The sequence below is a fragment of the Eschrichtius robustus genome, chromosome 3, assembly GCF_028021215.1.
Source record: "Eschrichtius robustus isolate mEscRob2 chromosome 3, mEscRob2.pri, whole genome shotgun sequence".
In the NCBI taxonomy this organism is placed as follows: domain Eukaryota; kingdom Metazoa; phylum Chordata; class Mammalia; order Artiodactyla; family Eschrichtiidae; genus Eschrichtius; species Eschrichtius robustus.
The window spans coordinates 28151467-28295645 of NC_090826.1; the positions used below are offsets into that span (position 1 = coordinate 28151467).

Here is a 144179-nt window from a genome sequence, read left to right on the forward strand (position 1 = left end):
CTTTCCCCAGCACCTGCTCAACCAGTCAGCAGCCCCGGGGATAGAAACTCGGGAGGCGGGAGAGCAGAGTATTTGAGAGCTAGGACCCTAGAATCAGACAGATTGATTCTTTTTTTTTTTTTTTTTTTTTGTCATTTTTTTTTATTGTCATTTTTTTTTTTTTTTTGACAGATTGATTCTTAACCTCTCTAAGCTGCAGCGCCATTTCATCAACAAGATGACAAGAGTAATAATACCCATCTCAAAGGTTCTTACAGGGATTAAATAGGGAGCTAAATTATCAGATGTGTAGTGAGCCCTCAATTGCATTTACCAGTATTATTACCAAGTTAATAATACATTATTAATACCAAGTTAAGAGGCTTTTATTATAATCCAGAAGAGAAATTCCAACCCACTCAGACTCCCCCCCGACTTACAGGGATCCCTAAGGAAAATGTTCAAAACCTAGGTTTGCAGAGAACTCAGAGCGAAAAACACTGTTTAACCACCACTCATTTTGCGTTGCATGAATGACGCTAATTCTTCCCCTCCCGGACCCACAGCCTTCATCATGTGGCTTTGCAGATGTTCTCATTGAAGAGATGGCGTCTCCGTCCCCACTCCTTGAATCTGGGCTGGCCTTGTGGCCTGCTTTGGCCACCAGGTGCAACAGAGTGACCGTGCGCAGGTTCTGGGTGAGAGCCCCCAGAGGCCTGGCACGTGTGCATCTGCACGGCTGCATCTCCGCCACAGCCAAGAGAACATGCATGGGTGAGGCTGTGGGCAGATGAGGGACACATGGAGCGGAGCCCAGCCCACAGGTCACCCCAGCCCAGGCGACGTACGCTGGCCAACAGACAAGCCACCCCCACATCTGCGAGTGAGCCCACTGGAGGCCAGCAGAGCTGCCTCGCAAACCCCCAGTTTCCAGCAGACCCGGGAGCCCTCAGTCCTCACTGTTGTGTCCCACTGAGGTTTTATGGTTATTTCGCAGGAAGACGGGACTGATGTACCACCCAAGTGGGTACTGGACCAGTGTGCTCCAGCTTTCCTATCGATGGCCGACCAGCTTCTGCTCACACGACTCCAACAGGAATCTGATGACCTTCAAAGGCAGCCCGTTCCCAAAATCTTTCCAAATTTTGAGCTAAAATCTCTATGTCCTTCACCCCTTGGGACAAACCCCTATATTCTCACACTAGTACCCCAGTCTCTGTCCCAGGCCCATCTGCATGTTCACATGGATGTCCTCCAACCACGCCAAGGTCAGCACATCCAAGATAAAAAGCTGCTTTTCTCCCCCTCTATTTGCACGGGGCAAGAACCTCTCAGCTCTCAAGTCTCGCCCTTCCTCACTCCCAACACGGAAAGAGTTGCCAAGCTGTGAAGATTCTATTTCCTCAGTCACAGGTCACTCTCCAGTGCTGGCCTTGCATCTCTGGCCTGGATCCATCTGACGGTCTCCATTCCTTCCTGCACACCGGCAACATACACCATCCATCCATCTTTCATTCAAAGAGTGTCACCTCACAGCTACCCTGTCTCAGGAACTGTGCTAAGGATGACGAGATAAAAGGCACAATAATCCCTATTCCCAAGGAGCTCACCTAGTGAAGGGGCTCATCTTTCTAGCACAGGGATCTGATGATGATATTATCCTTTATTGGGTGCCTATTATATACCAACTACTCTATATCATACAATATCTCAAATCCTTTCAACAGTTCTAGTGGGTCTTACCGTATCCATTTTTACAGATGAGGAAACTGCAGCTCAGAAAGTTCAAGCCATAGAGCAGTGGTCCCCAACCTTTTTGGCACCAGGGACCAGTTTTGTGGAAGGCAATTTTTCCACGGACCAGGGGTGGGGGGTGGGGTCAGGTGGTAATGCGAGCAACGGGGAGCGGCAGATGAAGCTTCGCTCGCTCGCCCGCTGCTCAGCTCCTCCTGTCCTCGGCCCGGGGGCTGGGGACCCCTTCCATAGAGCATAAGTGGTAACATCTGTTTGTTGGTCCCAAAACCCAGGCTCTTCCCACGGCACCAAACTGCCTTTCAGGCTGCCCTCACGTCTCTTTCCTACTCAAAACGCCATGGCTCCCTTGGCAACCAGAATCAAAGGCAATGTCTTTAGGGTGGACTTTGGGGCCTCGCCTGTTGCGCTACAAACACCAGGCCTGCATGCTCCAGGCTCACCCACCTCCCTTGGCTGCTGCTGCTTCCTTACCCGGGGACATCCTCCCTCACATCCTGCCCTACATCCTCAAGACCGAGCTCGAGGGCACCTTCTCCGGGAAGTCTTTTCGGCCAGCAGGACTCTCCCATGTTCCCTCAGCACTGTGGCAGGCCCATTGTGCCGGCACTGGCCAGTCTCCCACAGTAGACAAAGGGCTGCTCGTAGACAAAGACTGAGTCTAGCCCATCTCTGGATTCCTGCTGCATCCCACAAAGGGTCTGCACTCATGGCTGTGGGACAAGACAGAATTAATTGGACTGGATTACTGAAAATAGGAAAGTGGGCTCAACCACAGGACAGAAACTGGTTATGTAAATTCAGCCAACCAATATTCATTGAGCAGCTACTATGTGCTCAGTCAGGATTCTTGGTTGTAAGTAATATTAACAACTCTGGCAAACGAACATGGAAAAATTATTGGAGGGATGTAGAGCAGCAATAGGAAGACTAAAAAATGAGGCTCAATTATTTACAATAGCCAAGACATGGAAACAACCTAAATGTCCATTGACAGATGAATGGATAAAGAAGGTTATATATATATACGAATATTACTCAGCCATAAAAAAGAATGAAATAATGCCATTTGCAGCAACAATGGATGGACCTAGAGATTATCACACTAAGCAAAGTAAGTCAGAAAGAGAAAGACAAATGCCATATGGTATCACTTATATGTGGAATCTAAAATACAACACAAGTGAACTTATCTACGAAATAGAAACAGACTCACAGACATAGAGAACAGGCTTGTGGTTGCTAAGGGGGAGGAGGGAGGGGGGAGAAATAGATTGGGAGTTTGGGACCAGTAGATGCAAATTATCATATATAGGATGGATAAACAACAAGGTCCTACTGCATAGCACAGGAAACTATATTCAATATCCTATGATAAACCAAAATGGAAGATAATATGAAAAAGAATGTACATATATATATGTCTATATATACATATATTCATATATATATAACTGAATCACTTCGCTATACAGTAGAAATTAACACAATATCGTAAATCAACTATACTTTAATAAATTTTTTTTAAAAATGAGGCTCAGAGATCCCCCAGGAATCCAAGGAGGCAAGGGCTCCAGCTGAGGTGACACCGTGGGCAGAAGATCCGTGCAGAATGCTGCTGCAGGTGTCTGTCCCTGCTGGCGGCAGGCTCGGCCTGTCTGAACAAACCCGCGGCTGCCCCTGATCTCTGGGTCGTTCTCTCTGGACTCAAAGTCCTGAGCCTAGATCATACACCCCCACCCAAGCTGCCAGAAACGGGGAGGGAGGACTGTCTCACAAAGGGAAACCTCTGTAGTGAGAGATGGGGCTCAGCTTCCTTCTAAGACACATGTTGAGATTCCCTCAAAACAAAGAGCGGAGTTTGGGTGCTGGGCAGCCAAAACTATACGACAAATGTCAACCACAGACCTTTGCCTCAAGGAGCTTACATTTTGGAAGGAGAGGTGAGGCGGGACCTTGGAGATCATCTACTCCAACATCTTCCACATGTTGTCAGTGGAACACCATGAGGACAGGAGTATGAGGAAGGCTAAGTGAGAGACGCTGGCTAAACCAGTTCCCTCATTTCAGGCCTCTCAGAGCCTTTGATGCACCAGCATACGCTGTGAACGTCCAAGAGGGGAAGACATCATCAGCTTTTCCCTTATTTGACCATGCAGCCCTTTTCTTGCAAAGTATTTCATAGAAGTATTCTGTTCAGCAGACCACACTTCTGGAACTCTAACTCAACCCTCATTTTCAGACAGGGAAACTGAGGGACTTCCCTGGCCTCCTGACCGTCCACCCAGGACTTAGGGAAAGGACCTGTTCCCAGGAAAAGGAGGCAAAGATGGAGGCAGAGACCTGGGCCAAGGCAACTGCTCAGGCCCTCCCCCTGACTGGAGCCGCTGACATGAGCTCACTCTCCAGGTGCAGATGAACAATGCACACCCTCTAGGCCTTCGGAGCCCACTTCCACCCTCAGGAAGCCCCTTCCGGGGAAGAGGCGGGGGACGGTCATGGGCAGCACAAGGCCAACCAGAACCAGGTCCCAGCTGCCTCAGCACCAGAGGGAAGGATGCAGGACACCCAGCAATTAGCAGGTACTCAGGACATGGCTGACACACACACACACACACACACACACACACCCCTCATGGTGGCTCACATCTTTTATCTCCATGTCCTTGCCCTAACAGTCCAGGCTGCCTAGAATATGCTTTCCCCTCTTCACCTGGTGAATTTCTATTTATCCTTCCAACCTCAGATGAAGGGTCACCTCCCCAAGGAAATCCTCCTAGCCTCTCCTCTCTCCAACCTAAGTTGATGTCTCCTCTGTACTCTCTCTGCGCAGACCCTCATCACTGATCTTCCTACCCTAGAGTGACATTACCTGTCTGTACACCGGTCTCCCCAAATAGACTATGAATGACTTGAGGGCTATGAGCCTAGCCCGGCACATACAGGTTGAGTGAATGAATGTATAACCCAACCTTCAGCTCTTTCTGTTGTGGGAAGCCTGGGGTTTTTCCTCATGTCAACCCTTGAAGCAAGAGTCCATATGTCTTCCCATCTACCCCAAAGAAAATACATGCCACATAGCATCTGACTGCTGGAGATTTTGTAAAGAAGACAGAGGACACGCACACCCCACAGCAAGATCCTCCAAAACCCATCAGACATGTTTATTTCCAATCTCCTTCCTACAACACCAGTAGTCCTTGATGGTAGCCAGTATGATGCCCCCTCCCAAGATGTCCAGGTCCTAATAATCCCCAAACCTGTGATTATGTCAGGTTACATGGCAAAGGGAAATTAAAGTTGCAGATGGAATTAAGGTTACTAGTCAGTTGACATTCAAATGGGGTATTATCCTGGGATTATCAAGGGTGTCGTAAAAAGTGGGAGAGGATGGCAGAGGTGAGAGTCAGAGTGATATAATGTGAGAAGAACTTGAGCCAGCTTTGAAGATGGGAAAAGGAGAAAGGGGGTCATGTGCCAAGGAATGGAGGTGGCCTCTGGAAGCTGGAAAAGGCAAGGAAACGGATTTCCCCCTGGAGCCTCCAGAGGAGAATGCAGCCTGACAACACCTTGATTTTGGCCCAGTGAGACCCATTTTAGACTTCTGATCCCCAGGACCAAAAGAGTACACTTGTGGGGCTTCCCTGGTGGCACAGTGGTTAAGAATCCGCCTGCAAATGCAGGGGACACAGATTCGAGCCCTGGTCTGGGAAGATCCCACATGCCGCAGAGCAACTAAGCCCATGCACCACAACTACGGAGCCTGCACTCTAGAGCCTGCGAGCCACAGCTACTGAAGCCTGCATGCCTAGAGCCCGTGCTCTGCAACAAGAGACGCCACCACAAGGAGAAGCCCACGCACCACAATGAAGAGTAGCCCCCGCTCGCCACAACTAGAGAAAGCCTGCATGCAGCAACGAAGACCCAAAGCAGCCAAAAATAAATTATTTTTTTTAAAAAAGAATACACGTGTGTTGTTTTAGGCCACTAAGTTTGTGGTCATTTGTTTCAGCAGCAATAGGACACTAATGCATCCTCTTGCCCTTGCCCCTTACCATGCCCAGACTCTCCTGTCTCCAGCAATTCCACTCTGGCCCCAAACTTGCACAGCTCACCCAGCTGAACAAAAGCCCTGCAGTTTGCCCAAACCCACCCTCCTTAAAAGGCAGTTTAGCAACCATCTGTTGTTATACAAAGTATATCCCTCGACAAGCAGGCTCACACCCTGGCAACTAATCAAAATACTGCTTCCAAATAGATATGATATTCTCCCTGAGATACTCTCCCTGAGGGAAGTGCTGACGAATTGATTTTCTCCATCTTACCACAAGTGTAAATAATAATATAGCTAACATTTGGGAGCGCTTGCTATAAGCCAGGCACTATTCTTAGTGCTACATGTGTTAACTCATTTCATTCTCCCAACAACTCACTGAAGCAGGTGCTGGTCTCAGCCCCATCTTACAGTCCAGGGAATTGAGACACAAAGAGTTTAAGTAACTTGCCCAAGGTCACAAAGCTGAGATTTTAATTCAGGCGGTCTGACTCCAGTCTGGGCTCTTAATCACTGCACATCCTGTCCCCCTGTACGTGAGCAAATGAATAAATGAGGCATGTGTGCAAAGTGTACGTGGATGTGCATGTGGATGTCTCTGCGTGCAGATGCTGAGAAACCAGGTCATGAAGACAGAGGTCCTGTGCTCACGTTTCTCATGGTCCAGCGGGAGACGGAGGCCAATTCATCAGTCCAGTGCTCTGAGAGCATCTGTGCAGAGCTCTGGGAGCAAAGGGGAGAGTCCAGATAGGAGTCAGGGAAAGCTTTCTGGAAGAGGTGGCATTGAGCTGAATTTTGATGGGTGTGTAGGCAATAGTCAAGTGAAAGGTGTCAAAGGGCATTGGGTCAAAAAGACCCTGAGGCCTGAAAGAGAAATACAGAGACAGGACAGAGTCATTGAGAGACAGAGAAACACTGACTGCAGACTGTAGAGGCAGAAAAAAAGAGGCAGAAAACAGCTGACTGTGTCGCATCTGGCTGTTCCCGGCCCAACCTCCCTCCAGTTCTGGGACAGAAAATAGCCTGGCTGACCCGTAGTGTGCAAAGCATTTCCTGTGCAGCCCTGGGGACCCCCGAGCTGTACTTTCTCAGGGGTGGGGCTGGCGGGGGTGGGGTGGGGGTGGGGCAGTGAGGGCAGTGGGGGAGGGGATGAAGTCTCCAGGACAAGAGTGGCTGAAGATGGGAAGGACGCATGTGCCTATGTCAGGGTCCATGTATGCGCACGGGGGTGCATGTGCGGGAGGTGCCCCGGGTATGCGTGATGCACCTCCGTGTGTGCACATGGCTGACCCTGGGGTTCATGTGTCTCTTCACGGAAAATGAAGGCTGGGTGGACACACAGCACGTCATGGCGGCCACCTCCCTGTCTTAGGTCCCGGGGCAAAGGGCAGCTCTAGAAGCCTTCTTGAGCACACAAGCCATCTCCTCTGGGAAGCCACCAGCATCAATGCTCCTGAAGCAGCTTCCAGTGGACTCTTTATCCTGCCTGGTCCCCAAGGACGCCACCTCTGCATGCTCCCTTCTCGGGTCACTGACTTAGTTCCAACTTTTGCTGGGGACTGAGTGATCCAGCCAGAACCTTCTCCGAGGACCTTTCCCAGAGAACAGGGGGAGGATTTGGGGACAGTCAGGCCTGGCCTCCAGAGCCCAGAACATCTAATCAGGGAAGATATCCTCCTCTCAGGGAGATCCCAAACATCCCCAAGTGACTTCTCCGTGCCTCCAGCCTAGCCCCTTCCCTCATCTACCTCACTGAGTCCCTGTCACCACATTCCCCAAGGTTGTTTTTGAGACTATCTTTAAACAAGCTCTCCCCACCCTATCTTTATGCAGTTTATTATTTTACCCTCTACCCCTGTTAGGTTTTTTTCATTCCAACACACGTGATGTCTTTGAATCTAGAGCACGCATTTTTCCTATTTGATGGACCTGCAGAGACTGAATGGCCAGCCAGGATCTTTGATTTCACCACACTGGGGCCCATGGAGCTCACCCCGAAAGACCACAGAAGAACTTCAAGGCTGCAGGTACACTGGCTTCACCTGGCCGGGCCAGCCAGGCCTTCCTGGCCCTCCAAAGGCCTACAGCCCTGGATCCCAAGCAGCTGCAAAAACAAGAGGTGCTATCATCCTCAGCCTCCCAAAAGGAGACCAATAACTCCTGGACTAAGGAACAGGAAGTAACATTGTGGAGCACCTATCACGTATCTCCTTTAACTGACACCAACCCTTCTAAAAGGGAATTGTTATTCTGGTGAAGAAGGGGTTTCCAGAGGAGGCTAAATCAGGATTACGAGTCAGGTTGTGTCTGATACATTGAAAGGACAGCACCCCCTCCCCGCAGCAACCCTTCACAAGGGGAGGGCTCGACATCGGGGTATATACAGGAAGCAGGCTCCCGGAGAAAGAGGCCAGAGCAGATGACCTTTCCCCGGCCCAGCTCCTGGGACTGGGACAGAACATCAGGGAGAGAGGCAAGTTGCTGGCAAGGGGAATTTCTCTCCTGGAGGATCACATGAGAGAAGGCTCACAAGCACACAGCTTTAGGGCCCAGAGACAAAGTATGATCTGGATTTGGTGAGAGGAATCTTCTCCCCACTTTGTGGAACCCCCAAGTGGCTCCAGTTCACGGAGGACTGAAAGAAACAGGATGCCACCTGGCACCCAGTCTGCTCGCGGGTTTCAGGGCACGGGGACAGCACTGAGCAGGGAATAAGGGCTTTTTCAGGGGTCCCATAGCCCTTCTGTGGCTTGCAGGCCAGGACCAGTCATGAAGTAACAGACTATGAACACATGTGAGATGTCCTGGGAACCCTCTGAGTAGGTAGAAGTCTGGGTCCTATAGATGGGGAGCTACGAGGCAGAAAAAGTGGGGCGTTAAGGCCAATGTGATTTCATTTGCAGGCACAGGTTGGTGAGGCCAGGGAAAGCCACATCTCACACACTTTAGAGACGGGGGTCAGGCTCAAAGAGGCCAAGTCACAGGCTCCACAGTCGCACTCCTTCCAGGACAGCAGCTGACCTGGGTCACCTCTAATGTCCACCTCAATGCCAAGGCCCCATTTCTCAGGCCAGTGCATTTCTACTAAGAAATCTCCAGAGCAGAGAGGGCTGAGCCTACGTGGCAAAGCCCTGCCCTGCCCTCGAGGCATCATCGTACCCGTTTCCCCTGTAACGTCTGCCTTCTCTGAGAACTGGGTCCCCACCCACCAGCCTCTGCAGAAGGTGCCGTGTCTCACCTAACACTCACCTTTCCCCCAGGCACTACCTGCTAGTCAAGGGCCAGAGTGTCTCTTCTCTGGGATTCTTTTGGATTCAGAAACCAAGGATCAAAGTTGTTCCTGTAATATATCAGACTTGGGAGCTCCTAGCAGCCCCGTTTTCCTCCACGTGGAAGAAAAAGGTGTGCAGTGAGAGGCTGGAGCCACCACAGAGCGAGACACAGAGGTGAGAGGCTGAGAGAGCACGGGTGACCCCCGCGTCTGCCACTGAAGCAACTCTGAGGACCTTGAAGGTCTTCTTTGCCTGAAAAGTACACGTTGGATCTTGGTCGCTTGCCTAAGGCCCTGCCCAGCCCCCACATGCCCTTTCCCCTCCATCCCAGGATGGGCCCGACAACAACGAGCAGCAGCGCCAGGGAAAAGAAAAGCTGGGGGGGGGTGGGGGGGGGCACCAGTCAGGCTGTCCCTTGGGGCTCCTCCCAACAATGGCATGGGCAGCACATTGTTTGCTCTGGGTCAAGACACCTCCCCGGATACCCCCACCCCTCAGCTTGGCAGTGAGTGAGGCAGAGGCAGAAACAGACGGTAGAGGCAGTTGCCAGTATCTCTGGAAACCTTCTGATGCCTGGGGACCACCTCCCTGACCCCAGCTTTGCGTGAGCAGGGAGGGAAAGAGAAGAGGTCAGATGGGGGATGAGAGAATAACTTGCTCAGTGCTGGGGAGGAAGGGGATGACCCTGGGCTTAGGTGGAGAAGGGGCTGGGAGACCTCTGACCAACAGAAGCAAGATGGCCCTACTGAGACCTGCAACGCGGCTGGAGCCAGCCATTTCTCTTTTCTTTCCTTCAGGGTCCCCAACTGTGAAACATGCCATGGGAGCAGAATATACTCTGAGCTAGAGAACCATGATCTCTCCCAAGTTTGGGGATAACTTGGCGTCACGTGTGATCCCAGACCCACTGCTAACCTTAGCAGCTGCCAAGCTCCTCTGAACTCTGACTACTATGACTGTCTGTGTACCTGCCCAAGGTGGGCAAGCATAGGGGGCCAACACCAGTGGCCTCAGGTGCCAGGCATGCTGGACTTCACTGCCGGTGCAAGCTGATGGGAAAGGACAGGAAGCTGGGACTTGGGCAGGGAGAGTGAGTTCCTCCAAAGGCAAGATTCAGCCCAACATCGATGTCTTTAGGCCAGTTTGGTATTCAGAGCAGACAGCTTTTAGAACTGGAGCTTCAGGAGATGAGTATATTCAGAGCAGGACCCGAGTCCTGCAGCTTGGGAGCACAGAAACCCAGCCCAGCCGCTCTGGGGATAGAGGGGGAGAGGAGAGGGACACCAACAAGACTAGTCAGGGTATCCGGAAGCAAAGCAGGGCTTATCAATGATATCAGCTGGGAAGGTGCAGCTGGGGTTAGATGGCTAAGATCCACGGGTGCCCAAAGCTAATTCCAGAGCCCAGAGCAGCCACGTGAATGGCTCTGGTATCTACACCAAGGACAGGAGACAAAGGGGGAAGAGAGTCCAGAGCAGCAGGCTTTGGGGTAAAGAGTCTCCTGGCAGTTGTGGCTCCCCCAGGCCTAAGCAGTCAAGATTCGTGCATGCACGGGGGCCGTGGAACACTGTCAGGCCTGGAGGTGACCCAAGCCTGGAGTGCAGGGCTGACTCCGGGCAGCTTTCTCAGCCCCGTCTCAGAGGTCCCTGGCATTTGAGTGTTGGCCCAAATGTGCTGTGGATTAACTCCACTGATGGCAGAAGAGTGCCACACAGAGCGTCCAAGACCACAGACACTCCAAGTAGCAGAGGGCCACTACTCAGTTCTCGGTTACCCACACTCCCACTCCCCATTCATTTATTTCCCTCCTTACCTGCTTATCAGATTCCAGGGTAGAGCACATCCCCCAGCGCAGCGCTGTCCGGTGGAACACTGCGATGGCGGATATGTTCTGCCTCCTCTGCCCAGTACAGTAGCTACCAGTCACCTGTGGCTATTGGACATTTGAGATGTGGCTGGTGGGGAACCGAATTTTTTTATTTCAGTTCATTTCACTTTTTTTTTTTTTTTTTTTTTGGCTGCACTGAGCGGCTTATGGGATCTTAGTTCCCCGACCAGGGACTGAACTCGGACCCTCGCAGTGAAAACGCTGAATGCTAACCACTGGACCACCGGGGAATTCCCCATTTTACTTTTAATAGTTATATGTGGCTGGCACCTACCATACTGGACAGAGCACTCTCGGCTCTTCCATACGGTGGGGCAGTCAACCCTTCTGAGGTCCAAACACTTAACCATGTCCGTGTGCCAGGAACGATCAAAAGGGGTCTCTGTTAAGGTAGAGCTGGAGTGACAGAGATAAGAGGAGAAAGAGAAGAAAGGAAGACATATCTACCTTATCTCATCCTCATGGAAACCCTGCAAAGGCAGTACGATTATCTCCACCTTACAAATGAAGAGACTGAGACTCGAACAGGTCTAATAACTTGCCTAGGGTCACACAGTTAGTTAGGGCCAGAGTCAGGGTTTGAACCCAAGTGTCTGACTCCTATGTCCACGGTTTTCCACTTCATCACGTGTCTGACGAAGAAAGTGTCCCTTCCTGGCACTGACGGGTCAGGGTTGGGAGGGCAAAGCCGTGGGCTGCTGGACGGCGCTCTAACGCGCCTCTTCCTGAGCTAGGTCTGCCCTGTTACAACTTCATTATTTGGCTTGAAGTGCATTTCAAGAACCCGGACACACCCAGATCCACACATAAGGCCAAAGGCACATGGCCAAAGAAAAATTATCTGTTCTGTGCTTCCATTAGTGCAGATAATTAACAGCTGACTTGATATTCTTGGCATAAAGGAAGACAGAGCTCTGTTTTGTTTGGGCTGATATTAAAATACCTATTTATCCCCTCTGCACGCTGATTTGCTCACTCACTGGAGAACCAGACAGCAGGGTCAGAAGTGAGCTGGAAGGGAAGGAGATGAGGGTGGAGAGGGAACTAACATTTCTTAGACATCTAAGACTTGCCAGGTACCAAGCTAAGAACTTCAACAAATTACTCAACTAATAATCATCCGATGAGGTAGCTATGACTATTCGTGTTTTACAGGAGCAGGACTGAAGCTCAGAGCGGTGAAGCAACTTGCCCAAAGTCACACAGTTGATGGTGGCAGAGTATGACTTCAAAATCCAGGTCTGCCTGATTCCAAGGCCACTTTATATCACACTGGCTCCTGGTAGAGATCTAGAAAACTCACCACTGCTAACAAAGTGCCTAAACTCCTTTCCAGCTCTATCTGGCACCACACCTAAAGCCAGGTTCCTGCTACAACCATCCCTTCTCCCAGAAGTGCAGGCTCCCAGGAGCAGGAGCGGACCCCAGCCCCCAATCCCATTGTGCGGTCGATGACAATGAGAGGCAGGCGTCCCCTTCTCACCGACCACTTTCCTCCCCACCCCATGAGGAGCTGCCAGTTCAGCACAATAGTGCATTCTGTGTCCAAGAGCCTCTGCTGGCGGTCCCCACGCTTTTGCAGCCCCTCCAGACAATGGCAGGGCCCAAAAGGCCTGATAACCAGTGACAAATGTATGTGAATGACCAGCTCACAGGAAGTGGCCTTCAATAGTCCGATAGCTTCCTGTATCCTGACATTGTGAAGGCCCACTTCCTGTGCTGTCTCCGAAAATACAGCAAGACAGAGCTGGGGGCAGGGGCAGAGGCAGGGCTTCCCTGTCCACCCCCAGGCCAGGTGCTATTCAACCCTCTCCCCCAACGATGCCAACAGTCTCACCTGGCTCCTGGCCAAACCCCACCCCAGCCCAGGCACAACAGAGGACCTATTTTTAAAGGGTCTGCAGCCTTTCTCAGTCCCCCACCGCCCACCCCTGCCCAGGTGCAGGATCCCAAGCCTTCTGCTGGGAAAGGCTCTCCCATGGCTACTTGCATACCTCGGGTGTACACTATAAACACATTTCCCCGTGTCCACAGGTCACTCGACTCTGAATGATAACCTTCAAGAAGCTTACAAATGCTTATTAAGTCATCGTTTCAACCTTATCTTCCCAGAGTGGACAATCACAATTCCTTCAGCTTCCTCCTTGTCAAAAAAGGCAAAGCACAGCAAGAGCCAGGGAGGCCTCTGCCCTCACTGGGCTCCAGATGGACTCAGGAAAAGGCTTTCCCAGGTTTCGCCTTCCCAAGCACCTTTCCTCCCAGAAGGAGCTGGTCAAAGAGATCAAGACCGCCTCCCAACTAGCAGGAAGGTGGGGTAAGAGCAGGGCTAATGTCCTGAGTGTCTTCTGTGGAGTCAAGCACTATGCTTAGAGCTTTCCCCTCGATTACCTGGTGACGGAGGTAGTAAATCCTCATATTAAAGATAAGCACTGAAATAAGCCAGACAAAGACAAATACTACATGTTATCACTTATATATGGAATCTAAAAAATAAAACTAATGAATATAACAAAACAGACTCACAGATATAGAGACTCACAAACTAGTGGTTACCAGTGGGGAGAGGGAAGCGGGGAGGGGTGAGATAGAGGTAGGGGATTAAGAGGTACAAACTACTATGTATAAAATAAATAAGCTACAAAGATACGTTGTACAACACAGGGAAGATAGCCAATATTTTATAATAACTATAAATGGAATGTAATCTTTAAAAAGTGTGAATCACTCTGTTGTACACCTGAAACATATAATATTGTACATCAACTATACCTCAGTAAAAAAAATTTTTTTTAAATAAAGACAAGCACACAGAGAAGTTAAGTCACTGGCCCAGGGTCACCCAGCTAGTGAGAGGCGGAGCCATGCTACCCCCAGCCTTGCTTGGCACTCGGAGACAGGTTTAGGTAGAGGGGAAAGGGGAGGATACCATTCACCCCCTCCTCTCATACCCTCTCTAGGACACCCACCCACATTCCAGACACGGAAAGTCCTCCCCTGCCTTCCCAGCAGGCAACCCTGGAGAAGGGCAGGGGGCTGCACCCACCCCATCAGTGGCCTGCTGCTGTGAGTATTGTTCTCCACTTTCAATGCCAGGGCACTGAATCAGCCTCAGGCCATTGTGGTCGCTGGGTGGGAGGGGGGCTGGTGTGGGAGGCAGGGAGAGGTCAAGAAGTGACAACCTATTCATTGCCCTTAGCCATTGGAGACCTGAGAGCTGCAGCTCAGCCAGCAGGAGCCCCCAGGTTCCGTGTGTCCAGGAATCCGAGAGAACAAAGAGGTCTCTGGAGATGGAAGGAAGGAGGGCAGGAAGCCCTCACCAACTTTCCCACCCTCCACCCTCCACCCTCCACCGTCACAGGGGAAGAAAGTAAAAGGGAGGGGCAGCCAGTTTCCCTGGGGGTAGAAAAGAACCCAAAGCCAGTAGCCCAGGGCTTAATTCCACAGCTTTCTCCACCAGTGATTTAGAGGGTGACTTAGCCTCTGAGTCTGTGTGCTCACCTGTAACTAGGCTTTGCAGGGATTAAATGAGGTATCATGAAACACTCAGCCCCACGCTCACTGGAGCTCAGTGAGCAAGCGGGTTTTCCTTCTCAAGTTTTCTGGGCTTTCTCTGCCTCGGGTTCCCGCGACTAACAAGGTCCACAGCAGAAAGAGCGTGGCTGCCCTCTTCCAGCCCTTTTCCAGGAAGCAGGAAACCTCCGCAATCGTGGGACTCGTGGAGCGGTCTGGGCAGGAGGCGGCTGGCAGCCTGGCCTAAAGCACCATCATCCCTGCCTCCAGTGTTGGCTCCTGGACCCTGGGGGACCCGCGGCCACGTGAGACCCCGGGCTGCTGACCCCAGAGGGAGACACCGAGGGCTGGGGAGGGGCAAGGCACCATCAGAGGCCCCTGAAGTGATCTCTAGCCCACCTAGTGGGGCTGCATAAAAGTGACAGGGCGGTGGGCTCCTGGAGTTGTTATCTGTGGCCAATTCTGAATCCCAGCAAACTTCTGAGCCACTTCCCCACCCTGCTCAGCTTTTATCAAAAAACACATAGCTCAAGGGAAAAAGTCTTTACCAGAATATCAGCCTGAACCAAACCAATGAGACAGGTAAATCTTCTAGAAAAAAGATAACAGAAGTGGTGCTTGGATTCTCAGTGCTGTTTCTACTCCTCCCTACGCAGAAGGGTCCAGAGTTGCAGAGCTCAGCTAAAACCCAGGCAGCTGGATTTGTCCCCTTCAAAGTCAGTGTGGCCCCACTGGGAGAGCCTGGGGCCACGGCCGGACTCTAACGGTTGCCTAGAGAAGGAAGGGCGTCCAGTCTCTGATAAGAAGGGGAAGACAGGACCAGTGCCTGCGCCACGCCACTGGCTGTTCCTTCACCCCAGAGACCACAGGGATAATCAGCTCAGAGAACCTTCCGGCCGAGGGTTCCCACCCCGAAGGTTCTGGGGAGAGGCGCCGGCACCAGCCTCACTCCAGGACCAGGCCAGCAACCAGGGACCGGTGAGCTCCTGCCTCAGGAGGCTGGGCACCCGTATCCAAGGCTCTGGCCACTGCCGCCCTCTCCTTGGAGACTCCCCCAGAGGCAGCCCCTTCCATGATGCCACCCTATTCTCCTGTTATGGGCTGAATTGTGTCCCCCCCAAAATTTATATCTTGAAGACCTGACCCCTCGCCCCAGCACCTCAGAATGTGACTGTATCCAGAGATCAGGCCTTAAACAAAGTGATTAAGCGAAAATGAGGCCATTAGTGTGCCCTAATCCGATCTGATCAGTGTCTTTATAAAAGGATATTTGGACACAGACACCAGGGGCTCAGGTGCCCAGAGGGACAAGCTTGTGAAGGGGAAGCAAGAGCATGGTCTCTGCAAGTCAAGGAGAGAGGCCTCAGAGGAAACCAACCCTGCTGGCACCTTGATCTTGGACTTCTGGCCTCCACAACTGTGGGAGAACAACAGAACAAATTTCTGTTGTTTACGCCGCCTGGTCTGTGGTATTTCGTTGCAGCAGCCCTAGCAAACTAAGACACCCCCCCCCCCCGCCTCGTCGGGGGATCATGAGGAGGGGGTCTGGGGGGACTCCCCCCATTTACTTCCAGCTGAGCCTCACAATGGGTTGGCGCTCCAAGAGCCACAACCACCCAGGCAGGGCCCCTCCCACTCAGCCCCACCCCTCCGCTGCCCAGCTTCTACATCCTCTTCCAGAAACCCCCATCTGCCTGCAGGCCATTCAGTGAGCCAACCAAGGCAGGGCTATGAGGGCATCAGGGACCCCCCTGGAACTGGGGATGCTGTAAAATACCAAGGGGGTACAGAGCGACTGGGAGTGGGGGAGGCAAATGGGAGGAGAGCAGCATCAAATGGCAGAGCCAAGGGGCCTCAGAGTTGAGGACCAGGACCCCTCACCATCCCCCAGCCCTCTGCCACGGCATTGCCCTAGGCCTCGGTTCTCCTCTACAGTCAGGCACCCCTTCTTAGAGACCACAGACCTGAGTCTTGAAGTGTGGGTAAATGCATGGGATGGAAAAATACCACTAATCAAAATAACCAACTTTTCCTAAGTGCTAACTATATGTGAGTCTCTGTGCCAAATGCCTTGTGTTTTCTTTCCATCTTCACAATAACCCTGAGGGAAGCAATATATTAGTTCCACCTGACACGTGAGATTAAACTCTGAGAAGTTAAGTAGCTTGGCAAAGGCCACAGAGCTGTAAGTGGCAGTGCTGGGCTTTGAACCCAAGCAGTCTAACTCCAGAGCCGAGTTTGTTGGAGGCAGAAGGGGAAGGCTGGGATCTGAGCCCATCGAGGCCCCAGCATAGGACAGTGACGCAAGGGCCAGCCAAGGACAGGGCTTTAGGGACAACAGCAGACGGGGCAATCCACCTTGTCATCAATTGACCAAATTATAAACACAAAGGCCTCCATCTGTGGGAAAGACTGTGACCTCCTACCCTCCCGCACGTGGGGAAAACAGCTTGGAGAGCATCAAAGGGGCACAGCTGCCCCAAAGGTTTATCTTTGGTCTGTGTGCTGGGAAAATGAAACTGGGAAGGGGCAGGAGAAGCAGGCTGCAGCCTCGGGCAGAGATAAGTCACGCCAGCCACCAGCAGAGGGGCTGTGGCAGTGCCAGCTCTGTGCCCACTAGCCCTCACACACTCAAGGGTGTTTCCCTTGGTAGAGTCAACTGGTTGGCAGGCCAGCTGACCTCAGTTTGGTGTGATGACAAGCAGCAGACTGGGAAGGGGAGGGGCCGTGGGATGGCCGCAAGCCCAGCTCTGCCAAGAATTCCCTGTGTTATCTTGGGTGAGCCATTTCCCACCCTGGGCCTCGATCCCGTTAGCATAAGGGGAACCAGGACTCCTCTCCTTTCTGTTTGAGCTCCTTGGGGAGGAAGGACAAACGAAGAGGGCTTCATATAAACACAAGACGTTCTAGGCCAGCTTCTTGATGAAATGAGGATACCTAGGGAATTCCCGGCTGGTCCAGTGGTTAGGACTCAGCACTTTCACCCGGGGGCCCAGGTTCAATCCGTGGTCGGGGAACTAAGATCCCGCATGCTGTGCAGCATGGCCAAAAAATAAATAAAATAAAATGGTTAATTAGAAGGAAAAAAAATGAGGACACCAAAGCCTGGCCCATCTCTGTTTTCAAGGCTCCGCCTCACCTTCCAGCCCACCCCCTCCCAGGCCACAGCCAGAGGGAAGGCACGAAGGGGAAAAGGAGACGGAGAAGACACTCCAGAAGCAGCGGTTCCCTCGGGCTCCCAGGCATTCCCATGCCTACCCAGGATTTCCGTGTTCCGCAGGGTCAACCCAGAGGTCTGCTGAGGCTGAGGGAGAGCCCTACTTGGTAAAGGCATTAAGTGGTTCCTTGGGCTCTGACCCAGAGCCCTGCCGGGCTCCTTGGAGGGTTCCCATCCACCCTGCCGAGCTGCTACACCGCTTTGATCACTACTACACGAAGGGTTTCCTGAATGCTTTCCTGAGGACATTGTTCCCCACCACAGAGTCATCAGGGTCAAATTCATCATGGGCGATGCTGGTCCAGGTCCTACCCAGTGGGGAAAGCCCGCCCTCTGTCCAAGCCCCACTTCCCCTGGGAAAATTAAGCCAGTGGTTTCTCTTGGTTTAGCTCATTACCAGCTTTGGGGAAGGCAAAGCTGTAGCAAAACACGGCTGCCACTAGCTCAAGGCTGCCAGGCAGCTCAAAGCACACACCTGGGAGCCCTGCTCCGTCTTCCGAAGAGGCTTGTCTCCATACCCAGCCCCAGTTTCTGTCCCAGAATCACACTCAGGGGCCTCTTAATTCATTCAACATTTATTGGAAATGACTCTGTGCAAGGCTTGGTCCCTGCCCTCAAGGAACTCACAGTCTAGGGAAACAGACACACGACCGTCACAGTGCCTTGGGTAAATGCTGCAGTAGGAGAGCGGACACAGGGTTAGAGAGGCAGAGGGAATGGCAGTCTCTGCTTAGCTACCTAGGCTGTCTTGTGGTGTAATGGAGTTCACCAGGCAGCCAAGGAGGCCCAATGCATAGTGCACCCGGAGGCATAAGGACCTGAACGAGCATAACATGTTCAGGAAATGGTATCAATACAAAGCATGTTCTGTCCTGGGGATGACGGGAGGGAGGCTAGGGCAAGATGATGAAAGAATCTGCATGGCACACAAGGGGCTTTGGTGAGAGAAGCCATGGAGGTCTTTAAGGAGCGACCTCATTAAAAATGTGTTTTAGAGAGAAAATGCTGCCAGAAACGGGAAGAATTTTCAGGAAGAGACCAAAAGTTTAGGCAAGAGATTATAAGGGCAGGTAAGTGAGATGGAGAACAGAGGATGAATTCCAGATTAAGAAGTGGGTCACCACAGGTTGGGGGAAGGGGGAGTCAGAACCAAGTTGAGCAACAGGAGAGAGGAGATGGAATCCATGCCAAACACCAGGCCAGGTGTTTTACAAACACTCTCCATCTTCACAAGAATCGTCCCCATTGTACAGATGACGCTTACAGAAGTTAAGTGACTTTTCTGGTCACGCAACTAGATTACAGAGTTAAGCTTCAAACCCAGGTCAACACCTTTAACTGTCATACAAATCTAGACAGAGATGTATAGTGAGCTGTTTCAGAGAATGATCTAGAGCTTGGGGGGAAATTCACGACTACAGATAAGACATCTGGGAGTCCTCAAGGTAGATCAGCAGGTGGCTGAAGCCACAGGTGAGGCTAAAACGTGCAGCAAGAAAAAAGCCAAGGATGAAACTGGAAGAACACTCACAGTTAGGAGAACAGGAGGAGCCAGTGGCAGAGGAGACAGCTGGAAAAGGAAACAGAGGTGGTGGTGAAGTCAAGACAGAATTCACTGAAGAGTGCCGGACACTGCAAAGCATTAGTATGACTGGGAATGGATACCACATGTGCAATCACAAAGGCTTTTAGCCGAACTGGTTTCACCACTTTAGTGGTGGAAGTGGAGAGCAAGCAGCAAGGGCTAAGAGGAGTGCAGGGATGGGGCTGAGGGCTTGACAAGCTTGGTTTGAAAAAGAAATCAGGGACTTCCCTGGTGGTCCAGTGGTTAAGACTCCACGCTCCCAATGCAGGAGGCATGGGTTCGATCCCTGGTCAGGGAACTAGATCCCACATGCCGCACAGCGCAGCCAAAGAAGACAAATAAATAAGAAATCACCTTGAAGGCTACATCTGAACCCATACATGCAGAGTGTCAGGCCACACGGTTATGAAAAATTCTCTAGCTGCACTGGGCAGTTCAGGCCCAGAAGCAAACAGAAATGGACCGTGGAGCTGGGTTGGAAGTGAAGGAACAGGGGCAGTGGAGAGGGGCATAAGGGTACAAGGGACTTTGGACTCTTTTAGAGAGAAGAGCTGCCCTTTCTGGGACACCAGTAACGATGTTTAAAAATCTCAAAAATATTTGGAGGAGGCATTTGGAATTTTTAAACAAAAAAACAAAGCCAAGGTTCATCTCTGCATTGTGTAAAAGGGATCTGATAAACAGATAACTAATGTTAACAAATTTAATTAAAAAAGAATAAACTGTTTTTAAGTACATCAAGGCACCACTGGAACAGGATGCAAAATGATACACACTAATTACTAATTATTCCTCTTTACTCTTCAAGCTGATTCCCCAAAGACTTCTACTTAGCAAATACCTTGAAGAGACTGTTCAGGAAAAGAATAAAGGAGCATTTATGTCTCTTCCATTATTCAGACTGGCTGCCATCCTGATTCGATAAAAGGGAGATTTTACTGGGATAGAACAGCACTTGCACGTTTTTGAAGCTCTAAGCTGGCTTCTCACTCTTTTTACACTACAGCAGGAAGGACATCAGCACCCCTATTCTTCCAAGGCCAGAAGAGGTGAAGGGGCGTGTCCCACGCCACCCCAGTCTCTTGCCTCCAAGTCCAAGGCTCTCACCTCCACCCATCCTGACGCATGCTACTCTCAGGCGTTCCCCCACACCTCGCTCCGCCCGTCTTGACTCTGACCTTGAGACGGCACGGATGCGGCTACTACTTAGCAACACAGGTTGAAGCCTGCACCCCCGTGGCCAGCCTGGTTCTTGGACAAGGCAGTCTTTCCTGTAAGATACTCCTAAGAAGCCCTCAACCACCAGGCCTGAGAGGGTCCCTGTGAGGGTGGCTCCCTGTGATCACCTTCCCAACCAAGGCTGCTCTCCCCTCCGGATCCCTAGCTCACTAGGATCACAGGCTACATGGAACTGTTTTTCCTGCAATAAAACTACAGCAGCCAACATTTATTGAGCACCTACTTGTTGCCATGGACTCTGCTGAGAACTTTACATATGTTACCTTAACTTTGCAACAACCCAGCAAAAATTGGTACTCTTATCCCTGTCTTACAGATGAGGATAACCGATACCTGAGGCTCAGAAAGGCTACGTGACTTGCCCAAGGTCATTCAGCTAGTGGTTGAGGCAGTACTCATAAGTCTGTCAGACTCGAGAATCCACTTTATTTTCACTGTACCACACCGCCCTGGCTCACCACTCTACAAGTGCCTAGATACCCACACCAGAGTGGAAAAGGAAAAGTGAGGCAAGGCACGAGCCTTTTCATTTTCACTGCCTGGCTCCCAAGTGACTCTGGGGAGGCTAATCCCCTGGTGTTTCACTCAGCCGACGGCCTCACCAGCCCGGGGCCCTGGGAAGCTGACAGAAGTCAAAGGGCCCCCTGGCAGGCTTGTCCTGGCAGCTGCCCAGCTGACTTGAGCTAACACAGCAACAGGCACAGGAAAGGCTCGAGAGAGAGTGGAAAAGCACCAGACCCTGGGCCGCTGAGGGCAGCAAAGTGATCCCTGCCATGCTCAGACGGGATAACGCAGCTCTAAAGCCACCACTATCACCAGGCTGGGAAGAGACCCGGGGAGGGGGCCGGGAGGGGTGGGTAAAAGCCCCAAGCACATCTACTTACTACTGTGTTTCAGTGAATCCGTGACTGCTGGTCCAACCCAAAAGAGGGTCACGTGCCTCCAAGGTGAATCAGCAAGAGTGGAAGAAAACCAGTGCATGCCCTGGTTGGTCCCAGCAAGCCTGGCCCACCTTTGCCCCATCCACAGAAACCCCGCTGCCTGATGACACCTGAGCAGAGGCAAGAAAGCACGCACGATCTCATAGCCCCGCGGTAGCAGCGGAGCTCAGCCAGCCCGTGGGAAAGAGCGAGCCAGCTGAGAATACTAACAGACTTGCTGGAGGCAAAAATTCAGCGAGGGCAAGCCCGAGGAAATAAAATTATTTAAAAGGAGCACAAAGTGAGACTAGAAAAAGGGAGCAACTTGGATTTCCAAAGATAGTGCTTCTTCCATCAGGCACTGGGAGGACGTACATCAGTGGTGGCAGGGTTATTCTAAAATACCTGAATATCCAAAAATGTCTTAGTCTGTGGGAAAGTTTTTTTTGTGTTATTTCTGTAGGTTTTCTGTCCTGTAATGTTTTGCTTAGGCCAATATTAAACTACATATGTGCAGGATGCCCAAAAGTGTTTCGAGGGAACCAATCCTGGGATCTAATGTTTGCCACAGTTGTTAGACTGCTTAAAAACAACGCACATCTCTAAGATTTCATTAGAAGGCAAGGGGCAGCTTGACAGGTGGCAATATTGGCAGCCACTGGGTCAAATTAACCGTATGGGTATGTTAACATGCTTAGAATTTTTTTAAAAATAAACTGTCAACATTTAAAAATCAGAAGTTTCCATACCACACCTCCCCCCCACCCCCCAAAAAAATCCACAAAAATCTGAAATTCTGGCATCTTTTAGAGAGGGGGGAAAAAAACACAACAATCTGGTATCTCTGGGCAAGCAGCACAAATTGGAAGAAGCTGCACAGCCACTGCCCCCTTTAGGCAGGCCTGTGCTTTTCTAGCACCTGGCCTGGCCGCTCATTTAAGCCACCTGACTGACCCCTGTAGGCGAGAGAGTTTGCTATTGGTGGTTTAGCCCAGTGAAGGGATCCCAGGCTTGGTCGTCCTCAGAACTGCCGCAGGGGGGCAGCACTGGTCTGCCCATGAGGCCTGCGTCAGCCTGAGCCTGTAACCAAGCTGAGCTTATTAGCACATCCTTTCAGAACCAGAAACGTCATCCTCACTTCAGCAGCAGACCCTGCTTCCCCACGTCCCCCATCGGATTTATGCCCTGAGAAGCAACAGCAACTCATCTCAACATTCCCACCAGGCCTCGGCGACTGAGGGGGAGCCACGACTCGACCTGCCCCCTCCTTCCCTGCCTACCACGTTCCACATCCCCCCGCTCCTCCCACTCCACAGCCGGCATCTCTATCTGTTCAGGAATTCTACCTTCACCGCCTGTTAACACCACTGGGCCTCAGATCCTGAGGTAAGAGGCAGGCAAACACCCTCCCCCTTTTAAGGCAGGTTCATTCTTCATCAAATGCTCATTACTTGCCTTTGCTCACTCAGGTTAAAGGTCACTTGACTTCGTGAGGCAACAGGTCTGCTCTCTGCTCTCACCCCTTCCAACCTCACCGACAACATCTTTAGTGGTAGCATTTGGTATAAGTTCCTACTGCCCTTCAGGAAAGACATTTAGTATTATGCATTGAGGCCCTTAAAACCGTTCTTCCCATTTCATCCAAAATGCCATTTACTCTTAGAGGAAAACACAGGCAGAACACTCTATGACATAAATCACAGCAAGATCCTTTTTGACCCACCTCCTAGAGAAATGGAAATTAAAAACAAAAATAAACAAATGGGACCTAATGAAACTTAAAAGCTTTTGCACAGCAAAGGAAACCATAAATAAGACGAAAAGACAACCCTCAGAATTGGAGAAAATATTTGCAAATGAAGCAACTGACAAAGGATTAATCTCCAAAATGCCATTTACTGTTCCTACCATTTAGTCCAAAAATGCAGGAAAATCCTTATATAAGATACTCTTCGCAGTATTTCTCCTAGTGAACGACCAGAAACAACCCAAATGTCCAGCAATAGGGAAACTGTTAAAAACAAACTATGCTATATTCCCACTTGATGGGCAATTATACAGCTAATGAAAACAATCAGGATTATGAAGACCACGTGATAAGATAGGAAAGTGATGACGATATGAAACACTCTGTAAAAAAAGAATATAAAATTAAATGTACAGTAATAAGTATCTAAAAAAACTAGTCCAAGAATGTGAAAGATACCAAAATGTTAACATTTTATCTGTACTAGAGCCCTCAGAGTGTGGGTAACCTTTTTTAAACCCCTACCAAATTTAATGTACACATACTACTTTTATAGGGAAAAGTATGTGTGCATGTGTGTGTGAAGTTGGAAAATTTGATAGCAATTGTTAAGCTCCCTGGTCTACTCTTAATGTAGACTTTGAAAGTATATAAGCCTCGTGTCATCATGATAAAAAGGCCCTTGGGAACCTGCGCCTCCAGGACTCACCGCCTCCAGGATCCAATGCAGCCACGCTAGTAAAACAAAGCTTCCGGGGCCCCAAAGTCCTTAGTTAAAGGCCAATTTTATCCTACCCGGAGATGCCTGCTTTGCATAGCTCCCAGGAGACCCCAGCACCACCTGGAAGACAGGATTAGATCAAAATGGTTCTCAGACGCCACTTTAATCAAGTTTTGCACTACACAGTGACGGGGTGGGGGGTGAAAGACGGTGACTGTTTTCAAGCAAATTCACCTGCCCCAAGGTGAACAGCCGGGGCTCCCAAGAACAGAAAACTGCTTTCCTTCCCAGGGGAATCCCCTTCCTGAGCGGACAGGATTTCAGGGAGAATGAGCACAAAGGACAGAGCAAGCTAGTGAAGGGAGCCAGGGAGATTTCTGAACTCTTCCCAGTGCAAACTAGAACCAGGCATGTAGTTATCCCTCCTAAAGGCATCAACCCAATCCCAGCCACTCCCACCTGAGGCCAAACTGCCTCCCCACAGGGACTGACAGCCAATGTTCATTTCATCACTCTCCTCCCAGGGGTGCACCTAGCAGCGCAGAAGCCTGAGCAGCTGTGGCCACCATCCAGCAGAGGCAGCCTTCAGGCCAGAACCCTCACGGGCCTTCCTCTTCACTGGGCCCTCAGCTACTAGTGTGTCTGCCTGGCCATAGCAGAGCAGCCAGTATGTGTGTGGCTGTGTGGGGCGGGAGGGGCCAGAAGAAGCAATAAAGCAATTCAGATGTGGGTTCTGGTTGCTGGGTCGACATGGTGGCGGGACCAGTCCTGGCCCCCAGAAGGACCCATAGGGCCCTGTGTCCTCCATTAATTCTTCTCCGGGCGGTTTCTGTTCAGGACAGCTTTAGGGGCAAATTCCAGCTTGTCCTTAAGGCTCACGACCTGGGTGTGGTCCTTGCCTAGCAGCTCATCCAGCTTGCGGTCCTCCCGGCGCTCCGAGATGCTCTTCTCCTCCTCCGCAGGCTGGGGATCCTTCCCCCGGATGAACCATTCCAGGTGGTAGCCCACAGCCCCAACCACGAAGGCCACGGGAAAGGTGACATAGGGAGCATAGGTACGCACCACGGTCCAAAGCACAGGCCACATGACATCTGCAGAAGAGCACAAGGCCACATTAGGGAGAAGCAGCACCCCTTCCCACCAAGCACGGACCACCCACCAGGGCTCTCCACTCACCAGGCAGCCTGGCACAATTTACTGAGCATCCACCCCATGCAGAGCAATGCAAGAGGGCACCTTGCTTTATGCAACAGTTGGGTCTCTGAAACAATCTAGGAAATTTCAGAAGAGTCAATTGTTAGGGAAGGGGGAAAGAATCTCTTTTACGTACTACACTCTTTGACAATTATGCAACCACGTATGGCAGCGTTCCCCACGAGAGGACCTCTGAGCCTTACCTAATAAAGCTTCAATCCTACTGTTGACCCCAGGCCCTCCCTGCACAACTTGCCAACATTCTAAGAGTGGGTAAGAGCCTTTCTCTGCTCTACGCAATTCCCCCATCAGCAGAGCCAGCCATCCTTTCCCCACCACGCTCACCCCTGGGAGTCTCCTGTCTCCAGGTTAATGAGAAGCAGTTCCTCTGCCCCACATAAAGAATAAGCAACGTATTTAGGCAGCCAAAACCCCAAACCATTACCCAACCACTCTGGATTTTAGATAAAGATAATGGTTTTTTCCTATTCTGAACTTGACTTTTCTAACAAGACAAACCTCTTCTTTACAAATCTGCTTGCCAAACCCCTTTCAAAATACACTCTCTTCAACCAAAGCCATATCTTCGTATTTGCACAATAAGCTCCTAAAAATATCACCAGCCCATTATACATACTCTGGACACACTAAAACTTGAAAATTCTATGTTAAAAAACTACTGTACAAGCCATGGCAGAAAAACAAAGAAGTGGAATGACCCCAGGGCTTCCAGAAATGAAGTAAGGCAACACCAGGATAATGTAAAAACACACAAATTGGGTCACTCTCATAGCCATTTAGTCTCAAATGATTATTATCATTATTAACAATTATCAATACTATTCACAATTATCATAATAGTGATAGCTCCATTTATTGAGCACTTATTACATGCCAGACCTTGGGCTAAGCTCTTTACATATACTGTCTCCTTTAATCCGCATGTCCGCTCTCTTGATGTAGCTGGCATGACCAGAGGGTTAAGTAACATGCCCAGAAGTCTCAAGTGAAAGATCATTCCTTTTGTGCCCCTGCAGGTATTTCTCCAATCTAGCTATCTCTGGTCTGAACCTCACCAAAGATAAGATGACTCTCTCCCTCTCCCTTTGGTTCCAATTCTCTCTGGAGGAACCCCAGCATTTTGTGGACCCAAGACTATAATGGACCATCACCAAGGAAAAAACTGCAGCAGCTCCAAGATTGCCCTCTGAGTCCCCGTCTTAGCACCAGGCACTATGCTGGACAATTAACATATTAGTCATCATCTGATCTTCACAACACCTCTATGAGGCAGGAATTATTAGCCCAGATTTTTGTTGAAGGCCACAAAGGCTCAGGGACATAAGCTTAACTTGCCCAAGATCACCAGAAGTGACAGAGACATTGACTTGAACCCAGGCCTCTCCAACTTCAACACCTATGCTCCTTCTACTGGAAAGAACACACTGCAAATAGGTGTACGGTTTCTGTCCAAATCCTGGACTTGAGGAGAACTTACTGCAATTTTTTCCCATCAGCTTGGCATTTCACTACCTAGAAGAGCTTCCCTTTTTGCAAACTCTAAGATTACACTCAGAGATTTGTGAAATTACAAGATTTAGGAGTTGTTAAAAGAGGCACCCTTGAAGAATCTCAAACCTAATACTTCATTTTCTTTCCTACCTGTAAGCAAGTTCTCTATAAGTAAACACTTTTCCTAAACAGCCAACTCTCCACTCAGATTTCCAATCTGTCTTCAAATATATGAAGCATGAGTCCACAACTAATATTATCTCTCACATGCAGCCCGAGGTCTCCCTCTGTGGTGGGGTTCACATTCTAATCATTCCCAAATAACTTAATCCTTTCATTTATTCAACATTTATAACCACTTTCTCTGTGTCACACATTGGGCTGGCCTACCCCATTTGTCTGCATTTCTCAAAGCACTTTACCCTCCAAGAGGGCAAGGCCCATGTTTGTGCGTCCCCACTGTGCCCTATTCATCCCCCACCCCTCCCACCATGCCCGGCATTAAGTGCTCAAAAAGTCTGGTGAATGAATGAGAGCTCAAGCAACTCACTTGTGTAAAACCACCGCAGTCATCTAACCACCCGCCCTCGAAAGGCGGCAGGAACACAGCAGGTGCCTTTGCTGATGACAAGAAGCTGGATACTCTAACAAGTCATCTCCAGGGTGTCAAAACGAAAAGAGGCAAAAGTGGCAAATATTTCTAGCCCTGCACTGAAGGAGCCTGAGCGTCCGGTGAAGGTCAAACGGTAAAGGTTGCCGGGAAACCTGCCCTTGTGCCGGGGGGCCTCGGAGGCCCAAGGAGACACGAAGCCGCAGTCCGAGATTTGAGAACTGCTAACAAGGGCAGAGGAGACCTGACTGGATGGAAGAATTAATTCTGACCGTTACTGAGTCCGGTCCGGGGATGAGAGCGCAAAGAGGTCAGGGTCCAAGGGTCTGTCCTTCTCCCTCCTCTGGGTTCCCGGTCCCCTGCCCCTATCCCACCACGCTCACGGCCTCGTCTGGTCTGTCCTCACCCATGTGCCTAAGGCCGAGAAGCCCGAGCTGCAGAATGTCTGCAGGGTGCTCAGACTTCCACGCCGAGCCCGGGGAAGAGAGGGAGCAGTCCAGCCTGGCCAGGGCCGCAGCGGACGCTCGCCATCTCCCTTCCCCTAACTCAGAGGTCAAGGCCACCAGCCGTAGCCACAGCTACGGGGGGCCCAGCAGCCGCTCGGGGGTAGAAACTGCCTGCCGGGACGAGTGCTCACCTGCGCCGCAGCTCACACTCCGCCGTCCGGCCCCAGCCCTCCGCCCGCGATCCGCCGGCGCTCGGGTAGCACCGAAGCCGCCACTCCCAGCGGCCCGCGGGACCTCGCCCCGGACCCCGCCCACCGGCGCCGGCTCCCTCGGAGCGCAGGGATTGGCTGAGCTCCAGAGCCAAAGGCCTGAGGAAGCTAGGGCTCCGCAACGGGCCGCGCTGCGCTGAGAGGGATACAGCGCTCTCTCCCGGACAGGAGGTTTCCCAGTGACATCACCACGGGCTTCCGCATGGAGAAAGTGGACGGTCACGCATTCATGTATTCAACTGATGTTTATTAGGCTTATTCTAAGACCTTGGTCTGGGCACAGAAAAATAAAAAACATGATCCTTGACCTCAAGAAGGTCTCAGCAGAGTAAAATCTAGAACTCTTAAGAACTCTTCCGGTCTGGGCTAGCTTTCTAGCCACGTGACCTTGGGAACATTGTCAATCAGCCTGAGCCTCCTTTCCTTCTTATGCATAGAGGTAATAACACCTATTTCACAGGATGTTGTGAGAGTTGATGAGACAATGTATGCAAAGTGCTGTGCTGGCACATAACAAGCAGGGAAATAAATGGTACTATTGTTATTATACAAATAATTGAAATATAGTAAAACCTGTCTTACTTGACCCCTTAGGTGCAAGTATTCACTGCCTCCTCTGTGTCCCCACTGCGCCCTGTACAGATGTCTATTTTATCACATATAGAAAAAAAAAAACACCAAAGCTTAAGCTCCATAACACCCCCACCTAGCCCTGTCTTTCCACCTTAATTCCACTAGTCTCAGGCAGGCGTATTTATTTACCTTTAGTAACACATACTAAACCCCTCCTATTCCCCCATGCAGACCAAACTGTTTCACACCTCTGTGCCTTTATTTACGCTTTTTCGTCTACCTGGAGTGCCCTTCCTACCTTTCTATACCAAAGTAGCTCTGTCTTGTTTTTCAAGCTCAAGGGACACCCTGGTAGGAAGCCTCCTAGATTGCATTATCAGGGTAGATACCCTTCCTTTATGATCTCACAGATCTCAATGCTAGGCTCTGACAATGGAGGTGGAGAAAAAGGAACAGATAAAGAATAAAGAAATGTATACGAAACCATTATTAGCAGAACGTGTTCACTGAGAGAGGACAAGGGAACAGAATTGCCTAGAATAACTAGCATTCAGTCAGCCAATTAACATGTGCTAGGCATTGGGGATGCCAAAATGACTGGGACCATGTTTTCTCCCAAGAGTTGTCTGACTAATGCGGAAGCAGAGGGGTCTACAAAATGTCGAGAGAGTGTGAGAAATGTGATGACGGGAGCATGCACAAGTAGCACAGAGAAGGAGCCCCAGGAAGAATCAGGGAAGGCTCCCCAGAGGAACCTGCCCTTGAGCTGAGTCTCAAGTAGTGGCTAGCAGTTCTGTCAGGCAGAACTGAGTGGGGCTGCAGGGCACAGATTTAGGAATCAGAGAGTTGTGGGTTCAAATCCTGACCCTGCTGCCTGCTAATCTCAGAAAAGCTGTTTACACTCATTGTTTTAAAAAAGACAATAATAGTACCCACCCCCCTTCGGTTGTTCTGTACTAAATCACCTAATGTGTATAAAATGCTTAGCATTTACAGTATATGGCACCTTCTAAGTGCTTGGTAATTGATCACCAGTATGTTTAGTATTCCTCAAATTTACTCCTCCTTCTGTAATGTCCTATGTCCATTTATGGCATTACTTACTCACCAAGCCAAAAACCTGAGTGACATCTTCAAGGCCTCTTCATCTCTGCATTATTCCCCGGATCCAGTTTATAGCACCTATGCCTCCTGAATGTCTCTCAAATTCATCATCATCTCTTACCTGGACCACCTTGGCAACTCCTTCAATGGTCTCTCTGCCTTCCATTGCCTCCTCCGGTCCATTTCTACTCTGTTGGCCAAAGAGTCTTTCAAACACTTAAATAAAGCCATGGACTCTCCAGCTTAAACCCATGGCTGCCTTCCAGCCACATCTCCCTTATTTCCCCTCTACCCGTCCTAGCCTGTCACCTCTCTCCAGTCTCTGCTCTTCCCATTATCCCACACACACATAGCATTCCATGCCTTTGCCTAAGCTGGTCCTTTTGCCTGAAATGAATGTCTTCCCTCCTCATCCCTGACTACAAAACTCTAATTCATCCTGCAAGACCCAGTTCAAAAGGCTCCTCTTGCAGAAGGTCTCCTAGACTCGCCGGCTGCTAGAGGCTCCCTCCTCTGGTCTCTTCAGCCCCTCTGGGAGAGCAGGCCTCCCTTTGTACCATAACTTTGTGTTTATGTGCCTTGCTATGGCCAGATGGGAGCAACTCAAGCACAGGGACTAGATCTAATCCTTCACATGTCCATGGAGCCCAGCACAACTACCTGGGCCACAATACCCTAAGGAGACTCCCCACACGCCCCCTACATCAGCCCCACACGGGGAGATTTTAGACATCACGTCTGTAGCAGGATGCCCACACAGTCTCAGATGCTACCCGTCTCTCCGTGTCCATTCCTATATACCTCATGGTCCTGGCAAGCCTGGCCCAGTTTCTGGGAAAACACAGAGACCCATAAAAAGCTATATAATGTAGAGGTTAAACTTGGACTCAGCTACTTCCTGGCTTCGTGATTTGGGCTAAGTTGTTGAACCTCTCAAAGCCTCGGTTTTCTCATCTGTAAAACGGGGATGATAACAATACCTGCTTCATAGGATTGCCCTGAGTATTGTCTAGTTTAAACCTCTCCTAGGTCCCCATTTTCGAGGTGAGAAAACTGAACCTCAGGATGATAAAGTCACTCAGCCAATGCCCCACTTGGCAAATCTGGGGGAAATAGACATATGAACATTTCTAGTTGAGACTTTGAGTCATCCAATTTCAGTATTCCCAAACCTGGCTGCCATCAAAATGGCGCAGTGGTTAAGAATCCACCTGTCAATGCAGGGGACACGGGTTCGAGCCCTGGTCCAGGAAGATCCCACATGCCGTGGAGCAACTAAGCCCATGTGCCACAACTACTAAGCCTGCACTCTAGAGCCGGCGAGCCACAACTACTGAGCCCGTGTGCCTAGAGCCTGTGCTCTGCAACAAGAGAAGCCACCGCAATGAGAAGCCCGTGCACCACAAGGAAGAGTAGCTCCTGCTCGCCGCAACTAGAGAAAGCCCGCACGCAGCAACGAAGACCCAACGCAGCCAAAATAAATAAATAAGCCAAAAAAACTCATCTGAGAGCAAAGACTCTATTCACTAAGTCTTGCACAGGGCCCAGGAATCTGTTTGGGATCAGCTCCAAGCTGACTCACTTTTGGGAATTTGGATCACACGGGAGCACTCTTCACCTTCCAGTGGTCTCAAACGAGTGTTTGGGTATATGACCTCTTGCTTTTCAGGTGGTCTTCCAGACCAGCCTGTAAAATATCTATTCATGCCACTCTCCTGTTCAAAACCCTTCTGTGGCTCCCCGTGGCCCTCAGGACCCAGGCCCACCTTCCTCAAATTGACCCAAAAGCCCAGCATGATCAAGCCTCTGCACTCCCAATACCTTTCTCCTCCAAGCCTCTGCACAGCTGTTCTCTGACCTTGAACATTCTTCCCAGCCCTCCTTCAGTGGCTAATACCTAGTCATCTTTCCAGCACTCACCCTTATAATGTAACTGCTTACTTGTCTGTTTTTCCCATATGGCTGTTAGCACCATAAGAGCAGAAACTAACTTGTTCAGAGCTACCTTCAGGTGCTGGACAGGGCCAACAGTGGTTCTTGATAAATATTTGCTGAATAAATGAATGAGAAGAACTGGCTAGTCCAGTGTGGCCCAGAAGAGCAGCCAACCCCTTTGGAAGGTTCTTCCTCCTGCCTCAGAGTGACACATCAACCCAAAGACTGGAAAGAGGGCTTTGTGAGTAGGAGCTGCCATTTAACTCTTTCTGGGCTCAAAAGGCTGTAGAGCTAAACGCTCAGGATTTACATTAGACAGACTTGGGTCCACCACTCTTAGGTCTGCCTGTGACTTTGGCCAGGGCACTTGACCTCTCCTGGGCTTCAGCTTTCTCAACTGTTGTAAGGATGAGCTACGTTCATGTAAAGCACTCGCATCTTGCCTGACCCTCAGCAAGCATCCAATAAATATTAGCCACCACTACTAGGTTTGGGATGCCACTGAGCTTCCCAGGAAAGTTCTGTTCTCTCTTTCGTTCCCCATCAATGTACCCATGCACAGGAGGCATCAGAAAACATGACAGCACAGAATTGAACAGTTTTCTGGAGCGGAAAGAACACTGGCCCCTTAGGGAAAAGGAAACCAATATTTGCCCGTATCGAAGAACAGCAGCCCTCCTGTTTATGGAGCACACGCTGTGTGCCAGACATTGGGCTCTGGACTTCCCTTTCTGGGGGAACCCTGGGGAACTGGAAGGCAGAAAAGGAACCGGACTAAACTAGGAGGAATTGGAAGACAGGCCTCTTCACCCCACACGGGCCCCTCCAGGAGGGCTCAGGTCTTCTGTCGCCACCAGGGGGCCGAATCCCCTCTTCCCCAGCTGGCCCAGACAACCCCGCTCTCCCCAAACCAAAAGCCTGGGCTCCGGCCTCTCCTCCCTCCACCCCGTCCCCCACGCTCGGCAGAGGTGGCTTCTTCTGGAGAGAGCAGCTGGCTCGAGTGCAGTTCTGCCGTTTTATTTTTCCTGGGATACTCAAGGGGATGTGGGAACAGCCACAGGTGTGGTGAGGGGAAGCCCCCATCTCCCCTCCCCAGCAGCTGGGAAAGGGGAGAGGCCCAGGCGCCCTGGTCCTGGGTTGGTCCAGCCACTGTGGTCCCTGGGCCCGGTGGGCTGAGGGCTGAGGGTAGAGCCCCTGGGAAGGTGGGGCGGGCTCCTAGGCGGGGTTCGGGATTCTTCATAAAAAGCCACGAAGCTTGATTCCCCACGAAGCCCAGCCCCGCGGGGTGGGGGGGACGCAGAGCCCAGATGGGGGACCCGGCCCGGCCTGGCCCGTGGGGTAAGTAATGGCAGAGATGGTGCCCGTGGGGAGGAGGTGGGGACGAAGCGTCGGACCTGGAAGGTGGGGGGTCCCGGTGGGAGCGCAGGGCGGAGAGGCACGGCCCCCAGCCCAGCCCGGGCGCCTTCGCGTGGGGTCGGGAAGGTAAAAAACCCACGAGACCGTGACGGGCAGGAAGGGCCGGGGCGTGCGGTGCCGGCGGGGCGGGCGCACGGGGCGGCCCGCGTTCACAGTGACCTCGACGCTGGGTGTACAGTACGGGTAGAAAACCGCGGGCCCGGGCCCGGGCTGGGCGGGCCGGGCCGGTCACAGCCTGGTCTGGGCCTCGGGGATGTAGATCTCGATGCTGTCGGCGCTCTCGGTGGCCGAGCTGTGGCGGAAGGAGGCGGCGCGCTTGGCCGCCAGGAGCCGCTTGCGCGCTTCCTGCCGCTGCCGGTCCACCGAGTCCAGGGAGCGCTCCTTCACCGGCACGCCCCGGCCCCGCGAGGGCTTCTTTGGTATCGGCGGAGGGACCTTCTTCTCCTCCTGCCGGCAGAGGGGGCGGCACTTAGTTTGGGGGCGGGTCCCACCCGACTTCCCAACCGGCGCCCCCGCGGCCCGGAACGGTTAACAGCGCGCGCCTCTGGCTCGTGAGAGCGGTTCTTGACAGCGTGTGACGGCCCCCGAAGCCCCAGGGGTGCTTGTTCTGCCAAGGTCAAACCCACATTTTTCATTTTTTAAAGAGATGGACTCGAGCGCCCCCTGGTGGAGCCGTTTTCCACAACTCGCATCAGAGCGTTCGCTCCCGCCCCGGGAGTGGAGCCTTTCCCTCCTGGTCCAGAGGAGTGCAGTTCTCCCGACCCAGGCAAGGCAATGAGGGCTCACGTTCCAGGCTGCTGGGACCCATCACTGACAAGGTCTGGTGAGATGAGGGCTGAGGGGACCTTGAAGGTCCCCTCTGTGCCGAGGTCCAAGCTGAGGGCAGTCTGCCCTTCTGGAAGCTCTAGTTTGGCTCCCTCAAACGACAGCTGGTCCGAGGTGGCTGCAGCCACCAAAGGGTTCTTGCAGCTCAGGCAGTGATGAGCAGTGGGACCAAGCAGAGGGCAGTGACCAAGAGCAGGGTCGAAGAGGGTCACCATCACCTGTCCAGGACTACCTTTGCTGCCCAGGGTCTCTTCTCCTGCCTTCCTCTCCCCCCCGCCCCCGCCCCCGCCCACACTCTCTGGGGAAGGGCATTTTCCAGGGTCTGGACTCTTGGTTTGAAGGGACCTCCCCCCACCTTAGGCTCCAGGAGTTTCCAGCTGTTGGCCTTGAGTTGCTGTAGCTCCAGGAACTTGAGGGTCACATCCTCGATAGAGAGCTGCAAGAGGTCCCAGAAACCCGCCAGGTCCTGGAAGGTGGGCACGGGGAACGCAGTGGGGTCCTGCAGTGGAGGGAGACAGAGGGGAGGCAGTCAGTCAGCAGGGTCTGAGCCCCAGCTTGGACCAGAGAAAGCCCAACCCACCCTCATTGTCAGGAAGTTCAACCTGGGAGAGTGGGGCGGGGACTGGGAGGTAGGGAGACAAGACAAACACCTGGTCTCACTTCCAGGCATACACACACTCCAGTCCCCTACCAGGTACACACACCTGATAGGCTCTGTGCCACCATGGGCACTCACCATGCTTTGCTGACACAGCCGGAAGAACTGCTGAACCTTCTGGGACAGGAGAAGTTGTGTGCTGCCCACGGCACTGCGGATCTTCTCCAGGACTGGAGAGCAAAAGGAGATGCGGGGAGAGGAAAGATGCCTCTCCTTACCCAGCCTCCAGGAAGTCTGCCCTGAATGACTGACCCCTCTGTTATCTGGCACCGTCTATCCGTCTGTCTCCTCCGGCCCCCTCCCCATCCCACCCTCAAGGTCTTAACAAGCAGCTCCTATCCCACTTCACCAAGAAGACTGTCTCCCCAGACACGGATGTTTCTTCTTTCATACGATCTATACTCCTTGAGTGCTTATCCTCCTGTGTCCTCTTCCCTCCCATGTCAGAGAACAGATGGAAACCAGTGCCAGCCTAGCCCAATAGCCCTAGCCAGGCCCTAGCTCCGTGACCACTCACTGGCAGAACTTTGTCACTCATCAGTATATGACTCCTCGGCTCACTGAGAATTACCAAATAATGTCATGTGCGTGACTCCTGTCTTCTAGTCACTACCCCATCAACTTGGGGATCCTGCGGTTAAGACTGGGTCTCCCCTCAGACTGCACTTGCAGGGAAGGGCATGTCCTCCCTCATGCAGGGCCCTGTCTCCCTGGCTGACTCTCCTTCTCCTAGGCCTCAGACGTGAGCTGACACCGTGCACTGCCTCCCCCCTCTGCCTGAAGTCCTGGTCTCACACCTGGATCAGACCTGGATTCCCACACCAGCCCAGACGGGAATAGGGTCCCCTCAGTCCCCATGGACTTGGGCTGGCAGCCATCTCCTAGAAGGCCCAGCCCTTTCAGCCGGTCACTTTCCCGGTCCTAGCTCTGACCTCAGAAGCTGCTCCCTGCTTCCTTCCAAGAGCTCCCAACGTGCCCTACTACTGCCAATGGGAGCCACCAAGGTCTGGGGCCATCTGACCAAACTGTGAGAAAGGCACAGTCACGCCCGGCCAAAGGCCTCTCCTATCACATCGCGGTAGCGGCCACGGCCGCCGTGATGCCTCCGTGCCCGGGGTCCCCTCACTCACTCTCCTCCGGCAGCTCATAATCCTCCGCCTCGCGCTCCATCTGCTGGCACCAGTGCTCCAGCTTCTCCACCTCCGCCCTCAGCATCTTGATGAACCACTCGCCATCCCGTGGGCTGGGGGACGTGCGGCCTGAGTCGGGGAGGCTACGTGAGCCGCGCTCCATCCAGGAGTCACGGCGCCCGGACCCGGGCCCGGGGGTAGGGGCAGGGGCGGGGCCGGGCGACCCATCGGTGGCCGGCGGCTCATACGGCAGTGGGTAGCCCTCGCGGTAGGCCCACTGGCCCTGCGTGTGGACCGTGCGGAAGACTGAGTAGGTGGGGGCCCGGGGCCCGGGCTGGGGCTCAGAGGCGTGCCTCTGGAAGGAGCGTCCGAACTGCAGGGCCTTGTCTTCTGTGGCCACGGTGGCCAGGCCGGCCAGGCCCTCCAGCTCCAGGTCGGCCTGCACGCCGGCTGTCACGCTGTTGGAGCGCTTGAACCTCGCCCGCCTGGTGAGAGAGCTGGCGGTTATCTCTGCCCCTGCCCCGTCTCATCCCAGCCCTCACCCGCCCCCCAGGCCAAAAGGAAACCTACAAAGTGATGGACATTTATTCACGACCTTTAAATGTATCAGTCCTTGCCACGGGTCGGTACATAATATACCTACCTGTTGCACCGGTTCTGGACAGGGGTGATATTCAAAATATTTAACCACCTGTACTCCATGGGCAGAACAGATGCTGGCAGGCACTAATCAGACGGACAAAGCCAAAGTGCTAGGGCATCACCCTGCAGAAGCTGGATTGTGGGCCAAAAGGGCGTGGGGAGGGTCCAGGGTGGTCACTCTTGACCAATGAACACAGAATTATTTCAGCATTTTAACAAACAACGTGTCTTCGCTAGTTCATACCAGCTGTACGGGTATATCCTCAGTCCTATGGAGAGATGAATAAACTATAGCACAGAGAGGCCCACAGTCACCCAGCTGCAAAACAGTGGAGCCAAGATCTGGACCCAGGGCTGCCACGCTTCACAGCCCAAGAACTTCCCACCACACCAGCTGCTAGAACATCAGGAAGAACTGCCTTAGAGCAGCTGGGGGAGAAGGGGTGGGCTGCAGCTGGGAGGACTTCTCCTCTAGGGACCCCATGGCTCAGCACGGAGCCTGGCCAGACACAGTCATCCGGTGCCAGTGGAGCTGAATTAAGTTGTTGGCAGGAATGACACAGGGCCTGGAAATTTCTTGTCTTTGAGTTAATAACATGCAAATCTTATGCAAAACAGAACGTCAATTGACCTTGTTCTCCCTCTCCCCACTGAGTTCAGTCAGAGTGAGGGCTCTTTTCTATGAAGAAGTAAGTGCTCCCTGAGGGGCATGAGGCTGGGGTCAGATAATACTTAAAGAAGAGAGAGTCAGGAGATGTGAGGGTGGCAGGGAGAGGTGAACAGACATTTGAGGTCTGAAAATTCAAGGACCATGAAACAAAAGCCCATGTGTCCTAAGCTACCTCCACCCTCAAATGGTCAGAAGAGAGAGGGATTTGGGGGGCCAGGTTTAGGGGCTCCTCCTGCTTCCCAGGAGACTCCCCCACCCCCAACTTTAGCCTTCCTCATGCTGCCTGGTCCTTCTCTCCCTGCCTGCCTTGCCTGCCTGCTTCCCTCCAGCTGGTGGGCTGCCTGCTGGGAGCCTGTTGCCATAGAAACCAGGCCCAGAAGGATGCTGCAGGACCCAGGAAAGAGAGATGCACTCATGTGCAGTCCCCAGCCAGCCCTCTGTCCCAACCCCCACCCAGAGAAAGAGAAAGCAGGAACACATCCGCATTGCCTCCCACGTGGTCTTCACCTTGGCACCTGCCCTGTCCTGCCCTGGTCGGGGCTTGCATCTCTCTTTCCTTGACTATTGGATCAACCTCCTTTCGGACACTGCTGCCTCCACTCAGAATAGCACAGAAGAAGAGCAGTGGACTGAGAGGCAGACCAGAGTTCTAACGCTGGCCTTGGTGCTATGTGCCTTTGGGAGGTCACTCACCCTCCACCTGGGCCTCCACCTGGGCCATCTAGTACGTATATATGTATGTGTGTATATAAAATACATTATATGATATATATGAATATATATTATATGTAAGCACTCACACATATATGCTATAAAATGACAGGAATGGACCAGTACCAATGCCAAGGTACCTCCTCTCTCTAAAATTATACTTTGCAGGTGGGGGATGAGTGAAATAGGTGAGGGAGATTAAAGAGGGACAAACTTCCAGCTACAAAATAAATAAGTCACAGGGATGAAATGTACAGCATGAGTAATACAGTCAGTAATATCGTAGTAACTTTATACGGTGACAGATGGTAACTAGACTTATCGTGGTGGTCACTGCATAATGTATAGAAATATTGAATTTGTGCACCTGACACTACATAGTGTTGTAGGTCAATTACACTTCAATAAGAAATAATAATAAAATAATTTTTTGAATAAAATAAAATGAAATTGTACCTTTTAAAAATTATACCTTGTAAAATTATACCTATGCATATTTTTTTTTCAAAAATTTTCTGTACCTCTTAGGGTTGTGAGATATATATATATTTTTTAATATTTATTTATTTTTGGCTGTGTTGGGTCTTCGTTTCTGTGGGAGGGCTTTCTCTAGTTGCGGCAAGCGGGGGCCACTCTTCATCGCGGTGCGCGGGCCTCTCACTGTCGCGGCCTCTCTTGTTGCGGAGCACAGGCTCCAGACGCGCAGGCTCAGTAATTGTGGCTCACGGGCCCAGCTGCTCCGCGGCATGTGGGATCTTCCCAGACCAGGGCTCGAACCCGTGTCCCCTGCATTGGCAGGCAGATTCTCAACCACTGCACCACCAGGGAAGCCCTACCTATGCATATTTTAAGATCTGGGGCCCAACATTCCCTCACCAATCCACCCAGCACTGGAGTAGTCTTTCTAAAGCTGACCTCTGCCCAACCCATTCCCCTGCTCAAAACCCTTCCATTGCTCCCCATTGCCAACAAGATAAAGCCCAGGCTTCCTGTGCTAGCATTTACTCTGGATGCAGTCCTCTCTGACCTCATCTCCCTTGAACCCTCCTTGCTCCCCAAGTAGATTATACTGGCCCTGACTTCAGCCTCTGCACGTGCTATTCCCCTGCCTGAAATGGCCTTCCTCCCCTTCACTGCCTGTCGGTTCCCTGCTCAAGCCCCCTCCTCTTCTGTGAGCCCCCTGACTGCCCAGAGGCCATCCTCGTACCATCCCTCCCTCAGCCGTCTTCTTGCATTTGGAGGCGGTCCCACGGTTTGGTTACATTGCTGTTTCTGGTGAGAGTTTTGTATGTCTAACTGAACTGTCAGGGTGCCCTTTGGCTCCCTTTAAATATTTTTGTGCTTTGAGCTCCAGTTAGCCTCTGGCTCCTTCGGCGCTCCAGCAATTGCAAACCACGCAGGTAAAGGTGGGGCTTGCCCCAATAAATACATTAGTGAAGATCTGCCTTCCCTATTTGCTTTTCTGTTACCCCCATGAAACGTGGAGCTGTCCTTTGTCATCACTGGGTCTGTGCCTTTCACTGTCCTCTGAGGGGTCCTGAGAAGATCACACTGTATCTTTTTTTTTTTTTCTGGCTGCGTTGGGTCTTCGTTGCTGTGTGTGGGCTTTCTCTAGTTGCAGCGAGCAGGGGCTACTCTTTGTTGCGGTGCGCGGGCTTCTCATTGCAGTGGCTTCTCTTGTTGCGGAGCACGGGCTCTAGGCGCGCAGGCTTCAGTAGTTGTGGCATGTGGGCTCAGTAGTTGTGGCTCGCGGGCTCTAGAGCACGGGCTCGGTAGTTGTGGTGCACAGGCTTAGTTGCTCCGTGGCATGTGGGATCTTCCCGGACCAGGGCTCGAACCTGTGTTCCCTGCATTGGAAGGCGGATTCTTAACCACTGCACCACAAGAGAAGCCCCACACTGTGTCTTGATGGAAATAGGCCACACAGTCTGGAACAGAAGCATGAATGCCCCAGGCTTCATGGTTCTCGAGTCAGTACCTCAAGTAGCTCTCTCACTGTGTCTACTTGAAGGAAGACCAAAGAAATTGAGGAGCTTATGGGATTACTGGAAACATAATCTTCACCAACACTTCCAGCCAGGAGCCAGAGATCTGCACAGCACAAGCAGAAATTGGTCATCTTTGTGCAAGTGGCATTTAAAACCAGCAGTGCGGGACAAGATCACCCAAGAAAAGAGAAATGGAATGGAACAAAGATGCAAAGCCCTTGGGAACAGAGACATTTCAGGGGCCAGTGGAGACAGCGTAGCCCCAGGCGTGTCTAAGCCAGAGAGGAAGAGGAGGAAAATCAAGAGCAAGTCACCTAAAGGCAGACAGGGGACCACAAAAGGATGAAATCCTCAAAAAAGGGTCTCAAGCAGGAATGAGCAGCCAACTGGAAAATGCAGCCAGTTGAGAAAGAAAGGTGTCCATTGACTTGGCAATATGGAAGCCACTGGTGATCAGGGCAAGAGTCAGTTTGGTGGAGTATGGGGGCAGACGCAGATGGGAGGGGGTTGTCAGGAGGTGGAGAAATCTAGGCAAGACAACTCTTCCAAAGAGCTTGGTTGAGAAGGAAGGAAGAAAGAAGACAATGTACCTTTAAAGAAGGGATAATCCGGTTATTTGTCAATTGTATCTCAATAGAGCTGGAGGGGGAGAAAAAGGAGGGACATATGGATGGTTCTCACATGCCATATCCCCAAGGGGTAGGTAGAATAATGGCCACCCAAAAAAGTCTGTGTCCTAATTCCCAGAACCTATGAATATGTTACCTTCCACAGCAAAAAGGACTTTGCAAAAATGATTACATCAAGGATCTTGAGACGAGATCCTGCACTATCCAGTTGTGTCCATTTTAATCAAAAGGGTCCTTATAAGTGAAAGAGGGAGGCAGGAAAGTCAGAATCAGAGAAGCAGATGGGACAATAGGATCAAGGTTGGAGGGATTGCCTGTGAGGACTCAACCCGCCACTGCTGGCTTTGAAGACAGAAATGGGCTACAAGCCAAGGAATGCGGACAGCCTCTATAAACTGGGAAAGGTGAAAAAATGGATGCTTTCCAGAGACTCCAAAAGGGGTCAGTCCTGCCAACACCTTGATTTTAGCCTAGTGAAACCCAGTTCAGACTTCCAACCTCTAGAAACGTAAGATAATAAATATGGATTATTGGATGCCACTAAATTAGTGGCTATAATACTGTGCTGTAATAATACAGCAGCCATAGGTAACTAATACAACCTGTAAAGAGAAGTCAATTCAAGCTAGAGAAGAGAGAGGCAGTAATCCAAGGACCAGATAGGAGGGGAACGAATAATAACCACTTTAAATGAATCAATATGCTCAATCCTCACATTAGTGTCACCCCTACTCACAGACGAGAAAACTAAGGCTTAGAGAACCTAAGTGACTTCCTAAGACCAGACACTTATTAATATAGGGCAGTCTGTCTGCAGAGGCCAGCTCTTAAACCATTACACTCCACTGCCTTCCTAGGACTGCGGGAGAGGAGCAGCTTTAACCAGAGGGCCAGATGCCTCAGCTCCTGAGGCAGGACTGCTGGAGGAGGCAAGGAAAGAGATGCCAGTTGGAGGATGGTCCGGAAGAGAAGAGAGGTCCGACCAATGACCTCAATCGTTACAACGAAGTAAGCAGGGAGGTTGTCTGCTGGAGATTTGGGGGTGAGGAGGCTGGGGGAGGGAATGAGAATGAACAGTTTTAGGGGAGGTAGGCTAGCAGAGTGGTTAAGCATGTATGCTCTGGAGCCAGAATGTCCGGGTCCAAAACCCAGCTCTATGGCTCGTGCCTCAGTTTCTTCATCTATAAGTGAGAATGATAATAGTACCTACTCACAGGATTGTTATGAGATAATGTATCTAAGAAACTTAGAACAGCACGTGGCCTGCCCATTGCAAGTGTTCGCTATTACGTGGTGAGGCAGGAAGGTTTGCAGCTCACACTGAAAAAAAAGGGAGGTGGACAAATAAAATAATGGGAGTGTAGCACTGAGAACCCAGCCAGACCATTGTAGTTATTGATTATTATGATTGCTGTTGATGATTTCCATCTGTTCTCCCACAGCACTCTGAATAAAACCTTTTTTATACTCCATATCACATTGTATTGTAGTTAGTTACATATTTACATATCTGTTTCCCTTACTAAATTGGGCAGTTCCTCAAATAAACGTTGGTTGAGTGTTTGGTTGGTTGGTTGGAAGGAAGGATGGTAGAGACTACGAATCATCCCCCAACATCCATTCTCCTTTCCTCCGTAGTAATAGAATCCCACAGTTTTAAGCTAGACACATGGCCCCTTCAAATAAAGATTCTTTTACCCATCTCCCTTGCAGCTAGGTGTAGCTATGTGGCTAAATTCTAGCTCACAGGTTATAAGCAGAAGTAGTAAGTGCAACTTTCAGAAAATGTCCTTAAAAGGAGAGGGCATGCCCTCCTTTGTTCCCTTCTCCTCCTCCCTGCTGACCATAATGCAGACATGATGGCTGGACCTCAAGCAGCCATTTTGGAACATGAGATGGAAGCCACGTGCTGAGGATGGAGGAGCAATAAGATAGAAGGAGCCTGGGTCTGACACTGCGGAGCACCTACCGGCCCTCAACTGACTCTCTGGACTTCTAAGCAAGAGAGAAATAAACTTCTATCACGTTTGAGTCACTGTCATTTGGGGGTTTTCTGTAACTCACAGCCAAACCTAATCCTAACTCTAACTGATCCATTTTCAGGGTAGTGAAGTCCAAGGCTTATGTCCCTGTTCAGTTTTGGATTTGGCAGTATTTGCTGCAGTCTTCACCAATCGCTGCAAACACAGGATAGAAACTGGCTTCAGTTATGAATCATCACTAATTCGTAACAATGCCTTTCACAATATTTTCTCCCCAAGCCTTTTAACAAGGTTGAGGAGGCCTCCTCCCCTCAAGTCCTTTAGGGTGACAATGCTCACATTCCTGGTGATTCTGGAAGTTATCATGGTTACTTCTGGGAGATGTTTCTCCGGTGATTCTCTAAGGGATAACACAACAGGCTCTGGGAAGAAACTGGCTTATCCCAAGAGACATACTGTCCAGGGAATGCTCAACATCCAGGAGTTGTCAAGAAGTTTTGCCAGGAGTATTTGGCAGCAGGCTGGCGGGGGTGGGAGGGAGAATGGGGCGTGGACATTTCAGCAAGGCTCAGCCATTGTAGCAGCTCCCTCTCTGAGAAAGCATCTAAGAGCTTAAACATATAATCAATCAGGAATCCCCAAGTCCACCACCCCAGGCTGGGGGCTTGTGACAGTGATGCCGAGGTGGGGCTAGGGTGGGAGATTGAGGAAGAGTCGTGACCGTCCTGGAGTTGATGCTGAGGAATAGAGGCCGTGTCCACACCCCAGGCTTGTGGTCAGTCAGCGACTCATTGCTTTTGCAGGACTGCTCTTGGAATATAACTTCATGAGGATGGAAGCTTCCTGTTCTTTCTGCACATTCCCTTCCCAAGGTCCCAAAGCCAGAAATGATCATGAAGCTGAGGAAGGGGTGGACTTCCAACACCGAGTTCTCCAGGTAGCCCTGGTTGGGCACAAGGGGATCTAAGTAGGGTTGTCAGATAAAATACAGGACTCCCAGTTAAATTTTAATTTCAAATAAATAACAGATAATTTTTTTAGTATAAGTATGTCTCAAGTACTGTTTGGGAAGTACTTATACTAAAAATAATTCATTGTTTATCTGATAGTCAAATTTAATTGGGTGGTATGGTGTTTTTACTTGTTTACTTTGTTTTGTTTTTGCTAAATCTGGAATTTAAGATAAGATCTTAGTGGCAGGGATCTAGAAGTGGAAGCTACAAGGGGATCCCATGATTAGAGAGAGAGGCAAAAATCACATGGTTTTGATGTTCTCAAAAGGCCTTAGGAACAGACTTCTAATATCCAGCAATGACATTTGATGCATTCTTTTATCATGGCCCAGAGTGTGCTGGGTCTGGGAAGACAGGTGCTGTAGGATGCCCTGAGATGGGGGTGGTAACTGTTTCTTAATTATGCTCCCTCCCACCACAGGGTCTTGGCACCTGCTGGGCCTTCTGCCTGGAACACTCAGCTCCCACTTTCGCTTTGTTAATTTTTGTTCATCCTTCAGATCTCCACTCAAATGTCACATTCTCAGGAAATCCAGGCCTGACCCCTCTGACTGGGTCAAAGGCCCCTATTACACACTCTCATAGTGTACATACCTCTCCTTTGTGGCTCCTGCTCAGCTGTACTTCTGCATCACTTGGGAGGTTCTTAGATTAATATGGCAGCAAGCTTCACAGGCCAGGGGCTGTGTCTGGCTCTGCTCACCTTTGTATCTTTGGTGCCCAGCACAGTACTTTACAGATAACAGGGTTATAATAAATGTCTGTGGACAGATGAATCTTAGGTGGAGGTGGGGTGGAGTTGGAACGGAAGGGGCACCAACCCCAACCCCTGTCTATTTCTAAGCCAAGTCACCACTGATGATGAGCAACAGAAAGGACCCACAGACAACTCCCAGGTATAAAGGGCTATAAATCTGCACTCCTCACCTAAGAGGTTAGCAGGGAACACCTGAAAGGCAGAAAAGGAGAAACTTTTCCTCCCCAGCAATTTTTTAAACCAAAGTATAGAAAGAGAGAGAGAAATACTGGGAACAGTGAGACAGAAGCAAGGACAAGAGAGTCCAAGAAAATGGGGTGGCAGTGGGTGGGGGGCTAGGCCTGGATGTGTGCCTAGAAGGGCTACTGGTATTCGTGGCTCACTTTTATGCACCAGCTGGGGCATGGTGTGCAGTAAGTCAGACTTAAAGTGCCAGGGACATAAGGGAGAGAAAGGACGGTGCAGATGTATAACTAAGGATGCCTTCAGCAGACAAGCAAGGGAGCCTGGCCAGAAAGATGCGCCAGGTTTCTTCTCTCCCCACCTGTCACCCCCTCTGGATTCCCAGTGTGATCAACTGTCCCAAGCAATTCAGTTCTTTAGACATTTATCCATAAACTTTCTCCCCTCCCCTGCCCACCCCTCCAAACCTTCCCAAGCACCTACACAAGAGCAAGGAAAACCTCATTCTCTGCCTGTCCCCACCCTTCCTTGACTTCACTCCAAATGCTTCCAAAATTGGTCCCACTTCTCTCTGTAACTGCTGCTGACGACTGATCAATGTAGTGGACTGGACTAACTTAGGAAGTTCCCCCACCACCCCACCCCCATACATATAGAAATGCTGGATCAAATAAAGCCCAAAAGATGGTTTTGCTACAATGCCAAGCTTGAAAGCAGGAAAGAGACATCTTCAGGTATCAGAAACAAAAAGGAAATTCAAAACCTTAGTGGTGAAAGGGAACCTAAGCCAAGTGAGCCACAGGAATATGGGCCAGACATATGCTAGAGGCTAGATGGTAATGCCCAGGGAGGATTAAAGGAAATACCCCAAGCCTGTGCATCCTGGGGACCTGGAAGGAGACGCCATGCATAAAGCCAGCAGCCAAAAATAAAGGTTGTTTCATTTACAAACGTGGACTAGAAAACTCATGTCATGATTCAGGTATGTGGCCTGGAAGTAGGATGCTGAGAAATCAGAATATTAAGGCTGCTCTGGTTGTGGGTATGGGGTTTGAATGAGTAGTACCAGTGAAATACAGAAACCTCAAGCTGAGATATTAACTCTAAAACTGGTCCCAAGCTCAAGCAATACTTGAGCATAAAGGAAATTGAACCCAGGAGGAAGCAGTGGGCAGTAACAAGCAATAGTGAACACATAAATTGTTAAAACATGTTTGTAAATCCAAACTATTAAACCATAAAAGATATAACAACAACAGATTTTTTTAAAGGGTTTTAAAGGCAGGGTTTTTTAAAGAGGTATAATCAAAATACTAGATAAATATAACATGGAATGGGAGAAGATATTTGCAAAAGAAGCAACTGACAAAGGATTAATCTCCAAAATTTACAAGCAGCCCATGCAGCTCAATAGCAAAAACACAAACAACCCAATCCAAAAATGGGCAGAAGACGTAAAGAGACATTTCTCCAAAGAAGATATACAGATTGCCAACAAATACATGAAAGGATGCTCAACATCACTAATCATTAGAGAAATGCAAATCAAAACTACAATGAGGTATCACCTCACACCGGTCAGAATGGCCATCATCAAAAAATCTACAAACAATAAATGCTGGAGAGGGTGTGGAGAAAAGGGAACCCTCTTACACTGTTGGTGGGAATGTAAATTGATACAGCCACTATGGAGAACAGTATGGAGGTTCCTTAAAAAACTAAAAATAGAACTACCATACAACCCAGCAATCCCACTACTGGGCATATACCCTGAGAAAACCATAATTCAAAAAGAGTGATGTACCACAAGGTTCACTGCAGCTCTATTTACAATAGCCAGGACATGGAAGCAACCTGTGTCCATCGACAGATGAATGGATAAAGAAGATGTGGCACATATATACAATGGAATATTACTCAGCCATAAAAAGAAACAAAATTGAGTTATTTGTAGTGAGATGGATGGACCTAGAGTCTGTCATACAGAGTGAAGTAAGTCAGAAAGAGAAAAACAAATACCGTACGCTAACACACATATATGGAATCTAAAAAAAAACCCAATGGTTCTGAAGAACCTAGGGGCAAGATAGGAAAAAAGACTCAGACGTAGAGAATGGACTTGAGGACAGGGGGAGTGGGAAGGGTAAGCTGGGATGAAGTGAGAGAGTGGCATGGACATATATACACTACCAAATGTAAAATAGATAGCTAGTGGGAAGCAGCCGCATAGCACAGGGAGATCAGCTCGGTGCTTTGTGACCACCTAGAGGGGTGGGATAGGGAGGGTGGGAGGGAGACGCAAGAGGGAGGGGATATGGGGATGTATGTATACATATAGCTGATTCACTTTGTTATACAGCAGAAACTAACACAACATTGTAAAGCAATTATACTCCAATAAAGATGTTAAAAAAAAAAAAAAAAGGGCTGACTCAGGGCTGGAAGGCATGGGAACCACTGGCTCTGCCCTGAAGGAGGAGGAAGCTGCCTGTTGCCAGACAAACCTGATGGCTTTCACACTTTGATGGCCCTTGAGATTGCTTTGTAGAATCACTCTTTTTTTTACCAATAAAGGAAGAATTTAAAAAAAATATATATATATAAAACATGGAAGGGCTTCCCTGGTGGCGCAGTGGTTGAGAATCTGCCTGCCAGTGCAGGGGACACGGGTTCGAGCCCTGGTCTGGGAAGATCCCACATGCCGCAGCGCAGCTGGGCCCGTGAGCCAGAACTGCTGAGCCTGCGCGTCTGGAGCCTGTGCTCCGCAACAAGAAAGGCCGCGATAGTGAGAGGCCCGCGCACCGCGATAAGGAGTGGCCCCCACTCGCCGCAACTAGAGAAAGCCCTCACACAGAAACGAAGACCCAACACAGCCAAAAATAAGTAAATAATTAAAAAAAAAAAAAAACATGGAAAATGGAAGGAGGGAGTTAAGAAGGAAATTAAAGTGTTCCAAGGTTCTTGTTTTGTGCCTATTTCAGGATAGAAATACTAATTTTAGACTTTATCAGAGACATATGAAATTAAGTATATTTGTTTAAAATTTGAGGGAAATCACTACTAAAACGTAAACTTCCAAACCAGTGGAGGGATGGAGGGAACAAGAGAAATAAAGTCACCTGGATTGGTTCAATAGAGGGCAGAAAAGTAGGGGAGGAGGAAAGCAAAGAAAAAGCATGTCCAGTTGAAAATTTTTAAAGAGATGATAGAAATAAGGCCAAATAAATCAGTAATCAAAAAATATATGAATGGATTAAATAGGTCTACTTAACTCTAGCTCCATACTGCTTACAAGCAACATATCTAAAACATAAGGCTGTGGAAGGCTGAGAGACAAAGGATGGAAGAAGATATAATGGAAAATTAATCAAAAGAAAGCAGACGTAGCAATAAAATCAGGCAAAATCAACTTCAAGGCAAAAACCAATAGTAAGGATGAAAAGCATCCTATTTAATGATAAAAGGGCCAACCCACCAAGAAGATACAATAATCATAAGCCTGAATATTAAATAGCATTCTCTCAAATCAAGAAAAAATGAATAAAATTCCCAGGGAAAATGACACATTCACAATCATGGTGAGACATTTTTAAAACACCTCACTCAGAACTGTTAGATCAGACATCCAAAAAAAATCAAAGATAAACATTTGAAAAATGCAATTTATAAGTGTGACCATATATATGCTATATGTGTATATGATGAAGGAAGCCTTGACAAATTCTAAGGAATAAATATCATACAGAATGCATTCTATGACCACAATGTAGCAAATCTAGAAATCAAAAGTGAAAAGGAGCCCCTCAAACAAAAAAATACATTTGGAAACTAAAAAAACTAAAAAAATAAAAAATTCTTCTAAATAATTTACAAGTTAAAAAGGAAGTTATGATGAACTTCCTAAAGGAAGTTAGTTACAAACTATTTAGAACTGAACGATGAAAACACTGCATCCCAAAACTTATGAGATGCAGATACAGCAGTATAGTTAGAAGGGAATTTACAGCCTTAAAAACACATTAGAAAATAAGAAATAGTGTTCAAGAGGCTGAAAAAAATCAAACATGGCAGAAGAAAGAAAATAACAGAGAAGTAGTAGAAGAAAGGAAATATTAAAGATAAAAGAGAAACAATAGAGATGTTCACCCAAACCAAAAGCTAGTTTTTTAAGACTAATAAAATATAATTTTAAAAATATATTAAAATGATAAAATATACAAACCTTGAGCAAAATGAATCAAAAAAGAAAGGTAGGGTATAAGCATGTGGTATTAGGAATAAAAAGGGGGGCATAACCTATAAATATAATAAAAATGTGTAAAATTATAATACCATGAGAAAGAATATTTGTACCAAAAATTTTGAAAACTGTCTATTTTTGTTAAATGGTCCATTTTTTAGAAAAATATAAATCATCAAAATTGACTGAAGAAGAAAAATAAAACCATAATAGATCAATAACCATGAAAGAAACTGAAGCTGTAGTTCAAAAAGTTTCTCTTATCCCAAAAAGGCCCAGATAGTTTTATAGGCAACCTGTACCAAACCTTTAAGGAATAGATAATTCCTACTTTACACAAATGGTTTCAAAGAACAGAAACAGAGAGAATGCTACCAAACTCATTTTAGGAGTTTAGCATAACCTTAATGCCTGAACTGAATAACAACAATACAAACAAAATTGTAGGCAGATATCACTTATGAACATAAATATAAAAATCTTAAATAAAATAATAGCTATTCAAAAATCCAGCAACCTCTATGAAAATAATACAGCAAGACTGTGACAAAAACTGTTAGAGTTCCATTTCCCATTCTTCTCTTTGTGTTTAGCATAAGAACCCTGATTTTCAGCTCTGCTCATTGCTTCCCAATAAGAGACTATTCCACAGCACCTCCCTTGCAGCTAGATGCCACCATGGGATGAGTTTTTAGCCAGTAGGATGTGGGAAAGTGTTGTGTGTAACTTTCAGGAAATCTTTTTTTTTTCTTTTTTTTTTTGGCCTCACCATGCAGCTTGCGGGATCTTAGTTCCCCGACCAGGGATTGAACCCGGGGCCACGGCAGTGAAAGTGCCGAGTCCTAGACCACTGGACTGCCAGGGAATTCCCGCAGGAAGTCTTTTTAAAAGGAAGGACTGCATCCTTCTCCTCTCTTTCTCCTTGGTACTGCTCAGAATGCAGACAGGATGGCTGGGCTTGAGCACCAGCTCCTTGGTTATGAGTGATATACAAAGGGTAGAAGATCAGCAAGACAGGAGGAGCCTGGGGTCCTGACACTGAACTTCTACATCCAGCCTTTTTCTTTTTTTTTTGGTGAGAGAGAAATATACTGAAGATGCTATTGAGACCCTGTTACAGCCAAACTTAATCCAAACTGATAATGGGATCAAGTGGGGTTTATCCCAGGAATGAAAGAATGGGTCAACATGGAAAATCTATTAATATAATTCACCACATTACAGACGAAAGTATTAAATCTATGATCATCTAGGTAGATTCTGGAAAAGCACTCAATAAAATTCCACTCTCATTTTTTATTAAAAAATAAAAATTAAAAGCTCTTAGCCAACTAGGACTAGAAGGGAATTTCCTTAACCTGATCAATAGTATCCATCAAATCTGTAGCAAACATCATCACACTTATAAGTGGGCCTTAGAAGATATTCACTAATGTCAGGAAGGACATAAGAGTGCTACACTCGACAGTAAACTAGAAGTCCTCTTCAATGCACTATTACAAGGGAAAGAAATTTTTAAAAATACAGATTTAAAAGAAATATCCTCATTTGCAGAAAATATAACTGACTATATAGAAAACCCATCGTGATTTTTCAGACAAACTTTGGGTCCTAATAAGAGAGAGCAGCAAGGTTGCTGAATACAAAATCAACATATAAAACTTAATAGTGTTCCCAGACACTGGTACTGCCCAACAGGAAAAAAAAAAAAAAATCCCCAGCATAAGATTGTCCATAATGCCTTTCTTCTGGATCATGAAAAAATCCTGCTTCCTAGCCTCCCCATACCCACCATTACTTCCCTGAAATTCCTTCTCCACTCAGCAGCTAGTGATCTTTTGTAAACATAAATTAGATCATACCACACTCCTTCTTTAACCTTTTAAGGGCTACTCATTAGTTAGAATTAAATTCCAGTTCTTTATCATGCCCATACTGTACATGACCTGGCCCCCACCTATTCTCCAGTCTACTCCCTCACCACTGTCCTGTCCTGTTCCACACCAGCCACGTGAATCTTCTTTCAGTTCCCAATGCATGTCAAACTCTTTCCTGCCCCAGTGTCTTCACATATGCTACTCCCTCTTCCTGGAATGCTTCCTCCCCCGACCATCATCTGAGTGTTCCTAGTCAACCCTCAAGTCTCAGCTTAAATGTCACCTGCTTAACCTAAATAAAGTCCCTTCTCTCTTAGCGCCTGCTTTTTTCTTTCATATTCCCACCATAATTGTAATAATATCACATTACCTATTATACCACAGTGTGTAATCATATTTTTACTCATGGGTTGTTTATTCATTGCCTTGATTCCCTTCCAGGCCATAACTTCTACGAGGGTAAGAGTCATGTCTTCCACATTTCCCTGAGCATTTAACAGGCGCTGTCATATAACAGATGCTTAATAAGTATTTTCTGAATGAATCAATCCACAAATGAATGACAGAGGTTGCTGATATAGTCTGAGTCTCAGTATAATGCCTGCTGCACTCTTCCCAGAATTCAGGCTTGTTAGGAGGAATGGGGGGACCCCCAGGGGTCTATATGGATGAGGGACCAAGAAGCCTCAGGAGGGAGCAAATGGGGGCACATGGGCTTGGTTTCTGGTCCACAGGGCAGCATTAGAGTTGGGGGCAGTGTTCTGAACACAGAGCTGCACCCAGCCATGACTCCTACCCCACCTCTCAAGAACTCAAGTCATAGACTTGCAGAATTGGCTTTACCGTAAAGTGCTACTTTTCTGTGATCTTTGTGGAATATTAAGAATTTGGAGGATGGTAGCTTTCAGTAATAATGGGGGCAACAAGGGCGCCTTTTTGCCGCCCTCGATGGAGGCATTTACAGCTTCAGGAGCATATGGGGCTGCAGGGAGCTAGTGTGAGAGTAGAGAAAAGTGATGAATCCCCACAGGAACCCCAAGAAGTCTTGATCAGGCGCACACACACACACACACACACACACACACACACACACACACAAGATGCTCCCAGGGGTTCCCAGAAATAGTTGGGGGAATTTAGGGAAGGTCTAAAACCCAACAATGGCAACCGGGAACAGAGCTGTGAGGGACTGCTACTGGCACTCTAGTTTTATTCCTTCAAGGGGTGTGGCCTGGGCAACACAGATTACCACGAAACTCTTACCGCCAGCCCCAGGCAGGTTCCCAGACACCACACTTAGGGCCACTGGCCAGGGAGCACTGCAGCCCAGAGGGCAGATGGGCCACTATGACACTGCCACATGGCCATTAGAGAAAGCATCTTCCCATAGGAAGCCAACAACAGAGGGATTCCTCCCAGTATTCCCTCCAGAGCTCTCAGTGCTAATTTCTCAGTTCGAAATTAAGGAAAATGTTTCTGAGGCCACCTAATGCCAGAATAGTGGCTGTTGATTTCTCTGGTACACCACAGACTCAGGCATATAATAGGTACCCCCAACTGGTTAAATGCTTGCGTGAGCCGAGTGGGGAGGAGTATTATATCTGCCAGGGGCCCCTGAGAGGCAGTCTTCATGTTTATTTGTTACTTTTTGAGTTCACATACGTGTACACCACGGGAAGTAACGAGGGATTGGAAAAATCCTGTTATCCCCTATAAAGGACAATTGCTAGAGGCCTGCTTTGCACCTACCTGCTACTTCTCCCTACTACCCCGTTCCCGGGACCACTGTATTCTCCTGTCCACCTCACAGCACCTGGGACAGGTACGGGTACAAGGAGAATTCACTTTAGACTGCCCTGGTGACATCTCCGTGGAGAGCCTCTGTGGCTGCTCTGACACCTCCCCATTCAAAGGGCTTGTCCTCAGGACCAGGAAGAGAGGGTGTGCAGGGAGCCCAGGCCAGTGAGGTCGTTATGCATCCCTCTCTCCTCTTCTCCACCCCACCCCCAGCAAAGTATGAGATATCCCCACTCGGACCCACCTCTTGTCTTCTTCCACCTGCACACCGATGGAGTGGAACTCTCTTCGACTCCTGTTCTCCGTGTCCGAGTCTGAGATAGTCTCCACCTGGTGGCAGGATTGGGAAGTCAGTGGCCAGGGCTAGACCGAGGGACGCAAGCCCTACCCAGGGAGAAGGGCAAGCGATGCCTGAGCCCCAAGCCAGCTGGCAGATCCTGAAAAGACAATCTGCCTGAACAAGACGAGAGACCCAGGAGGTTAGATGCATCAAGGTGCCAACCTCTGGGCACCGCTCTCCGCTCGCCAGGGGTGGTGGTGCCAGGATGAGGGACAAGGATGTGGGCTGGGGCTGTTTGGATCAGCCCCGTCCATGACCATGCTAAGAGCAAGCGAGGAAAAGGTCTGTGTATCCGGAAGGCCCCACTGACCCCCTCAATCCATCCTCAACCGGACAGGGCCTGAACTTTCCTCGGCGCCTCCTCCTTCCATACCTGCACCCCGATGGACGGCCGCCACTTCCGCTGCCGCGCCAGGCTCCGCAGCTCCTCCCTGCCTGGAATGGTCTTGATGATGAGTGTAGGGGGCTTGGGGCTGGCCCGGGGTGGCACCGGCGCCAACTCCAGGGTGCGCGCGCCCATTGCCGGGCCATCCAGCCCGTCTGCGGAGCTGCAGCGCCGGGCGGGGCCCTCTGCCGCGGTGAAGCTCTCATGGGCGGAGTCGGTGCTGCTCTGGGCGGTGATGGAGATGCGGGGCGGGGCCTGGCTTCCCGGTGGGATGGGGGGCGGGGCCTTTCTGAAGTTGAAGGCTGTGGCCAGGGAACGCAAAGACACATAGGGTGAGAAACACGTCCTGGCAGGTGTCTGCCACTCCCCACACCCACGCGGTACCACAGGACCCAGCAGCCACGCGTACTCCACGTGCTGCTACGTACAGAACCACGGATCCTCCTCCCCATCATCCGACCCAGAGAGGCAAGCGATCTGCCCAAGGTCACACAGCAGAGCCGTGACCAGGGCCAGAACCGGACCCAGATCGCTCTGCAACCTAGGGCCGGGCCAGGGACAGGGGGAGCGTACTCACAGGAGCCGGGCCTCCCTGAGACAGAGGCAGGGGTAGCAAGGAGGGGCAGGCAGTCATCGTCTTGAGAGCAGCCGGCCTGGATGGCCCGGAGGTAGCTGTGGCTCCGCATGCGGAAACAGCCGGGCAGGTCCAGGGCGTCCACGGCCTGGGACTCCAGCTCCCCAAACACGGACCCGCACACGGCCTCCAACTGCTGGTTCAGCTCCTCGCTGAGCTGGGTACAGGGGCCAGAAGGACAGTTACCGTGGTGCTGAGATGGGATGGGGGCGTCTCTGAGGCACTTCGCCTTAGGAATATATCTAGTTCTGCAGAAGCTGTGTCTCTGTGTGACTCTTAACGCCTTTGGACTAAAAGAAACCCTCACCCCCTGCAAAGAAAGATGGAGGCACCTCTGCCCTGTGCTGCTCGCCAGGCCTCCTTCGGGACCAGCCTTGGGGTCTAATCGTTCCTCTGAATACTCCTCCCTCGACCCCACCTATGCTTCTCCCAGACATCTAGCTCGGGTGCCTCCAGACCACCCCATCTTCCTCTCCACCTGTCCCAGCCCTTCACGTTTCTCTCACCTGACCCTGGGGGGAGAGGACCAGAGAGCTGACAGTCACCCTCCTGCCAAGTATGGGGTGGGGTACTGTAGGGAAGGACAACTTTTATTTTATTATTTATGACCAACTGCATTACAAAAATGATGGAAAGCAACCTATAGAGGTAAAATCATGTGGCAGGAAGGAAATTAATGGGTACATAACAGAGCAAAAATTATCATCCTTCAAGTGTTCCAAGCCCTCCCCCACCTTCTGCCCACTAACTAGAGTTCTGGTTCAGCCTGCCGGTTCCTTCCCTGCCCTCATCCTCTGAGGAAAGTTCAGCCACTGCTGATTGAGGTTCCTGGTTTCGGTTTTGATATTTTGTGATGCAGAATCCATGGTGTTAAAAAAAAATTGAAGCAACTAAGAAAAAGCAAAACAAAAATTTTGTTCATGGAACCATGTCACATAACACTGCACTAAGACTAAATATACCAGCGGCGGCAGCTTCATTTGCTTTATATGAGAAAACTGACACAAAGAAAATATAAAGGTAGGGAAGAGGGTGGTTCAGTGGTAAGCTCAACACCCAGAGCACAGGATGCTTGCACATTTGACCCTGAGCTTCAGAGCACCCATAGCTTCAAGGAGTATAGCTTCTGGGTTGCCCACATGGCCTATGTTGTGAGACCCAGCTGGACTCAAGTGCTGGCTCTGCTACTTCCTAGCAGTGTGGCCTGGGAACGTTATTCAAAGTTTTGGGCCTTGGTTTAATCACCTGTCAAATGGGAATGATGATGGTACCATCTTCATAGGGCTATTTAGGAGACTCAAAGAAAAACATGGGAGGCACTTGGTGCAGGTAAGCCCTCAATCAGTGCCACAGGATGGTCTCAGGGACTACCTGGTAGACACAGGCCACCACTCATGACAATCACACTATTCTTGTCACTGAGAAATTCCCCCATGGGTGACTATGTAGAGGCCACTGGATGACGTCACGGACAAGGTCCTCAGTAGCATCCGCATGGTGAATGCGACAGCAAGTATCCCATGGCTGCATCTTGTGACCTCCCAGGAAAGATTCATGGCATCATATTTATGTACAGTCAACAGAGAAAGGAGCTTGACCCATGTGTAAATTGCAGCTCAGTGTTTCCAAACTCGGCCCCCAAAACGTATATGACATTATATCACTAGAGTCTACCTCAAGTTGAGCAGGAATTTCCATCCTATTCTACAGATAGGCAAACTAAGGCTCAGAGAGGGCAGATGAATTATCCAAAGATGCCCAGCATGTAAGTGAGAAAACTAAAGTGCCCAGTTTCCTGTCTCTCCTGCCAGGCTGACTGAGCATCAGAATGTCCTGGAGAGCTTGTTAAACCTATATTAACTCAGGCCGCACCCTAAGGATCAGAACTCAGGGTTCTCTAACTATAAGCCTCTCTTCACCTTGGCTGCTTTGAAGGTCAGAGCCAAATTTGCTGCAGATTCAGTGATTCCAACATGGGTCCAGTAATTAAAAAGAAAGACTGTCTGCAGCTTTTTCTAAAGGAACTTCATTACAAGTGTACAGAAATCACAGGCCGTGGACAAATCAATCCAAGATCCTGTAGAAGTGAAGTTCTCCCATGTTTGTCTGGCACAAGCCACACTCCTGTGGCACCTGTGACTTTCATGACTCCTTGTGAGTCTACCTCTCATTTTCCTATCTCCTGACCTCTGGGGTACCAAGCACCGGTGGTACCTGAAGCTCAGGATCTGATCTAACTCTTGCTATTTCTAGGCCAGGCTCAAGATACTCCCCAACTAGAACCAATCCAGCCCAGAGGGTCCCTCTGAAGCACAAGAAAGCTTATCTAACCCTAGCAGAGAGCATTTCGGTCTCAAGTCTGGACACCAAGGATGGAAGGAATCTCACTCTGTGGCTTATATGTGTATCTCCAGCTCTCTTCTCTGTGTAAAGCACTAGGCATAACATCTGGCATATAGCAGGTGCTCAGTAAACATTAACTACTATTATTAGTAGCAAGCAGTTCTTAAATCACAGTGACAATACCTCTCAAAGGCCCGTCTTTCCCAAGGGTTCTCAAGCTCTTGAAATCTCCACCATATGCTAGTCCCATGACCAATTCTATCCAAGGCAGACAGAAGGAGGGTGAGAAACCCTCTGGGGCTACACATATTCCATCTCTACTAGCCAAGAGGAGCTTCTGGCATTCCAATAAGGGACCAGGACCTAAGGGAAACGCAGACTTTTATAGACTCTCCGAGGAATACTGCATCTGAGCTGATCTTTACTGTATTACAAGTACGAAATTGTGATATTGTGCTGTGAATTCTCCTATTTTCCCTACACTGCCTTCCACCCTGCTCCCCCCAACTCTCACTTTCCGGAGAGTCAAAGCCAAAGAATCCTCTTGGGAAATGAGAACCTTAGCCTTTCTGCAAACCAGACTCAGAATCAGTAAATATTTCCAAGAATGTGGGATATTTAAAAGAAAATACTTTGTTTGGGTCTAACTGAAAATTGTCTGTACTAGAGTTAGTGGGTCCAACTGGGGACAAGGCAACATCCTGTATACTTTACATATGTCATTTGGTTTAGATAACCTTGGAAAACCCTCCCATTTTAAAACATTCTGAAACACTTAATAAAATATAACAAACGTTTTATATGCATAACTGAGCTCACAAGAAAGCGAGATAAGTCCCCAGGGGACAAAAGCAAAGAGGAGACTGGAAAATCAGAATATTAACTGTGTGAGCCAATGCTGCAAACAGCCCAGTGGAGGGTGGGAGGCGGGGGCAGGGGTTGCTGGTCTCAGTAACCAAAGGGCTTAGATTTTAACACCCACTTGGGCCCACACGAAGCATGGAATTGGAAATGGGAACCTGCATAAAAGTAGGAAACGGGAAAGCTTTGATGAAAAGACAAACTAGAGAAATCAATTATCAACACAGACTGATGACAAGGGAGCTAGTCTGTAGTCTAGGCACTGGGGAGAGGGGAAAGACGATAAATCTCCTAAGAATTTATACCCACAAGCTAATCTTCACACAGACCCAGCCTTCAGTGTCTGCATGGGCCAGACGCCCCCAAAATTAAAAATTAACATAAAAAGGTCCCAGACCGAGAATAGTTGAACAGAAGCAATTTAAAAATATTTTCTGAATGGTTCTGAAGAACCTAGGGGCAGGACAGGAATAAAGACGCAGACGTAGAGAATGAACTTCAAGACACGGGGAGGGGGAAGGGTAAGCTGGGACGAAGTGAGAGAATGTCATGGACTTAGATATACTACCAAATGTAAAATAGATAGCTAGTGGGAAGCAGCCGCATAGCACAGGGAGATCAGCTCAGTGCTTTGTGACCACCTAAAGGGGTGGGATTGGGAGGGTGGGAGGGAGACGCAAGAGGGAGGAGATATGGGGATATATGTATACGTATAGCTGATTCACTGTTATAAAGCAGAAATTAACACATCATTGTAAAGCAGTTATACTCCAATAAAGATGTTAAAATAAATACATTAGTTAATTAATTAATTTAAAATATTTTCTGGGGGACCCACTCCTAACCCAGGCTGATGAGGGTTCTCAAAGATAAAGCTCCACTGAAGATGAGCTCATACTAAACTGTGTGGTAGACAACCTCTGACACAGCTCCTAATCATCTTCACCTCCTGGCATTCACATCCTGGCATAGTGTCCTCCTCTTGAGTGCAGATTAGACCTATTGGTCCACTTCTAATGAATAGAATATGGCAGATACAATGGCATGTCACTTCTGAGATTACAAAAACACTGTGGCCTCCATCTTGGACACTTTCTCTCACCATCTCTCTCTAGGAGTCTTTGCTCTGGGGGAAGCAAGTTGTTATGTTGTGAATTGTGTTATGTTGTAAGCCATATGGTGAGTCCCACACATCAAGGATCTGAAGCCTGCTGACAGCCATGTGAGTGTGGAAGGGGATCTTCCTCTAGGCAAGCCTCGAGATGACTGCAGACTTGGCCAACACCTTGATGAAGCCTGTGAGACATCTGATCCATGTGGCACCCAGCTAAGCCGTGCTTGGATTCCTGACCCACAGAAATTGTGAGATAATAAATATTTTTTGTTTTAAGACACTATGTTTTGGGGTAATTTATTATGCAGCGATAGATCACAGCAAACAGTGACATAAACAAGAACTAAACTTCTACTGAGTGAAGCCGTTGAGAATTCAAGGTTTATCGGTTACAGCAGCTAGTGTTACCTTAGCTAAAACAGATTAGCGTTTAAACAATGCTTAAATTTTCTAAAACTTAAAAGATAAATAAAACTGAAAACATAAGGATAGAATAAAAGCTTTGAGGGACTTCCCTAGCGGTCCAGCGGTTAAGACTCCACGCTTCCACTGCAGGGGGCACAGATTTGATCCCTGGTCGGGGAACTAAGATCCCACGTGCCGCGTGGTGCGGCCAAAAAAAAAAAGCTTTGAAAAAACCAGAAAGATTTGAAAAGGGACTAAATCAGATTTCTAGGGGGCAAAGGGGGAAATTTAAAACACAACTAATGAGTAAATGAAACACAATTGAAGAGAAAAATAGTGAACCAGTGAATAGTGAATAATATATGAGGAACTTACCTAGAAGGCAACATAGAGAGGTAAAGAGATGGAAAATATGAAGGAGCGAATAAAAAGGCCCCAAATACAACAAATAAGAGTTCTAGAGGGGGGACTCGATAAAATGTAGAAGAGGCAATATTCAAAGGGATAATAATAGTCACTGAGAATTTTCCAGCCTTCTGACTTCAGACACAACAGAGTGAGGATACCAAATCCTATCCCCCAAGACAACTATAAAGCTGCACAAAACTGTCAAAAACAACCATTTTATCACTCTGAAAATCAATCAAAGGTATACAGCAAAGAAACACATTCATGAAAATTACTGAACTCTGGGTAAGAACAGCATGAGTCTGTGGTGTCCTTGCCTGGGGCTGCTCCCATTACCCAAGCTCCCAGCTCTATCTGTTGCAATAGTTCAAAAAGGGTGGGCCAGGCTATGAAAAACCAGCTGCTTCACTGCAACTAACAAAGGGAGCTCACTTAATTTTGAGCATTGTCTGTTACAGTGTCAAGAATAGGAATAACCAGCAGCACTGCCAGGCTGAGGTTTCAGCACTGTTTGGGGGCAAGCAATGGGACTGTCAGACTAGACAGGGATTTGATGGGGAGTTCCAGGGGGTAAGATAGCCATAGAGAGTTTGATAAGCTCTTCACATAGTCTGGGTTAACTAGAGCCTGGGTGCATGTACAACACAGATCAGAAAGGCCTTGAGCCCACCCACATATCCTTTGCCAATGGAGCCTGTGCATACGTGCAGAAGAAATGCAAGAGAGCCTGGTGAAAAGTAAAAGCCAGAGATGGCTTGAAAACAGCACAATGTTTGTACTCCCCAGATCACACATAGAACCATAAAAGGAGAGAGAAGAAGTCTTACGGGCTTGAAGTTTTTGAGCACAACCTCTGATCAATCTCTGGCTGGACATTAAGCTACGCAGAGACAGGGTCAACCCCTAGGAAACCAGGCTTTAAAATAAAAACAAGAAAGAAAAAAAATTAGTGGAGAAATCAGAGGCTGCATCTGGAATCGCAGATAGATTTCACAGATTTAGCCCAGGGATTAACAAACAAACAAACAAAGCAATAACAATCTTCAAGAGGTAAAATAAGAATCCAGAGTTGCTACAATACATTATCTAAAATGTTCAGTATTTAACCAAAAAATTTGTGACACATGTAAATAAACAAGAAAATGTGAATGTCCCCAAACATTTGATTTATCAGACAAAGACTACAAAGCAGCTATTACAAGAATGTTCAAAGAACTAAAGGAAAGCATGTTTAAATATTTAAAGGAAAGTATGACAACAGTGACAGCATTAATAGAAAATCACAACAAAGAGAATTTTTTTTTAAAAGGAACAAGAAAAGGACTTCCCTGGTGGCTCAGTGGTCAAGAATCCACCTGACAGTGCAGGGGACATGGGTTCAAGCCCTGGTCCGGGAAGATCCCACATGCCTCAGAGCAACTAAGCCCATGTGCCACAACTACTAAGCCTGCACTCTAGAGCCCACGAACCACAACTACTGAGCCCGCGTGCCACAACTACTGAAGCCCATGAGCCTAGAGCCCCTGCTCCACAACAAAGAAAAGCCACCACAATGAGAAGCCTGCACACCTCAGTGAAGAGTAGCCCCCACTCACCGCAACTAGAGAAAGCCCTCACGCAGCAACGGAGACCCAACCAGCCAAAAATGGCAGCCAAAAATTAATTAATTAATTATTTTTTTTTAATGTCTGGGAGAACAATTTCTCTTGGCCCTTGCTCTTACTTTTTTTTATAATTCTTTATTTTATTTATTTATTTTTGGCTGTGTTGGGTCTTCGTTTCTGTGCGAGGGCTTTCTCCAGTTGCGGCAAGCGGGGGCCACTCTTCATCGCGGTGCGCGGGCCTCTCACTATCGCGGCCTTTCTTGTTGCGGAGCACAGGCTCCAGACGCGCCGGCTCAGTAGTTGTGGCTCACGGGCCTAGCTGCTACGTGGCATGTGGGATCCTCCCAGACCAGGGCTCAAACCCGTGTCCCCCGCATTGGCAGGCAGACTCTCAACCACTGCGCCACCAGGGAAGCCCCTAATTAATTATTTTTTAAAAAGAACAAGAAAAGAATCAAATGGAAATTCTAGAGCTGAAAAGTACAATAACTGAAATTAAAAATTCACCAGAAGGGCTCAGCATAAAAAGTGATCAGTAAACTTGAAGACAGATGAGTATAGATTATCCAGTATAAAGAACTGAATGGGGAAAATGACTGAATAGAAATGAACAGTGCCTCAGAGACCTATGGAACAACATCAGGTATACCAGTATGCATGTAATGGGAGTCCCAGAAGAAGACAGAGAGAAAGAGGAAGAAAAAATATTTGAAAATATAATGGCCCCAAACATTCCAAATTTGATGAAAAACATTAACCTACAGATCAAAGAAACTCAATGAATCCAAAGTAGGTTAAACACAAAGAGATCCACACCCAGACACCTTACAGTCAAAATGTTGAAAGACAAAGAGAAAATCTTAACAGCAACAAGAGGAAAACAATTCATCGCATACAAGAAAAAAAACCCCAATATGATTAAAAACTGGCTTTTCATCAGAAACAATGAACACCAAAGGCAGTGGAATGGTATAGTGAAAGCGCTAAAAGAAAAAAACTGTCAACCAGGAATTCTATATCCAGCAAAACTATCCTTCAAAAAATGAAGTAAAAATAAAGACATTTCCAAATAAATACAGACTGAAGAAATTATTGCCAGCAGAACTATCTTACAAGAAATACTAATGGAAGTTCTTCAGGTTAAAAGGAAGTGACAACCAGTAGTAACTCAAATCCACAGGAAGAAATGAGGAGCACCAGAAATGGTAAATATGTGAGTAAATATAAATAGCTCTATAAATATATTTTTCACATTTTTTTCTCTCAACTTCTTTAAAAGACATAAGCAAAGCAATTATTATAACACTATTATTGGTTTATAATAATTTTTAGGTTTATAACACAGGTATAGGTAATACATATGACAATAATAGCACAGAAAAGGGAGAGAGAAAGGAGATATATTAGAGCAGTGCTTCTGTATTTTACCAGAATCAATTAGATTTTAATAAGTTAAGATACACATTGTAATTTCTAGTGCAACCACTAATAACTTGAATAAGATAGTAAAAAGGAATTAACGAAAAGAAATTAAAATGGTACACAAAGTATTTAATACAAAAGAAGGTAGTAAAGGAAGAACAAAGGAACAAAAATGACATGAGACAATCCAACCATATCAATAATCACATTAAATGTGAGTAGACAAAACACTGCCATTCAAAAGGCAGAGATTTTCAGACTGGATAAAAAAGCAAGTAGATAGACAGTAAAAAGAAGGAAAAAGATGTACCAGCAAACAGTAACCATGAGAGAATTTTCCAGATTTGATGAAAGACATGAATCCTCAGATTCAGGGAACACACCACACACACACACACACACACACACACACACACACACACACACACACCATAGTGAAACTGTAGGACACCAAAATCAAGGGCAAAATCTTGACAACAATCAGAGAGAAATGAAAATAACCAACAAAGACTATTAGATTGATAGTAGACTTCTCCACAGCAACAACAGAACAGATGACAGAGGAATATCATCAAAACACTGAGAGAAAATAAATGTTGACCTAAAATTCTGTAATAAGCTAAATTATGTAAAATAGTGAGAGTAAATGACATTTTTGGTTAAAGGCAGAATTTGCCACTAACAGACACTCACTGAAAAAAGTTACTAAAGAATTTACTTTAAAAGGAAGAAATGAAATGTAAGAAGGTATAGTGAGGGGGGAAAGGTAAAAATGTGAAGTTGGGGCTTCCCTGGTGGCGCAGTGGTTGAGAATCTGCCTGCCAACGCAGTGGGACACGGGTTCGAGTCCTGGTCTGGGAAGATCCCACATGCCGTGGAGCGACTTGGCCCGTGAGCCACAATTACTGAGCCTGCGCATATGGAGCCTGTGCTCTGCAACAAGAGAGGCCGCGATGGTGAGAGGCCCGCGCACCGTGATGAAGAGTGGTCCCCACTTGCCGCAAGTAGAGAAAGCCCTCGCACAGAAACGAAGACCCAACACAGCCATAAATAAATAAATAAATAAATAAATAAATAAAAATTTTAAAAAAAAAGTGAAGTATTAGTAATACTTAGTATTAGTAATACTACTAATCAAGTATTAGTAGTATAAAAATTAATAACAATAATAAAGACTAACTGAGAGAGGTTAAAAAAAAGGTGGGACTAAAATACTGGGCAACTGGTACATGTAAGAAGGGAAGAGGTGATCAAAAGTAAAGTGTCCTAAGGTCTTTACATTGTTCAGAAGAAGGGTAGAAGTAATTGTCAATCTGAGACTTTGTTAAGTCAAATATGCACATGAAATTATAAGAATAACCACAAAAATAATGAAATTAGTATACATAACTGCCAAATCAGTGTGGGATTTGGTGAAGAGAAAAATGAAGACAATCCAATTCATCCAAAAGAAGGCAGCAAAGGAGTAGAAAAGCATCACCCAAAAGGCAGGATAAATAGATGGCACAAAATAAGATGACAGAAATGAATCCAAGCATATCAGAAATCACAATAAATAAAAATGTACTAAACTCTCAAACTGTCAGAATGGATATAAAATAAAATATAGCTATAAACTACTTACAAAAGACATACCTAAAACATAGAGACAAAAAGCTTTAAAGTAAAATATAGGAAAAGATGTTCTAGGAAAATACTAGAAGGGCAAAAAGTGATAAAGATAATAGAGTGACGTCACTAGTTCATTAAACCTGTTTCCTCTTCTGTAAATCAGGGGTTATAAACCATGCCCCCCTGGAAAAATATGTAAAGTATACATGATGTTAGATAGTGTAAAGTGATGAAAAGAAGAAGTGGGGGCGGGGAGGAAGAGGAAAAGGAGAAGAACAGAGAAGGGAAACAGGAAATGTTGAGGGGGGTTAAAATTAAAATTTAGAACGTTTGGGTAAAGACCTGAAAGAAGCGAGGGAGCAATCCATGGGAGTATCTGGGAAGGAGAGATCCAGGCAGAGGTAGCAGCAAAGGACCTAAGGCTGAAGCACACGTGTGGTGTAGGAGGTGCAGCAAGGAGACCAGTGTGGCTGGAGTGGGTGTGGGATGGGAACAGTGTTAGGATAGGAACTCAGAGGTAGCAAGGGCCAGATCATGCAGGGCCTTATACATCATAGTACAGTGTTTGACTATTCCCCTGAGCAAGGTCTTGATTGAATGCAATTTTATTCTTAAATGATCACTCTGGCCGTATTATGAGAGAATGAAGTGGCGCAAGGACAAGTGCAAGAGATCAACTAGAAAGCAGTGCAACAGTCTAGACAAAAGAACATGGTGACTTGCACTGACATGCTGGCAGTGGAGATGGCGAGGAGTGACTGGATCCTGGAAATACTTTGAAGGTGGGACCAACAGGATTTGCTGAAGGGTTGGACATGGGATGTGTGAGAGAGAAAGGAGTCCAGACTGACTTCAGTGTTTTAGATCAGAGCTCCTGGAAGAATAAGATTGCCATTATCTGAAATGGAGAAGACATTGGATGGAGTAGGAAATTTGAGGAGGGAGAAAAGGGTACCAGCAGTTTGGTTTTGAACATCTTAAGTTTGAGATGTCTACTCAACATCCAAGTGAGATTTCAACACACAGATATATATGCATTTATGGGAGAATGTGGGCTGGTGATAGACATTTGGGAGTCATCAGGCTCTCAATAATATTCAAAGCTATGAGCCTGGATGAGCTCACCCAAAGAGTGAGTGTAGGAAGAAGTCCAGGAACTAAGCCCTGGAAAACTCCAGTGTTCCAATCCTGAAGAGTCTGTGGGCACCAGTGACACCGACTAAGAATAGGCAACCAGAGAGAGAAGCTAGAAGAACCTAAAAGGTGTGGTGTCCTCAAAGCCAACTGAGAAAAGTGTTTCAGGAAGGAGAGAGTCATCAGCTGCGTTAGATGTTGCTGATGGATCAAGTAAAACAAGGGCTGAGCATTAACTAGTGGGTTTAGCAACATAGACTGGTCTTCTGTGAAAAGATGGCTGTGCCAATCAGATTCCCTGATTCAGGAAATGTAACAAAGAAATGCTGAGAGACTGCAGCAGCAAAACCATGGAAGCCAACCAGGATGGTCTTTGCATTGCTTTTTTTCCCCAGCAAACAGTAAAAATAGCTAACCTTTATTGAGTGTTGGCTGTGTGCCAAGAACACTATTATGATGCCTATTTTTAAATAGGGAGAGTGGGGCTCAAAAAAGTCAAGTAACTTGCCCCAGGTCACTCAGCCGGTAAGTGGCTGAGCTGGAATTCAAACCCACCTCATGCATTTAATTACTAAACTGCACTGCCTCCTTTAGTTAAGGGTAAAGTCTACACTTAGGTATAGAACTCACACTTGTAAAATACCAGCGTGGGGCCAGGTACCTTGTGTTTGCATATATTTTCTCACTGAACTCACAAAACCCCTGTGAGATAAGCATCATTACAATTGTCATTTCAAAGATGAGCCAACAGGGGCTTCCCTGGTGGCGCAGTGGTTAAGAATCCGCCTGCCAATGCAGGGGACACGGGGTCGAGCCCTGGTCCGGGATGATCTCACATGCCGCGGAGCAACTAAGCCCACGCGCCACAACTACCGAGCCTGCGTGCCGCAACTACCGAAGCCCGCGCACCTAGAGCCTGTGCTCCGCAACAAGAGAAGCCACCGAGATGAGAAGCCCACGCACTGCAACGAAGACCCAGCACAGCCAAAAATAAATAAATAAAATTAAATTAAAAAAAAAAAAAGGATGAGCCAACAGAGGCGTTGAGAGGGAGATATCTTGCCAGTGTTCCACAGGGTGGAGTGGAGGGGAAAGAACTCAAGCCCTGATCATCTCTGAGACTGCAGTTCTGTCTATCCCTGGTCTGTACACTCAATCTTGCCTTTTACATGGGGTGGGTTGGGAGCAATCAGGCCACGAAAGGGCTGGGGAACCTCAGAGAACTGACGCTGCCCTTACAAGTTCATCACTTTTGAGGATGCTTGGTGGTTTTTAAGGATGTGACTCTGAGATCCTCAGTCTGAGTCAGCTCCAGGAGTCCCAAGGCAGGCTTCCCAGCTCCCCAGAACCAGACCTGTGCTCTCTCCATGGGCAGATTCCTGATTTTAAGGCCTAGGCTGAGCATGGGACTGAATCCCCCTTCCCACCCTTTCCTTCCAGCATGCTGGGCCTCTCCCTACCTGTCCGGTGGTGAGGGAACGGCTATAGCCAGGGATGGAGCTCCGGGGGTGGATCCGGGGCGGGACACAGCAGCTGGGAAAGGTCAAAATTCCAGATTCAGAATGGGGGTCTGCTAGGAGGTGGGGGAGGGGAATGAGAGTACTGAGGCCCCTGAGCAGGTTCTAACCCTCAGAAATCCCAGAGATCCCCAGGAGACTCCTGGGTAAAGGGATTCTTCCAAAGAGACATTCAGATAGGGGCTATCACAGGCACCCCCTCTTTATATGGGGCAGAGCAAGACTGCCCAGTTGACCCCTAAGCAGGGAACCTGACTGGTACCCACTCTATGCACATCTCCTACAGGCACCCAGGATCAGCACCCTACACCCCACCCCCACCCCAGCTCCCCCTGTCCTTACTTGATCCGGGCCTGGTCCACGCTGGAGGAGCGGCGGGTGGTGAAGCGCCGGGCGACCGCTTTGGGAGATGTCTTGGGGCTGCCATCTGAGTCTCCACTCTCCTCATCCCCCATGGCTTTGATGTAGCTGCCGCTCCGCATCCTGCGGCAGGGGATCTCCCCGTCCTTGCCCCCAGTGGGGTAACCCCCCCAGTCATCTTGCGGCACCTGCAGGGACAAGGGGCCTCTATCTTTCAGACAAGTCCCTACTAAATCTGGAAGCCGGGACCCACATTCTCCACTGCCAGTGGGAGACACTCAGCCCTGGCTCAAGCAGGCCACGTTCAGGAATGTGCAGAGGCAGAGCAGGTGAGGTCTCCGCTACAGGAGATGCCTCATCGTCCTCCATGTGACTTTTGCTACTTAATTGAGGACCACCTAGAGAGTCTAGGAGCTGACATGCCAGGTGCCAAGAGATTGAAGCTCAGAGGTCAAAGTGACCTACGTCAATCTCACCCCTAGCAGTAAAGCGTCACCTGACCTCAGTGACCTTTCACCCCTCCTTCTCCTTCATCCTCTTAACTGCTTATATCCCAAATCCTCTAACTTTCCGCCTCCCTTCTGTGAAGAGACACAGAGGGAGTGACATCAATTTGTGTTTCAGAAAGAGCACTTCAACAGTCCAAACAGAGGATGGATTGTGGAGAGCCAGGAGCAGGGCAGGGGCTCAAGTGGCGAGACGGAGACCAATTAAGAGGCTGATGCTGTTATCCAGGCAAGAGATGATGAGGCTTAAATTAAGACAATGACAATGAGGGGGAAGAGGAGATGGAAATGAGAGGTGTTAAGGAGCATCAGTGAGCCTGATTAGACGTGGGGGGTGAGGGGGTGGGGAGGAGTCGATGATGACTGAGATGCTGCCGGCTGAGGACCTGGGGGGATGGTGCTGTCGATCACTGAGCCACAGAATCCCAGAGAAACAGGTTTAGGGGAAAGGTGATAGGTTCAGCGTTGAGCATCTTGAGTTGGCAGAGAGCTGTGGAGCAGGTGGTTGGGCGTTTGGTTCTGGAGTTCAGTGGTGACACCTGGGCTGGAGGCAGACATGGGGGAGTCATGGGTGGCAGCTGAATCCACAGGAGTGAATGAAACAGCCCAGGGGAAAGAAGAAAGAGAGGTGGGAAGGGATCCACTGACATTTAAAAGGGGACTGCGAAGAAAGGGAGAGGAGCCTATGAAGTCACCTGAGAAAGAGTGGGCAGAAGGGTGGGAGGGAAGTCAGGAGAATGCCGTGTCATGGAAACAGGAGACATTTCCAGAATAGAAGGAGTTGATAATGTCAAATGCCACAGTGCATGCAGAGGTTAGTGATTCGGGCTAGGGAGTTAGAACCGTGTTCAAATTCTGGCCCCATCACTTGCTAGCTGGGTAAACTTGAGCAGAACTGATTCATCTCTAAGCCTCAGTTTCCTCGTCTGTGAACTGGTGATGATAATTATGCCCACTTCACAGCATTGGTGGGAAAGATAAGTGAGCCAATATAGAGTGCCCAGCACAGAGTAAGTGCCCAATGTTGACCATTGTTATTATAAGCATTGAAAGGTACCTTTCAAGGAGAGCTCTCAAGAGACCATTGGTGACCACTCCCAGGACATTTTAGAGGACAGGGGTGTGGAAGTCAGACTGTAGTAAAGGGGAGAGTGAAAGGAAGTAAAGGAGTGGAGTCTGCACTCTAAGAACTTGGAAATGAAGGGAAGACAGGAGGGAGACGGAAAGGGGTATGGGGTTGAAGAAAGATTTTCTTTTTTAGGATGAGAGAGATTTGGGCATGTTTGTAGGATGAGGGAAAGAGTCAGTAAAGAGACAGTCTTTAAATGTGGGGAGGAAGGGGGGACAGCTCATGGACAGAGGGGATCCCAGAGAGATGGGCTCAAGCCCTGTGGAGGCGTCATCCTGGGATGGGCGGTCCTGGCTTCTCCTCTGAGCCAAGAAGGAAGGGTATGAGGGTGGCGGGGGATCTTGACGAGTCCACTGACAGGAAGGTGAGGGAGTCTGGGATGGTCTGCCTACACTGTGAAGAATGAGGTGTAATGAAGGCATGTGGGAGGGGCCCAGGGCAGGTAGCGAAGATTTAAAACACCTGTTGAAAAGAACAGGTTAAATGGGGTGGGGGTTAGGGTTCAGGGAGAGCATAGGGTTCAGGAGAGGAATAGAGATTCTGGGGTGGGACTAAATGAGGGGTCAGAGATCAGTGTGAGAACAGGGATGGGATGGGGCCCCATGAAGGAGCCCTCAGGGGGTGAGGCGGATGGGGCTCGGTGGGGGGCTGGGCTCAATCAGCAGATGGGAACGCAGGGAAGAGACGAGGCTCTGTAAAGGAACAAGGGCTCCGAGTGAAAAGAGGGATTCTGGAAGAAGTCTGAGAGAGTGAGCTGGCATCCTGTAGGGGAACAAGGTCTCAACAAAAGGACTGGGGATCCAACAAAGACACCTGGTCTGACGTGGCCAGCTTCCCCTGCTTTTGTGCCGGGGGGGCAGCAGTCTGTCTAGAGAGTCCCTGCAGCCCCTTGTTCTCCCCCAGACAGGCTCAGACTTTCCAGTCCTAAGATTCCCTGGAACCCCGGCCCCTGACAGATCCTTCCCCTTCCCCTTCCCCGTACTCTGCAGAGAGGAACCACAGAGGCAGAGGGAGGCAGATGGGACAGCCAGGCACGCTCTGCACACTGCAGGGCTCCCACTCCATAGCCACTGCGGAGCTGCTGGCTTCTCTGCAGGACACTGTGAGTTGCATGTTAAAAAGGAAGCCCCCAGGGAGGTGAGGGCAGCCCTGGAGAAGCAGCAGGGAGCAGCCGAGTGGTGGCAAGGTTGCAGGGATGGGAGAAGAAGGGTTGGTGATCTCTCCTCGGCCCTTTCTGCTGGACCCTTCAATCCCCGGCTTAGAGAACCTCTCTCCCAGGGAGGGGGCAATCCAAGGCCAACCCAGAAGTCCTGAATCCTAGAAGTCTCCAACCTCCCCTTCTGTCTCCCACCCCTTCCTGCTTCCACTGTGGCCCTATCTGTTCCCTTGAGCTTTTGTGAGTTCCCCACCCAGGAGAGCCCTAACATGCGAACAACTTACCAAAAAGGCCAGTGACACCCAAAGACACATGCAAGCTCAACTCTCCACACCTTTGAACGTGCTGTAGTCTCTTCCTGGAACACCCTTAAATCCCGGAACTTCTGCACTCAACTAACTCCAAATTCTCCACGGAGATTCTGCTCAGGGGACATTCTTCCTAGAAGTTGTTCTGGCCACCATCACCCAGGTGGGTGAGGTGCCTCCTCTGGGCTCCCAAGGCTCCCAGGGCTCTCTCCTCTCACAGCCTCATCACAGTGTATTCTACCTGATGCCTTGTCTATCCCACCTTTAAGTGGTGAGCTCCTCCCAAGCAGCGTCTGTGTCTTCATCTTTGTCTCCACAGCACCCAGGAAACGCTCACTGAATGAATGGATGCAGATTAACTATGCGGAACGTGGGTTTGGGGGATAACCCTAAGTCTACTGGACTTCTAGAACTTGTCTAGACTTTTCCTCCTAAAACTACAGCAGGGCTCAGGAAAGCGTGTCAGGGGATATGAGAGGGGAGCGTAAGGCAGAGAAGAGGAAGGTTGATGGCAAGAAGAGCCCCTGACCCCATCTCAGTAGGAAGACAGAGAGGGGACGGAGATGGATGAAGGCTCCATAAGAAGAAGGGGTCAGAGCTCTTAGCCTCACCTGCAGACACCATAGAGTTGGTAAAAGATGACAGGGACAGTGTGCTAGTTATCACCTGCACCATCCACTCTCAGGAAGCCCTGGCCTGCTGCTGTGTGTGGAGCTCAGACTTCAGTGTGAAGCCCAGCCTGGGGAAACCCGTAAGACAGGCTCCCAGGCTCTTCCACAGCCTCACGGGTGCCCTACTGCAGGTTCCCCAGAACGACAAACACCAGCAGAGGCACATTCTGGAAATAACTGACCTTCACATTCAAACAATATCTGGACCACCCAGATTTGGGTAGAAAAGAGGTCTGGAGAAGGCCTAGGGGCAAGAGGACTGCTTTCCAACTGCTGACCTCCAATCTTGGGGAAGCCACAGGCAGGGAGCACCGCACTGTCCTGTTCACTGTCTACTCTCAACCTCATCCCGCCTCCAGCCTCACAAGGCAGAGGCCAGCACGGCTCGTCCAAAACATCAGGTAAAGGAAAAGTCTTCCTGGCACTGACACACAATATCAAAATAGAAGGGCCCCTTCACTGCACAAACAGGGAAACTGAGGTCCCAAAAGGGGCTCAAGGCAATACAGTGAGGCAGGGAAGAGCCTCCCTGACTCCAGACCCTCCATCCTGGGAATAGCTGGCTCCCACCCAACCCTTTCCACAGCTCCCTGGGTGACAACACTGATGAGGGCTGAGGACCCTGTTTCCCACCCCCACCAAAGCCTCACCTGCAGATAGTGATAAGTCCTGGTTTTGGCCTTGGCCTCCGGACCCAGGAGCCCCTTGCCTGGCCCGGCCCCTGGGTATCCATCCCGGCCCTGGCTGACCATCATGGTATGCCAGGCACTTCGCTTGACCGATTGTCCATCCAGTGACATGGACATGCCAGTGCAGGCAAGACAGCGGCCTTCCGACCCGCCCGAGCGCCCCTTGAAGCTCAAGTCCCGGTAGGACCCATCTGGAGCCTCCAGGCAGAAGGGACCACCAGGCTCCCCAGGGGGCCGCCCACCGGCCAGGAAGCCGCTGTCACTGTCCAAGTTGTCATCGGAGCTCCACCAGCCCGCGGCCTTGGCCTGGTGCCGTCCATCCCCCTTGCGGTCCTTGCTCTTGCTCCTCTTGCCATGCCGGGACTGGTGGTGGTGGTGGTGGTGGTGATGGTGGTGGTGGGAGGTGTGGAGGCCTCCAGAGCCCGGGCCAGGGTAGCTGTCTCCGCCGGAGCCACCTCTGCCCTCAGCCTTGGGCCCATTATAGTCCCGCTTCCCTGGCGCCTCCAGAGAGTGGGACTTGGCAAACAGCTTCTGCACAGAGTGAACCAGGTGCCGGATGCGGCTGGGGCTCTCGCTGCGGGCCTCTGGGGTAGTGCCAGACCCTGGCCCGGGCCCGGCCCCCGCTGGACCTCGCTGGTATGGCAGCGTGTGGAAGCCATCTTGTTGAACGGGCAACTGCTTTTCAAACTGGTCCAGAAGTGTGGGAGGCAGGCGGGGGGCACCCTTGCCCTGTGGGTGGCCCACACAGTCTTCACAGGTGTCGAAGGGGCCCTGGCCAGGGTACATCCTGGGGAAGGTGCTGCTACCCCCCCCAACCCCGGCCCCTCCTGGCCCTCCCTCGGGGCCTGTTGATGGCCCCTCACTCAGGCTCAGGGGCCCTTCAGGAGAAAGGTGTCCCAGGCCAGCTCTTGGGGCACAGAAGCGGGGCTCGGTGGAGAAGGCCTCCCCGGAGCCCAGCAGGTATGGAGCCCTGGCAGCGGGGCCCACGTCCATATGCTGCTGGTCGGCAAAGCGGGCTGGGCGGGGATGGCTGCCTCGGTCGCCATGATAAGCCCTCATGGCCTCAGCAAGGGCTCTTCATAGTGTTGGGGGCCAGGCCCCAGGAACCTCCTGGGAAAATAGGGAGCAGTGGGATTAAGATTGAACAACAGGCCACTTCACCTGAAACTATCTTTTATTAGGTACTCTTATATGCCTTTAGGTAGTGCATACCAATTTAGTGTGATTAATTCTACCATCTTTCCACAAATGGGCTTAAAAGCCTTAAAACAGTCATACTAGACAAAGATGCTCACAAGGGCACAAAATAACGTCATCATTCATCAAATGCTGCAAATATGATAAATACTTATTCACAAGAGGAAACGCCCTCAACCAAATGGGTTTTTAAAAATCCTTGGGTAACCGAAAATAAAAAGGTACCAATACAGACATAAAAACAAGTCAAACATACTAGCCATTAGGTGAACTAGCTTTTAACAAGCTGACATGAGGCAAATTGATCCAGCACCACACCTGTGTCCCATCCCTACCCAATTCCACTGCTATGAAGAGTCAGGCCTCTGCGTCACAGCTCCCAGAAGCAATAACCAAAGAGAACACTGGACCCAAATCTACATATCTATCACGATTCTGCAGGAAAACCCCTCCGCTTCCTTCCACACCCAGCTCCTTCTATCTGGCTGTAGGCTTATTCTCCTTCCCCCCCACCCAGGGCTGAGATAGGAAGGGATAACCTGAGATGACTCCGCCTTCCTCTTCCGGGTTCCAAATATCCCCTGATGAAATTTCCCCTTTTGCCTTTTACCACCACCCCCATTCCAATGGAGGGGAGTCATGAAGGGAGGAGAAACATAAAGAGGAGGAATGCTGGCTATTCGAGCAGCATCTGAATCCTAAACTGGGGTTAGAACCCAGGAGTTCCTCCTCCCAGGAACAGTGGGCTGGCAGGGCAGGGGGGTGATGGAGAGAAAGCATTGGAACCAGTGCTCCTGGCCCCCATCCCAGGCTTGCCAAGACTACAGGACAGAGAGGTCAGCTCTCAGCAAGTACTGCCTCCAATCAGGACTCCAGAGCTGCCAGGACAGGAGCTACGGCAGGAGGGGGTGCCAGCAGGAGGGACAGGGACTGAGGAGCTGGCAGACGGCGCCCTCTCTCATCCCAGACCAGGCTCCTGGGCCATCTGCTGACTATGAGGTGATGACAGCCTCAAAGACTCCAGACAGCAGCACCTCCAAGGCTCTTCCTCCCTTCCTCCCCGCCACTGCCTCCCCATACCCACCATGGGTATGCCTTCTTCCAAATCCTGCTCACAGCTCATCTCTGAGCACTTGCTATGTACCAGGTACTGTGCATACCTAATAGTCTCTGATCCCACTGAAATCCTATGTGTAGACATTATCCACACTTACCCATGAGAAAATTGAGCTCAAAACGGTAAGGTCACAAAGCCGGTAAATGGGTGAGTCACTTTGAATCAAGATTCAAACCCAGGTTATTCTGATTTAAGAACCCCATCTCCCAGAGTCTCCTACTACTCACCATCCGGGTTGTCCCATCCTTGGTGTCAGGATTCCCACTGCCAGGCAGAATCCTAACTTCAGAAGGCTCAGGATCACTGGCTCCTGACCAAAAAGAAAAGGGTGGTAAGCAAAGAGGAAAAGAGATTCTCCTGGAGTCCTCAGAGGACCAGTCTCTGGCCTTGACAGTTTCCCTGCGCAACCCCCCAAACCGGGACTGATTGGATCCCCCATGATGCAGAGCCTTTGGACCCCCAGGGAAATGAAGTTGGCTTCATTATGCAAATGAATGCAAACGAGCTTACAGGTTGGACTACCTCCAACTGCAGGTGTCTGTGTGATCTGTCCATGGTGCTGAGCCACTGCATTTTTTTTCATTGCTCTCAAATATGATTCCATTCCACAAATATTTGTTGAGCAGCTACCATAATAAGACTCGGAATGAGAAGCGTATAGAGGTGATTTAAGTGTGGTCCCTGTCATCGAGAGGCTTGTAGTCTAACAGGGGAACAATCTCTCACGTGATAGGGTTATTTTAGGTCCCTGTATTTTTGCACAAGCTGCTCCTTCCTCCTAGAATCTCCTTTCATCCACCTTCCAACCCAGGCCCCTGGCTAACACTTATTCATATTAAGCCCACCTTCCCTCGAAGACTTTTTGTGCTCTTATTCTGGGTTATGCCTCTCTACTGGGTTTTTATAACACCCTGGGCTCCTCCCATGAAAGCAGCTATCACACTGCACTGAAATTGTCTGTTTCAGTTTCTGTCTCCCCAGCTAGAATCTGGTCTTCTGCAGGGTAGGAACCAAACTCTATTTATCACTGGATCTCCAGCACCTAACTCGGGGCTTTGCCCAGAGCTGGTACTTAATAAGTGTTCGCTAAGTAGATGAATAAATGACTGTGCTGGAAAGAGGTACCAAAATGTCAGGCCAGTTAAGATGAGGGCAAGAGCAGATCCAATAGAGGGAAATTGAAGAAGACTTCCCAGAGAAAAGTGTGTTTAAGATGGAGAACAAGATGGCTGTGTGTAAGGGAGAGAGAATTCCCACTGGAGGGAACAGCAGGCACAAAGGCAGAAGAGGTGGGCAAATAAGGAATTCTGAGGCACGGGTTGAGAGAGTTCCAGCAGACACTGGGGTTTGGAAAACACTGGGAAGAGATGGGAGAGAGTCAGAAAGGAAGACGACTCTGAAGTTTGCAGCAGCCGTGACTGGAAGACTAATGATGCCATTATTAGACACAGGGATGTCAGGAAGAAGAGCTAGCTTTGCAGGCATGATTAATAGTAGTGGAAGAGACACAGTCAGACAACAAGAAGAACTTCCTGACCCTGAGGGATGTGAGACAATGAGGAAGATTGTGAAGTCTCCTGGGAATCTTCCATAGAGGGGAAGGTAGGACATGCCCAGCCCCTGTCCCACCCTATGGCCTGGGCTGGAGAAGATGTTCATTATCTTGCCTGGAGGGGAACTGGGGTGGGGGGCACCTCACATATATCAACTGCCTGGCTCTAGATGACAATTCTCTTCCTTTGCCCCTCTCTGGGGAAGCAGACCAAAATGGCCTCTCAAGCAGCTATTGGGAAAGCACCTAGAAGCATCTCCCCACCTTGGAAAGAAGCTTTGATAGCTTGGTCTTTCATCCATGGCATGGTCCTCCTCTTCCTGCCCCAGGCAGGACCCATGTCTGAGACTCACAGCACAAAAGGCCACTTTGACAGAAACCCAGACCATCCCATTTGCTTTGTTTGTGGCCACATCAAACCTGGGAATGTCCACACCAATGGTGGGCATTCCCAGGTTTCCCCCCTTCCTCCACCACCACACAGGTGCTGCTGCCAGCCCTAAACCTTCATCAAGATCTTATCAGTCTCTTTAGCATCAATCCATGTCCTCCCAGCTCTAGTCTCAAAGGAGATGGGCCCCTGTGTTTGTTCCTCTCCAGACAGACCAGCCCCAACTCCCTTACCCATGTCCTACAGGGCAGTACTCGCTAGCGGAAAAAGCTCAAGCCCTGAGACCAGAAAGTGTGTGACACTAGACAAGTGACCCGCCCTCTCTAAGCCTAATGATACCTGCTCACCTATCTCCAAGGATTTTAGTATCAAGTGATACAAAACCACTCTGTAAACTCTAAAAGAGTACGCAATATAATCCCACATGTGAAGCCTTCATTTTGGATTTGCAAAATCCCCAGTGTCCAAATATTAAACAATCCAATCAAATCCAAATTACTGGGAGAAGAAGATATCCAATTTATGGATTTCCTAAAGAGAAGATTTAATTGATATAGATTTAATTATATAAACTTCCTCCTATATATCACAGTTATGATCACATACCTTCTGCTGCCACCCCATTACTAAACATAATCCACAGGCAGGAAAAACAAGCGAGGAGGGGACTAATAATTCAATCCATCGCCAAGTCCTATGGATTTTGCTTCCTAAAAATAGATCTGCCCACTTATTTCCATATCCACCAAATCACTGTCGGCTGACTAGCCAAAACTCATTCTCAACCTCCTTTCCCCTTTCCCAGCCTCCCTTGTACCTAGAAGCCACATGATTCACTTGTAGCTAATGATATATACATAAAAATTTGATGAGGGATTCTGGGAAAGATTTTTGCCTTTATAATAAAAGGGATGGGGCTTGCAAGTACCATCCTTCCTCCCTTTCTTTTCAACTTGAATACAATCATGATGCCTGGAGCTAGGGCAGCTGTCTTGCCACCATGAAAGGAAGGCCTAGAGAATCACAGAAATGCTGACCCTGGAGCCACTGAGCCATGGCACCAAAATAAAGCAGTTGCCTTCCTCCAGGCCTAAATGCAGGAAGGAATAAACTCCTCTTTATTTAAACCACTGTCGGCCAGATTTTCTGTATTTGCAGCAGAAAACACTGCTAACAAATCCAACTACCTCAGAACATCATCTCCTGCCTGGACGTCTGCGAAAGCCTCCTAAATGGTCTCCCTGCTTCCGCTCTTACCCGGCTCCAATCCAAATGATCGTTTGGAAACACAAATCTGATCATGTCACTTCTGTGGTTAAAACTCTTCACTGGCTTATTGATGTTCTTAGGATAAAATGCCTTAACCCATCCAACAAGGCCTGCAGGCTCCGGCCCTTCCTGGGCTTCCAAACTCTGCTCACAACACGCTCCCCCTTGCTTCCTCTGCTCCAGCCAGGCCAGTCTTTCTGCAGTCCCATGATCTCTCCCATCACGGGGCCTATTCCCCCCACCCCCGTCCAGAAAGCTTTTCCCGTCCACCTCTGCCTTGCTAACTCCTACACGCCCTTCAGATCTCAGCCCGGTTGTTGCTTCCTCAGGGAAGCTTTCTCTGGCCTCCCTGACTAGGTCAGATCCCCCTGCTGTTTGCTCTCAAGGCACTGTGTACCTCTACAGCTCTTCTATCATTACCATTTTCAATTTGTGTGATCCAGAAATTGTCTGTCTCTCCCATTAGCATGTAAGCTCCATGTAAGTGCAGGAATTTCATCCATCTTTTTCACTGCATTATCCCCCCCACTCCTATAGAACAATGTTTGGTAGATGGCAGGTGTTTGTTGAGTGAATGTGAGCCTACAAAGAACAAGATCCTTTCACTTATGACATTTTAATTCCCACAACTATGCCAAGGGATAGATATTATCCCCACCTCCCAATTTACAGAAGAAGAAACTGAGGCTTGGAGGGGCTGACAGTCCCAAGGTCATACAGTTGGTGACAAATCCAGAAGTCAAACCCAGTGTAGTCTCACGCCAACGCCTTAGCTTTCCTCCTACCTGTGCTGCTGCTCAGGGAAGCCAAACGGATTAAACACCCTTCCGAAGGAACACAGTAATGAATTTGTTTTTTGTTTTCTGTTTTTTAAAAAGGAAAAAACAACTAAGAACCGCACCCATACCACACACTCCAGAGGTAACCAAAGTGTGGTTTAGCCGTTTCCCCTGAGTGGTGAGTACTGAATTTGTTCCAAGTCCAAGGTCAGATAAGTACAGAATAAAGGAAGCTCCCTGAAACCCTCTGACAACTCTGGGCACATAGCACGCTGGTGCTACTTTTCCCCGTTTTATTGCACCAAGTCATCTATCTACTATCCCAGGCCACCAGCACACAGAGAGCTGCCCAGATGGTGAACCTCTGAGCCCAGGGAAGCAGCTGCTTTTGCAGTTGCCTGTAGCTGGCTAGGAAGTGGGGAGTGAAGGAGGCTAGGAGGGTGCTGTGTGTGGCACATTCTCTGATGCAGCTCGCATCTATCTGGGATTGGAAGAAGTGGCACACATGCCGTCACCGAGAAATTACCCAATTTAGCACCAACTACACAATCCAGCAATTAGTTTCTTAAACCGGAACTTGCTGGGGGCTGCCAGGCTGGCGGAGTTGTTGTTACAAATCTCACTGGGAAACCAGCTGTGTAATTCGCCAGGAGGTTGTCACTGCCCCAAGCAATTACCTTCCAGAAAAACAATGGAAAATGGAGGAAGGAAAAGGGCTGCAGAGGAGAGAGTCACAGGGGTTTTCTTGTCCTCTCTCCCAGGACCCTGCGCAGCCAAACCAGCTGATTTTCCTTTCTTGAGACCTAGGTGACTCCCAAACTCCCTGGATCAAAGCAGTTATTGGTATAGCCTCTGTTGTCAGACTCTCCGGGTTCAAGTCCCTTTCCATTCACTTACTAGCTGTGTGTACTTGGGCAGGTGACTCACCTCTCTCTGGCTATTTTCTCTTCTGTACAATGGGGATAATATTAGCACCATCAGAAAGGTATGAAGGATGTGATGGTTAACCAGGTAAAGCATATAATACTGCACCTGGCACACGGTGAATCCTCAATAAAGGTAGCTATCAGTAGTTGCATTTTCATTTTTATGACTTCCTCCATTGGTTTACAGTGTGACCTTGAGTAGGTCACTTAGTATCTCTGGGACAACTGTATAAGACCAAAGGTATTCTACTGGAAAAAAAGCAGTTCTTACTCAAGATTGCCCACACCTGGGCAGCCAAGGCTCAAGGTGCCTTCGACAAAAGCCAGGGTCTCAGAGGCTGACACAAAGTGATACTTTGGGCAAAGATAAAGATTTCAAAAATCAAATATTAACTGCTTCATGCCTTCCCCCAAGAAGCTGTCTGGAAGAGCTACAAGCGGGACATGATGGTCCAGATGGCAGCAAAAGGGTACAGTTGCTCTCTTGCTGTGGATCAGCCTTCTCTAGTCCCCTCACACTGGAGCCTCTGAGGTCATCCCCTCACCAGTTCCAACATAGCAGAACCTACAGCAAGTGAGGCCTGGAATTCATTTTGCTGCTGTAGGCCCAGGCTCCTCCACACCTGTGGGTGAGCTACGTGTGCCCTTGGGACTTCAAAGTTTCAGGCATTGCCTTCCCATCCCCTTTCCCTGTGTCAACCTAACCAGGGTGGCCAAGATTCTGCCTCAGTTTCCCTTTCCAGTCCTCCTCCACCCCCTATCCTGACAGCAGCTCCGAGGCTGGGGCTCCGTCCACGGTGAAGGGGCCAGCTAGTGGGGGGCCCTAACACAGAGCCTCTGACCTGTAGCCCACACTCCCATGCCCACCGATAGGAAGTCCTCCTCAGCCCCAGCCTTTTCCTGCATCCAGGGCTGTCCGAGCCCCCTTGACCATTTCAGCACTGGCTTTTCTCAGCTGCCTTCGGCAGGATCTCTGCAGCTGGGCTGGTTTCCTCACCCCTGGCCTCTTGCAACCTCGCTACCCAGCTCTGTCACTGAAGACGCAGCAGGCCTCGTGCCCAGCCCCCACCCTTAGGACCCTAGAAAAGCCTTCTCTTCCTCTCACTGCCCCAGAAAGCGGAAAGAAGGAAGGGGGGACAGAACAGGAGGGAGGTTTGGGACCTTTTTCATTCACCTTTATTACTTTATTTAATCAACTCTTCCTAGGGGTTTAGGGTAGGAATTTTACAGAAAATGGGCTTACTGCTCCAAAACACTTGAGACACAGGAAGATCCAAGTCTATATCCATCTCCTGACCCATTGGACAGTGCTCAGCCCGTGAATAACCCACACTACCTATAATCTCTTTGAAAATCCCACCTCAGGGGGCTTTGTACTTGATGTTCTCTCTGCTGGAACACTCTGCCCCAGATATTCCCATGGCTTCCTCTGTCTCATCTCTCAGGTCTCAGCTCAGAGAGGCCTTCCCTGACCACTCTCTAACTAAAGTCGAACTCCATCCCCCAGGAACGCTCTACCTCACCCGGTTTCATTGCCTTCATAGCACTATTGCTCTTTGAAATTATTCTCTTTATCTATTACATGTTTATAGTATGTTTCCCCGTAGCAGAATATAAGCCCCAGGAGGGCAGGGATTAAGTCTGTCTTATGTGCTGCAGTATCCTGAGTGTCTAGAACGATGCCTAGCACGAACAGGTGCTCAAAAAGTGTCTATCGCATGAATGAATGTCGTCACTTTCCACTCTACTCCTGTGCCCAGCAGCCCACAGAAAGGACCTCTGCTCCTTTCCCTCTAAGGGCTCTAGAGAGCCCCTGGAGGATTTGGTATTCGAAATCCCGCCACCAAACCCAGCCCTGTTCGTCACTGTTTATCTAGCCCCTCTCAACTGGCAGGTAAAGATGGTTCTTTTCCAGCCACATCTGGGGCTCTCTAGGTGTGCCCCTTTGCAGAGTTCAAGGAAGGCAGCGAGGGGGAAGAGGAATGAAGGGGGGAAGTTTACACTCCCCACACTGCAGAGCAGGAGGAGGAGACCGTGAGGAGGGAATCTCCCAGCCCCAAGTAGGTCTCTTCCTCCAGACTCTCTGGGTCCCAGCTTCTCTCCCAGCTGGGGCCATATAGCCAAGAGGCACCAGAAGCAAAGTTCAGGCTTCTCCAGGGCTACCAAATGCCCTACGGGATACAGTTCCGCCTGGTCAGCCTCACCCCTCGTACCCCCTAGCTGCAGCCACAGCCAACGGCTTTTGGCCCATTCTTCCCTTTCTGTCAACTGATCAGTCCTCAGGTTGCTCAGCCTGTTCATGCTCCGCCTCCTGAAGCTCTCCAGGAGTCTTCTTTGGGGAAGTCATCCCAGCCAGCCGCTGAGAGGCAGGATCCCAGGACTAGACTCTTATAGGACCCTGGTCAGGGACGGCTAACGAGAGAGACTGTGGGTTATGGGCCCCAAGTTACAACTGTTTGGGTTCATGTCCCGGGTCCACCAGTTACTAGACATGTGGCCTTAAGGAAGTCCCTGCATCTCTCTCTAGTTCAGTTTCCTCACCTTTCAAATGGGGGCAAGCCTAGTTCTTTTCTCACCATGATGTCATGAGGATTAAGGTACTGCAGGTAGAATAGCACAGTGCTGAGGGTTAGCTCCTGACAGCCAGGGAGAAACCACTAAAACACGTGCGATCTGGGAGCAGCGCCTTTGAGAGGGTTTCTCAGACAGCCTCAGTCAGAGGCTGTAGCCATACCTGACTCAGGTATGGATCAGAGATCCAAAACTCTGAATACTCATTTGTTTCATGTTTCACCCAGGACTTTCTGTTTGCCTAGGTTCCTTTTGAAGACCTCCCACCCCTTGAGCATGCTGAAGACAGCAGAGCAGCTCTGGTGGCCAAAGATGACGGCATCTGAGAGAACTAGACGCCCTTGATTTGTAGACCCCACTGATCCCCGCAGCCAGGGCTGGTGGTCTCTCTTCCAACTCCAAGGATCTGGGAGGGAAAGCCCAGTGAGCTTATTGCTCGGTATTGAAAAGACAATCATCTGCTTCCAACCATTTCATCTCAGCCTACCTGCATGACCATGAGTCTCAGTTTTGTCATCTGTAAAATAGGGATAACAATACCTACCTTCTAAGGTTGTGGCAATGAGTAAATAGGCTGATCTGTTCAAGGCAACTGGCACATATGTTTCCACACGTTGGCTTCTCCTGACTTGAGCACCCTAGTGCCTTCTTTTATTTGTATGTGTTTGATGAGATTTGGGCTGATGCTGCCCTGGCCTCCAGGATGCTGCCAGACCTGTGTCTTCTAGGGCCATTAGAAAAGAGCAGGTAGAATCCCAAGTCCACGGCAAGGGTCCCCTGGGCAGCAGCTTCTCAGCCAGGCCAAGCCTGTGGCCTGGGCTACTCTCTGGCCCAGGTGTCTTGCTGCCCCGTGAAGCCTGCCTCCTGGGTTGGCACACTGTCCTGAAGCTCTCTGTGAGAGGTGGGACCAGGATTGCCTGCACCAGGGCCTGTCTTCTCTGGGCCTCTCCTACAGGGAAGTCAAGCACAGAGTCGGCCCCCAGGGGACCCAATGAGGGCTAGTTGGTTGGCTAACTGCCAGGTTGACGTGGTGGCACCTCCCTCCCCTCTGCTCTGCCTGATCCTCCCCCAGAATCCAGAGTATCTTAATCCCTGCTCCCCTCGCTGGACTTCTGGGCTTAGCAGGAGCTAGGACCACAACGGGAGAGAGTATGGGGAGAGGAGTCAGCACAGACTATGAGATTCTTCCGTATGGAAAGCCTGTCCTCCCAACTTTGCCTCTGACGCAGTTCAAGTATCCTCTCTTCCAAGAAACCTCACCTAAGCGTGCCCTCCTCATCAATCCCAGAGCAAAGCAGTTGCTACCTTCTCTAAGGTCCCATACTTCAACACAGTAGGATAAATATTTGTTTGCAGGCTGTGAGCTCCTTGAAAACCAGGATCCATCTGATCTATCTCTGTATAAACAAAACCTGGCTTATAGTAGATGCTCAATAAGTTCAAGATCAGTAATTGAGCCATCAAGAAGTAGCACCCCTCTGCTGGTTGTGGGAGAGAAATAGGGAGAGAAACGGGAGGAGGCATGAGCGAAATGACTCCCTGCAGCTGGACCAGAACTCTCCAGCAGGCAGAGCTGGACCAGTGTGACGTGGGTTTCCTGAAGAGCTGGGAGTGTCCTGTCCGGGGAGGCATATAAGCTGAGGTTGGAGGACCACTTTGGAGGATGGTATAGGATGCATTCAAGCACAGAACACATTTCAGATCATACACCCTCTGGTACCTTTCAACTCTGAAGTGTAAGGCTCAGCTCTTTGAACGCCTACAACTGAACAGGCACTGTGTTAAGTGCTTTAGATGTACTTCTTTGTGTAGGCCTCGCAACCATCCTTTGCAGTAGGTGCCGTTATTATTCCCATTTTACAGATGAGGAAATTGAGGCTAAGAAATGCAAAGAAAATTGCCCAAAGTCACACAGGTGGTGGAGGATTTGAATCTGGATCTAGTCCTGGCCTGACACTCTCAACCACTAGGAGACCAAGCCTTGGCAGGTCTAAAGGAGCATCTCTCTCTGACCAAACTGGTCTGATGAGGTCACCAGGTGGACCCTCAGTGTGCCCTGATTCATCACTCAGCCTCAGGAAACCTCCACCCTTGCCATCCCTCCCTTGCACATGGGCATCCGGTCCCAAGACTGCTTATTCACAATTTAACACACGTGTTCTCCAGAAGCAGATTACACAGCGATGCAGGCTCATCCAACGCAACTCACATGGCATTTGTCCTCAAATAGCTAGTCATCGTCACATAATGTGCACAGATATATACAAACTTGTTCCCACAAGGGTTCACACGCACGTGCATTTTCATCCAATGGACATTGATGCTTGTGCACACAGAAGCTGCACAGATACAAAACCTCACATACACATTCACATATTTACCCCCACACAACAGACATACATGTTCATTTCACATCACTTAGGCACCCACATCTGCTCAATGTCATACACCAAATCCTCCCCCAACAAGAACTTTATCCATTGTTCCCAGATCCAGTACTAGGCCCAGGTGAGCAATGAGGCTGCCTCCCTCTGGGGTTGGCCAGGCAACCCAAAGATCGGGAGATGGTTCAGCCTGCCTGTGATGGATGGAATTAATCTACTGAGCTGGAGAAACTAAATAATTAAATCCCTAATCACCCCCCCAAGCCAGCCCAAGCCAATATAGCTGAGGGAGGGAGGGGGCTCTGAGGCCCAGACCAATATCCTAGAGAGGAGGAGGGGCTTGGGAAGACAGGCATAGACAGAACCCTCTAGGAGGGTTCTCTGGAAGGCAGACAGACAGACATGGTTCTCCAGTGCTACCGGCTCTCCCTTTCCACATGGAAATGGAGCAGCTTGGGAAGACAGCCCACCACCACCCACTAATACAGAGTGAGAGGAGGGGTACAGTCCTCCTCCCACCCTCCCCAGAGTCCTTCCTGCCCCTCCACGGTGTGCGTCCTAGGAGTGTAAGGGGATGGCGGACAGGACACTCAAAGTGCCCAGGACCATGGCTGTCAATGGGGACTGTCAGCCCAAAGGGGAGCTGACGTAAAATCAGGCCCTGGCCACCCCTGGAATAGGCCCCTCCCCTGCCTGGCGCAGATGGCAGGGAAGGACCCTCCACACAGGTGCACCTGCTTCCCTCAGGAAGTGGGTCCAGCACGTGACTAACAGGCTGAGGATGGAGCAGAGGCCTGGGCAGGGGGGCTCAGGGAATGAGCCTGGGAACAGGCCCCAGTCCGATTGGCTGAAAAGTGGGTCATTTTCCTTTTGAAAAATAGTGAGAAAATGGAGAAGTAGGTCGGGCTCTCATCCCCTCAGCCCCAGGCACCATCCCGGACTTGTGGGGTGGGGCGAGAAGGAGAGGTCTGCACATGCCAAAGCCCCATCTCCCCCAGGACTCCACTGGGGGGGCCCCCAGCACAGGAGGCCAAGGTCGTCATCACTCAGGACGCCCAAGGACACGCACTCTCTGAGGCCAGGCCGGGAGCACGAGCCCCACCCTGCCCTGGGGGCCCTGGGCCAAGCTGGAGGGATGGGGGCTCCCGCGTGCAAGACCCTGAGGAGCCCCCTCCCATCCTCCTGTCTGTTGTGGTGCCTCCTCTCCTCTCTTCTCCTCCCTTTCCTCGTCGTCCACGTGGGCAGAGTCGTTGCCATGACACCGCGGGCAGGTGGGCGGCTCTGGCGGCTCTTTCGGCCCAACCCCCACGCTCAGAGCCCAGGTGGGAGGGGAGCGGCGGCAGCGCCCCCGCCCCTGGTCCAGATGAGAGGAGAGATCGGCAGAAGGTCCCCATCACACACCGCGGATCCTGGAAGGGGCTCTAGCTCTTGGAAATGAGGCAACCTAGCTCTTGGAGGGGTTGCGGAGGATCTCTCAACGCGGATTTTAGGCCTCAGGGCCCGCCCCCTAGGCGGGTCAGGCAGCGGCACGAGCGGGGCTGACCCACAGTTCCCACCTCTTCCTCCTTTTCTCACCAGCCCGCCTCCAAGCGTTCCCCAGGTACTAAGTTTCAGTCACTTCACCCTAGAAGCTGAATGGTCCCGCCTGAGGTCCTGCCTCAGTTCCTCATTCTGCAGCACAAGCTCAAGCCGCTATGCTCTTTCCTTAGAGAGGAAATCAGACAAAGTTGAGCCTCTCAGAGAGATTCCTCCCCTACCGCCAAAGCCCCAGCCTGTCCGCTAGAAATCGGGTCCCAGTTCCCTGGGTGTCCCCACATCCCGGAACTCACACACCCTAGGGGGGAACCACTCACTCCTAAGTCCAGACTTGGTCAAGGCACCCACCCGGCTAGGAAACGGGACCAGAGTGGAACAGGGAGAGGAGGGGGGGCAGGGAAAGGTGAGGGCTAGGAAGTGGACGCTGCCTGAGGATGCTGTCCTGCCTCCCACCACATCTGGCCTCAGGAAGTCTGGGCCGGGCCTGAGCTCCTCACCGGCTCTGAGCACCCCTCTCACGGTCCACGTGCCTCTCCCCGTGTGTCTCTAAGGCTCTGTGACTCTGACTTCCAAAGACCCTTTCCACCGTTCAGCGCCCTGTGCCCTATCCTTATTCCCTCAGGCAGGAGCCCTGCATCACTGACCAAATGGAACCTTCCTGGCAGCCCTTCGCAGCCTGGCTGACAGGGGTAGACATACGTGGGGTGGTGGTGAGAAGATCCCAAAGGAAAGGAGAGCATCAACCAGGGTTAGCTGGAGGCTGTCCCGCTTGTCACTGGGTGTTCATGACATACATACCAATTTATATACAAAGACACTTTTACTTTCTTCCTTAGCCTTCCGCGACTAAGACAGTAGATGTCACTGGCTAAAATATGACATGTGCACACGTGTGCCTGTGTGTGCATACATGCGCGTGTTGGTACACTGTATCTCCCTTTCTCCACCTCCACTCCCAATGTTCTCCATCAGGCTGCCCTCATCCTAAGTTCTCACTAAAGCTCTTACAACGGGTTCCTAACTGATCTCCCTGCCTGTATCTTGGCCCAGCCCGATCCACTCTCCTCACTGGCTGCCAGTGCGATCTTCCTAAAATCGGTTTATTCAACAGATATGTATTGAGTGCCTCCAAGCCAGGCACTCCTCTGGACACAGTAGGTACAGTAGTGAACAAAACATTCTCTTGCTCCATTCTCATGAAGTTTCTCTCCTAATGGACAAAGAGATGATGAACAAATATATGAAATAATGGAAGTGGTAAGTGCTGAATTTTTTTTAAAAAGGGGAGGTGAGAGGACAGCATGACAAGGGGCTATTTAAGATAGACTGTGGGGGAGGCCTCTCCAAAAAAGTGACTTCTGAGCAAAGACTTGAATCAAGTGAGGGAGCAAGTCATGTGGGTATCTGGAGGGGAGAGCATTTCAGGCTGAGGGAAAAGCAGAGGCCCCCAAGGTGAGGCTGTGCTCAGCATCTTTGTGGAACCGAAGGGAGGCACTTGTAGGGGTGGCATCTGAGATCAGGGAGGTCACTGGAGGCTATTTTACACACAGCACTTATGTCACTCAGACCCCACTAAGCACTTAGGATTTCACTCTGAGTGAGATGGAAAGCCATTGGAAAGGCATGATCTCATCTTATGCTGGCTGCTTCTGTGGGGAGACTCTCCGGAGGAGGGGATGGCAAGGGTGGAGGTAGGGAGACCAGTTGGGACATTTCCTGTCACTAAACCACCTTTTCCTGCCTCTGCCCACCTGGTGAACACCTGTTCAAGCCTTGGCTCAAAGGCCTCCTCTTCTATGGATCCTTCACCAAACCCCTCCCTTCCATGCTCCAGAACTGACCAAGCCCTCCATAGGCCTCCACTTTCCCCCCATGAACACTTAGGTCCTCCTACTTTCCTGAACACTCTCCTTACTTGGATCCAGGTCTTTTACCTTCTCTAGACTGTAAGTTACCTGAGGTCAAGGACCATCACCAGTGTCCAGCACGGTACGTGGCACATCACAGACATAAAAAAACACTGGCTGAATGAATGGATGAACTGGGGGAGGCACATGTGATGGAACAGGGACAATTTGTAGGCTGTTGTTAACCTGGGTGAATGAGGTGCACGTGTATGTCGTCACGGGTGGCAATCAGGCCAGTATTAACACATGTCCACATATTTCTTCTACTCTGTCTATATGCATATATGTGTTAGCATGTATGTACATGTCGACAAATCCCTCCATTGGTATGTACATTCCTGTAGATTTTTCACGTGTATATATACATTTTAGAAAGTGCATTTATGTTCAGATATGCATATTAAGGCATAGACAAGTAATGCACACATATCCATGCACACACGCACATGTGTGACGCGGATGCACACACTTGGGCCTCCCTAAAAATCTCTACCCCTTTCATCCACTAAGCCCAGCTTGTTCTGCTTGATTCTTGAAACTTCAGTGGTAACGTTCAAGCTCCCAAACTCTTTCCCCTACATACACCCCTGAGCACCATAGCATCTGATCAACCTTGAGCTCAGCTCCCTTTCTCAGCTGTCCCCAAGGCCTGTACGGTTTTCTCCTCTGCAAGCTCCTTTCATACGGATGGTGGCAGGGAAGAGTTGGGTCCCCATGAGAAGATAACTTGAGACACCTCGAGGAGCCTGGTTTTTGGAAAAGAGCCACAGGCATGAGAGTGGATCAAGTTCAAGCCTGTGTGAAAACAACTTTTGGACAGCCCCAATGTTTAGTCAGAATCTCTCCGTCTCATTCTTTCTGTCGCATTTATTCACATGAATGACTCAACTTATGTACACATATTCACATGCTGTTAATTCATGTGCCCCCACATACGTGCTCACATGCATACTTACACTCACATATATGTATGGTTGGGTGAGCACCCTCCCACACACGGGTTTAAGTAATTGCCTTTATAGTCACATATATACATAGACGCATACATAGTCATACATACATATACACATGTATACATATGTCCACAAATACACAAACTCATAAACGTGTTTGTACCCATTCATACAGCATACTCACACATACGTATGGACATATACACGGTCACATACACACTCACAGGCAGGAATACAATGCACATGCACTGGAATAGCAGAGATGTGCACAAAGCCAGGAGTCCGTATTCTCCCAAGTGACATCACAAGTTTGCGTTTGCTCTCTCCTCTTGCCAGTCTCCCACTTCATTTTGGAAAGTTATTCCTATTATCAATAGGATATGCCCCACTCCTGGATATACTCCATTCCTACCCACTCAAAGAAAACAAAATTCATTCCAAACAAGGTCTCTGTCATCCCCTTGTCTCATGCCTGGAATAACCAGTATTTCCACAGACAACCTGGGAGGCAGGGAAAAATGGAGTAGGTATACCTCAGAATAGGTGCACCTTTTTCCACCCAACAGGCAGCCCCCACCTCCCATATATATACAACTTTTTAATTCTAAAAGGGGAAGTGAAGAGAAAATATCAAGGCCAGAGTTCTTCCTCCCAGTACCTCTGGGTATGGTCCACGGCTCCCAGACTCCAAAACAGCTATTGGGGCGGAGGAAGGAACAGTAAGAAAATTATCTCTGGGCCTTAAAACTTCTTGGGGATGCTTCTCTTCTTCCCTAGAGGGCAGCTTCACGATGTTCAGTGAACCCCTCCCACCCCAGCCAAGGACCCCAGCAAAGACAAGGTAGACCTGGAGGCTTAAAAATGTAAAGGGGCAGAGGGTGATCTGGGCTCACAATAAGAAAAGAAGCAAGTATTTAGAAAAGAGGAGCTGGGTAGGGAGCAGGGGAGCAAGCTGAAGACACCTCCCAGCAGGAAGGCAGCTGTTGGGACACTGGATCGTGAATAGCAGGACCCTCCAATGGGCCAGGGAGAAGGGGGTGGACATCCAACGTTCCATGTGGGGGTGGAGGGGTGACTGCTTCAGGCAGTAGCGGCAGCTCCAAAGTAAAGTCTTATCAAAGCTGTTATGTAACCAAGGGAGCTGAGTGGAGCACAAACACCTCCCCTCCCCAGACAGGCACCCACACCCACACCCACCACCTCCCAGCATCCACAGCATAGGAAAACTCAGCTCCTCCCAAGCAGCTAGAGAAGGGAGGAATCATCTTGATGAGTTACATCAAAAACATGATGGGTGAGGGGCTCCTTATTAACTAGAAGTCACATCTGGAAAGGGATGAACTGGTTCAGTTTGGGGTCCCTAAATACCTCCCCCTTTTTTTGACCTCCCTGCCACACCCAGTTTTTGCCCAGCATCCAGAAACTTTCTCCTTCCTCTCCCCTCAAGAAGGATCCCATTTGAATATTTGATTGTTCCTTGGGGATGGGAGGTGAAGCTGCCATCATCCACTCCTGCCTGTTGTTCCCCCACAGTCTCATCTGCATGTCCTGACATTTGGCTCTCATCCCCCTGGGATGACAAGGGAAGGGACCTGGAAAAATAAGTCCTTGCTCTATTCCCTTCAGATTTACAAAGATGGAGCCTAAGAACCCAGAAAATTAAGATGATCCTGACCCTAGGTTAGTGTGGAAAAGATTTACAAGGGAGCTGAGAACTGAAATCCAGACCCCCATCCCCCAATTTGAATCGTTTTTTTCTCCCCCAGCTTTTTCTCTTTTCCCACTGCCCCATCTCTAGTAGCCTCCTCCTTCTCTGCTGCATGGCACTGAACAATCCCACCCACTCCTTGAGTCCTGTGCTTGGAAATCTTCCTCCCCAACAAAAGTCTCTCCCAAATGCTGCTCTGAGCTCTGGTTGGGGTGGGCAAAGCATGAGACAGGCTTGCAGAAGATTTCACTGTCTCCTGTCCTGAGTTTGAAAGTTTGGTGGGCAGGGGGATGTTACATGGTCAATCAGATTATCCTAAACTCCTGAGCTCTACACACCCCAGGCCTAACCAGCAAAACCTAAAGTCTCTTAATCCAGATCTGCCTTGAGCCTGAAGTTCTGGGACCCAGTAGGAGAAAGGCTGGTGCCAGTACCCCTAAGCTTAGTGCACTAAAAACTATCCAAGAGAAGAGCGCTCACAACCGCAACATCACCCTCCATCCCTACCCCCACACCAGCAGTTGGGTGGTTTTGGAAAGGGGAGGGGGAACTGAAACAGGAAAAGAGGAGTCCCTTTCCCAAATACCGTTAGGAGCCGTGAGGCCTAAGGTCAGAGGAAGGACCCCAAAATCTATCTTTCCGTCCAGGCACCCTGTCCTTGGAAAGTAGGTCATCAGGGAGAATTTTTCTAGTGAGCCCTCAGCACTGCCCAGCAACCTTTCCATCACTGGGCCCCCAACACAGCCCCATTCAATACCCGGGACAGTTCCAAAGGAGCAAATCCCACCAAGTCCAATTCAGCACTTGGGACAGCTCCCAGCCACTCTGCGGTCCTGTTGCCAGAAACCCAGGATGCCAGAAACGAAAGGCTTACCCCACTACACCCCCGGTTTAGTACAGAAGCCCCTCTCCCCTGCCCCTCCCACACTCGCTCCCATCCACCGGAGGCACCTGGTACTCCTCTCTTCCCTCCAAAGAAAGAAAGAAACCCAGACTCTAGGCTTCCCTGAGTGAGCCTAGAGAGAGGACCCCACCCACCTCTTTTCAGCCCTGAGCCTCTCAACGCCACTCACAGCTGGTTCTAAAACCATTTTCCTCCTCAACCACCCCCCCCAAAAATAAAATAAAATAAATACTCACGTGGGGGCCCCCAGCCCTGTAAGCAGATATGGTGGGGGGAGGCAGAGAGAGGTAGCTCCCCACACCCCGTTCTGAGCCCCCTTTCCGAAGGAGCCAGCTCCCATCTGGACTGGGGGGAGGAGAGACATGTGGAAGCACTGAGTGAGGGGAGGGGAGAAGGGAGAGGGGAGGAGGCAGGAGCGGAGGACTGTGGGGGGGGGGTGTCGGGATGGGGGCGAGGGAATCCTTCAATTTCATTCTCTCCCCATGTCTACATCAGCCCTGCAGGCTCAGCTCTTTAATATTTACACACAGGAAGAGGAGAGGATGAGAAAGAACAGAGAGTGAGGGGGGCAGGAGATACCTGAGCTCAAAGGGCATAAACGCAGGGGCCTTGGGGAGCTAGGAGCTCACACCATCCCCAGCCCATTTCCATTCTGAGCTCTTGACTGGAAGGAAGAAGGAACCCTGGGACCATTCTGTCCCTTTGTTAACAAGACACTTTGAAGCAGCATCAGAAAAAGATCAGATCCCCACCCACATACCTGGACACCCCCACAAACCCAGATTTCTCGGGTGCCTTATGTTCAGAGGGTAGAGGCAGTATTCATGCGCAAGCACGTTCTGATGCTTGGAGGCGTGTTTGCATGTGGACCGCTGTGTAAAAGCACATGAACATGTCAGCTAGCATGTACAGGTTTATACAAGTATGTTCTGAGTGCATCCACATGTAACAGCCCATGCAATCATATGCAAACTTATATAATCGTATGTGTCAACCAGTCCCCAAGCGACCTCCTCGCAGCTCTCCAGCTAAAACCCCAAGGACAAGGCCACCCACCTCCCCAGACTCCCTTTTCACAGGCCCCTCCCTCACAGCCTCACTTTTTCTTTCTGTAACATGGGGAGAAGGACTGATGGGAAGGCATGCTGCATTTGAGCCCAGGGACTTGACAAGTTATTAGCAACGATGAGCTGGCAGCGCGTTACCATAACGATGGTGCCACCACCTCACCCCAGCTCAAACCCAGACTCCCCAGATGGCAGGAGGCCCGCTGAGCCAGCAGCCTTCAGACCTGGGGGAGGGGTGGGTAAAGAGGGAATCAAGAGGTAGCGCTTGTAGAGTGGAGGGTACGCAGCTGTTCTTCCAACCCCCACTGAGAGACAAAGCTTTGAAGCTACCAAGTGGAATGAAATCAGATTCTGGAACGGTTTCCTGACCATGGGGATGGAAGACACTGGAAGGGGTCTGTAGAAGCCCCTCTAGACAAAAGCTCCTGTTGCCATTTGCTCTTTTGTCCCCTCACTCAAAAGAACCTCTTCTACTGATCTCAGTAGATTAATAGAAAAACCAAACAAACAGGAGGCACTTCTATGAATTTTGATTTTCCCATCTGTAAAATGGGAACGCTTATCTTTATCATTTAGCCCAGGCTCCTGGAAGGCTTAATTAGAAAGAGTTTAAGGGTAACCACAGACCCCCTCCAAAATCAGACAAGCCCCAGAAGTTTCTCTACCTAACAGGAACATATGAAGTAAGGAACCATCAGGCCAATGAGGCAAAAGGCATCAGAAACTGGATGGGATGAAGGAAAATGGAGCTCAGCCAGCCCAAGTTCCAACATCAACTGGAGAGAGATGATGTGAGCTGCCAGGCAGCAGCTGAAAGCAGCTGCTGCCACAGAAGAAAGTCTGGGAGTCTGGCCTGCAGCAGCTTCAACCCCTCAGCAGGAATTAAGAGATGCTCAATGGCCTACCTCAGTGGTGGGTATGGCTAGGAATCCCCTTTCCCAGGAACATCTGTAACTCCTTCTCTTTGGAAAGGGGTCCCAGGTTGAAGGGTCTACAGCCTTAAGGTTACCGAGTCTTTGTTTCTTCTCCCCAAATCCCCTCTGCTCAGTTTTGATGAGCAGAGTGTGGGGTGAGACTGGGGGTTTCTAGGAATGGAAAGCAACATGGAAGGTTGTAAAGTTCCTAGGCTAAAACTAGCCAGGAACCCACAAGTTTGCTGTGTGACCTTGGGCAAGTCCCCTCCCTTCTCTGGGCTTCAGTCTCCTCATTTTGTAATTAAGAGGTTGGACCAAGTCAATTCTAAGGTTCCTCCCCTGGCCATCACTCTAGAGCTACATACAAGCGCACTCCTTGGATGTGAGCCCCCTGGCATAAAATGCAGTGGGCACTGCCTGCCAGATCAGTGGGGCGGGGGTGTGGGGGATGCGGGGGTTGTATCTGAGGCTGTTCGTCCTATGTGCATGTTCCTTTTAGAAACACCTGCCACCCTAGCCCTCCCGGCTCCCTTTTTAGACCCTGATTCACTGCCAACTCACGAAGCCTCTCCCTCCCCTCCCTCCTCTCTTCTCCCCCTCTCTCCCTTTTAGGCCTTGGCAGCTGGGTGCAGAAGTAGCCCCAGCACTCAGGGAATGCTGGGGGGAGGTGGAGGGCAGTGCCACCAGGGTCAGAGAGAGCACACCAGGGAGTACCACTCTCTAACCCTGGCCCAGCCCAGCTCTTTGAGTCACCAAAAGACCTGGGTTGGAGTCTTTCCGAACCACTGACTAGCAGTGTGTGATTGTGGGGAATGCAATTCACCTCTCAAGCCTCAACATCCTCATCTGTAAATTGGCATTATATTAAGCTGAACCACATGAAATTGCTGTTTTGTAGGTAAAAAACAAAACAGTTGAATATTGGCAATTTCATATGGCTTAACCTGCCCTGCCTGTTTCCCGGGACTGTTAGGAAGATGAGAAAAGTGTTGAGAAGGGAGCGTTTTTTAAAAGCCCTGAACTGATATAAGGGCATTTTTTTTTAATTATTATTATTTCAAAGAGCTTTTGCACAGACCCACCTGGAGTCAGTGGGCTGAACCAATGACCCAGAACTTGGAAATTTAGGGCTTAGAAGTCTGGAAACAGCCACCTGCTCTGATGACTAAGAACAGGACAGAAGCCTCCACCTGGCCTCCTCAGCTCCTGGCTCTAAAGGGCCCTTGGTGAAACAGTACTGGGGTGACACAAGTTCCAGGCCCCAAGAAGGAGAAGCACACACAGGCACATACACTCCAGCTCCCCCCCCACCCCAGGCCCAAAGGCCTCAGCATGCAGCTAGGACACAACCAGCAGCATCACAGAGGGTACCCCCTGGGGTGGGTGAAGGTGGGAACCAACGTGGAAAGTGCAATGCAGCTCTTGCCTGAGTCAGGGGTGAGGAGTCCCTGGGGAGGGGGTTTGAGCTGACCTCTGAAAAGTCCCCTCTCCCTGTCCCATCCCCACCACCACCAGGAATCCCCTGGGAGAGGAGGGGACAAAGCCCAGGTGCGGGTGATTCAGAGTGAACCGTGCTCGGATACATTCTCTCTCTCTCTCTCACACACACACACACACACACACACACACACACACACAGGCCACAGATACCTGGACCCACTCACAGAAACAGTCGCACCGGCACACACACATCCATTCGCATACACACTCAGAGACATCCACAGGCACACACACAGTGACAACACACACACTCATTCGCACACATGTCCACCGACACATACACAGCAACACCCTCCATACTCACACGGCATACACCCACTGACACGCACACACTCACCCACAATGACACACGCACACTCTCGCTGCATACACTCACTGGCACACACAATCACCCACAGACCCACGGTGACACGCACGCGCACTCACACACCTGCAGAGGAAACTTCTCTCCGGATCTCCCCGACACCGCCACTTGCCCTCCACAACCCAGCTGGCTACTCCCTCCCAGACCCAAGCCTCAGCCGGGCCAGGGCTGGGCCGGGGCGGGCGGCCACGCGGCTCTACCCCGAGAGCCGGTCCGCGCTCCGCGTGGTCCGCCACCCGTCCCTCCGGTCAGGCCCGCGGGCAGCCAGGCCGGGGCGGGGCGGGGGCGGCGGAGGAGGCCCAGTCCTCCCCCATCCCGGGGCCGGGAGCCGAGGCCGCCGGAGCCCGGGGCGTGGGCGGCGCCGGGGCCGCAGCCAGGCCGAGGCTGGGGGGCGCTGCAGAGGGCGCGGCGCGCGCGGCCCCGTCCCCACCCCTCTCCGCGCCTTACCTGGCCCGGCTTGGGCTCTGGCCGGGTTACATGGTGCCGGCGGCCCGGGCCGGGGGCGCTGCGGCGGCTGGCGGGCGGGCAAGGACGGGGCCCGGCACTGCGGAGCCCCGGGCTGAGGGGCCACGCTGGCTGCGGAGCCCCGAGCGAGCGCCGAGCGGCTGCGGGCGCGGGAGCGGGAGGCGGCCAAGCCACGGAGGCTGGATTTCCCGGGGACCAGGAAGGGGAGGCGGGGGGATCCCGCCCGCGCGCTCCGCCTCCGCCCCCGCCCCCGCCCCCGCGCACGGCCGCCGAGCCCGGAGCCGGCGGGAGGGAGGGGGACCGAGCTCCCCGCCCCCGCACGGGACCCGGGAGGGCCGAGGCTGCAGCTCGCGAACGGCCGCCGGGGTCTCAGAGGAGTGCCCGCTTAGCTGAGCGACAGCGCTGGGGAGACCCAGGTGGGGGAGCGAATAAGCCCCCCCCTCCCCGGGGACCGCCGGGGACCCAGGAACGGCCACACACAGTGTCACGGTCACGCAAAGCCGCCTAGGCACAGGGACCCCAGCCCAGAGGCGAGCGGTTAGGGAAACAGTCACACAGCCTCCCAGACACGGTCTCGCGCCCCACCGAGGCACAGTCACACCCTGAATGTCACACACAGCCCCCCGGGCACATCCCTCTAGGAGACTCTTCGGGTTTCCCGGGTGAGCTACTCGATTTCAGCTCCTGGCCTCGGGTCTAAGAGCCCCCTTCCTCTGCTTCCCAGGGTGGGGCGCTGTGCCGGGCCTCAGAGCCACAGACCGGCATCCCCCATTCACAGTCCGCACAGCCCAGGCATCCCCAGTGTGGAGCGAGAACCCCGCTAGACCTGCCGACTTTGCTGGGGCCCCCACCTGTACCCACTGTGTCCGCCCACCGCTAGGCCCTGAGCCAGGGGTCGTGCCTAGGCGGGGGCGGGGTGGGGGAGGGAAAGGGGAGGGTCCGAAGCACAGCCGGAGGCTGCAGAGCCAGGACACAGGCTGCAGGAGACAGGAGAGGCGGAGGAGAGCTGACTGCAGCAGTCCCTGGCTTGAATCCGTCTTGGCGCCCAGAGCGATGCTGTAATGGTGGGGGGGGGGGGGGCGCGCACTGGGGAAGCCGCTTGGGGAGGGGCTCATTCTGGATTCCGATTTCCCCGGGTGAGTGTGAAGAGAGCACTGCCTCAGGCTCCGAAAGTTGGGGTGGAGAGTAGTGGGCAGCCTTAAAGCCTTCTTGCCCTCTTCCCTCTTCCTCACTTTCTGGTCTTGAAAGCTTTGGGGTGGTGAGGTGTGGGCTTGGGAGGCTAGGGAGACCGACCATCCTCCTCTCTAGGAATAGACCTTGGAGTAGTTCTGATTCAATACCCACCCAACAACCTCTTTCTCCCTGTACCCCTTTGGGGTCACTGGCTCTCCTTCTCATATAAAGGGGGAAACTGAGACAGAGAAAGTAGAAGTCACAGGCCCAAGTGAATTAAAACTGGGAGTCAAGCCCTTTTTCCATTTCCCAAGAAGACGTTTAAAGATGCCACGTGACATAAAGTTCTGGTGGGAGATAGGCAGACTGGTCACCTGTCCTACTGCCCACATGACCTGTTCAGTCAAGACGTTTCAACATGAGCTAAGGTTGCAGATAATTCCCAGCCTAGGGATCAGCCAAGAGCAGATATCAGGGAAAATAAGATATAAAGTTGATCCTAGGAACCCCCCTTAGAACTACAAGAAGCATCTCACTTTCCATGAAGCATAAGAACAGCCATCATGTAGGATGCTAAAAGGCACCACCATGTTTTCTCAGTTCTAAGATGTATACTTTGTTAACTATTCTGAAATTGGAAGAGCATCTTACAATGGATAGGGACATTTTATATGGTTTTCTACATTTCTCTCACAGTTGTATAAACGAGCTGATGTGTTTTAGAATTGAGAAATAGTGTAGTTTTCACTTGTTTATTCCACATTTACTGATTGTACCTGGCACCTTGCTAGCCCATTGAGGCAAAAAGATTAGTCAGACAGACTTTAGACAGTATTCTCCCACATCCATCCAGTGATGTATAAGGGAGATGGAGACGTAAATCAATCATTACTATCAGGGCCAGCTTCATGGGAGTCACACAGAGCCCCACGCTTACAAGGTTTTATGCTCTGCAGTCACTGTCTTGAAATTCTTAATAATTTTTTAACAAGGGACCCTGCACTCCACAAATTATGACTGCTGTATTAGGAACTCCATGCCTTAGTAGAAATGGGCACTAAATACCTTTAGCGTCTAGAGCTCTGTCTGGGTGAAGAAGCATAACGGAAGCATATGAGTAGAGTTTCAAAGATTGGGAGAGAGAATTAGGGTAGAGAGCCACACATGTACAGAGACAGAAATTCATCAAAATGTCAATCAAGCAGTATGGCAGACTAGGTGCTTGGTTGATCCTCTCACTGAAAGCGTGATAAATGATTATTTTTAAATTTTTAAATCTTCTTAAATTCATCAATGAGCTGGCAAAAAAATAAAAATCACTCCAGCCAAAATCTAAGTGAAGGCAGAACCAGGGAAGTAAGCAGAGCACTGAAGCCAACTTTAGCCTTGGGAGCTATAACACATTGGTTGCAAAAGTGGCTCACCTCTTCCTGAATCCTTGTCTTTTGCCATATGACTCTGCAACTCCCTGCATCAAGAGGGCGCTCTATTTTCCCACCCCTTGAATCTGGGTAGACTTGTGACTCGCTTTAACCGATAGAATGTGGAAAAAGTCATGGTGTGCCAGTTCTAAGCCTAAGCTATAAGAGGCTTGCCTACTTCTACTCTTTCTCTTGGTCTCCTGCCTCCTTTCTGAGAACAAGCCTGGTAACCTGCTGTCGGATGAGAGACAAGATGCAAGAGAGCCTTGCTATCCAAGACAAGACCATCATAGACCAGCCTATAGCCAGCTGACCCCCAAACATGTGAGAGAGTCCAGCCGAGAGCGACAGAGACATATACCTAACCGTGGCTGACTGCAGACATTTAAGTGAGACCAGCTGAATGAGAAGAACCACCCAGTCAGTCTGATGACTCTTGAGCAATAATAAATGCTTATTAAGTTAAGCCACTGAATTTTTGAATAATGTGTTGTATCACAATATTGTGGCAATAAATAACTGATTCAGGGGTATTTGCTAACATATGAAATTGAACTTCACTTTTTGTGAAAGAAGGACATGAGGGAAAGACAGGACAGGACATGAGGGAAAGACAGGACAGGACATGAGGGAAAGAAGATGAAGCACAGGGTTTAACTTGGGCAAATACTCCCCTGTTTAAACTTAGAACCCTAAAGGGCTCTGCTCTAATGTACAGGTGAACTAGGAAAAAACTCACCCCATCCCCACATGTAGGAAATTGCAAGGAAAATTATCTGTTTTAAACCTTGGCAATAACAATGAGTGTAGGGAGGAAGAGTCACCTCCTGAGATTCCATAACTACAACTTAGACCTCACATGCAATCAAATTCACTCTACCGAGGTGATCTGAAAAACCTGAAGCCAAAAATTTAGTATAAGATGTTCCCAGACATGTAGTGCCCCAGGTGCTTGGCAGAAGCAAATGTAAATCTTTGTTAGAGGAACTCACTTTCATCTTAGGCCTCAAATAATTTCCACAGATAAAGTTCCAAAGAAAATGAACAACAACAAACAGCAGAAATGCATCTGCAAAGAACCCAGTTATTAGACTTATGAGACACAGAACATAAAATAATTATGTTTAATGTATTTAGAGAAATAAAATAATCCTGTTGCCTTTGGCTTATTTTCCTTGTCTTATTGTGCTGGCCAGAGTACAACGTTAGGTAGAAGTGGTGACGGTGGGTATGTTTGTTTCATTCATGACTTTAATGCTCTGACATTTTTTCTTTAGGATGATACTTATTGTAGGATTTTTGGAAAAGGCAGGAAAAGGCAGTTCTGCTTTACTTCTAATTCACTAAGAGTTTTAATCAAATATATGTTGAATTTTTCAAGGACTTTTTCTGCATCTTTTGACATGATCATATGGCTTTTCTCCTTTAATCTGTTGTCATCATTCCATTTAGAGATTTTCCTAATATTAAATTTCACTTTCCTGAGATAAACCCAACTTACCTGAAGAGCTTTATGATTTATTTTACATATACTGTTGGATTTGATCTGCTAATATTTCGTTTTGGATTTTTGCATCCTATATTAATAAATAAAATGAGCCTGATATTTTCCTGTTTTTTGTTGTCTCGGATTTGGTTTCTGAATTATCCTAGCTGCATTGAGTGAGTAGGGGGAATATTATCCTTTTTCTTTTCTCTGAAGATGTTTGTATAAGATTGGGATGATCAGATATTTGTAAGTTTGGTGAGACGCATCTGTAAAACCATCTGGAACTGGTGTTGTTTTTTTTTTAAATGGGAAGTTTTCTGTTTTGCTTTGTTTTGTTTCACTATTGCTTCTGTTTCTTTAACAGGACTGTTCATTTATTTTATTTTTATTTTTATTTTTATTTTTATTTTTATTTTTATTTTTTTGGCCGTGCTGCGCGGCTTGTGGGATCTTAGTTCCCTGACAGTGAAAGTACCGAGTCCTAACCACTGGAGCACCAGGGACTTCCCTAATAGGACTATTTAAAGGACTGTTTCAGGTTTTCTATTTCTTTTGAATCAATTCTAATAATTTATATCTTACGAAGAATGTCTATTTTTTCTAAGTTTTCAAATGTATTGTCATAAAGTTGATGATAAAATTCTATTATCTTTTGTATCTGCTTCCTCTGTAATTGTCCCCCCCCCCTTTATTATATTTATTTGTGCCTTCTCTCTTTTTCTTGATTCTCATTGCCAGAGACTTGTCCATATTTTAATTATTGTAAAGGACCAATTTTTTTAGCTTTGTTGCTCTTCTCTATTGTATCTTTTCTAATTTCTTGATTTCTGCTCTTATTTTTATTATCTACTTCCCTCTATCTTCTTTAAGTCTACTCCTTCTTTAACTCACTGCTTAAATTGGAAATGTATTTTTTAAATTTTTGACTTTTCCTCTTTTTAAATATAAATATGTAAGGCTATAAATTATCCTTGGGAATTCCCTGGCAGTCCAGTTATTGGGACTTGGTGCTTTCACTGCCAAGCGCCCAGGTTTGATCCCTGGTGTCAGAGAACTAACAACCCGTAAGCCACAGCGTGGCAAAAAAAAAAAAAAATTTATCCTTGAAGAGCTATTTTCACTGCATTTCATATGTTTTCATTATCATTCAATTCTGAGTGTTTTTAAGTTTCCAGTGAGATTTCTTCTTTGACCTATGAGTTATTTGGAAGTGTGTTAATCATTTCCAAATAGCAGTATTTAGTGTACACTTTTGTTATTATCTTCTAACCTAATTGCATTGTGATCAAAGAATCTTGCCTGTATGTTAGTTATTGTTTGAAATTTGCTCTGTGACTAGTATACAATCAATGTTTGTGAATGTTACATGTGTGCTTGTGGTAGTTAGTCTCCCAGGTGGCCCCCAATTATTCTCATCTCAAGATGTTTATTCTTTTGGGTAGTCCCCTCCCACATTGAATAATAAGGCTGTTATGTACAACCAATATGACGTTGCAGAAATGACAGTATGGGACTTCTGAGGCTACATCATGAAACACATTGCAGTGTCCATCTTTTGGTCTGAGGTTGCTCACACTGAGGGAAGCCAGCTGCAATGTCATGAAGACACTCAAGCAGCCCTGTGAAAAGTCCTACATGGGAAGGAACTGAGGCTTCCTTCCAACCACTAGCACCAGTTTACTTGTTATGTGGGTGAACCTGTTTGAAAGCAGATCCTCCAGCTCCAGTCAGGAAGACTGTAGCCACTGACAACATCTCTCTGAATCTCATGAGACATATTGAGCCAAAACCACCCAGCCAAGCTGCTCCTGAATTCCTGACCCACAGACGCTTAGAGATTTAAAAAATGCTTATTTTTGTTTTACACTATTGAGTTTGTGCGGCAATGGATAACTAAGACAGTTTTGAAGAAGATTTTGTACTCTCTATTGTAGAAAGGAGAACTATGTACAGTCAAGCTTCTGTTCGTTCAATTTTATTGTTTATATCTTCAATATATTTAGTGAATTTTTATCTGCTTGACTTGTCAGCAATTTAAGAGAATGTGTTGAAATCTCCCATCGTAATGGTGGATTTGTGGATTTTATATTGTAGCCTTATCAAATTTTCTTTATATACCTTAAGGCTACTTTGTTAGGTGCATGCATGGTACGATTAAAGCGGAAAAATAAAACTATCATTATTTTCAGATGACATAATTGTCTACTTAGAAAATAATCTAAAGACAAACTATTAGATGTAATTGTATTTAGCAAGGTGTCAATAGAAGATCAATATACAAAAGTCACTTGCGGGCTTCCCTGGTGGCGCAGTGGTTAAGAATCCGCCTGCCAATGCAGGGGACACGGGTTTGAGCCCTGGTCCTGGAAGATCCCACATGCCGTGGAGCAACTAAACCCATGCGCCACAACTACTGAGCCTGCGCTCTAGAGCCCGCGAGCCACAACTACTGAAGCCCGTGTGCCACAGCTACTGAAGCCCGCGCACCTAGAGTCTGTGCTCTGCAACAAGAGAAGCCACCACAATGAGAAGCCTGCGCCCCGCAACAAAGAGTAGCCCCCGCTCACTGCAACTAGAGAAAGCCCGCGTGCAGCAGCGAAGACCCAATGCAGCCAAAAATTAAATAAATGAATAAATAAATAAATTTATTTAAAAAAAGTCACTTGCATGTTTTTACATTAACACAATAATAAAACATGTAATTTGTAAAAGTACATCATTTATAATAGCTACAGAGGTGTTAGATATTTAATAATAAATCTAATAAAAGATACATAGAAGTATAAATATTTACTCAAATTCACTAAAAAAGACCTAATCAATGGAGAGATATTTCACATTCATGGATAAAAAATCATGATTTTGTAATGATGTCAGTTCTTTCCATATTGATCCCTACATTCAATGCTATTTCAATTTTTAAAAATTGATAAGCTGATTCTAAAATCATTATGGAAAAGTAAAGAACAAAGAACAACTAAGACACATTTTTAAAAACTTTTTATCATGAAAAATTTCAAACACACACACAAATATATAGTAGAAAGACTAGCATAGAAAGACCCGCCCCCATGTATCTATTACCCAAATTCAATTATTATAAATTCCCGGCCAACTTAGTTTAATCTATATATCTTCCACTCTCCCTCTCTGTATTATTTTGAAGTGAGTCATAAACATAATATTTTGTTAATAAATATTTTAGTATGTATCTCCAAAACCCAAGAATTTTTTGTTAAACCTAATTGCAATATAATGATCACATCTAATAAATTTAACAATAATCCCTTAATATCATCAAACATCTAGGGAAATAGACAATCAAATTTTTCTGATTTCCCATACATTGTACAGTGGACCCTTGAACAACACAGGTTTAACTGTGTGGGTCTACTTATACACAGATTTTTTTTCAGTGAATGTGTACTACAGTACTACATGATCCATGGTTGGTTGAACCCACAGATGTGAAACAGCAAATATGGACGGTCCACTGTAAAGTTATAAGTGGATTTTTGACTGCTCGGAGGGTCAGCTTCCCTAACGTCCACATTGTTCAAGGGTCAGCTGTAATTGACTGATGCCATTTAAGTCTTTTTAATATCTAGATTCCCTCTCTCCATTTTTCTCAGCAAATTTATTTGTTGCAAAAAACAAGATTGTTAATCCTACAGTTTGGATCTTTTTACCTGCAGAGTTATTTATCATATTTCTTTATCCCTCATATTTTTTGTACATTGCTAATTAGATCTAGAAGTTTGATCAGATGCAGGTTCAACGTTGGGGCAATAATTCTTCATAAGTAGTGTTATATATTTCTATCATAATCTCTCTTTTTATGATGTCTCCTTTTTCTGCATTAGAGGCTGCAAAATGGTGGTATACCAGTTTTATAATTCCCTCCTCAATTATTAGCTGGAGCACTTTTACAAAGAAAAACTTCTATCAAAAGAAACTTCTCTCCTCAATTATTTTATTGCCCTAATGTAAAGTTTGTAGAGGAAAAGAAGAAAAAACACATGATTTTTTTTCCCCTTCAGTTTTCAGTCTTTAAACAATGAGTTGGGTAACAAATGAACCTTGACTTCAAAAAGTAGGGGAAAAAAATCTTTGACTATAAAAAAAGCAATTCAAAATGGATTATAGACCTAAATGTGAATGATAAAATATTAAAGCTTCCGGAAGAAAATATAGGAGAATATCTTTATAACCTTGAAGTGGACAAATATTTCTTAAGCAGGATGCAAAATGTGCTACCAGTATAAGAAAATATTGAAAAGAGGATTATGGGAATATGGTGGAGTAGGAAGCACCAAGAATCTGTCTTCCCACCTAGACATCTGCATTGTGAGAATTTGTCTGATATAACTATTTTGGAACTATGGAGTCTATTGAGGGCTTGAAACTTTCAGGGGAAAACTTGGATGGTAAATTGCTGTTGATTTTGGTCAATTTCAGCTTTTAGTACAGTAGCAGTGGCCTGTTCCTCATCCTCAGCCATGTAGCAGGCAGCTGTGCATGTGTTCCTGGAGCAGCTTGCATAAGCCAGGGTGCAGAAAGGGCTCTGTTCTCCAACTATCAGAGATCTATGCTCTGCTCAATGAAGCCATATCTAATAATAGAGGTGTAGACAAAGAGGAAGTGTCCATTGTTGTTAGACCTGCACCTATTATTGCAAGACCCTACCCCTCTGGCTAAAGTGATTTCCAGAGACTTATGGGGCTGGAGATTTTTTCCCCATTCATTTTCCTCTTTTCCATTTTTGAGACACAGGCATTAAAGACTAAGATATTCAAAAGCAACTACATATTCAAGAGAAATTAGAGTGTCACCATCCATGCCCAGGAAAAGGTACAGGCTCAGAAAACACTTGAGAAGACCTCAACTTTACACCTCATGTTGATCCTTGGTACAGAAACAGCCTACAAGAATTTATTTTAAAAAAACAACAGCAAACCCTCGGGATGAGGGGAAAATCTGATTTCCAGAGTTACCACATTATTAGATTAAAATGTCCAGATTTCAACAACAACAATAAAATCACAAAGCCACAAAAAAAACACAAATCACAAAGAAACGGAAAAGTATGGCTCATTCAAAGGAAAATAATAAGCCAACTGAAACTGTCCCTGAAAAAGACCTAATGGTGGCTCTACCAGCCAAAGGCTTAGAACAACTATCTTAATAAAAAGAAACTGAAAAGATATTCTGGAGATGAAAAATACAATAACTGAGGGGAATTCCCTGGTGGTCCAGTGGTTAAGAATCTTCCTTTCAATACAGGGGACACAAATTCAATCCTGGTCGGGGAACTAAGATCCTACATGCTGCAGGGCAACTAAGCCCATGTGCCACAACTACTGAGCCTGCACTCTGGAGCCCGCGAGCCACAACTAGAGAAGCCCGTGCACCGCAAAGAAGAGCCTGCGTACCTCAACTAAAGATCCTGCATGCCACAGCTAAGAGGTCCACATGCCGCAACGAAGATCCTACATCCTGCAACAAAGACCTGACACAGCCAAATTAATTAATTAATTAATTGAAAAAAATACAATAACTGAAATAAAAACTTACTAGAGTGTTTCAAAGGCAGATGTGAGCAGGCAGAAGAAAATATCAGTGAACTTGAAGATAGGACAATGGAAATTACTGAGGCTGAGGAACAGAAAGAAAAAAAGATTGAAGAAAAATGAACAGAGCCTAAGGGACCTGTGGGGCACCATCAAGGAGACCAATGTACATATTGCAGGCATCCTAGAAGGAGACAAAAAAGAGAAAGGACAAGAAAGAGAAAGGACTCTTCAAATATTTGGCTAAAAATCTCCCAAATTTGATGAAAGACATGAATATAAACATTCAAGAAGCTCAATGAACTCCAAGTAGGATGAACCCAAAGAGACCCACACTGAGACTAATTATAATCAAACTTCAAAAGACAAAGAGAGAATTTTGAAAGCACAAAAGAAAAGCAATTTGCCACAAACAAGGGATCATCAATAAAATAGTAAGCAGATTTCTCATCAGAAACTTTGGAGGCCAGAAGAAAGTGGCCAATATATTCAAAATGTTAAAAGAAAAAACTATCAACCAAAAATCCTATATTCGGCAGAACTGTTCTTCAAAATGAGGGAGAAATTAAGACATTCACAGATAAACAAAGCTGAGGGAGCCTGTTACCAGTAAACCTGCCCTGCAAGAAATGCTCAAGGGAGTCCTGCAGATTGAAATGAAAGGACACTAGACTCAAAGCTGTATGGAGAAATAAAGATCTCACTAGAGGTAAATTCATGGACAATTATAACAGCTAGTATTATTGTAATGATGATTTGTAACTGTATTTTTTGTTTGTTTCTACATGATTTAAGAGACTAATACATTTAAAGAGAAAAATTAGTGTAAAAGTTAGTATTATTATAAATTTGGTTTGTAACTCCAAATTTTGTTTTCTACATAATTTAGGATACTAATGCATTTTAAAGAATTATTAATTTATGTTATGGGACACACTACATGTAAAGACAAAATTTTGTGACATCAACAACTGAAAGGGGTGGGGACAGAGTTTTTTTGTATGTTATTGAAGTTAAGCTGGTATAAATTCAAATTATTGTTATAATTTTAGGACTTTAAAGAAATCCCATGGTAACCACAATGAAAAATAGCTCTATAATATACACAAAGGAAATGAGAAAGGAATTTAAATGTTTCATTACCAAAAAAAAAACCTAAACACAAAAGAAGACAATAATGCAAGAATAGGAGTGGCTATACTAATGTCAGACAAAATAAAATTTAAATCAAAAAAGCATTACAAGAGACAAAGAAGGACATTATGCTGAATGAAATAAGCCAGTCATAAAAAGATAAATACTACATGATTCCACTTATATGAGGTACTTAAAGTAGTCATAATCATAGAGACAGAAAACAGAATGGTGATTGCCACTCATCGGAGGGAGAAGGGAATGGAGAGTAATTGTCTTAATAGGTATACAGTTTCAGTTTTGCAAGTGGAAAAGTGTTCTGGATATGGATGGTAGTGATGGTTGTACAATGATATGAATGTACTTAATACCACTAAATTGTACACTTTAAAATGGTTGTGAGGGTAAATTTTATGTTATGTGTACTTTACCACAATTTTTTTAATTGAAGAAAAATATTAACAAATTGGATTTTGTTAAAATTAAGCAGATGTTCACTAAAAGACACCATTAAGAGAATGAAAAGGCAAACCACAGACTGGGAAAAAATATTTGCAATACGTGTATCCAATAAAGAACTCATATCCAGAATATACGAAGAATCCCTCCAAATCAATATGAAACAAAATAACAAACCAAAAATTTTAATGAGAAAAAAACTTGAGTAACTACTTCTCAAAAGAGGGTCTCTCACTGGCCAAAAAACCTCAATTGGATACCACCACACACCCAACAGAATGGCTATATTTTTAAAAGAACAATACCAAGTGTTGGTGAAATGTGGAGCAACTAGAACTCTGATATATTACTGGTAAGTGTGTAATGGTACAATCATTTTTGGAAAACTGTCTGACAATATCTCTTAAAGCTAAACATATACCTACACTATGACCCAGCAATTCTACTCCTAGATCTATATCCCCCCAAAGTGAGTGCATATGTCCACCCAAAGACATGTACAAGAATGTTCATGGCAACTTAATTCATAATGGCCCCAAACTGAAAACAACAAAATGTCCATCAATGGTAAAATAAGTAAATAAATGTTAGAATATTAAAACAGTGGAAAATCATGCACCAATAAAGAGAACAAACTACTGCTACATGTTACAACACTGAAGAATTTATAACCTTGCTTCTTAAAATGTGGTCCACAAACCAGCAGTATCAGCATTACCTGGGAGCTTGTTAAAAATGCAGGATCCAAGGTCTTACTGAATCAGACTATACATTTTAACAAATTCACTAGTTGATGCAAATGCACACTGAGATTTGAGAAGCACTATTCTATATCTTGTTCTGAGTGATAGTTACATAGATGTATATAACTGTAAATTTTCATCAATCTCTACATTTAAGATAATACTTTCAATTGTACATATTTAGATCTATACATTTAAGATGCACTCTACTGTGTCTTTTTAAACTCAATACAAAGTTAAGATAATCAAATAAAAGTAATGATTTGGTTCACTAGCATTCTTAAGGGGACCAATGAGGATTTTTAAAATATCATTACAGGGACTTCCCTAGTAGTCCAGGCTAAGACTCTGCACTCCCAATGTAGGGGGCCCTGGTTCGATCCCTGGTCAGGGAACTAGATCCCGCATGCCGCAACTATGCATCCGGCATGCCACAACGAAGATCCCGCATGCTGTGACTAAGACCGGGCACAGCCAAATAAATAAATAAATATTTTAAAAATATCTCATGGGCTTCCCTGGTGGCACAGTGGTTAAGAATCCACTTGCCAATGCAGGGGACACAGTTTCGAGCTCTAGTCTGGGAAGATCCCACATGCCGTGGAGCAACTAAGCCCACGCACCACAACTACTGAGGCTATGCTCTAGAGCCCACAAGTCACAACTACTGAAGCCTGCACACCACAAGTATTGAAGCACGGGCACCTAGAGCCCATGCTCCGCAACAAGAGAAGCCACTGGAATAAGAAGCCCGCATACCACAACAAACAGTAGCCCCCGCTTGCCGCAACTAGAGAAAGCCTGTATGCAGCAATGAGGACCCAACCCAGCCAAAAATAAATTAATTAATTAATTAAAACAATTTTTTTAAAAAATCTCATTACAAACTCATGGATTTAAATATATTTAAAGTATTTTAATCCATTGAATTAATTATTCTATTTTGCTCTCTTTTTCCCATCTTTGACCAAAGAGAGCCTCTTTAAGCTGACTGCTGGGCACTTTGCAACTCCAGAAATATTGGTGATTTCCTTGCTTTCTAATATAAGGATATGTTCCAGGACTTCCCTGGTGGCTCAGTGGTTAAGAATCTGCCTGTCAATGCAGGGGACACAGGTTCGAGCCCTGGTCTGGAAAGATCCCACATGCTGCAGAGCAACTAAGCCCGTGTGCCACAACTACTAAGCCTGCGCCCTAGAGCCCGCGAGCCACAACTACTGAAGCCCACACACCTAGAGCCCATGCTCCGCAACTAGAGAAAGCCTGCGCACAGCAACGAACACCCAACGCAGTGAAAAAAAAAAAAAGGAAATGTGGTACATATATACATATTATACAATGGAATATTACTCAGCCATAAAAAAGAACAAAATCATGCCATTTGTAGCAACTATAGATTATCATACTAAGTGAAGTAAGTCAGAAAAAGACAAATACCGTATTATATCACTTATATGTGGAATCTAAAATATGACACAAATGAACCTGCCTGTCAAACAGAAACAGACTCACAGACATAGAGAACAGACTTGTGATTGCCAAGAGGTGGGTGGTTGGGGGAGGGATGGACTGGGAGCTTGGGGTTAGTAGAAGCAAACTATTACATATAGAATGGATGGACCACAAGGTCCTACTGTATAGCACAGGGAACTATATTCAGTGTCCTGGGATAAACCATAATGGAAAAGAATATAAAAAGGATATATATATATATATATATATATATATATATATATATATATATATATAACTGACTCACTTTGCTGTACAGCTGAAATTAACACAACATTGTAAATCAACTATACTTCAATTAAAAAAGAATTGGCATCAAGAATTTTTTAATTTCTTTATATGAGTTCCTTCAAATGAATGAGAAAAAGATAATCAAATAGAAAAATATATGATACAAGAGTAAAATACATGAGCAAGATATACCAGCAGGGAATTCTCAGAGGAAAGGCGTATGGTTAATATACACTCAGAAAGATGCTCAAACTTATTAGTAAACAGGAAATGCAAATCAAGATCACATTGAGATACCAACTTACACCCATTTGATTGGCAAAAATTAAGATATCTGACAATTCCAAATGTTGGAGAGAAAGTGGATCAACAGAATCTCCTATATTTCTTGTGGAGGTATAAATTTGAACAACGATTTTTAAATAATTTGGCATTAATTTACAAAGTTTGCCATTACACAGACCCTCAAGGATAATATTCAGAGTATTAACAACCAATACCACATGGATACTGACAAATTAGAACAGATGCCTGGCCAACCAGACTGGATGCTAGCCAATAGTGCTACTGGTGTGCACTGGCTTATTACTAATGCTACTTCCAGTATAACTCAGCATTCCACCCCTATTTACATACCAGTGGAAACTTGCTCATGTTTATCAAGAGATAGGTACAAGAATATTCATAGCAAGACTGTTAGATATTAATGCCCAGTCAAAATTCCCATTACCAGAAGAACAGATAAAATAATCATGGAGTAGTCACACAATGGAATATTATAAAGAGCATGCAGAAATATGGATAAATCTTAGTTAATATAATGTCAAATTTTCTCTAGGTCCCAGAAGATTATATACACGATAATACACTTTTCATAAAGTTCAAAAACAACTAAAACTGAACAATATATTTAGGTCACATAGATATATTATAAAAACAAAAAAGAAAGGGAATGATCATCACAAATTTAGGAAAGGGGAAGCACAGTTATAGGATGAAGAGGAGTAGATAGGTAGCTCTTCCAGCTGTTGGGTTGGATGGTGGGATTATAGGTATTCACTACATTCTTTTATATATACATACAAACATTCATTCATACACAAATAAGAGGTCTATGTCCAATGACGCCAGTGACCATGAACTAAGGGTTATGATTTATCCAATTCTGTGTCTCAGATTCATTAAAAAATTAAAGACAATTTTGAAACATGAGCAAAGAACAAGGAATTTTAAAGAATGACCAAGCAGATAAGAAAAGGAACTAAATATAACTTCTAGAGGTGAGAAATATACTAGTTATAATTAGAAACTCAATAAGTGGGTTTAACAGCCAAGGGGATGCAGGTACTAACAGAACCAGTGAAACAGAAAGATAGGACTGAAAAACTATATGCAGGAAGCATCATAGAGAAATAAAGCTCTGAGGGAGAAGGGTTAAGAGACACGAAGGGAACGTGAAATGACCTAACATACTTCTAATCAGAAGCCCTCCCCCCCAAAAGAGGGAGAGAATAGGGCAGAAGCAATATATGGAGAGAGAATGATGATTTTTCAGAACTGATAAATATATCAAACTATAGATTCCCAACAAATTTCAAGTAGAATAAATAGAAAGAAATCCATACCTACAACATTATATTAAAACTGTAAAACCAAAGATAAAAAGAAGAATTTAAAAGCAGCCAAAGACAGGTTGCCTTCAAAGAAGCAACAGATAAGCTAACAATTGACTTCACAAAGCAACAACAGACACCCAGAAAACAGTGGATCAGTATGTTCAATATGCTAAGGAAACAAAACAGTCAACTTAGAAATCTATGCCCAGTTAAAAAAGACTTTTCACATTTTTTTTTGCTATACACAAAACCATCAATTTTATTCCAGAATACATTATCTTAATGATAATAAAAAGCTTCTGTATGCACATACTGCCAATACATTTAAAAAGGCCCAAATTTTAACAAATAGAATAGAGAGTGGCATGGACATATATACACTAACAAATGTAAAACAGATGGCTAATGGGAAGCAGCCACATAGCACAGGGAGATCAGCTCGGAGCTTTGTGACCACCTAGAGGGGTAGGAGGGAGACGCAAGAGGGAGGAGATATGGGGATATATGTATATGTATAGCTGATTCACTTTGTTATAAAGCAGAAACTAACACACCATTGTAAAACAATTATACTCCAATAAAGATTTTTTTTAAAAAAAGACTTTTCAAGATCATGGTGAAATAAAGATATTTCAGAGAAGAAAAAATTGAAAGATTGCCATTAGCAGACCTCACTAAAGAAAATTATAAAGGAAGTTCTTTAGACAAAATATCTTCTCATGTAAAAAGTGATCTCAGATGAAGGTTTAGGATGCAAGAAGTAATGAAGAACAAAGAAAATTGTAAATATGCAGATACATATAAATAGGCCTTGACTGTATAAAACAGTAATAATACAGGATGGTGGGTTTTTCAAAGTTGGAATTAAAGCATATGAAAACAATAGCATATATCTCCGGAAAAGAAAGAAAAAAATGGAATTAAAGTATCTAAGACCCTTGTATTAGAGGAGAGGAGGATAAAGAGATCGATTAACTTCAGACTTTGATAAGTATGTATGTTAAGTTTTCTAGAGTAATCAAAAAAAGAATAGAAATAGAATATATTACTTCCCAAACAGTTGTAGAAAAATTGAAATAAAAGTTCGTCAATGAAAGTGAGAATCCAAGTACCATTTCAAGATGATGAGACTGTGGGAATAATGGTAGGAGATGAGATTAGTTATAAAAGCAAGAGTCAGATTATAAAGGGTCTGGTGAGCCCAGCTGAGGAGTTGGATGCCTAAGCAATGTGGAGTCAGTGAAGTTTTAATTTAGGCAAGACTGACATGATCAGATCCGCTTTAAGAAACGGCACTTTAACAACAGTGTGGATATAGACTAGATATTATGTACACACACACACATTTATATAAAATCTCACAAAGATAATCAGAAGTGTCAAACTTTGTCAGGAGGTGAATACAAATGTCACCCGTTAACATTCACAGCTAAATCTTGGTAGCTTAAAACTCAGGCCTTTTGAAAGCAAGCAAAAAGTGAGAGCTTTAACCCGTGGCTAGCCAAGCCAGAAACCTGCTCAGTCAGAGCCCAACCATTTGTGGAAGCTCCATTCCACACTGGCATTGGCACCCCCATCGTTGTTATGTGCCATTGTTAATGGAATTAAAATGCTGCTGCTTTGGCTTGATACTTGAGATTAAAGTTATTGCTTGTGAAATGGAGAGAAAGCTTTTTCTATGTTATGCTCAGTTTGAGAGGTCCTGCAGTGAAATTGCTTGAGCTGTTAGTTATGTCATTCTTTTCCTCACTGCCATGGACATACAGGCAGGGACTCCATACCTCAGGCCCTAACGATTCCATGAGAATCATACTCCTGCTGAAGCTCCTTTCTTATCGATGTTATCACCACCACCACCACTAGGAACCAGTGAAGCAGGAACTCAGCCATGCCACATGCTGGTAGAGCTGGAATTCAGCTGTAGCCTGAAGGCCATGACACTTAGACCCTGTACTGTACTCATGGCCAAGAATCCATGGCTTCACTCCTTGGAAGTAAGAAACTCTCCTGATGAATGTTCAGTGGAAGAGAGGAGGGGAGCCATAGCAAGGTTGACTGAGCCCCACGGTGTTATAGAGATCAATGATTTGACAATTCCAATTCAAAAAATAAGAAGTATTTTTATTTCCCTTGTTGTTTATCCGCCCTACATATAACACTTTGCATCTGCTAATCCCGAACTCCCAACCCGTCCCTTTCCCACCCACCCTCCTCCTTGGCAACCACAAGTCTGTTCTCTATGTCTGTGAGTCTGTTTCTGTTCCATAGATAAGTTCATTTGTGTCATATTTTAGATTTCACATGTAAGTGATATCATACGGTATTTGTCTTTCTCCTTCTGACTTACTTCACTTAGTATGATAATCTCTAGGTCCATCCATCCAATAATGCAAATGGCATTCTTTCTTTCTTTTTTATGGCTGAGTAGTATTCCATTGTACATATGTACCACATATTCTTTATCCATTCATCTATTGATGGACATTTAGGTTGTTTCCATGTCTTGGCTATATGTTCTAGGGCCCTATGTGGGCTGCATGAGCTCTTCTGCTGTGATGGGGCCAACTACTGTGGACACGATGGTAGGAGGGACTGGCCCCTGGTCCAGTTGCCTCCAAGGCTCATGCAATAGCTGTGGACCCACTGGAGGGCAGGGTAGACTTCCTGTGTAGTAGGCTATGTAGCCCAGGGGAGGGGGAGAGGTGGTTGGGGCTGGTGCCAGACTACTGGTGGGTGGGACCAGGTCCCCAGCACTAATAGTTTAGAGAGAGGATTCCAGAATGATGCTTGCCAGCACTGGTGTTATTGCAGTAGAATGAGCTCCCCAAAATGGCTGCTGCCAGCATCTCCATCCCCAGGAGGAGTCGCAGTTGCCTCCTTCCTCTCAAGAAGGCTTTCCAGGATCAGCAAGAGGGTCTGATGCAGGCTCCTTTCAAACTGCTGCTTCTGTACTGGGACTCAGAGCATGTGAGGTTTTGCATGCCCTCTTTAAGAGCAGAGTCTCTGTTTCCTATAGCCCTCCTGAATGTAAGCTCCACTAGTTTTCAGAGGCAGATGTTCTGGAGGCTGGTCTTCCTGGTGCAGGATCCCCGGGCTGGGGACCCCAATGTGAGGCTCAGACTCCTCACTCCTGCAGGAAGACCTCTACAATTGTGATATTCTGCCCATTTGTGGATTGTCAACCAAGGTGTGTGGGTCTGGACTATCCCACATCCCTCCTGCCTGTCTTGTTGTGGTTCCTTCTTTATGTCTTTAGTTGTGGAAAATTTTTAATGCTAATCATCAGGTCATTCTCATAGAGAGTTGCTCTGTAAGTTGTTGTAATTCTGGTGTGTCTGTGGGAGGAGGTGAGTTCAGGGTCTTCCTACTCTGCCATCTTGACCACTTCCCCCTAAGTATTTTCTAATTTTCCTTGTGATTTCTTCTTTGATCCACTTGTTGTTTAAAAGAGTATTGTTTAATCTCCACAACTTTGTGAATTTTCCAGTTGTACCTTTGTTATTGATTTCTAACCTCATCCATTGTGATCAGAGATTACTTTGTTGATATCTATCTTTTAAAAATCTATTGAAACTTAATTTGTGGCCTAACATATAGTCTACCCTGAAAAATGACCCATGTGTCCTTGAGAAGAGTATGCATGCTGTTGTTGTTGGTAGAGTGTTCTGTATATGTCTGTTACAATACTTTGGTTTATTGTTGTGTTTAAGTCTTCTATTTCTTTACTTCTGTCGGGTTGTTCCATCCACTATTTAGAGTGGGGAATCAAAGTTTTCAACTATTATTGTGGAGCTAGTTTCTCCCTTCAATTCTTTCAGTTTTATCTTCATATATTTTTATTGTAATTAAGTGGTAAAATTTATAATTATTCTATCTTCTTGCTGTATTAAACCATTTATTAATATATAGTGTCCTTTTTTGTCTCTTGTTAACTTTTATTTAAAGTCTATTTTGTCTGATATAAGTATGGCCATACCAGTGCTCTTTTGGTTACTATCGTATGAAATGTCTTTTCCCATATTTTCACTTTCAACCTGTTTGTGTCTTTGGATATCAAATGAATCTCCTGTAGACAGCATATAGTTGGGTCATGTGTTTTACAGAGCTACTAAGCTCTGTCTTTTGATTGGAGAGTTTAATATGTTTACATTTAAAGTAATTACTGCTATTCACTTCTGTCATTGTGCTATTTGTTTTCTATATGCCTTCTATCTTTTTTGTCCCTCATTTACTGCATTACTGTCTTCTTTTGTGTTTAGTTGAATTTTTTAGTGAAATATTTTGATTTTTCATTTCCTTTTATGTATATTCTAGAGCTATTTTCCTTGTGGTTTCCATGGGGATTACATTTAACATCCTAAAATTATAACACTATAATTTGTATTTATACCAGCTTAACTCCAATAACATACAAAAACTTTGCTCCTTTACAGGGCTGTCCCCACCCCTTTCAATTGTTGATGTCACAAAATTATATCTTTATACATTCTGTGCTCAAAATCATAAACTAATAGTTCTTTTAAATGCATCAGTATCCTAATTACGCAGAAAACAAGATTTGGAGTTACAGACCAAAGTTACAGTCATACCAGCTTTTAACACTAATAATTGTTTTTTTAATGTATTAGTCTCTTAAATCACATAAAAAACAAACAAAATACAGTTACAAGCCACTGTTATGATAATAATTGCTCTTATAATTGACCATGCATTTACCTTTACTGAGATCTTTATTTCTCCATACAGCTTCCAGTTACTGTTTAGTTTCCTCTCATTTCACCTTGCAGGATGCCCTTGAGCGGATACAGTCGTAACAGACTCCTTCGGGTCTTGTTTATCCGAATGTCTTACTTTAATTTATCCCTCCCTTTTGAAGGACAGTTTTGTCAATATAGGATTCTTAGTTGACAGGTCTTTTTTCTTTTAGCACTTCAGATATATTGACCACTCTCTTCTGGTGTCCAAAGTTTTTTGATGAGAAATTTGCTGGTAATCTTATTGACGATCCCTTGTATATGACAGGTCACTTCTCTCTTGCTGCTTTTAAGATTCTCTCTCTGTCTTTGTCTTTTGAAAGTTTGATTATAATGTGGCTCAGCATGAGTCTTTTTGAGTTCATCTTACATGGAGATTGTTGAGTTTCCTGGATGTTTATATTCATGTCTTTCATCACATTTGAGTAGTTTTCAGCCAGTATTTTTTTCAAATATTCTCTCTGTCCCTTTGTCTCTCTCCACTCCTTCTGGGACTCCCATCATGTATATGTTGGTCCACATGATGGTGTCCCACAGGTTCCTTAGACTCTGTTCCCTTTTCTACACTCTTTTCTCTTTCTGTTCCACAGCATCAATAATTTCCATTATCTTATCTTCAAGTTCACTGATATTTTCTTCTGCCTGCTCAAATCTGTCTTTGAATTCCACTAGTGAATTTTTCATTTTAGTTATTGTACTTTGCATCTCCAGAATTTCTTTTTGGTTTCTTTTAGATTTTCTATCTCTTTCTTGATATTTCCATTTTGAACAAAATGTTTTCTTGACTTTCTCCACATCTTCCTATAGTTCTTTGAGCATCTTAAAGGCAGTTGTTTTAAAGTCTTTGTCTAGTATATCTTCCATTAGATCTTCTTTAGGGATGGTTTCTATTGGTTTATTTTTCTTCCTTTGAATGGGCCACACTTTCCTGTTTCTCTGTGTGCCTTGTGATTTTTTGTTCAGCACTGTACATTTTAATGTAATAATGTGGCAACTCTGGAAATCAGAACCTCTCCCTCCCTCAGGGTTTTCTGGGTTTTTGCTTATTTTTTCTTTTTTGTTTTTTGTTTTTATTGTTGTAGGTTGTCTCTATGCTGATGATCGGCCTGAGTTGTAAACTTAATGTCTTCTTAGATCTTTTCTGTGCCTTTTTGTGGAACTGTGTGGTCGTTATTTAATTCTCCATGTAAATGCAGTTGCTTTTGAATGTCCTTGTCTTTAATGTCTGGCTCCCAAAAGGGAAAAAGTGAAAAATGAAGGAGGGGGAAAAGGGCACTGGCTCTTTAAATCCCCTGAAAGTCACTTCAGCCAAGGGGGAGGGTCTTGCAACAAGGCGGGAAGGTGCAACAACAATGAATACCCACCTCTTTGTACCACTGTGACAAGAAGCAGCAATTAGCAATCAGAGCACAGACCAACCATATTTGGCAGACAGGATCATTTTTGCTGCCACATGCTATGTGCAAACTGCTCTAGGAATACCTGCATAACTGCCTGCCACCTGGCTGAGGGGTGGGTATGGGTCACTGTTATTGTGCTAAGAGCTGAAATTAACCAAAATTAACTATAACTTACTGCCCAAGTTTCCCCAAGAAATTGCAAGGCCTCAACAGACTCCAGATTTCCAAAGTAGTTACAGCTGACATATTCTGCCAAAGCAATTGCTGTCTAGGTAGGAGACAGATTCCTGATGCTTCCTCCTCTACCATCTTCCCAGAATCCTCCTGAACAGCAAACTAATATTACATACATTGTGAACTACTAAAAGAAAATATGGAAGTCAAAAATAATTATTGCATCATTAGCTTTATACCTATTGCTAGAAAACCAAGATTTTTTCCTTTCTATTGGCATATACTTCATATGAAGGAAAGGGCACAGATCCGTAATGTACAGATCAGTGAATTATTACATACGTAATAGCTATCCTGGTGAAGAGGCAAACATTTCCAATACCGCAGAAAGATTTCCTTATGTACCATGCCACTTAATATCTCCCATGAGATTACCACTATTCTAAATTATATCACCATACAGTAGTTTTGTCTGTATTTTACATTAAAACAGATTCATACATACTATATATAGAAAATCATAAAGATGTCACCAAAAAAACTAATAAATAAATTCAGTAAAGTTGCAGAATACAAAATTAATATACAGAAGTCTGTTGTGTTTCTATACACTAACAACAAACTGTTAGAGAAATTAAGAAAATAATCCCATTTACAATTCCATCAAGAAGAATAAAATATCTAGGAATAAATCTAACCAAGAAGGTAAAAGACTTGTATTCAGAAAACTGTAAGACATTGATGAAAGAATTGAAGATGACACAAACAAATGGAAAGATATACCATGCTCATAGGCTGGAAGAATTAATATTGTCAAAATGACCATACCACCCAAGGCAATCTACAGATTCAATGCAATCCTTGTCAAATACCAAAATACAAAATTACCAAAGACATTTTTCACAGAACAAGAACAAATAATTCTAAAATTTGTAAAGAAACACAAAAGACCTTGAATAGCCAAAATGACCTTGAGAAAAAAGAACAAAGCTGAAGGTATCACAGTCCCTAATTTTCAAACTATACTACAAAGCTACAGTAATCAAAGCGGTCTGGTAGGCACAAAAACAGACACATAGACCAATGGATCAGAATAAAGAGCCCAGAAATGAACCCACGTTTATATGTTCAATTAATCTACAACAAAGGAGACAAGAATATACAATGGGGAAAAGACAGCCTCTTCAATAAATGGTGTTGGGAATACTGGACAACTACATGCATAAGAATCAAACTGAACTAATCTCTCACACCATATGAAAAAAACAAACTCAAAATGGATTAAGGCTTAAATGTAAGACCTGGAAGCATAAATCTCCCAGCAGAAAACATAGGCAGTATGTTTGTTAATCTTTAGTATATGCTGCCAAATAGTTTTACAAATGTTTGTACAAGTTTATACTCCCATAAGCAATGTACGAAACTTCTAGTTTCTCTACATCTTCGTCAACTCTTGGAGTTGTCAGTTCTTTTAATTTTAGCCATTTAAAATCGGATGAGTATGAGGTGGTATCTCACTGCAGTCTTTTTTTTTTTTCTCATCGCAGTCTGAATTTGCCTTTATCTGAAAGATAATAATGCTGAACACTTTTTACAAATGTTTACTAACCATTTGGATATTCTCTTTTGTAAACAACCTATTCAAGACTTTTTATCTTTTTAAGTTTTCAGTTATAGTTTTTTTACATTGCTCATGAAAGAGTTCTTGATGTATTCCTGTTATGAGTTCTTTTTCCAAATATGTGTTGCAAACATTCTCTACAAGTCTGTGCTTTGCTTTTACAGTCTCTTAATTTTGTCATTTGTTGAAGAGAAATTTGTAGTTTGAATGAAGTCAAAATTACCAATCTTCCTTTTTATGATTATTTCTTAACTATAGTCCTTAAACTAAGTGCTGTTTAAGAAATCTTGCCTACTTGAAGTTTATGAAGATATCTCCTCTGGTTTCTTTTAGAAGCTTTATCATTTTACCTTTCACATGTAGGTCTATGCTTCATCTCCAATTAGTTTTTAGGTACAGTGTGAGGTAGGGATCAAGGTTAATTTTCTCCTATATCACTTATTTAAAAGACCCACTTTTACCCCCACTGAATCACAGTAGCATTTTACTTATAAATCAGAGGACTATATAGGTGTGGACCTATTTCTTCTCCTCTACTCTGCCCCATTGAGCTAACTGTCAATTTTGAGACCAATTACAAAGTATCTGAAAGCAATGTCTGCCTTGACTTCAGCTTCTGGCAATGATGGAGTTTGGGACCCATGCTTACCCTTCCACCAAAAGAAGTAGGAGACTTGACAAAGTATATGCAACAACTGTTTTCATACATTGGACATATAGTGCAGAACTGTAAACCTGAGAGAAGGAAAACAAGCATAGTGAGCCCTATGAATTCCCCAGCAATCTGCCTGGAGATGCATTCTGGACCATGGGGCAGAGTAGATGATCTTATCCCAAGCAGAGTATGGAAGTCTTGTTTAATTGAGGAGAATAGAAATTGGGATTTGTGGAGCCTGACCTAGCTGCAACTCACAGGGCAAAGTTACAAATAAAAGGAACCCTGAAAAAAAGAGCTCTAGAAATCTGGTTAAAGGTTCCCTTGGGTTTATTCTAACCCCCAAGTCATGCACAAAAAGGGGAACACCACAGGGCAAAGAACATGTAAGGAATTGTAAGGTTAAAAGTTATCAGAGCTTGGGCTTCCCTGGTGGTGCAGTGGTTAAGAATTCACCTGCCAAGGCAGGGGACATGGGTTTGAGCCCTGGCCCAGGACGATCCCACATGCTGTGGAGCAACCAAGCCCGTGTGCCACAACTACTGAATCCCATGCACCTAGAGCCCGCACTCCACAACAAGAGAAGCCACTGCAGTGAGAAGCCTGCGCACCACAATGAAGAGTAGCTCCTGCTTACTGCAACTAAAGAAAGCCCGTGTGCTGCAGCAAAGACCCAATGCAGCCAAAAATAAAATTAATTAATTAATTAATTTTTTAAAAAAGTTATCAATGCTCACACAAGTTTGGGAGACATTCAAGCTCTGACCAGTTAGAGTGGGGAGTCCTCACTGAACACCCATGGCATTCACTAAAGCTCTCAGGAGGATCATGCATTAGTAATAGGGCTAAATTATCCCTATAGTAAAGATTACTCCAAGCTAGCCCTGATAAAACTTTAAAACAATGCTGAAGAAAATCAATATGATTTGAAATAACTTAGTTGCCTCATAGTACAAAGTACAAAGCTCTTTAGAAAAAGACACTGAAACTCAATAACATAACTTCCAAAATGCCTGACATCCAATCCAAAAATAGTAGATATGCCAGGAGAATGTGACCGATAATCAAAAGAAAAAATTTAGTAAATAGATACAAAGATCAGAAATGAGAAAGATAATGGAATTAGCAAACAAGAACTTTAAATAACTCTCATATATATGTTTAATATAGTCAAGAATGTGAAGGAAAACATGAACATAATAAGGAGATAAATAGAAGACGTAAAGATAACTAAGTGGAAATTCTAAACATAAAAAATACAACATGAAAAAGTCACTGGATGGGATTAATAACAAATTAGACGCTGGAGAAAAAAAGATCAGTGAAGCTGAAGACAAAATAAAACTTCAAAATAAAGAATAAAGAGAAGGGGGGAAAAAAAGACTAAGAAAAATGAACAGACTCAATGGAGCAATTTCAAGTGGGTAGAACCCTGCCAAGCTGTGGAGGCGATGTTGCCACCCCAGTGGGTCTGAACGCAGAACATCTAACCAAAGAGGATTTTTCTCCAACCTTAAAATCTCATGGAGCTTGCCTTGCTAGATTTGGGGCTTTCTTGGGACCCATCGCCCCTTCCTTCTTTCCTATTTCCCCCTTTTGGAATGGGAGTGTCTCTCCTATGCCTGACCCACCATTGTATTTTGGAAACACATACAGTGGTTTGTTTGGTTTCACAGGTTCAAAGCTGGAGCATAATTTTTTCTTGGGTTGCATTATTCCTTGAGTATCATCCATATCTGATTTAGATGAGACTTTGGACTTTAGATTTTAGAATTGATGCTAAAACAAGTTAAGGCTTTTGCAGATGTTGGGCTGGATTGAACATACTTGGTTATCAGAAGGTCATGAATTTGTCAGGAGGTTGGGGGCAGGCATGAAATACAGTGGACTTGAATGTTTGTGTCCCCCAAAATTCATATGTCAAAATCCTGCCCCCTCCTCAATGTGATGGTTATTACAAAGTGGAGCCTTTTGAGGTAATTAGGTCATGGGAGTGGAGCCCTCACGAATGAGATTAGACAACCATCATACACAAAACTCTTTCAGAAAATAGATGAGAAAACATCCCATCTTGTTTATAAGATCAGCATTATTGTGGTATCAAGGCCAGACAAAGATATTTCAAAAAAATAAAACTGCTGGTCAATATCTCTCATGAACAGAGGCACAAAAAACCCTAGACAAAATATTAGCAAACTGAATCAAGCATTATAGTAAAAAAAAATATGTCTTGATATCTGGAAGTGTAAGTCCTCCAAATTAAGTTCTGTCAAGACTGCCTTGGCTAGTCTAAGTCATTTATATTTCTATATAAATTTCAGAATCAGCTGTCAACTTCCATAAGGATAACCCTGCTTAGATTATAACTGAGATTGCATTGAATCTATAGATGCGTTTGAGGAGCACTGACATCTTAGTAACATTGAGACTTCCAATCCATGAATGTGGTATATTCCTTCATTTACTTGGATCTTCCCTAAGAATATCTTAAGATATTTCAGTTCAAAAAGTTTTGCACATCTTTCATTGGATTTATTAATAGAATTTGTGTGTGTGCCTACTATGGTAAATGATATTATTTTGTTTTGCTTTCTAACTGTTTGCTGCTGTTATATAGATATACCATTGTTTTTGCATATTGATCTTGTACCCAGTGACCTTGGTAAGTTCACTTTTTAATTCTAATATTTTGTCAATTTGGATTTGTATGCAATCATCTACAAATATTGATGTTTTACTTCTTCCTTTCCAATCTTTTTAACACATTTCTTTTTCTTTCTTTATTGCTAGAATTGTTTTCTTTCTTTCTTTACTGGCAAGAACCTCCAGTAAAATGTTGAATGACATGGTGATAGCAGACATCCTTATCTGTTTCTGATCTCAGGGGTAAAGGTTTCAAAGTTTCATAATTAAGAATAAGGTTAGCTGTAGCGCTTTTGGCAGGTAACTTTCATCAGAATAAGGAAGTTTTTCATTCCTCATTTTCTGAGACTTCTTATCATAAATGGGTATGATATCTATTAGTTTTTCTTTATTCTGCTAATGTGGTGAATTACATGGACTGCTTTTTAATGTTAAACCACAACTTGCATTGTTAGAATAAAACCTTCTCACTTGGAATGTATTATCCTTTTTGTATATCATAGAAATAAGTTTGTCAGAATCTTGCTTAGGATTTTTGCATCTATGTTCATGAAAGATATTGGTGTGTAATTTTCCTCTCTTGTAATGCCCTTATCAAGTATCATTGCTATGGTGTTCTCACAAAATAAATTGAGAAGACTTTGCTCTTTTTTCTATTCCCTGGAAGAGTTTTTGACTAATGATATTAGTTCTTCCTTAAATTCTGAAGGTATTCACTAGTCATCTAGACTTGGAACTTTCTTTGTAGGAAGGTTTTAATTATGGGTTCATATTATTTAATATATAGAGAGAGATTCTAATTTTTACTTTTTTCTTGTGTCAGAATTGTTATGTCTTTCAAAGAATTTGCCCATTTCAGGTTTATTATCTTTTAAATATTTCCTATAATTACTTCCCCTATTGCTATGTATATTGATAATTCGGTTTTTCAATCTTATTTTTCTTTATCAGTTTTGCTGGTTATTTGCCAATTTTATCAATCTTTTCAAAGAAGCAACTTTTGGCTTTGTTGATTTTATCTTTTGAATGTCTGCTTTATTTTCATTGATCTCTGCTCTTATTCCTTATTCTTTTCCTTGACTTTCCTTAGGTTTAATTTGTGTTTCTTTTGTAGCTTCTTCTTCTTCTTTTTTTTTCTTTTTCCTATTTTTTTGGCCATGCCTCCCCAACCAGGGATCAAACTCGTGCCCCCTGCAGTGGAAGCATGGTGTCTTAACCAGTGGACCACCAGGGAAGTCCCTGTAGCTTCTTGAGATGGAGGCTTAGATCATTTGGTGGTTTTTTTGTTTGTTTGTTTGTTTTTTTTTTAGATCATTTGGGTTTTTTTGTTTTGTTTTGTTTTGTTTTAGATCATTTGGTTTTAAACATTTCCTCTTTTCTAATATATTTATTTAAAGCTGCAATTTCCTTTCTAAGCATTGCTTTAGCTGACTCTCACAAGTATAATAGTATAATAAGGGACTTCCCTGGTGGTCCAGTGGTTGAGACTCTGCGCTTCCAGTGCAGGGGGTGAGGGTTCGATCCCTGGTTGGGGAACTAAGATCCCACATGCTGCATGGTGCAGCCAAAAAATAAAAACAAAATAACTTACCAAAAAAACAATATAAATAAATTTTAAGAACAAATATAATAAAATATTTGGAGCTGAATGATAATGAAAATGCAGTATCATTCAGCTCAAATATTTTATAATTTACATTGTGATTTCTTCTTTGACTCATGGGTTATTTAAGACTGAATTGTTTAAAATCCAAATATTTGGAGGATTTTCTATTTATCTGTTGTTCCAATTTCCAGTATAATTTCACTGTGGTCAGAGAATCAAGGTCAGGTCAATTTTTGAAAGTTGCTGAGACTTGTTTTCTGCTATATCATATGTTAAATGTTCCATTTCACCTAAAAAGAATGTTGTTGAGTATTATGTTTTATTCATGTCAATTAGATGCAGTTGATTAATTGTGCCATTTAAACACTTTATATTCTTACTGAATTTTTGTCTATGTGTTGTATCAGTTTCTGAGAGAAATATGCTTAATCTCCAATCTGATTGTAGATTTGTCTATTCTCCCTTTTAGTCCTGTCGGCCCTTCCTTTACATATTTTTGAGGATGCATTATTGGGTGCATATAAATTTAGATTTGCTATATATGTGTTTTGGATGGACTCTTTCATCACTAAGAAATGTCCCTTTTCTTCTCTATTAATACTTCTTGACTCAAAGTACATTGTCTGATATTAATATAGCTGCACCAGCATTCTTTTAATTAATATTTATATAGTATATCTTTTCCATGTTTTCACTTTCAACCTGTCTGCATCCTTTTATATAAAGTGTATCTCATAAAATGCAAATTGTTGTGTTTTGCTTCTTATCTGATCAGACAAACATTGTCTCTTAACGTTATTGTTTGGTCATTCACACTTAATGTAATCACTGATATAGTTTGGCTTAAATCTACCATCTTGCTATTTGTTTTCTCTGTCTCATTATTTCTTTGTTCTTTTACATTGCTTACTTGCCTTTTTAAAATTAATAAGCTATTTTTTATTTTATTTTTTTCACCTCTATCACCTTTTTTTGTTATACATTCTTTTATAATTCTTTCAGTGTTTACCCTAGAGATTGCAGTATGCATTCTGAACTTATAATAGTCTACCCTAAATTAGTTGTTTTTATATTGTAGGCATACTAGTGATGAATGTCCTCAGCTTTTGTCTTTTTTTTTGGATTTTTAAAAAATTTTATTTTATTTATTTATTTTTTATTCAGCAGGTTCTTATTAGTTATCTATTTTATACATATTAGTGTATATATGTCAATCCCAATCTCCCAATTCATCCCACCACCCCCACTTTCCCCCCTTGGTGTCCATATGTTTGTTCTCTACACCTGTGTCTCTATTTCTGCCTTGTAAACTGGTTCACCTGTACCATTTTTCTAGATCCCACATATATGCATTAATATATGATATTTGTTTTTCTCTTTCTGACTTACTTCACTCTGTATCACAGTCTCTGGGTCCATCCACATCTCTACAAATGACCCAATTTCATTCCTTTTTATGGCTGAGTAATATTCCATTGTATATATGCACCACATCTTCTTCATCCATTTGTCTGTTGATGGGAATTTAGGTAGCTTCCATGACCTGGCTATTGTAAATAGTGCTGCAATGAACATTGGGGTGCATGTCATGCATAATTCTTTTTGAATTATGGTTTTCTCTGGGTATATGCCCAGTAGTGGGATTGCTGGGTCATATGGTAATTCTATTCTTAGTTTTTTAAGGAACCTCCATACTGTTCTCCATAGTGGCTCTATCAATTTACATTCCCACCAACGGTGAAAGAGGATTCTCTTTTCTCCACACCCTCTCCAGCATTTGTTGTTTGTAGATATTCTGATGATGCCCATTCTAACCAGTGTGAGGTAATACCTCATTGTAGTTTGATTTGCATTTCTCTAATAATTAGTGATGTTGAGCAGCTTTTCATGTGCTTCTTGGCCATCTGTATGTCTTCTTTGGAGAGACGTCCAGTTAGGTCTTCTGCCCATTTTTTGATTGGGTTGTTTGTTTTTTTAATATAGAGCTGCATGAGCTGTTTTTATATTTTGGAGATTAATCCTTTGTCCGTTGATTCATTTACAAATATATTCTCCTGTTCTGAGGGCTGCCTTTTCATTCTGTTTAGAGTTTCCTTTGCTCTGAAAAAGCTTTTAAGTTTCATTAGGTCCCGTTTGTTTATTTTTGCTTTTATTTCCATTACTCTAGGAGATGGGTCAAAAAAAGTTCTTGCTCTGATTTATGTCAAAGAGTGTTCTTCCTGTTTTCCTCTAAGAGTTTTATAGTGTCCGGTCTTACATTTAGGTCTTTAATCCATTTTGAATTTATTTTTGTGTATGGTGTTAGGGAGGATTCTAATTTCATTCTTTTACATGTAGCTGTCCAGCTTTCCCAGCACCACTTATTGAAGAGACTGTCTTTTCTCCATTGTATATCCTTGGCTCCTTTGTCATAGATTAGTTGACCATAGATGCGTGAGTTTATCTCTGGACTTTCTAACCTGTTCCATTGATCTATATTTCTGTTTTTGTGCTAGTACCATATTGTCTTGATTACTGTAGCTTTGTAGTATAGTCTGAAGTCAGGGAGTCTGATTCCTCCAGTTCCTTTTTTTCCCCTCAAGATTACTTTAGCTATTCGGGGTCTTTTGTGTCTCCATACAAATTTTAAGACTTTTTGTTCTAGTTTTGTAAAAAATGCCATTGGTAATTTGATAGGGACTGCATTGAATCTGTAGATTGCTTTGGGTAGTATAGTCATTTTCACAATATTGATTCTTCCAATCCAAGAACATGGTATATCTCTCCATCTGTTTTTGTCATCTTTGATTTCTTTCATCAGTGTCTTATAGTTTTCTGAGTACAGGTCTTTTACCTCTTTAGGTAGGTTTATTCCTAGGTATTTTATTCTTTTTGTTGCAGTGGTGAATGGGATTGTTTCCTTAATTTCTCTTTCTGATCTTTCATTGTTATTGTATAGGAATGCAAGAGATTTCTGTGCATTAATTTTGTATCCTGCAACTTTACCAAATTCATTGATGAGCTCTAGTAGTTTTCTGGTGGCCTCTTTAGGATTCTCTATATATAGTATCATGTCATCTGCAAACAGTGACAATTTTACTTCTTCTTTCCAATTTGGATTCCTTTTATTTCTTTTTCTTCTCTGATTGCCGTGGCTAGGACTTCCAAAACTATGTTGAATAATACTGGCGAGAGTGGACATCCTTGTCTTGTTCCTGATCTTAGTGGAAATGTTTTCAGTTTTTCACCATTGAGAATGATGTTTGTTGTGGTTTTGTTGTATATGGCCTTTATTGTGTTGAGGTAGGTTCCCTCTATGCCCACTTTCTGGAGAGTTTTTATCAGAAATGGGTGTTGAATTTTGTCAAAAGCTTTTTCTGCATCTATTGAGATGATCATATGGTTTTTATTCTTCACTTTGTTAATATGGTGTATCACACTGATTGATTTGCGTATATTGAAGAATCCTTGCATCCCTGGGATAAATCTCACTTGACCATGGTGTATGATCCTTTTAATGTGTTGCTGGATTCTGTTTGCTAGTATTTTGTTGAGGATTTTTACATCTATATTTATCAGTGATATTGGTCTGTAATTTTCTTTTTTTGTAATATCTCTGTCTGGTTTTGGTATCAGGATGATGGTGGCCTCGTAGAATGAGTTTGGGAGTGTTTCTTCCTCTGCAATTTTTTGGAAGAGTTTGAGAAGGATGGGTGTTAGCTCTTCTCTAAATGTTTGATAGAATTCACTTGTGAAGCCGTCTAGTCCTGGACTTCTGTTTGTTGGAAGATTTTTAATCACAGTTTCAATTTCATTATTTGTGAAAGATCTGTTCATATTTTCTATTTCTCCCTGGTTCAGTCTTGGAAGCTTATACCTTTCTAAGAATTTGTCCATTTCTTCCAGGTTGTCCATTTTATTGGCATAGAGTTGCTTGTAGTACTCTCTTATGATGCTTTGTATTTCTGTGGTGTCCATTGTAACTTCTCCTTTTTCAATTCTAATTTTATTGATTTGAGTCCTCTCCCTCTTTTTCTTGATGAGTCTGTCTAGAAGTTTATCAATTTTGTTTATCTTCTCAAAGAACGAGCTTTTAGTTTTATTGATCTTTTCTATTGTTTTCTTTGTTTCTATTTCATTTACTTCTGCTCTGATCTTTATGATTTCTTTCCTTCTACTAACTTTGGGTTTTGTTTGTTCTTCTTTCTCTAGTTCCTTTAGGTGAAGGGTTAGAGTGTTTATTTGAGATTTTTCTTATTTCTTGAGGTAGGATTGTATTGCTATAAACTTCTCTTAGAACTGCTTTTGCTGCATCCCATAGGTTTTGGATCGTCGTATTTTCATTGTCATTTGTCTCTAGGTATTTTATGATTTCCTCTTTGATTTCATCAGTGATTTCTTGGTTATTTAGTAACGTATTGTTTAGCCTCCATGTGTTCGTGTTTTTTACGTTTTTTCCCCCTGTAATTGTTTTCTAATCTCATAGCGTTGTGGTCAGAAAAGATGCTTGATATGATTTCAATTTTCTTAAATTTACCGAGCTTTGATTTGTGACCCAAGATGTGATCTATCCTGGAGAATGTTCCGTGTGCACTTGAGAAGAAAGTGTAATTTGCTGTTTTTGGATGGAATGTCCTATAAATATCAATTAAATCTATCTGGTCTATTGTGTCATTTAAAGCTTGTGTTTCCTTATTAATTTTCTGTCTGGATGATCTGTCCATTGGTGTAAGTGAGGTGTTGATGTCCCCCACTATTATTGTGTTACTGTCGATTTCCTCCTTTATAGCTGTTAGCAGTTGCCTTATGTATTGAGGTGCTCCTATGTTGGGTGCATATATATTTATAACTGTTATATCTTATTCTTGGATTGATCGCTTGATAATTATGTAGTGTCCTTTCTTGTCTCTTGTAACATTCTTTATTTTAAAGTCTATTTTATCTGATATGAATATTGCTACTCCAGCTTTCTTTTGATTTCCCTTTGCATGGAATATCTTTTTCCATCCTCTCACTTTCAGTCTGTATGTGTCCCTAGGTCTGAAGTGGGTCTCTTGTAGACAGCATATGTATGGGTCTTGTTTTTGTATACATTCTGCGAGCCTGTGTCTTTTGGTTGGAGCATTTAATCCATTCACGTTTAAGGTAATTATCGATATGTATGTTCCTAGTACCATTCTCTTAACTGTTTTGGGTTTGTTTTTGTAGGTCCTTTTCTTCTCTTGTATTTCCCACTTAGAGAAGTTCCTTTAGCATTTATTGTAGAGCTGGTTTGGTGGTGTTAAATTCTCTTAGTTTTGCTTGTCTGTAAAACTTTTGATTTCTCCATCGAATCTGAATGAGATCCTTGCCAGATAGAGTAATCTTGGTTGTAGGTTCTTCCCTTTCATCACTTTAAATATATCGTGCCACTGCCTTCTGGCTTGTAGACTTTCTGCTGAGAAATCAGCTGTTAACCTTATGGGAGTTCCCTTGTATGTTATTTGTCATTTTTCCCTGGTTGCTTTCAATAATTTTTCTTGGTCTTTAATTTCTGTCAACTTGATTACCATGTGTCTCAGTATGTTTCTCCTTGGGTTTATCCTGCCTGGGACTCTCTGTGCCTTCTGGACTTGGGTGGCTATTTCCTTTCCTATGTTCAGGAAGTTTTCGACTATAATCTCTTCAAATATTGTCTCAGGTCCTTTCTCTCTCACTTCTCCTTCTGGGACCCCTATAATGCGAATGTTGGTGCGTTTAATGTTGTCCCAGAGGTCTCTTGGGCTGTCTTCATTTCTTTTTATTCTTTTTTCTTTATTCTGTTCCATGGCAGTGAATTCCACCATTCTGTCTTCCAGGTCACTTATCTGTTCTTCTGCCTCAGTTATTCTGCTGTTGATCCCTTCTAGTGTATTTTTCATTTCAGTTATTGTATTGTTCATCTCTGTTTGTTTGTTCTTTAATTCTTCTAGGTGTTTGTCCTTTAATTCTTCTAGGTCTTTGTTAAACATTTCTTGCATCTTCTTGACCTTTGCTTCCATTCTTTTTCCGAGGTCCTGGATCATCTTCACTATCATTATTCTGAATTCTTTTTCTGGAAGGTTGCCTATCTCCACTTCATTTAGTTGTTTTTCCGGGGTTTTAACTTGTTCCTTCATCTGGTGCACAGTACTCTGCCTTTTCATTTTGTCTATCTTTTTGTGAATATGGTTTTCATTCCACAGGCTGCAGAATTGTAGTTCTTCTTGCTTCTGCTGTCTGCCCTCTGGTGGATGAGGGTATCTAAGAGGCTTGTGCAAGGTTCCTGATGGGAGGGACTGGTGGTGGGTAGAGCTGGTTGTTGCTCTGGTGGGCAGAGCTCAGTAAAACTTTAATCTGCTTGTCTGCTGATGGGTGGGACTCGGTTCCCTCCCTGTTGGTTGTTTGGCCTGAGGCTACCCAGCACTGGAGACTACCCAGCTCTTTGGTGGGGCTAATGGTGGACTCTGGGAGGGCTCATGCCAAGGATTACTTCCCAGAACTTCTGCTGCCAGTGACCTTGTCCCCACGGTGAGCCACAGCCATCCCCCGCCTCTGCAGGTGACCCTCCAACACTAGCAGGTAGGTCTGGTTCAGTCTCCTATGGGGGTCACTGCTCCTTCCCCTGGGTCCTGATGCACACTCTACTTTGTGTGTGCCCTCCAAGAGTGGAGTCTCTGTTTCCCCCAGTCCTGTCGAAGTCCTGCAATCAAATCCCACTAGGCTTCAAAGTCTGATTTTCTAGGAATTCCTCCTCCTGTTGCTGGACCCCCAGGTTGGGAAACCTGATGTGGGGCTCAGAACCTTCACTCCAGTGGGTGGACTTCTGTGGTATAAGTGTTCTCTAGTTTGTGAGACACCCACCCAGTGGTTATGGGATTTGATTTTATTGTGATTGCACCCCTCCTACTATCTCATTGTGGCTTCTCCTTTGTCTTTGGATATGGGGTATCTTTTTTGGTGAGTTCCAGTGTCTTCGTGTCAATGATTGTTCAGCAGTTAGTTGTGATTCTGGTGCTCTCACAAGAGGGAGTGAGTGCACGTCCTTCCACTCTGCCATCTTGAACCAATCTTAGGAAAACTCCAAACTCCAGAACTCCATACTCCAGAAGCCCTCCTTTGGATGTGTTCAGCTTTTGTCTTTATTTCACTTTTATTTGTGAAGGATTGTTTTTTTTAGGTTGTCAGTTTTTTCCCCCAACACTTTGAAGATGTCATTCCATTGTCTTCTACCTTTCATATTTTCTTTGGAAAACTACATATTAATCTTATTATTGCTTCTTCAATTGTAATGTATCTTCTGTATGATTTTAAGATTTTCTACTGTCTTTGGATTTAAGTTCTTTGACTAGAATATGCCTATGACATTTTTGCTTCATTGGTTTGGTTTGTTTGTTCTTATTTATCCTACTTGGATTTCACTGAAGTTCTCGAATCTGTGCGTCAATGTATTTCATCAATTTTGAAAAATTCTTGGCTCTAATTTCTTCAGATATGCCCTCTACCTCCATCTTCTCTCTCCTCTCTGGCTCTCCATTACAAGCATATTGGAGTTTTGATTGATCTCATCATTTGTGTTCTGTTCTTAATTTTTTTTGTTCTTTATTCTCTTTGTATTTCTATTTAGATATTTTCTATTGACTTTTCTTGAATTTTGCTAATTTTATAATCTATGTCCAATCTGCTGTTAAATCTATCCAATGAGTTTCTAATCTCAGGCACTGTATTTTTCAGTCCTAGAATGTTTATTTGATTCCTTTTCTTTCTTCTTTTTTTTCAAGTAAAGAAAGGAAACTCAAGTTTATTTTTCATTTTCTTGGTAAATGGTTGATGCATGGGGGTTTTACACAAAAATGAGCTACAGGCTCAACTTGGAAGCCCCAACTCCAACCAGTCATTTTCCATCAGTCTTCATCAGGAGGTAGTTCCAGAAAGAACTCTCCCTTCAAACAACATTTGTTCCATTTGGAATGGAAATCTGTGAGCACTTCTTTTAACAGAGGATATAAGCTATTGTCCCTGTTTGTTTAAGCCTGTCCCATCTCTTAATAACAGCAGCATTTTCAGAATTGTCAGTCCCCTCGGTTGGCCAGAGGAACCTGTTTTTTCAGCACATCCTCTTGTTTTAGTTGAAATTCATAATGCAGAAGATTAGTTATAACACAAAATCTCAAACATCTCCACTTCTGACATTGTACTACTAGTTTATTTCTGTTGTTACATTCCAGCTTCTCTGTTTTATTTTGAAAAATATATAGATGTAAATTCATTTTTACATGTCTAAATTTCCTATTCAATATTCAGAAGTAGATGTATAGTTTTGTGTCTGCCCTGAGTGTGTGACCAGTGCTTAGATGCCACATTTTATATTCCATTATATTGTACTTTATTCCTACAGCATTGTAGAAGAACATCTACTCAAGGAAGTCCAAATTAAAAACAAAATCTTCAAAATGAGCATTTAATCTTCAAATATTAGTTCCACCACAATAGTAAGAACTAGCACCACCAGCCATTGACACCTTTTTATATCCAAGTATTATATGAGACACCTTACGGATACTGTCTCATCCTTTACATCTGGGTAAAACTGAGCATGTGAGGGGGCAGTACTTTGCCAAGGTCCTATATCTGGAACATGGTGGGGCTGGGATTTCATCCTAGGTCTCTCAAACTCCAGATCCCATGCTTTTCCCCCTCTGTATCCCATGCTTCTGTCATGCCTTAATTTCCAAGAAAAATTTAACAATTCAAGCAAAATAACTTGAACTAACTGGAATATTAGATCTTTCATTTTCTTTCAAATCACAGTAATATATCATTTTTTTTCTCAGTTGACATTTTTACAAAGACAGTTTGCTCATACAAGTGACCCCTTCCCCATGAAAACTGATACTGTTTTTGAATTTTCAAGGGTAACCTACCCCATCTCTGATTCCCTCTAATGCCCCAGGACAGAAGCCCTGGCAGGCTGCAACTAAAAAGGTTATTTGACCCCTCATTGTCTTAAGTGCCTGAGGCCAATAAAGTATTTGATGACAGACTTTTCTTATGTTGTTTCCATCAGTGTTGAAATGCTAATGATTCTTTCTTCCCAGAAAAATTACCATGGTAAAAATTTACCATGTAACATTAATTACTCATGTTTATTGGTAGATTTGCTTCTAGCAAGAGCTTGATTAACTTGTTTTACTTTTATATATAGTTTTTTGACTGGGTGAAATTATATGTGTGAATTCTGCTTATTAGCTGTTATTCTGTTAATAAAAGAATCCCAAGTTTTGCCAATATTACCTTCTCTCTATTGTTCTCAAATCAATCACTTGATTCCTTTTTGGGAATTTCAATTTTCCATTGAAAATGTCAATTTTTAATTCATTTTGTCCATATTTTCCTCTATTTTCTTTAATCATTTTAATTAATTATAATTATTTAAAGTCTTTGTCTTGGGGACTTCCCTGGTGGCGCAGTGGTTAAGAATCTGCCTGCCAGTGCAGGGGACACAGGTTCAATCCCTGGTCCGGGAAGATCCCACATGCCACGGAGCAATTAAACCCAGGCACCACAACTACTGAGTCTGCATTCTAGAGCCCATGAGCCACTACTACTGAGCCCATGTGCCACAACTACTGAAGCCCTCGCACCTAGAGCCTGTGCTGTTCTACAAGAGAAGCCACCGCAATGAGAAGCCCGTGCACTGCAATGAAGAGTAGCCCCGGCTCGCTGCAACTACATAAAGCCCTCATGTAGCAACAAAGATCCAATGCAGCCAAAAATAAATTAATTAATTAAAAATAAATAAAGTCTTTGTCTTATACTCCAACATCTGGATCATTTATTGATCAGTTTTTATTGTCTGTTTATTCTCTTAATGATCAGTCTCATTTTCCTACCTCTTTGCATGTCTAGTGACTTTTTATTGTGTGCCAGACATTGTTAAAGACATGTAGAAGGTCTGTATGATATCTCCTATCACAGAAAGTTCCATCTTTCCTCTGTTAGGCTGACAGGATAAGGGACTGGTCACCTCAATCCAGTTACAAGTTAACTATGACAGAGCTGGGTGACAGTTTCAGTATGATTCAGTCCACCTCCGACTCATTCTTGCTTTCAGGTTGGGCTTTCCTGGGCTCTTGACTAAGAGTCTAATGGCTCTCTGTCTCCCCAATCCTGAAAGACTCACTGGAGATTCAGTTCTGCCCTTTAGATGCTCTGCACCTGGCACTTTAGCTTTTTTTCCTACCTCCTCTTTACCCCCACAGCTTCAAAGAAGTCTAGAAATTTTCTTGAGGGGAATATCAGCTATGTTTTTGCATCAGGCCTCATTCCTCTAACTGGACTTTGTGTCCTAAGCATCTCAAGATTATGAGAGATTTCACTTGGCCTTTTGGAAGCCCTCAGCTTAGCTTCCCAGCCTTTCACACTCAGACTCAGAACTCAGAAAATGTCCTATGGTTACAAACAGCTGTGTTTTAGAGTCCCCAGTTTTTCACAACAGCCCCACTTAACTGCCAAAAGGCATGTGGTTCCTTTTTCTACCAATATAAGGTCTCCGCATGGGTCAAGCTCAATACTCAACTCATGCACAGAATGAGCAAATGTTCCCAGGGAAGAAAACATCCAGTGACAATCAACTCAACTTAGAAGGGATACTCCCTGTCTGAATTCTAATTCTTCTAGTCATTGTTGCTTCCACAGCTCTTCAGTATCTTTAAAATATGGTATTTGTAATTTATTTGGCTTTTTCCAGTTATTGCAACCAGAGTATGTATTAGGGTGCTATACCCTATGCAAATCAGAATTCCAAAATACAAGTCTGATTTGAATGAAGAATGAAAAAACAGCTTTCAATTTTGAACATTGATTTAAAAGATTGCCAAGGATAAATCTATGGTCATGGTGCTAATGTGATTAACAAAGAAAGGTATACAAGGCAAAAGTTGGGCCAAAAATCCAGAAATATTCTTTGGCCATGTATTGTACATAGTTTGGATTTACTAAAAGACATAGTTTCAATTGTGCTGATAGCAATGACATTTTTTGGAATAATTCAAAGATTATACACAATATTTTCTGGACATGACCAAAGATAGAATATATTGATGAAACACATCAAATATGACCTCAGAACCACTCTCAGACACATGGTGGAAATCTCAGCTAAATGCCATTAAATCAATTACATTTAATTTACTTAAGATATGATATGTATCAGAAAAGTTAAATGAAACAAATAAAATTCTCCAATAAAGAACAAACCGTGTTCATTGGTGGGAAAATATATTAATTTTAAATAGATATTACCAAGTTACTTGATTTTACTATTGCTTCATACTGAAAATGTTAGAAAAAGTTTATAGAAACATAAGAGTTAACTATTTCACTTTTATTTATTTATTTATTGGCTGCGTCGGGTCTTTGTTGCTGCGCGCAGGCTTTCTCTAGTTGTGGTGAGCAGGGGCTACTCTTTGTTGCAGCGCCCAGGCTTCTCATTGCTGTGGCTTCCCTTGTTGCAGAGCATGTGCTCTAAGCGCGCGGGCTTCAGTAGTTGCGGCGAGCGGGCTTCAGCACGAGGGCTCCGTAGCTGTGGTTCACGAGCTCTAGAGCGCAGACTCAGTAGCTGTGGCACACGGACTTAGTTGCTCTGCGGCATGTGGGCTCTTCCCGGACCAGGGCTCGAACCCGTGTCCCCTGCATAGGCAGGCAGATTCTCAACCACTGTGCCACCAGGGAAGTCCCTGGACTGTTATTTTAAAATAACAGAAAATGACAAGTCGTTGCTAAATTTGTTCAGATCTCTCTTCAATCAAGATTATACCTCAATCTATAGTACCCAAAAAGTAGTCTGTATAAAAATTAGTTTTGAGACTTTATGTCTGTGAATCTTATTCATTGTCAGACAAACATTTTCCTTTCATTGTTCTAATTGCCTCATATTTTATTGAAATCTCACTTTGGTTGTATATTTCACATGCAGTGTTTCTCAATTTCAAAAAAACATTTTCTGATATGTATAGATATATGTTTTAGTTTTAAAAGTGAAATAGGGGCTTCCCTGGTGGCACAGTGGTTGGGAGTCCGCCTGCCAATGCAGGGGACATGGGTTCGAGCCCTGGTCCGGGAAGATCCCACATGCCACGGAGCAACTAAGCCCGAGCACCACAACTACTGAGCCTGCCCTCTAGAGCCCGTGAGCCACAACTACTGAGCCCAAGTGCCACAACTACTGAAGCCCGCCTGCCTAGAGCCCATGCTCTGCAACAAGAGAAGCCACCGCAATGAGAAGCCCGTGCACCGCAACGAAGAGTAGCCCCCGCTCGCCGCAACTAGAGACAGCCCGCGTGCAGCAACGAAGACCCAACCCAGCCATAAATAAATAAATAAATAAATAAAATTTATTAAAAAAAGAAATAAAATAAAATAACAGTAAATTATTGAAATTTTTGAAAAAAAGAACTTAAGAATTTCTGTATGAGTATAGAAATGGCTTGAAGAAATGGTAAAAAAAATTTTATATTATGAATAATGGTGATTTATATGATGAAATTAAAATAATTAATATTTTCTGTAATAATAATTTATCATACACCACCCAAATACAACGTTTGAACATAATGTGTAAAATTAAATTCTCTCATCTTTGATAATTTGCTGACTTTCAGTCTTGAAAACCACAACTTTAAACGTATTTTTCTATTCTGTCATTATGAAGGTATATTTTTCAAGGAAGATGGATGGAATGCATTTCATTTAACAGTGTGTTTGCTTAATTTATAACTTGTAAATATTTAGACGTATAGTATCTGGGCCTCCTTCTGCACGCTCGCCCAGAACCCCACCAATGCTAGGGGCTAGCGTGAGCCCAGCACCCCAACCACAAGTACATTTCAGACCTAGACTGGTGCTCACGGAGAATTAGGGGCAAAGAAGCATGATTTAACGATAGCACTAGGGCCAGATGGTGGGCATGTGCCATACCAGCGAGGGAAAGGGCAGGCCTGGGAGAGCCCTGGAGTGATTGGTCTGGGGAAGAGGTCCCAGTCCCTGAAGCTGGAATGTAGTCCACGGAGCTGGTTTCAGGGCCAGTGAAGGACAGCTGCAGCCACAGGGGTATCTGCAGAACCCAGAGGGAAAACACTATCCTCCTTCTAAGGCTAGAGGAGACAGAAATAGAAGTCAAGGCAAAGAATCAGCTGCAGAGAGAGCGCCTGGGGCCAGGGCCTGAACACAATAGAGAAATCAAGCTGAGGTCTGACAGGCTTCCTGCAGGGGCTGAGGGAACAGGTGGGGCCTGGTCTGGAGGGGAGGGCTCAGGAAGAGCAAGCAGGGTCACTGAGGAAGCATGGCTGGCTGAGGGACCCTGGGCAGGTGTGTGCAGAGCCAAGGACCAGACCAGCCCTAGCCAAAGGCAGGAACGGGGTTGGGCTGGGTTCAGAGACCTGGACAGTAATTGAGCTGAAGGAGAGAGCGGGGTCCAGGAGGAAGGGAAGCGTTCTTCCTTCTGTGTCAGGAGCATCTTCTCTGCACCACGTTTGGACCCCACAGCTACAGGGTGTGGCCTGGGTGGGTAGGGGCGGGAGTTGGGCGTTCCTGGCCCTACAAGAGGTAGCGGGGTCTAAGGCATATTGAAAACACACCCTAGACTCCCCTAGCTGCTGGGAACAGTTGGCAGATGAGTTTTTCCTGGATCCTGGAGAAAGAGGGTGTCCAGCATCTAATCAAGGACCAACCTGGGCTCCCTCTTCTCCATCCTGGACTGAGCGAGGGTCTTGGGTCAAATTCTTGAAAGTTTAGAATAAACAAGGCAAAAAGAATCCAAAATGATTGACAGTACAAAGCCGTCTGTTCTCTCTCATCCCGCAGGCTCTTTGCCTCTGGGTCCTCACCCCAGGTTCCTACTCTCCCGAATCACCGGGGAGAGGGGAGGGTGATTCCCAAACGCACTAACTCCAAACAGAGGCCTTCCTTCCACTGTGTCTGAGCTCCCAGAGGCAATCGACTCTCAAATTCTTTTTCCTCAGGTCAGACACAGAAGACTAAGTTAGACATTTCCCAAAGGAAACTGACTACTAAGGGAAAAGTCACATCAAAAGCAAGATAGTACAAGACCACGGGGATGGATGATGCCACAGGGAATCATTTTTTTATTTGAACAGAATCAGATTTGGCCTCAGGAGATTCAGCTGGCTCTAGTGTGGACACGAGATCATTTCTCAGAGACCCCGCTTTGCACAGCCCCTGGGGCCAAGCAATTCATTCCATCAGAGCAAGTGAATTCATGACGTGGGCCCAGGCTGCCTCCTGGCCTTGGCCTGAGATGATGGTCAGTGTTGCATGGAATGAGCCAACCTAATTCCCAAGGAAAGAGAGATGACAATTACTGCGGACCTACCAATGTGTATTTGGGCTTTCGTTTAATTCCTCTAGCAAGCAAGACAGGCTAAGGTTTGGCTGGTATGAGGTCTCAGGTGATACCCTTTCCCTTCCCATTTCTGCCCCCCACCCCCCCCCAGCAGGTTTCAGATATGGAGGAGACTGAGAAGCCTTCTAGGAAAAAGAAACAAATTAACCACGCTCACAGTTGAAATGCAGACAAAAGTCCAGATTCAAGAAGGAGGCAGGTGACAATATCCAGTCCTAGTGAGGGTGTGATAAAACAGGGACTGTTACGAGCTGTTGATGGGTGTCTAATTGGTGCTGCATTTTTGGAGGCAATTTGGTGATTTAATTAAACCATTTAAGTGCACACACATACTCCTTGACACAGCAATTTCACTGCCAGGAATTTATTCTACAGATTTACAAGTATGCAAAGATTTGTGGACAGGGACACTCATTGCATCATTATTTATCACAGTAAAACAAATGCCCAAGGGGTGGGATAGGGAGGATGGGAGGGAGATGCAAGAGGGAGGAGAAATGGGAATATATGTATATGTATAGCTGATTCACTTTGTTACACAGCAGAAACTAATACATCATTGTAAAGCAATTATACTCCAATAAAGATGTTAAAAAAAAATGCCCATCAACAGGGGGACCAATTGAGTAAAATCAATACTCTGCATCTATTAAAAAGAATGAGGTACATCTATACGTGCTGATATAAAAAGATGTACAAGATACATTAAATGAGGAAAAGTGCAGAAGAGCCTTGTAACACTATCCCATTTGTGGATTTTTGAAGGAAATTGACTATACCTATATCTGTACTGTAATAGAAAATCTCTGGAAAGATATACACAACAAGAAACTGTGAATGGTGGTTACCACTGGGGGAAGCTTTATTTTTTATTTTGCATTTTTCTCTACTGCTTTGAATTTCTTTTCATGAACATGTATTATTTTTTAAATGTAAAAGAAAACATTTAAAGAAGGAATAAGGGACCAATGAAAAGTAACGTATCAAAAATTAAAGAAGAAATTTCTCAAATTTACCATAAGAAGGCAAATTCAGCAATAGGACCTGAGGTCAGTAAGACATGGTAGCTGACTGGTGAACCCTTCCTGACCCAGCTGACTTGGCAACATGAACATGCTGCCCTCACTCATTAAGCTTAACTCCTTGAGACCCAAGCAGTCTTGCTATGGGGCCTCCAATAACATGGCTGAGGAGAGGGAGTGGTTCCATTCCCCCACTTGAAGCCAACTGCTAAGTCATCAAGGCACGAGGAGGGAAAGCACTGGTGGCCAGAACCACTGCCAGGGATTTGCACCCAGTGACAGAGTCCTGGCTCAGCTGAAGCGGAAGGCAGCGAGTCTGGCCAATCCCTGTCCCAGCTAACGGCAGGATGGATCTCCAGCTTGGTTATCACCAAGTCTTGGCACAGGACTCTTGGGGCAGTGGAGGTGATGGCAGAGTCGCAGGTAACCAGCAACAGCAGAAGGAAGCAATCATCAGGACTGGTTCAAGAATGCATCTGGTAATACAAGCTTGGAGAATCCCAGAAACACTTGAGGAAAATCTACCAGAGACTAGAATGTCGGAGTGAGTCCTTGAGCATTTTAAGCTAATGATATTCAGGTTTCATGCATTCATCTGACATACTGAGGTCTTACTACGTGCAAGGCACAGTAGCAAGCAGTAAATAAGACAAACATGGAATTTATTAAGTTGAACTGGATGAAAATAAAACTGCCACTATTCAACCCTTTTGGGTCTACAAAAATGGCACTTTCTTATGGATCGACATAAATACAGAGAGAAAGAACAACAGAAAAAAAAAAAAAAAGAACTAACCAGTTAATTGCCCGATTGCAATTGTGGAAAGAGCTATAAAGGAGCAACCGGATCTAACCCAGTCTAGGGAATGGTGTATGTGGTGCTGGTCAAGAAGGGCTTCCCTACAGGTACGTTTGAGGAAGTGAGAATGAAAAGGAATTAACTTAGCAAACGAGACAGAGAGACATCATTCCTGGCAGTCAGTTACAAAGGCCTTGAAGAGGAGGAAACCCGTCTGTTCCAGGGACTGATAAGGTGACTCAACCTACGGAGACGGGCAGATGTGGTAGAGAAGAGGAAAAATGAGGATGAGAGGATGCTGAGAGAGAAGCAGGAGCCACTCAGCCCTTGTAGGCCCTTTTTAGACTTTGGGGTTTATCCCCAGAGATTTTGAAAGCAATGGCATATTATCTGTATCCAAACACTGGCAAAGTCTAGGAAACATTCGGGTTACAAAGAATTTTCTTTCCCCTTTTGACAGAGCCCGGAGGTCTACAACTACAGGCGGCTAGTATGTGGCTGCGTCAGGATTGGAGTCTAGGTCCTTGCAAAGAGCTTTCACCACCCAGGACGCCACTGGGAGGGTGGCAGGGGTGAAGCAGGCCAGGGGGCTCTCTGGGAGGAGGCCAAGGAGGCCAAATGCACCCCGGACCTCCCCACCCTCGGGAGGCAGCTCAGCGCCCAGCAGTCCTGGCAGAAGCGGCGCACAGAGAAGCAGTAGATGAGCGGGTCCAGGGAGCTGTTGAGACTCAGCAGCGCCAGGCTGAGGGTGTGCAGGACGTCAGGCGTGGAGGTGGCCCGGCACCCTCCGTCGTCGCGGCCCACGGTGCCCTCCTGCCCGGCCACCCAGGGCGCCAGCAGCAGGTGGTAGGGCGCCAGGCAGAGGGCAAAGACCAACAGGTGCCCGAGCACCATGGTCCTGGCCGCGCGCCGGTTTGGACCGGCTGGGGCCAGGGCCGGGCCCGGGCCCTAGGGCGCCGCGAGCGCCCGCGCCAAGCTCACATAGGTCGCGAGCACCAGCAGGAAGGCGGCGGGGAAGAAGGCCACGGTGGCGTAGGCCAGGCCCGCGCTAGCCCAGCCGCGCTCCAGGCAGCGAGCGGCACCGCCCGGCCTGGGGCGCAGCGCATGCGGGGCGACCGGCGAGGGTGCGGCGCAGGCCAGGCCAGCCGGGCGGCGGCGCACGTGGCGCGGGCGGGGCCCCAGCGGCGCAGGGCCGGGCGGGCGCACCGAGCCGCAGCGACACAAGCTTGTGAGCGCCGCAAAGGCCACGGCCGCGTAGGTGGACACGCAGTAGGTGGCCCCGGCCGCGCGGCAGGCAGCCTCCGGGAAGGGCCAGGGGGTCGGGCCCAGGTAGTAGGTGAGCCACAGCGGCAGCGTGAGCGTGAAGAGCACGTCGGCCAGGGCCAGGTTGAGCAGGTGGAGACGCAGGGCCTGGCCCAGGCGCCTGCCGTGGCGGACGAACACTGCCATGGCCGCCACGTTGGCCGGCAGCCCCAGGCCTGGCGCCAAGGCGTAGGCTGCGGGCACCACGATGAAGCCAGCAGGGTCGTCCCAGGGGCTGCGGCCGCCAGCACCAACACCCAGCTCCCCAGCGCTGCTGTTCATCTCGGACCTGGGACTAGCGAGAGGAAGAGAGGTCACCATGGAGATTAGCCACACAAGAAGCCCTCCATCCCGCCCTCCCCCACCCGACCCCCGTCCTCTTTTCCTCAGTCGGTGGTGGTGGGAAGCCCGGCGAGGGCCTGAGACCTGAGCTCAGCCAGCGCCAGCTGGGGATGGAGAGGAGGGGGTGGGCTCCGGAGTTATCTCAAGCAGAATGGGCTTGGTGACAAGATGTGGGAAATGAGGAAGAGACAGGAATCCCAGGTAGTTTGGAAATTTCCAACCTTGGTGACTGGGAGGGTGAAGGTGCCCCTCACAGATGGTGTACGGTTCTGATTTGTGGGGCCCAGGTATGTGCATTAAGCCCAAGCATGAGCCAACAGGGAGTTATGGAGAAACCAGGCTGGAATATAGGGTCCTTCCCAGAAAAAACCCAAGCCTCCCTGCTCCAGGGCCATCCAGATCAGTCGGGGGGAGAGTGAGGCATGGATGGAGTTATGGTCTTAGGATGCAGTGACCCAGAGGCAGGCCCATGCACAGTGACCTTGGACTTACCTTGGTGAAGGTCCTCTCCTGGGGCTTGCCTGGAGCACCCTGGGCAGAGCTGAAAAGGTTTCACATCTCACAGGCCTTCCAGTCTTGTTTCCTTCCCCCTTGCCTTTTGACCACAAAGAAGCCCTGGGTCTGATTTAAAACTTTGGACAGCAAAGCAAAAAGAGCACAGGCCCGGGAATCAGGCAGATCCTAGATACACACATTTATCTGCCATATGACCTCGGGCAGATTACTCAGCTTCACTGAGCCTGTCTTCTCTGCTGTAAAATGGAGATTAAAATACCTACCTCACAGCGTTGTTGGGGGGATTATGAGAAAACATAAGTAAAACCCTGAGCACTGGCTGACACTGGGGAGATACGCTCCCTTCCCCTCTAGGCAGCACACAGATAAATGTGTACACTCACACAGGCACACACACAGCGTTAGAGACACGGACACCCCAAACACAACAGCACAAACACATCTGGGCATATTCCCCCTCTCCCCAAGGGGGATAAGTGCACAAGCCAATGTCCTGTTCCTATTTGTGGCACATAGTCACACCCCTAGGGTGTTCCAAAACGTGGTTCCTCCAATACCAAAATTTGTACTTCTACCTTTGAATCTCTCAGGCTCCAATACTTTCTGGGACCCTGAGTGAGTGTATTCCCTTCTGCCCCTCGCTCTCAGCTCTGTCCACCATGGCTCTGGCCCCTAACTATCCCACCCTGAACCTCTCCCTGCCTTCCCACCAGATCACTCCTCTCTTACCTCTTGCTGCTCTGGCTGCTGCAGATCTCTCTGGGTTCCTGGGGGCCTGGGGGCCTGAGACAGATCAGAATCCACTGCCACCCGCATATCCTAGGCCCTCCCATCAACTGACTAATCCCAGGACACGACATGAAGAATGGGCTCAACAGCTGGAAGGGCTGGAGTCCACCTGTGGCAGCTGTGAGCAGGGTTTGTGGGGTGCAGCCAGGGCCCCAAGGGAAGGGAATGTCATTGCAAGGCAAGGGGGCACAGGGAGGGAGATAGCAAAGTATAAGGAAGGCCTCGCAACTGAATGTCATTGTGCCGACCTGACCAAGGCTTAGGCTGTGGTTTGGGGGGCCCGTTTCCTAAGGCCTGGCTTCTCCTTGGGGTGAGGCAGCACAGCTAAAGCTGAAGATACTCCTGCTGCTGTCAATCCCAACTGCTCCTCCATACCAGCTGGCCAGCCTACTCTCCCAGCACCATGCCTTTCCTGCAGCTGCTGGGTGGGCCCTACAGCCAAGCTTGAAGGGCCCTGTAGCTGCTAAATCAGCTTACAGGCCAAGCCTTGGTAAATAGGAGCCTTCAATCTAATGCCAGCTGTGTGAGGTTTTACTCGAAGTCCTGGTTGGAGACAAGCTGGCTGTGGAATCCTGGAAGGGGTGGAGATGGTAAGAGGCCAGGATCCCAGGGTTTCCAGGCTCTACTTTCAAGGGCTTCAAAATTTTCATGCAGAGGGGCAATTCTGGGAAGCAATGGAGATTTAATTACATTGGACCAATCATCCCATCTACCTTCAAGTTGAAGAGCAGGGGTGCCACACCTGCCCACTTCTGACTTTGGCAGCTGGTGCAGTGGAAAGTGTGGGTTCTGGAGTCAACCAGGTCTTAATTCTAGTCTCAGGTCTGACACATAGGCACTTAAGCTTTCTGAATCCATTTTCTCATCTGTAGAACTGCTATTTAATAACAAACGCTATTTAATAATAGCATTTACTGAGCACTTATCATGCACCAGGCACTATTGTAAGCACTTTAACTCACTAAATCTTCACAGCAACTCTATGAAAATATTTGCCATTATTATCCATATTTGCAAATAAGCTAATAAGTGGCACTATCTACTCTCTCCCTTCTTCTTTGCTGACCACTTGACCAGTGTGGGTAAATCTTAACTAGTCTAAGTCCAACTTGGAAATTCCATTCTCCTTGCCAGTGATTGGTCTAAGAATGGAAATGTGACATAATCCTGTATAGTGGGATGCAAGGGGAAACCTAGGGGTCTTCTAAGAGAGCTTTCCTCTTTCTTCTCACCTTTGGATATTATGTGCAAATGTGTTGTCTGGAGCTGCTTCAGCTATTTTGTAACCCTGAGGGCAGAAGTCAATAAATTGAAAGCAGCACAACTACTGAGCCTGCGCTCTAGAGCCCGCGAGCCACAACTACTGAAGCCCACTTGCCTAGAGCCCGTGCTCCGCAACAAGAGAAGCCACCACAATAAGAAGTCCGCGCACCGCAACGAAGAGTAGCCCCCGCTTGCTGCAACTAGAGAAAGCCCGCGCACAGCAACGAAGACCCAACGCAGAGAAAAATAAATAAATTTATTTTAAAAAAAAGAAACTGAAACTATGTTATCTCTGGACCTATTATGTGACAGAAAGTTTCCTTATTGTTTTGACACGCTGTACATGTAGTATACATATACTACTACATATATACGTATTAATATACATATATATGTATACACACACACACACTTAACTATAGAGAGATTGCATCACTGTGCTTTCAGACACAAGAAGACCTAACTAAGAGTGCCAGCTTACCTGAGGTTCCCAGCTTGTCAGTGTCAGAGCAGAGATTACCCTTCTATAGTGAAGATGAAATGGAGTAATATACATAGACTTCTTTCACTCCTGTGGGCTCCCAAAAGCCATTCCCTAACCCCCAAAGCAATTTGTAGGCTGGTGGCTAGAGTATTTGCATAAATAAATGATTTCTTTTTCTTCACTATTTTCCCTTATGGAGGTACATCACTTCCCAAAAGACCCCCACTGAGGTGAAGATGGTTGGTGATGTGATAGTAGGTGCCCTAACATGGTCACTTGCCCTCGAGAATTGTCTCTCACACACACCCTTCTGACTTCCTAGGACCTCTGGGATTCATCACAGGTTCTGGCACTGCTTTAACATGCAGCATGCCTTAGAGTTGGCTGTCCCCTGCCTCCATCTAGGTGTCCAAGGAGCACTTCCCTGGCAGTTTCAGGTCCTGTAAAATGATGACTTAATGCCCATCTTTGTTAGCTTTACAACTCTAAAGTGCACGAGATAAAAAGGAATGGGAGGGACTTCCCTGGTGGCGCAGTGGTTACCACTGAATCTGCCTGCCAATGCAGGGGACACGGGTTCAATCCCTGGTCCAGGAAGATCCCACATGCTGCAGAGCAACTAAGCCTGTGAGACACAACTACGGAGCCCCCATGCCACAACTACTGAAGCCCACGCGCCCTAGAGCCCGCGCACTCTAGGGCCCACATGCCGCAACTACTGAGCCTGTGTGCTCCAACTACTGAAGCCCGCCCGCCTAGAGCCCGTGCTCCACAACGAGAAGCCACCGCAATGAGAAGCCCGTGCACCGCAACAAAGAGTAGCTTCCGCTCACCACAACTAGAGAAAGCCCGCGCACAGCAACAAAGACCCAACGCAGCCAAAAACAAATAAAATTTAAAAGAAAAAACAGAATGGG

The 144179-nt window shown here is 46.5% G+C and overlaps 3 protein-coding genes across 5 annotated transcripts; all 3 read right to left on the bottom strand.

The window, feature by feature from the left end:
- Positions 1–24017: 24017 nt before the first annotated feature.
- Positions 24018–27953, bottom strand: SMIM12 (small integral membrane protein 12). Of its 3 annotated transcripts, XM_068539464.1 has the most exons (4): positions 27838–27953; positions 27141–27448; positions 25061–25155; positions 24018–24975 (listed from the first exon to the last, which is right to left on the bottom strand). In XM_068539464.1, the coding sequence occupies exons 2-4, from the start codon at positions 27161–27163 to the stop codon at positions 24692–24694; spliced, it is 402 nt and encodes a 133-aa protein (XP_068395565.1). In that variant the 5' UTR covers positions 27164–27448; positions 27838–27953; the 3' UTR covers positions 24018–24691. The 3 variants fall into 3 exon arrangements, with proteins under 3 accessions (XP_068395565.1, XP_068395566.1, XP_068395567.1); XM_068539465.1 differs by lacking the exon at positions 27141–27448; XM_068539466.1 differs by lacking the exons at positions 25061–25155; positions 27141–27448.
- Positions 27954–32560: 4607 nt separating this feature from the next.
- DLGAP3 (DLG associated protein 3) lies at positions 32561–71701 on the bottom strand. Its single transcript, XM_068537867.1, has 10 exons — positions 70604–71701; positions 66166–66371; positions 65767–65839; positions 53348–53561; positions 52759–53072; positions 52290–52375; positions 35557–36041; positions 34505–34596; positions 34124–34267; positions 32561–33390 (listed from the first exon to the last, which is right to left on the bottom strand). The coding sequence occupies exons 1-10, from the start codon at positions 71699–71701 to the stop codon at positions 33172–33174; spliced, it is 2931 nt and encodes a 976-aa protein (XP_068393968.1). The 3' UTR covers positions 32561–33171.
- Positions 71702–137081: 65380 nt separating this feature from the next.
- On the bottom strand, positions 137082–140189 carry LOC137762083 (transmembrane protein-like). Its single transcript, XM_068539468.1, is given in 2 exon segments — positions 137082–139724; positions 139727–140189. Coding segments are annotated over 2 exon segments (573 nt in total). The 3' UTR covers positions 137082–139614.
- Between the last annotated feature and the right edge of the window lie 3990 nt (positions 140190–144179).

Excerpts from the sequence above, each read along its gene's own strand:
- DLGAP3 (XM_068537867.1), bottom strand. The coding sequence starts at position 71,701 with ATGAGGGCTTATCATGGCGACCGAGGCAGCCATCCCCGCCCAGCCCGC. Across the intron at positions 66,372-70,603 it reads GGACTTATCACTATCTGCAG|GTGCCGCAAGATGACTGGGG; the intron begins GTGAGGCTTTGG and ends TTGTCCCTGCAG. Across the intron at positions 53,562-65,766 it reads GTTCCCTCACCACCGGACAG|CTCAGCGAGGAGCTGAACCA; the intron begins GTAGGGAGAGGC and ends CCCTGTACCCAG.
- SMIM12 (XM_068539464.1), bottom strand. The coding sequence starts at position 27,163 with ATGACTGCGGTGGTTTTACACAA. Across the intron at positions 25,156-27,140 it reads ACTGCGGTGGTTTTACACAA|ATTGTTTCAGAGACCCAACT; the intron begins GTGAGTTGCTTG and ends GAAATTTCCTAG. Across the intron at positions 24,976-25,060 it reads AAATTGTGCCAGGCTGCCTG|ATGTCATGTGGCCTGTGCTT; the intron begins GTGAGTGGAGAG and ends GCTCTTCTGCAG.